We start from the raw sequence: 104,526 nt of genomic DNA, 5'->3' as shown, positions 1-104,526 counted from the left end.
GTTCAGAGACACAGATCTGCGTTTATTGAGGAAGTACAGCCGTATATAAAGGGGTAAGCAGCCAATGCAGCAGGGACACGCTTGCTATGTTATCCAATGGGCGTGAGGGTCGGGGCTAAGAGTAGGTGGCTCTTGGAGATTTGTCAGGCGGGCGTTGCCACTTCCTGGTGTGCCAAGGAAGCGTGTTTGCTGGAGTGTGCTCACAGCATTGCACCGGCCACAGCACTGAGAGAAATCTCTTGAGCTCTGCCCACATGATGTGAACTTTACAGATGGAGGAACAAACTTGAAGAAGTTAAACAACTTGCCAGAGGTCATTCAAGCCAAGGTCTGGAAACCAGGTACATCTGATCCTAGATTCCATGTTCTTGACCCTCATCCCTGAGCAATTGCCATGATCCACCATCTCCTGACTCCACCCATGGGGTCCCACACAGTGGTCTCAACCAGGGATGCAGATCTCAACCCGGGCACCTCCCACACCTGCCAGATGAGGAAATGAGCCCATTTCATCTGTGAACTCTACATCAGATCTGCTCAATTGGTTCTTGCTCCCCTAAACCATTAGAAGAGCCAAGAGCCTATGAACCAAGTGGTGATGGTTCAATTCCAGTCAAGGGCGCATGCCCAGGTTGCAGGCTCGATCCCCAGTGGGAGGCGTGCGGAGGCAGCCGATCATTGAATCTCTCTTATCGTTCATGTTTCTCTCTCTCTCTCTCTCTCTCTTCCCCCTCTCCCTTCCTCTCTGAAATCAATATAAATATTTTGAAGAAGAAGGAGGAAGAGGAGGAGGAGGAGAAACAGGTGGAGGAGGAGGAGGAGGAGGAGGAAGAAGAGGAGGAGCTCAGAAACAGACAGGAGGTTCTTTAGTCATCAAGTCTCCTTGGCATGTGCCCCATTGCTTCAGCATCCCTGGACCATGTGTTTACATTTGGTTTTGGACAACCCAGCATCACAGCCCCTCTGCATCCCCTCCAACACTGCCCAGCTATTGACTGTCTTCCCAAAAGACTTGCCAAAAGTACATATTGCAGGGTAAAGTAAAAGTTGCGTGTGCTTGTGCATGTGCAAATGCACACGCACACACGCCTATGTCAATGCACAGAAAACCTCTGGAAGGAATCACAGCAAACAGTTGGCTACCAGGCACTCTGCCTTCCGAGGGGCTACCATGCTGAGAAGACTGCCCTGCCCTCCGTAAGTCTGCAAAGTAACAGCTTCCGGAGGCACTTACTTTTATTTTTGGCTGTGGAAACAAGACATGTTTAAAATATTACCAATTCCAAACTCGAGTTGGAATGAATGAGATCCTAGAGTCCTTTCGTTATTTTAGTTTGTCCTCAGCGTGGTCTTAGGGGACCAGTGGAGTGGGCACTTCCTGTCCATAGAGGAGCGGAGGCGTGGGTGTGTGGTGGCTTGCAGGGCCAGTGTGCTGGTGGCCTTGCTGAGCTGAAGCCCTGCTCTCTGGGCTTGAGGTGTGGCCTTCACATCCTGCGTGGGAGTGGGGAAAGGAGCCCCCTCCCCCGAGAGGGACCGGGCAGGTTGCCTCCTCTGCCCTAAGCTTAGCCTGAAAAGAGGGGCTGGGAGCACTTCTCTCTTGGTTTCCGTTTCTCTTTGGTTACCAGTTCAGCCCTAACCCATCACATCGAAGCTCTCCTGACAGCGCAGGAGAAAGTGACCCAGAAAACCCCCCAAAGCCTGCCTACATGTTGACCTGTTACCGTGTTTAAAGTTGGGTTTTTATCTAAAGAAAATGCATGTTAAGTGGGGGGGGCGGTTACTCTATCTTGAGATGCCCATTACTTCATAAACTTTCAGGAAGGTAGTTTTATTTTGTTCCCAAAGGAACCCAAGCTGAGTCTTACAAGCTGGTGGCCCTCCCGCCTTCCATTTCCTGTAGCCGTGAGAGGGGCTGCATCGTGCTGGAGGGCCCACCCACTGTTGACCAGCTGTGCCAGGTGGAGCCAGTCACTTCACCTCTCCACACCTCAGCGACTCCAGCTGAGCGGACTTGGGGTTGCAGGGGCAGGAGTGGAAGTGGGGTGATCGTGGCAGGAGCCCCGTGAGAGGGGCAGTGGCCAGGACTGAGGTGAGGTGGTGGGATGTGGTCAGATTAAGGGCAGATGGCAGAGCTAATGGGCTGGCTGTGCAGGGGGAGGGAGAGCAAGGAATCCAGGGCAGCTCCCAGGTGCGGGCGGCCGAGGCTGAGGTGGGAAGGCTGGATGGTCTCACGGGGGTCTTCTGAAGACTGGGTCCCCTCCTGGGCCCAAGAGCAGTGCCTTTTCCAAAGGCATCTGAAGGGATGAGGAGAAAAGAGAAGTTAGAGTGTGTGTGCCACCCTTTACTCACCAACGGGATTTCACTTCTGCCTCTGTAACGCTGTGTCCACGGAGCCAGCAGAGACACTGTTTTAGAATAAAAATCAGATGCTTAAAACTCTCCAAGAGCTTCCCATGGCCCCGGCCTCGCCCTGGCCTGGCCCTCGGCCTGAGCCCCTCCTAGTCACTCCCTGCCGGGGGACTTCGCACTGCCGTTCCCTCTGCCCGGCCGGACTGTTTGCTGACTTCACAAGGCTGGCTCCTCCTCACTGGTCATCAGCCCCAATGTCAGCTCCGTGGTGAGGCCCTGGCCCACCAGCCCCGGCAGCGCCGGGTGCCTGTGATCGCAGTGCCTGGCTTTCCACGTTTGCATAGTCTTTCTCCCCAACAGAAGCGGACTTGCTCCCTGTGCACAGCCCCCCACCCCCCACCCCCAGACTGAGGCCTCCTTGAGAGTAAGAGCTTGACTCTGGTCTCTGCCTCATTCCCAGCACCGAGCACAGAGCCCCGCCCATAGAATGAGCTCAATGGATGGTGGGTGGGTGGATGGGTGGGTGTTTCATTAGTTCATTAATGAGAGCTTCCAAAGAAAGAGGGGCCTGCAGCTGGCTCTCTCCTCACAGCACTGGCAGTGCTTGACGCGCTCCAGCATCAGCCTGGGCCTTCGCCCCGAGCTTCCTGGAAATGAAGAATCCAGGCTCCATCCCAAACCTACGAATCGGGGTCAGCGCTCTACCAACCCCCCAGGTACCGGGCGTGCTCATTGCCTTTAAGGAGCGCTTCCGAGCACACTGATTCGCAGGCTTGCCGGCACATTGGCATCCCCTGGGGTGACACGAGCCTGATGCCTGGGCCCCAGTCCCAGGTGATTCTCTGTCCTGGCGTGGGCTGGCTGTGCCGCTGGTTATAATGTGCAGCCAAGGTGGAGAAATCGCTCCTGCCCGGTGTTCCTTCCTGTTGGGAAACAGAGAGCAAAACTCAAGGACAGACAGGATAAGGTGGAATCACAGGGGGGAGGAAGAGGGAAATGGGCGACTGCCTCCCTGCCGCCGGCTCAGCCTTCGGCCTATTGGTTATGTGTGCGCACCTTTCGCTTCGTTCCTAAGTTGCTCTGGGCTGGCTTTCCTCCTCTTCAAGGAGGTCTCTGAATGGAGGGCTGTGGCTCCTGGCATCACCCAGGAAGGGGGCTGAACCCCATCAGACAGGGACCTCGTGAAGGCTTCTCATTTTCTCCATCCTCTCCCCACCCCCAAACAAGCCAGTGCCCCAGAGTTCTCAGCACGGAGTCCTCTGATGGGTCAGGGACAGGGTGAGGCCCAGACCGAGTGTGAATACACGTGCACAGGTACGCTCACACACAGTGGGCACCCTGCCACTGTGGGAATCCAGACCTCTGCCCACAGGTCCTCCAGTCAAAAGTTTCAAGGAGGCTGGGTTTACAGAAAACCAGGAAAAGTCGGGAAGATCCAGCCAGCTGCTGTCATTTCAAGGAGAGTCGGTGCCCATGCCAGAACCTCCCGGAAAAAAGGCAGGGCTGTGCTTGGGTCTCAAAGAACAATTCCAATTCTCAGATGAAGAAAAGGGACTTGGGACTGAGGACAGGGCTCCTGCCCCTTCCCACCTCCCCCCCTACTCCCCCCACCCCTCACTCCCCAAGCCCACCTCACAGGCCCCACCCCAAGGTTGTCCTCCACCCTTACCTCAACCCAGCAAGCTATGATTCCAATCAAGATGCAGCCCTAGCCGGTTTGGCTCAGTGGATAGAGTGTCTGCCTGCAGACCAAAGGGTTCCGGTTTCGATTCCAGTCAAGGGCAAGTACCTTGGTTAAAGGCTCCTCTCAGGCCTGGGCCCTGGTCAGGGTGCGTGCAGGAGGCAACCAATCCATGTGTGTCTCTCACATAGATATTTTTCTCTGCCTTTCCCTCTCTCTTCCACTCTCTCTAAAAGTCAATGGAAAATTATCCTTGGGTGAGGATTAAAAAATAATAATAATAAAATTAAATAAAAAAGAAATGGTGTCAGAAAAAGAAAATCTGTCAAAAAAAAGATGAGAGTAAACTGTTTCCAACGGCTACACCTGGGTGTAAACAGAGTAGCCAGGTCCCTGGTAAGAGTGGTTTGCTGGGAGCGGCACAGGCAGGGGCCCTGGGGCCAGCGTGGAGAGGCCTGGGGGCCACACCACCCGGCTCAGTGTGGCCCTGGTGTTGTATCGTAAATCAGCGAGAGACACAAGATGCCTTAATGAGCCAATTAATTAGGAGCCGTTTATTGCGCGAGGCCCAGAGGGAGGTGTTTCTTCCAAATCTCTGAGCGAAGTCACACAGGGAGTTTTCCGTATTTATACCTTTTGAGCTTCTTTGTCTGCAGGTTTTACAAAGGGCTCTGTGTGAGTTATTGTTACAGACAGTTTGTAATCTTGGATACATAAAGAACAAACATTTGGCATAAGAATATGGGAATTATTATCAGTATTAGTCCATTACGTTAGATGGCTAGCTTGCCAGGTCAGACAGTTAAGTTTTAATCTTTTTCTATTATTCAAACTAAAACAGTTATTTTATAGAGTAAGAGACTGTCTAAAAATGACAGAGTTTACAGAACAAGGGACTCTCTAACAATAGCGGAGAATTTCAAACAGCAGTCTTTATACAAGACGGAGGTCACTGTGCTTCACTGGCCGACGCGGCCTGCAAGCTGCGGTGCTTCTCTCCCTCGCAGGCTCTGTCCTTCAAAGCGGCCTCTTAATGGTGGAGGAAATCATTAACTGACGGCTTTCTCTCTGGTTCACAAAGCCACTCCCTTTGCCCAGCTGCCTTACATCAATGCACCCAGCTCCGGTGACGCCTGGAGCCTGCCTGTGCTCTAAGCAGATCTCACAGTGCATTAATATTTTTAATTACCAACGGAATTAAAATAGACCGAGAGGAAACAGTGAGCAGAACTCAGCCCGGGGTCTCTCCTTTGCTGATTGCACAAAATTTCTCCAGCCACCAGCCCTGACCCCTCCCGCTCTAGCTGGGCCTCTTCCAGGAGAGAGGGGGGCAAGGGACTCCCTCACCAGAAAAATGCTCAGAGAATCTTAGATACATTTCAGGCCTCCTGGTTCCTGCCCACAATTGTGGAGCCTCCTGGTGCCCTGAATTTTATCCCAAGATCTGGAGAAGGTCCAAGAAACCCAAGTGAAAAATCACTGTATTGTTTTATATTTAAAAATATAAACTCACCAGCCTGCCGCGAGCCCTGTCTGACTCGGGTGTCAACACCCACTCCCTACGCCGTGGCTCTCACCAGGGGAGATTTTGCCCCCAGGGGACACTGGTACCGTCTGCAGATGCTGATGGTCACCATTTGGGGGAAGGGGCTGCTGGCATCTAGTGGAGAGAGGCCAGAGAGATTGCTGGACACCCGACAGTGCACGGGACAGCCCACAACAGAGAACGGCGTGGCCAAAGGCCAGTGCCGAGATGGAGAGGCCCTGGCGCCAGCGGCCCTGAATGAGCTCCTTGGGCGCAGGGCTATGTCCTGGGGAATGCCCAGCTCGCAGCGCCTGTGACACAGGGTCTGGCACACAGTAGGACCTCACTCGGGCCTGTTGATGAGGTGGGATGCCTAGGGGGTGGCCCTAAAGGGAAAGATCCCATCTCAGCCCAAATGGCACTCAGCTGAGTCCGAGGGCGGCCATGCCATTGGCTCTCCACACGGACAACTCAGCCACGCCGACAGCCATGAAGTGAGTTTGCTGAGAGGGGCTTCCTGAGCGTGGGGAGGGCGCACTGGGATTCTTTGTGCAGTTGGGCTCTTTAGGTTGCAGGCACAGAATACCCACAGGGCTGCTTGCGAGGGGAACATCCACTGTGAAGAGAGATGCAGATGGAAACCCAGGCCTTGGGGAAAGCTGAGTGGCTGTGGGACAGCTGGGCTGGGAGCCATCCCTCTGGCACCTTCCATTAAGAAGATGGAGATAAAGCTACATCTCTTCTCTGGGTGCCGCCCACCCCACCCCCAGCTCCATTAAGCGGTCCTGCTTACCCTTGACCTGGGCTCCTACCAGGGTCGACTTACCTGTTAGCCAAAGGCACTCAAAACTGTTTTAATCTAATTTCTTTTAAAATCAGAAGAACCGCCAAACCGGTTTGGCTCCGTGGATAGAGCGTCGGCCTGCGGACTGAAAGGTCCCAGGTTCGATTCCGGTCAAGGGCATGTACCTTGGTTGTGGGCACATCCCCAGCAGGAGGTGTGCAGGACGCAGCTGGTCGATGTTTCTCTCTCATTGATGTTTCTAACTCTCTATCCCTCTCCCTTCCTCTCTGTAAAAAATCAATAAAATACATTAAAAAAATAAAATAAAATAAAATCAGAAGAACAAGCCCGGGCAGGGTGGCTCAGTGGTTGAGCATTGACCTATGAACCAGGAGGTCATGGTTCAATCCCGGTCAGGGCACATACCCGGGTTGCAGGCTCAATCCCCAGTGTGGGGAGTGCAGGGAGCAGCCAATCAGTGATTCACAGACATCACTGATGTTTCTAGCTCTCTCTCTCCCTCTCCCTTCCTCTCTGAAATCAATAAAAATATACTTTTAAATAGAATAAAATCAGAAGAACAACATAATATAATAATAATGATAAATATAAAATAATAACTCTAGATTGTATTATGTTCATCTTTATACCAATGCAGTCACATTAGGTTTAATACTATATTTTTATAAAAAGAAGGGGCCACTCCCACAAGCACTGCCCATCTCCCCCTCCCTGCCCCTCTACATCTCGACCTCAGGTGCAATGCCCACCGCGACCACTACCCTTGGGTCTTAATGAAAATCCCACAGAGAATCCACTGGAGACATTTGAATACAAACATGCAACTAGGAAATTCGTTGACTTTGATGAATTTTCCTTGGGAAAAGGTTTTCCGGAATGGACTCCATTAAGTCAATTTAATCCCTTGATCAATTTTCTATAAAGCTCACTTAAGCTATTTCCAATTTTTTCGCTTTTTCATTTTGAGTTGACTGAAACTATTTTCATTGGGACCAAGTCTTTTTTTCACTTAAATTTTATATCAGAAATATGGTTCATAGCTCAAATTTTTGTCGATATCAGATTTCACTGATGATAGCTTCTGTCAGGGCAGCTTTTCTCTTGTAACCTTTACCGCTACCAAGTCCATTTTCTGGGGTCACATTTCATTCTAAATGCTGTCAAGAACATTTGATTCTTTCATGAATTCTAGTAGGTAGCCTAATTGAGCCATCTACTTTTTTTATGCATTGAATAAAAGACTTGAGAGTTTATAACTATTTCTTAGCCTTCACCACAAGAAAACTGGGACCACACTTACAAGATGGAGAGAACGGGTGATGCAAAGTAGAGAAGAGAGAAGTTCAGCAGCATTCCCCGGCGCTGAGGTCAGGATGTCCTGGGAAGGAGAGGGAATCGTGGGAGGATGAAAATGTTCTTCCTCGTTCCAGTTGATCTTTTTCTGCTTTTATCTTATGTCATATGTCACTTGACCCCCTTGGGACAACTGTGGGTTGGAGGAAGCATGTGGTATAAAATATGATGGCCCAGCCCTGGCCGGTGCGGCTCAGTTGGTTGGAGCTTTGTTCTATGCACCAAAAGGGTTTGATTCCCAGTCAGGGGCATATATCTGAGTTGTGGGTTTGATCCCCGGTTGTGCGTGTGTGAGAAGCAGCCAATAGGTGTTTCTCTCTCTCTATTTTTTAAAATATATTTTATTGATTTTTTACAGAGAGGAAGGGAGAGGGACAGAGAGTTAGAAACATCCATGAGAGAGAAACATCCATCAGTTGCCTCCTGCACACTCCCCACTGGGGATGTGCCTGCAACCAAGGTACATGCCCTTGACCGGAATCGAACCTGGGACCCTTCAGTCCACAGGCCGACACTCTAGCCACTGAGCCAGAGATGTTTCTCTCTCTCTCTTCCTCTCTCTAAAATCAATTTTTAAAAATACACACACACACAGAGACACACACAGACACACACAGACACACACACACACACACACAGACGATGGCCTAGACCTGCCACTGAGCTGACAGCTGGGGCAAGCCATTGTCCTTTGGAGGGAGGGAGGCGTGAAACCAGGGTCTTGGGCGATGGACAGGATAGTTTCCATCTGGACAGTTCTCTCTCCACGTCATGGAGCACTTCCACGCGTATTATTTCACATGATTTTTCAACAGCGCCCGAGGCAGGCAGTATCACCTTTGATTTATGCTTGATAAGGGAAATTAGGCAAGTAAGGTGGGTCCTCTTGTTTCCCACCCCGGATCCTCATCATGCCTCAGGCCTGTGAAAAGAGGGCGAGAGCGGCGTCCGCATCTCAGTCACAGGTGGCAGAGGCCGTGGGCCGGCTCCTCACACTCCGGGGGCCTGAACAGTACAAACGGACCCCTACCACGTGTCTCAACACTTCACGGTGATTGCTCAGGCTCACATGCCCTTACACGAAAATTCTTTCTCCTTTTACCTTGACAAATAATACCTTAATAATAGCAAAACTGAAAAATAGTGTTTTTCATATGACTGAAAACTGGTATTTATTTATTTAAAAATATTTTTATTGATTTCAGAGAGAAAGGAGAGGGAGAGATAGAAACATCAATGATGAGAGAGAATCATTGCTCAGCTGCCTCCTGCATGCCCCACACTGGGGATCGAGCCTGCAACCCGGGCATGTGCCCCTGACCAGAATCGAACCTGGGACCCTTTAGTCCACTGGCCAAAGCTCTATCCACTGAGCCAAACTGGCTAGGGCTGAAAACTGGTTTTTATATGGCCGAAAATTACTAAAACATCAAAGATGACAGCATTTGCCCAGCTGAGTGGCTGAGCATCGACCTATGAACCACGAGATCGAGGTTCGACTCCCGCCCAGGGCACATGCTGAGATTGCAGGCTCTATCCCCAGTAGGGGACATACAGGAGGCAGCCGATCAATTATTCTCTCTCATCATTGATGTTTCTTTCCCTCTCTCCCTCTCCCTTCTCTCTGAAAAGAACAGAAACAAATGACAGCATTTAATCATTACTGGGTATGCCCGAGTGTTCTGTTAATGAGCTAGCGATGTTTGAAAGAATAATAAAATAAAAATACATAAATTGTACACTATTTATTTCATAAAATTTGCCTTTCTCTATTTCAACAAAATTACGAATCATGTTGTTATAATAAGGATTTTTACAAAAATGTTGTTCTATTGGCAGAAATGCCAAATTAGACCTTTTATTTTGAGGGGGGGTTCTTAGACAGTTTTGCTTTAAATTCTATGCGGAGAAACTTCAGTTTTCTTAAACAATAGGAACTGGAATTATTTATATATTCCTTACAGCAGTACTCAGATTCTGAAGTGAACCATAAATTTTGCATATCATGTTCAAACCCTATAATGGGCTTTTATATGATAAATTATTATTACAGGAAACATTACATAATATTCTAATTTCCCCACACAAATTTCTATCACTTACAGATTTCAGCCTCTCTTGACGCAGTGTCTAGCTTGGAATGCCAGTCCATGGAACATTTGTTGCGGGTCTGTGATGAGATAGGAGGCTGTGAAAGAACGTGTCCCTGGGCACACCCTTCAATTCAGCTGGCTTTTTTCAAAACAAGACGTTCTTGATGAAGAAAACAGTATGTTGATTAGCATTCCTTAATCAGCATGAAGAATTCATGTGGCATTTCTTAACTTCTTCCCGATTTTTCAACACTGAGATATAATAAAGAAAACCAGAAGTACCAGTGCTCATTTGTGCAAATCTTTCTTCAATTGAGACTCTGCCTTCATCTACAATGGCCGGAAAATAGTCTCTATAATCTGGACTATTTGAATGTGAATCTTCTTTATAGTCATGAGAGCATTTTGGTTGTGTTTCCTAATTTCCTTATATTCTATCGGTATATCACTTTGATTGCATATTTCATATGAAGGTTTGTTCTATTTATCTAAAAATTTCTCTAAACGTGAAAATAATGTTTCAGTCCTTTAAAAAATAGCAGCTAATTTAGATCTGTTTTTTTAAATAATAATTTTTCTAATATTATTGACAAGCAACAGTTTATACCAAATAATTATGAGTAGCACACATTTTAAAAATAATTTCATTTTCAGCCAAGCACCATGACTTGCTCTTTGTGGATCTGCTGTTTCATTGAACTCTTCTAATCGTATTGTATCTTGTCCAAATTACTTCTGATTCCTTCTAAGAGCATTCGCTGGCCTTCCCATCAAGTGTCTCTGAGTGGTTGTAAGGTCAGATTTGATATGTGTTTCATCAAGATGTTCTATCTTGGGACAGATCCAGAACATATCATATATAATTGCTGAACTGTCCAAAGAATGCCATTGTAATGGTGCAGTTGAAGCCACACCTCCTAGTATGAATTGAAACCATGAGCTGTACACAGCACAGGGAATGCTTCTTCATTTTTTATTAAAATTCTGGCTCATACACTTTTTTTCTTCATGATCACATTAGTGGCATCATCAGAGGTTTATCCTTCACAATTTTGTAAAAGCATTGCCTATAATTGAAAGCTGTTATTCAATTTTTCACTTTGATCAAAACCTATCTATAATAATAAAAGTGTAATATGCTAATTAGACCAGACATCCTTCCAGACAAAGCCAGGCTGCAAGGGCTGAGCCCCCTGCATGAATTTTGTGCATTGGGCCTCTAGTTCTTTTCATAAAAAGTAGAAAACCAATGAAAATACTCCTTAATTTTGACTTTTTCTGTAGTTCAAAACTAATCCTATATAATAAAAGGCTAATATGAAAATTGTCTCCTCATCTGGGAGTTTGACCCAGAGTTCAACCAGGAGGTGGGGCCAGCTGGCCAACTGCCCACAGCCCCTCCCCCTGGCCAGCCTGGCTCGATGGGCCACTATCGGGGCGGGCCAGCTGGACCCCACCCATGCACAAATTCGTGCACCAGGCCTCTAGTACAATAATATTAGTCATTCAATGTAGCTTTTGTCTCTGATACAATCTAATTGATCAGAGTAATATTTGTTTTTTTATTCAATTTCTTCTCTCACTTTTTACCCTTCAAATTAATAATCTCATTTTGAATTCTACATCCTAGATAATTATTTGTTTCACTTTTTAAAATTCCAGTTACATGTTTGCCTATTTTAGCGTAAAATTTAAAGTCATTTCTACTAAACCTAAGCTTTATTATTTTGTTTCCTGTATATATAATGTCGTTAGTGCCTCTCCCAAATACAGCATTCTGTTTGGCTGGATACAGGGAATATCATTTTATCCTTTAAGAACATCCCATCAATGTTCCTTATTGGTGTTTGCTTATTTTTATTGAAAACTGTCCACAATTGGCTGTCTAATCAGCTCCTTTTCCCGTTTCTAGTAATTGCATGTTTTGGGGGGTACTGGTAAAATCTGCTCACTTGTTGGCAGTTTAAAAAATTTTAAGCATCGCCGAAACCGGTTTGGCTCAGTGGATGGAGCGTCGGCCTGTGGACTGAAAGGTCCCAGGTTCGATTCCGGTCAAGGGCATGTACCTGGGTTGCGGGCATATCCCCAGTAGGAGATGTGCAGGAGGCAGCTGATCTATGTTTCTCTCTCATCGATGTTTCTAACTCTCTATCTCTCTCCCTTCCTCTCTGTAAAAAATCAATAAAATATATAAAAAAAAAAAAAAAAAAAAAAATTTTAAGCAGGCTGTCACTTTCCAGATTTTCTATTTCTTTTCACCTCTGGTTTGAGCTCCACGTTTACAATTGCTCTTTCTATCATGATCTCTAGTTGCACTCATTCTCAATGATCCATGGGGTTAAAAATAAAACTAATTACATCAAGAGTATAAAATTTGAATATATTTTCATCATAGCAATGTAAATTAGATCAATTGTAAAAGATGAACTTTTAAAAAAGGTATGTGAAAATAATATTATTTTTCTAAAATATTAAAAAGTATCTATTAAATTTAAAAGGCCAAGTACAAGTTATGTTGTGAATATCAAAACTTAAAGTCAAAATTACTTAAACCTGAAATTTTCTATTTGATTTTTTAAAATTTTATCTTAACTAGTTTATAAAAGTAAAACCACTTGTGATTCTAGCATTCAATGTCCATCAGGCAATATAATCTTTCCTGACTCTGACACATCTTGTGTGCTGAGGAACAAGAATTGGTAGCATTTATTAAGTGCTAACATTTACTAAGTGTGTCCTGACAGCCTTACGAAGGAGGAAGGATTATTCACATTTTTAAGGTGGGAAAACAGAGCAGCTAAGGACTTGTCAGGTGTCCTCAGGCCGCATCAGTAGCCTACTCGCCACAGACCGAGTACCACCCTAGAAAGGCACACCGGGGGGGGGAAGGCAGCCCCCAAACCCAGGGTTTTCTCTGTCTTCACACTAATGCCACAGCAGCTACCTCTGGCCCCGTCAGGCCTGAGGCCTGGGTCCTGCAGCTCCTTTCTTGAGGCTTTATGTGGCCCAGGTTAGAGACCAGACATGTGGCCCCGGGTCCCAGCTGCTGCAGAGCAGGACCAAGTCTGCGCCGCCTCTTGAGCCGGCACGAGGGCGCCACCTGCAGGGCAGCAGGGGCCCTTCCCGAGCAAGCCCGCTCACATCAGAGCAAGAACCGGGAGCACGAGAGGCCTGGCTGGCTCCGGCCCACAGAGGACCTCGCGTGATGAAGGAAGTTCAGACAAGTGCAACCAGGAGACCCACGCTGCTCTCCCACCATTAGCTCACTTCTCCCTCTGGCAGAAGGAACGATCTCCCTGATGTCTCGCTTCAGTCCTCGGACTGCAGAAGGGAGCCCTTTCACTACAAAGAAACAGAATAGGGCAAGACCACGCAGCCTTTAGCTGCTTCCCAGGGTTTCCAGAGATACAGCTCCGTGGGAATGCTGTCCAATTCAAGCCTAACCCGTCCCTCCACCTACAGCTCTCAGCAGGCCGATCTCCTTGCCCAGGACAGCTCCTCAGGCTGCAAATGTGTGTGTTTAGAATCCTCCAGAGCCCTCAGTCAACCCAGTGAGGTCAGGATTGCTGTTGTCCGTTTTCAGATGAGGAAACTGAGGACTGCGGAGACGGCATGACTTCTCCTAGAGAATCAGAGACAGGCCAGAAGCAAGGAGAGATCTGATCCCAAGCCTGGGCACTTCTCGCCAACTACTGTCTCCCCTCGTGAGAAAGGAGTGTGGTGTAAAGGTGAATTCCTCTGCCATTCTGTGTGTGAATGGGGATGTGATCACATGAGCATCCGGCCCCAGGGTGCACACACACGTGCTTTGCACAAGTGCATGAATACCTGGGACAACTGAACTTCTATTTGCAAGACAAAAAAAAAAAAAATCTCTCACCTACCCCACATCTTATACAAAAATTAACCCCAAAATAGATCATAGTCTTAAATGTAAAATATTTGTGACTTCGGGTTCAGCAAAGAGTTCTTAGATACCAAAAGCATAATCTGTAAAAGAAAAAATCGATAATAAATTGGACTTCACCAATATTCAGAATGTATAAAGGAGTCGGCGAGAAGAAGCGCCCGGGGGCGCGATGGCGAGGATCTGGGGCTGGGTGTCCTGCGCGGTGCTCCAGGCGGCCGAGCTCTCTTCCTCCGAACCGAGGGGTCAGACCTGCTCAAACCTCGGCTTTGCCCCAGGTTGGTGTGGAATGCAGCACAGTCACCTGTCCCCCGCCGCCGTGCCGGTTCGAAGGCTGGGTCTCTCCGCTGGCCTGTGAGAGCTGCCGGTGTTCTGCTCCTGCGCCCGCTTCCCGCTGCCTGCGGAATCCTTCCTCTAGGATGCACCGCTCCCGGACCGCAGCCCTCACTCGCCACAGTCACGGGCTGTGGACACGTTGTTACTGACGGTGTTCAAAAGGGTGCGTTGCAGAAAGCTGCCTATGCAGGCCTCTTGGCACTCTCCGCTTTCACCTTTGCTGGGCTTTGTTATTTCAACCATCTCGATGTGGGCATGTGCGAAGCTGCTGCCAGGCTGTGGAAGCTCTGACCTTTTTGACTTAATACCTTGAGAATTGGCTGCACAGCTCTTTGCCTCCACGCTGTCCTGCCATCCATCTCCCAATAAGGAGGAAATGACAGAGAAGCTCACTGGCGAGATAAACCTCTTCCTCTAATCACCTGGCTGGTTTCAGAGTTTACTCCGTGAGGAAAAGGCTTGAGAGGAATTGTACCCAAGAAACTGAGAGACAGAGATCCATGTTCTGGTGAGTGAATGAGGTGGTCTTCCAGCTTCTCACAGACCCACAGGTAACTGAACATGATACACGAGCTTTCGCAGTTGAATTTACCAAGCATCCAAGGGAATTCAGCTTTGTTATGATCAATACCTGATCAAACATCTATACTCGCTCTGGGAATGATGGGAAAAGGGAAAAACTATTAATTCATGAGTAAAGACTGCAGACACTTAGGCAGTACTTAATGGCTAACTGCCCCCTTGGTTCAGTTGGTACCAGTCCCTGGTGGTTATATGTCTTCGGGAGACTTTAAAGTTAGGAAATGCTGATATTTCACATTATTAATTGCTAAATCCTGGGAAAAGAGCCTGAAGAACTTCTGAACATAGAGGAGTTCCAATCAGGGGGATATTACACATTCTAAGTTGAGACACAATCCTCAAATGTGTTCATTTTACTTGTCCTGAAATAATGTCCACAGATAGAAAACTTTAAGTAATAAATTGTTATTTTCCCACTGCAAGAATCCCTAATGTGAAATGTATTCTGTGAAAATAAAGTTTTTTAAAAAATAATAAAAAAAGAAATAACCCCTTTTAAAATACACAAAAGATTTCAAACGGTATTTCACCAGGAAGAACTGAGGCTGGCACCTGAGAGATGCCGGACATGGTTCCTCTGAGAGGGATGTGAACTAACACCACACGGAGGAACCCAACTGCTCTGAGGCACAGCTTCCCCCTTGTGCGGGGCACACGTCCCAGGACCCCCGTGGATGCCTGAAACTTCAGATATGCTGGACCATATGCGTGCTGTATTGTTTTCTCCTATACATACATACCTATGATAAAGTTTAATTTATAAAGGAGGCAAAATAAGAGATTAACAGCAACAACTAATAATAAAGTAGCACAATTATAACAATATACTGTAATAAAAATTATGTGAGTGCACTCTCCCTTTCTCTCTCTCTCTCTCTCTCTCTCTCTCTCTCTCTCTCTCTCTCTTCCTATCTGTCTGTCTCTGTCTGATAACCGAGTTGGCTACTAAGTGGCTGATGGTGGGGAGCATATGCCTGTAGCAGGAAGGTGGGAGATTTCATCATGTTACTTTATTTTTTTATTTTATTAAATCTTTATTGTTCAGATTATTACATTTGTTCCTCTTTTTTCCCCCCATAGCTCCCCTCCACCCAGTTCCCACCCCACCCTCTGCCCTTACCCCCCCCCAATGTCCTCATCCATAGGTGCACGATTTTTGTCCAGTCTCTTCCCGCATCTCCCACATCCCTTTCCCCCCCAAGAATAGTCAGTCCATTCCCTTTCTATGCCCCTGATTCTATTATAATCAACAGTTCATTCTGTTCATCAGATTATTTATTCACTTGATTCTTAGATTCACTTGTTGATAGATGCATATTTGTTGTTCATAATTTGTATCTTTACCTTTTCATCTTCTTCCTCTTCTTAAAGGATACCTTTCAGCATTTCATATAATACTGGTTTGGTGGTGATGAACTCCTTTAGCTTTTCCTTATCTGTGAAGCTCTTTATCTGACCTTCAATTCTGAATGATAGCTTTGCTGGATAAAGTAATCTTGGTTGTAGGTTCTTGGCATTCATCACTTTGAATATTTCTTGCCACTCCCTTCTGGCCTGCAAAGTTTCTGTTGAGAAATCAGCTGACAGTCGTATGGGTACTCCCTTGTAGGTAACTGAGTTTCTTTCTCTTGCTGCTTTTAAGATTCTCTCTTTGTCTTTTGCTCTTGGCATTTTAATGATGATGTGTCTTGGTGTGGTCCTCTTTGGATTCCTTTTGTTTGGGGTTCTCTTTGCTTCCTGGACTTGTAAGTCTATTTCTTTCACCAGGTAGGGGAAGTTTTCTTCATTATTTCTTCAAATAGGTTTTCAATATCTTGGTCTCTCTCATCTTCTGGCACCCCAATAATTCTGATGTTGGTACGCTTGAAGCTGTCCCAGAGGCTCCTTACACTATCCTCGCATTTTTGGATTCTTTTTTCATTTTGCTTTTCCGGTTGGGTGTTTTTTGCTTCTTCACATTTCAAATCTTTGCCTTGATTCTTGCGCTCCTCTGGTCAGCTGTTGGGAGTCTGTATAGTATTCTTTATTTCAGTCCGTGTATGCTTAATTTCTAGTTGGCTCTTTATCACAACATCGAGGGTCTCATTAGATTTCTTGTAGATCTCAATAACTTTATCGGCGGCTTCTCGACAGTTCTTGAGAGACCTTAAAAGTGTGGTTCTGAACTCAATATCCTCCACTGACAATTTTGTCCTGTTTCTTTGTCTCCGCATTTTTTATGCTTTCTTGGTGCACCCCCTAGTGGTCTTTGTGCTCAGTCTTGTTGTAGTTAAGCCTTGATTGTTGTAGTTAATACTAGGGGGATTTGACCTCCAGGCCAACTGGCTGTGAGAATCAGCTGTGTCTGCAGTGGGAAAACTTCTGTCCTCTGGGGAGGTGCTAATCTAGCGTTTGCCTGAGGCTATCTGGCAAATGGCTCTGTGCAGGGTTTGGGCAGGGCGGATGGCACAGGATCAACAGGGTGGGTGGAGGGAGCAGTTATGGCTGCTCTCAGTCCCGTCCCCAGAGGCTCTGCCTCTCAGAGTCCCAGCAACCGCTGCAAACCTCAGAGAGAAAGCTGCCCTCGCGTTCCGACCGATGCCAGACAGTCCCGCTTCTCCCGTTTGAGTCTGGGTCCCTAGAGACTCACCCAGAACTGGAGCTCAGGGCCTGAGCCTCCCTCCTGATTGAAAACAACAACCGCGCCCTCAGCCACCAGCCCGCTCCGCACGCACCTCCGCACCTTTGTATTTTCCACACTGCGCCTCCTCTGAGTCTTGGTATGTTGTTCTCTTTCCTTCTAGTTGAAGAATTTCCCCTCAGCCAGCTTTCCTGTGGTTCTGGGCGATGTCCGTTCTGTCTTTTAGTTGTATTTTTGAAGTGATTGTTCGAGGCAGCAAACTCCAGTGTTTACCTATGCCGCCATCTTGGTTTCCCCTCTCATCATGTTACTTTAAATGGTGCGTAGGTTAAAACTTTTGAATTGTCCATTTCTGGAATTTTCCATTTAAGATTTTTTCAGACTGAGGTTGACTATGGGTAACCGAAACCATAGAAAATGAAGCTACGGATAAGGGAAGGCTGCTATAAGAGTATAGTTAAATTATGGTACATTTCTACAAAAGTATATTATCCACCTTTCAAAAATTATATTTTGTTCTTCAAAATAACATAAAAAACAATAATGGGACAAAATATTAAGTTAAAAAATTACGATATAAAGATATAAACAGTGTAACCCAGGGGTGGGCAAACTTTTTGACTCGAGGGCCACAATGGGTTCTTAAACTGGGCCGGAGGGCCGGAACAAAAGCATGGATGGAGTGTTTGTGTGAACTAATATAAATTCAAAGTAAACATCATTACATAAAAGGGTACGGTCTTTTATTTCAATAGTTTTATTCATTTCAAACGGGCTGGATCCGGCCCGCGGGCCGTAGTTGCCCACGGCTGGTGTAACCTCAACTTGAAGGAAAATTGTGTGTGTGTGTGTGTGTGTGTGTGTGTGTTAAATACTTTTATTAAATAAAGAATGAAGCACATAATAATATAAATAGGGCTCATTTCTGGGGGTGGTAGTTATATGAGATTTCAGTTTCCTTCCTTATACGTCTCAGAATTCTCCAAAATGTTTCCCAACATACGCATATGGCTCTTATAAATTGTCTAATTAAGTCAAGAGAGAAAAAAATGGATGTAAGTCTGAGCCCCTAAGCCAGTGGTTCTCAACCTTCTGGCCCTTTAAATACAGTTCCTCATGGTGTGACCCAACCATAAAATTATTTTCGTTGCTACTTCATAACTGTAATGTTGCTACTATTATGAATCGTCATGTAAATATCTGATATGCAGGATGGTCTTAGGCGACCCCTGTGAAAGGGTTGTTCAACCGCCAAAGGGGTCGCGACCCACAGGCTTAGGCTCGCTAACCCCTCCCTAAGTGTTCAGTTCTTTGCAGAGGAGACACCACCCAGCTCCTCCCTCAGCTCATCCAGAGGCCCCTTTTGGCTCTCTGCTCTCCAGCACCTGGCCTCCCTTCCTCCTCGCCACACCCCCTCCCCCAGCGTTGTCCTCACTCTCCCGTCTCCTCCAGCTGCTCCTTTCGTGTGGGTACTCCTGCTGACCCTCTCCATCCCCTTTTCCTTCCCGATCCTCATGGATCCCCATGGGTTTCACTCCCTCTGTGGCATCAGCAAGGTGCCCAGGACACCCACATCCCCATGTTCAGCTTCAAGGGTTCCTGCAGGCTCCAAGCCCTTGCGCACTCACCATTCATTCAGCTGGTGTCGCTACGAATGATTGCCAGGCACTGCTCTAGCAGCAAGCAGCGAAGGTGCTGCTTCCACAGCCCTGATGCTCTAGCAGAGGGCTCAGGCCGTGCACACGCAACAAATAAATGGAACCGGTGACTGCAGAACCTGCGTGTTAACGAGATCCCCAGGACATTGAATGTACATTAAAGCTGGAGAACCGCTGCTCTACCCCCGCGGTTCTCAAAGTGTGGTCAGCAACCAGAGGCCTCGGCATCTCCTGGGAGCTTGCTAGAATGCAAATTCTCAGCCCAGACCTACTGAACCCAAAAGTGTGTGTGGGAAGCCTGACCTCTGACCCGCCTGCCTTTCTCTTACAAGAACCCTTATGGCTGCAAAGGGCTCACTCTGATAATCCAGGATAGTGGTCCTATTTCAAGATCCTTAATTTACTCGCGTCTGCAAAATCCTGTTCGCTGTGCAAGGCAACATTTTCATGGGATCTGGGATCAGGACGGGACATTCTTGAATTTCCCACAGCATCGGTCACAGAGCCGGCTCTCAGTAAGGATCTCAAAAGAATGAATGAGTGAGCGGAGGAAGGAAGAAATCAGGGGCCCCATCAGCAGATGAGTGGATTAAAAAACTGGTGTATCTACACAATGGAATACTCCACCACTATAAAAAAGAAGGAACTTTTACCATTTGCAACAGCATGGATGGAACTGGAGAGCATTATGCTAAGCGAAATAAGCCAGTCGGAGAAAGATAAATATCGCATGATGTCACTCATATGTGGGATATAATGATCAATATAATTTGATGAACAAGAATAGATCCAGAGTTAAATGGCAGGGGAGGGGAGGGATTAGAGAGCAACCAAAGGACTTGTATGCATGCATATTAGCATAACCAGTGGACACAGACACTGGGGCGGTGGGGGTTTGCCTGGGGTGGGAATGGCTGGGTCAATTGGGGGAAAAGGAGACATATGTAAAACTTTAGATGATAATAATAATAGTAATAATAATAATAATTATTATTATTATTATTATGAAATCAGGGGCCCTATGAAGTTTGCCCTTCCCCATCCTGTGAGCCCAGGCCCACCTGTGAGCTTCTGACCTGGTCCTGAGGCAGTGAGACCCCGCAATGCTCCTTGGCACAGGGGTCCTTCAATTCAAGTGGCCACGTGCCATGTGCACTGGGAAGGTGAGGCCCCAAATGGAGCCCAGCAGGTGGCACTCCTCAAGCACAGGCCAGGCGGACTGATGATCTGAAGGTCGGCTGTGAGGGGAATACGGGGTGCCAGCTGGGCAAGCTTAGTGTCTGGGGTCACCCAGAGAACATGCACTTTGGGTTCAAGTCCTGACTCAGCCATTTGCCAAGGGCGTGGGCTTGAATTGGGCATTTAACCAGTCTGTGCCTCCTCCTCTTCAGTGACTTCATCTGCGAGGGGAGGTGGGGGTTAGATAACATCAGCCTCAGCAGGGAGTAGGGAGAACTGGAGAGCCGGAATGCTGTCTGGCCCTGGGGTGGTGCACGAGGGCAGGGATGCTACTGCTGGCGAAGAGGTGAAAGGGGGAGCTGGAGCCAGTGGGCGGGTGCTGACTGGCTCTGGGTAGCCTGGGATTAGCCGTGGCCACCCCCACACCCAGGCCTCTGGCCCCCAGCCCTGACAGTTCTGGGCATGAATGAGGCTTTAGGTCTTACATGGCCCTTTGTGTGATTTGCGGACTCCCTTTAGTCATTCATTACAGGGGAACTGAACCCTGACATGGGAAGAGTCATAGGGCCTGTGGTTCTAGGGGCCTCCCTGGGGACCCCAAGGTGGGGCAGGAAATGCTCAGAATCTGGGTGAAAATAACCTGGGCTCAGCATCTCCCTGCTTCCCTGACCCTTTAAGCTCCAGTTTCCTTCTCCGTAAGCAGGGACGGTGCACTCCACCCCGCCTCACCCTTGGCCCTTGGTGCTGAGACTGCGCCCGGGATGTGAAGGGCAACATGGGTGTGGGCTGGGAGGATGGAGGGAACAGAGCATTCAAGCAATAGAAAGGGGCTCTGTCTGAGGTCTTCTGACCGGGGTTCAATGGGAGCCAGAAAGGGGCTGTTTGTCCTTAGACTCGGGAATATTATGATAAAGATATCAATGTCTGCAAGGATACCAGCTTGGGGCTAAATGAAATATTTACACAGCCTTCAGCTACCTTCTCCCTCTCTTTAGCAACCCCCTGCCCATGCTGAAACCTTTAGCACAGACTTCAGAAGTACGAGTATTCTTAAACCCCGCTCTGGGTCAGAAGGGGACTAAATGGTGAGGAGGATTGTGACCACGGCTTTTAGCAGATTCCCAGCCTCTGGGGCTCTCACTGGAGGCCAGGGCAGCCCACTGGGCCCCCTCAGATCTATGTGCTGGAAGAAAGACATTGCACTTGGATCTTTGAAAGGCAAACAGAATAAACCGTGTAGGCTGATGGGACACAGACTGAACCCGAAGGATCCTGCTAGTAGACACTCGTCGGAAACCACCCTGAAAACAGTGACCCGAGAATGTTCGAGGAGGAAGAAACCCAGCAAGGCAGATGGCAATCTAATGCAATTCAGCCTCTGGTTTATGGAGCGACCTCAGACGAACTGTTTGCCCTCTTAGGGTCTTACTTTTCCTGGAATAGCTAATAGATCTCACCTTCCTGTATTCTAATGTCTGAAATTGACCATAAGTTCTCCACAAATCATCCCATAAATGGACGATTTCTCAAAGGCTTGCTCCTGTGAAAGCCTCAAGATTGGCTGGCTAATGTGAAAAGGCGTCATATTTTGAACATTAGCTATAGAATATATGTTGTGGTGAAGACATGTTCCAGGAAAAATTGTATATGTATTTAATTTTTGGACTTTGACATGTATCCTCTGATTACTAAGAAAGGCAGTACAGCAGCGATTGAGAGCACAGACTTTAGACCAGTCCTGAGCAACTGCGTGACCTTGTACAAGTCACTGCCTCGGCTTTCCAGTCTATGAAATGGGGCTAATGATAGGCATGGGGTGCAGTAAGCCTTGAGATACCGTGTCTGGCCTGTAGTAAGAGCCTGGTAAACACTGGTTATTCTCATCACCTTAAATCCTCTTGTCAAAATGAGGCTTCCTTCCTTCCGGGCTAGATGTTTGGTGCAGATTTGGACTTCCACGCCGTGAGCAGACTGGACCGGGCATGTTGTGAGTTGCGTGGGAGTCCGGAGCTGCCCTCCAGGCCAGGCCCGGAGAGCGGCAGGCAGCACTTCTGCCTCCCGCCTCGAACAGCTCCTGAGCTGGGTGTGGACAAAGAGCACAGCAAGGCTTCCTCTGGCCTTTCCTGAAAACACAACTTCAAAGGGGTCCACACCCAGACTTTAAGAAAGCCTGGGGCCCAGTGCCAGCCCCCTCTCCCTGGGGTCAGCCCTATTTCTAAACGTGTCCTTGGCCACCCAGGCCGCCTCTGCGGAGGCTCGGGGTCACCCCTCCACCTTGGGGTGGGGAGGGCGTGGGGGTGGGGAGCCCAAAGGCAGAGGGGAGAAGGCCCTTGCCCTTGGCTGAGCCCTCCTGGGCACTGCCTGTGCTAGCTGGGGGCCTTGGCACGTTCTTACCTAGTCAGAGTCCCCGTGTGACCCCGCAGATACTCTTATTAATGAATAGAGCAATGGGCAGGGCCCTCACGGCTCTCAGCAGCAAGCTCTCCCTCTGCTGCCCCCCCCCCTCCGCCCCACCTCCCGCCCCCGCAAGGTGGGCGCCCTGAGCTCAGCGGGCTGCTGGGTGGGAGCGTGGAGAAGACGGCTCGTCTCTAGGTGGGCACCTCGGGCCCTGCCTGCCTGTACAATGGCTCTGCCACCCTGGCCCGAATGCCAGTTTGTCTGAAACTTTAGCTTCTTTCAAATGCAAATCCTCCACCGAGGCAGCCCACAGGAGGCCTGTGCTCACTTACACCTGAGCTTGAATAGGCTATTCAAGAGCCTTCCCAGAATGCAAGGCTAATAACAATCACTATTATATACTCATACGATTATGTATTTATTGCATACTTATTCCCACAATACCAGAAACCAGGAAAAAAAAGAATCACTCACAATCCCAGACCTAGGAAATGGAATTTTGGTTTTCTCCCCAACCCCCTTGTACAGGCACATACACCGCTTTCTCTCAGCTGGACTCCCACCCACTGAATGTTGCACTCAGTACCACAGCATCATCCGCGTTTCCCCGTGCTGCAACCGTCTTCACAAGGAGCTTTTCAAATGGGTGGGCTGCTGCAGACCAGCTCTGGAGCTGGGCATGCCGGTTGCTCTGGTTAGGCAGAATGCTGGAACTCTGTTCAAAGAGCGTTTTCATTGTTTGGGGATTACTCCCTTAGGACGCATTCTTAGGTGTGGGATTGCTGGGTTAGAGGTGATGAATGTTTGTGTGGCTCTTGAAAGAGAGCGGAGTCCAGGTTTTGCCTCGAGCTTGCAGACAGCTGGTACCTGGGGGCTGGGAGAGCTGGGGGTCAAAGAGGGGGGAAGAGGGCCGTCTCTGGGTTCACTGGGCAGTCAAGACTTCGCAGAGGCGATCCTTAAAGGCTTGCCTGGAGGGAGGCAGAGCCCCGGGCTGAGAGCAGAAGCCAGAGGCTGCCCAGAGGAGCTCCCTCCTTCCCACTCCTCCAACGCGCACGACCGCAGTGGGGGTGAGGCGGCTGGGAGAGGAAGAAACCCAGGGAAGTGGTGAGCCGCGTGCACTGGATGGCCCGGGATTCAGGCAGGAAGTGCAGCTGCAGTGGCTGCTGGGGACATCCCCCACTGTCACTATGTGCCACGGTGGTCAAGGCAGGCGCCCCGTCTCCGCACACATTTCCCCCACACACAGCATCCTTGCTGTGAGCTGATTCCCACCCGGGCGCCCTGGGGGCAGGATGATGAGGACACAGGCGTGACCGAGGCTCTCTGGGCGCCCCGGACTCAGGCGGCTGAGGCAGTGGGACCACCTGGGGCCACCACGCTGGCTGCACAGCAGAATCAGCTGGGGAGCTTTCAAAAGACCTGGCCCCACCTCCAGGGATTAGGAGTGAATTGGGACCGAGACCACTGCAGCGGGCGTTATATTTTCCTGTTAGAGCATCTGTGGGTGCAGGGACAGCGACCCTCTGAGGCTAGTAGGGGAAAACAGAGGTTATTGTGGGATAGCGATGATGTTGGGGCGGAGGCGGGGGGGAGGGGGAGCGGGGGGGAGGGGGCAGGGGCGCTAAACCCCCTTCATAGTCTCTATGCAGGCCCTTTCCCCAGCCACCCAAATAAACCTTCCACCCCAATAAAACGACGCTTCTCTGCTAACGTAGCTTCAAACCAGTCCCCTAGCTCTCCCCTTGCAAGCAGGGGGCTGCCCCAGCCCTTGCACAGAGGGTTGTGGCCACCTCTCCCAGCGTCAGTTGGAGCAGTAAACCCGGATGGAGCCACCCCAGAGGAGACACGGGGGGAGGACTTATGTGTTAAGTCAGGTTGGGTGCTAGAGGGCCAAGTCCTGTATTGAGTGGGGATTTCGGTCCCTTTTGTATTGTCCCTGTTGTCGTGAGAGGCATTTTGAACAAAGAGGACAGGCGGGCCCTCCCAGGAGGAGCTGGCGAGCCCTTGAGGAGCGGGGGCTGGTTAGGACAGCACGTTCTGATACGGTGCCCCCGACCCCTTAGGGCCAGGAGGGCAGAGGCAGAGGTGGAGGTTCTGAGTCATATGGGTGGGACAGGACTACTCTCCCAAAGAGGGTAGCTGAGTTGCACTGTAAAGGTGTCCAAAGGAGATGTAAGCCGGGGCCGCGTGGCTCAGTGGCTGAGCATCAATCTATGAACCAGGAGATCGCAGTTCGGTTCCTGGTCAGGGCACATGCCTGGGTTGCAGGCTTGATTCCCAGTAGGGGGCGTGCAAGAGGCATCCAATCAATGATTCTCTTTCATCATTGAGGTTTCTCTCTCCCTCTCCCTTCCTCTCTCTGGAATCAATAAAAGATATTAAAAACAAAAACAAAGGAGGTGTGACATTTGTGACTGTCACTCTCCCCTCTTCCCGCCCTGACGGGTCCCTCTGACCATTTGCAGACCCCCCTTTCACGGTCCATGCACCCCCTGCCATGAAGAGACAAGCAGAGCCCAACCCAACGTGGTCAGTTCCACATATGTTTACTGAGGCCCTTAAAGGAAACAAAAGAACCCCAAATATTTCATCCGCTCAGCACTCAGCAAGCAGTTCACGGCGCACTTCCAACTGCATCCTGCGGTCCCGTGATAACCCTAAAAGAAAAGACGTTATGACCCCGACTCTATAGATAAAGAAACCGAGGGCCAGAGAAGAGAAACAACTGCTCACAGTGGTTTCAGTACAGGCTGCCCGACTCCTGGGGCTCTTTCCATGTCACCTCGCTGCCTTCCTGGCCTGGCGTCTGCTGCCTCACTGGGGAGTTTGGGGCCTGTACCTCTCGGGAACACCCCACGCCCGTCTCTCCACAACTGGTGTGGCCCCCAAAATCCCCAGGCTCCCTCCCTGCCCTTTCTCCTGCTCTGCCCTCCCTGAGTGTTTACCATCCACAACGGCCTCTCCTTGTTCCATGTATTTCTCCAAAGTGTTCCTGTTTAATCATTCGGCTAGATCTAATCTCCCTCCGAGTGCAGGGGGGTGTCTGTGGCACCTGCCAACCAGGTAGGTATTCAGCCAGGACATGCTGATAGGCTCACTGGCAATCCACTGACCACCTCCCTGTAGGCTGGGAGCCTCTTGATCTTCCCTCTTTCGTTTCCCAGGGTGCGCACAAAGGGTCTGCGGTGGGCTGGAGTCCGGCGAGGCGCTGTGCATCTGTGCACTTCGCTGGGGTGGGGGTGGGAGCGGGGTGGGGCACATGCCGCTGTGCATGCTGCTGCCGCCTCTGCAGGGTGGGGACGAGGCCAGCGCTAGGCTGTGAACATCTCAAGCCCTCTTCTCCCTCTGAAGTCCCTCACTGTCACAGGCATCCAAAGATGACACCAGGAAGCACACAACCTCTTGCCTTCCCCATTCAGAGAGTTCCATAGCCAATATCTCAGTGAGCCCCCAAATCCCTTGGGAAGGCAAAGGGAGGATTATTTACGAGGGGCTTGTCTGAGGCCACACTGAGTTCAGCATAAGCTGGGACCGAGAGCCACTCCCCGAAGGCCAGCCATTCTTGCCAAGCTCTGCTTTGCACTGGATGACTGCCTACCTGTTTGTATGTCCTCATACAAACTTATTAAGTCTGAGCCTTGGCCAGTGTGCTCAGTGGTTAGAGCGTCAGCCCGTTCAGTTCCTGGTCAAGGGCATGTACCTGGGTTGCAGGTTCGATCCCAAGGTGCATGTGGGAGGCAACCAATAGATGTGTCTCTCTCACATTGATGTTTCTCGCCCTATCTTCCACTCTCTCTAAAAATCAATGGACAAAAATATCTTCAGGTGAGGATTTTTAAAAAAATAAAAGAACTTATCAGGCTAATATAGACTGAGGGTCACACACACACCTTTACAAGATGTGCAGCCACAGAAAACCTTATAAAGCAAGATGCCCAATAACACAATTCAGGGACCATAGAAAGGGCCTTAGAGATAATCCACTGCAACCCACGCTTCAAATGCGGAAACTGAAGCCGGGAAAGGGACGAGACTTGCCCAAGGTCACAGCTCAATGGAGGCCTCCGGGCTCTAGGGATAGTGCTCCTTCCACTGGCTGTGCACTTAGCACACAAGGCAAAGCGGGGAGCAGAGGGGCTCTGAGAGCCTGAGGCAGCAAGGGGGTCTGGCCCCCCACTTCAGTCCGAGCCTGAGGCAGCAAGGGGGTCTGGCCCCCCACTTCAGTCCGAGCCTGAGGCAGCAAGGGGGTCTGACCCCCCCCACTTCAGTCCGAGCCTGAGGCAGCAAGGGGGTCTGACCCCCCCACTTCAGTCCGAGCCTGAGGCAGCAAGGGGGTCTGACCCCCCACTTCAGTCCGAGCCTGAGGCAGCAAGGGGGTCTGACCCCCCACTTCAGTCCGGGACTTTTGTCCAAGGGGTGGATGCTCCCCCTTGTCCGGGAGGGTGCAGGGTGGGGGCAGGAAGTGGCTGCAACCTGTTCCTTGTGCACCTGGGAGCAGCCACAAAGTCTGGGTCCCAGAGACCAAACGTTCTTTGTCCTTTGTGTCCTTTCAGCTCTTATCTCTGTGTCCACTGAGTGGCAGAGGCCCAGGTCCAGCACCTTCCAGACCTGGGAAATGGAAACCTGGGGGGAAAGGTGAGGGGTGGGTGCAAAGCAATACCTCCCTCAACACCGCCCCACCTCCAACCGGCTCCTTGGCCACTGGGGAGAGAGCCAGGTCTGGCTGCCAACAGGGCCCGCACAGCCAGGAGCCTTCCTCCCCCCTCCCACCCTCCTCCTCCCTGGCTCCAGAGGAGGGCGTGTGGGGTGTGGCTGCGGTACCCAGTTTGTTTGGTTTTTTCCTTCCCTGTACTCCACCCCATACATTCTTCTGAAGGGCATGCTCAGGGGCCTGGCCCTGGAGGAGGCCACAGGCTCCCCACCCTCGGCCCCTGGGAGTGGGGCGCAGAGGGGTGGGGGTGAGGGGGCCTATGCGCACCCCCTGGGCGCAGGGCTTTGGTCGCACCTCAGCCTGGCGAGTGATGGGAGGTCACCCAGCCGGTGGCTGGCAGGTGGTGAAATGCCAGCCCCGCGCGGGGAGGGTGCCCCTGGCCCGCGGCTCCTCCCTCCGCCTCCCCGCCCCGCGCCCCGCCCCGCCCCGCGCGGCAGGGGATCGCGGGCGGGACCGGCGGGGTAGGCGCGCCGACCGGCCGGGCCAGGTGCAGCGCCCGCGTGTCTGGGGGCCGCTGCGCCAAGAGGAGCGCCGGCTGCCCGCGCCCCCCCAGCCGGACGCCCGTGACCCTCGGAGCCCAGGTAACCGCGGGTGGGACGCCTCGCCTTGGCCGCCGCGGGCCCCGCGCACGCGCCCTCCCGGCTCCACGCGCACCAGCTCCGCGGCCGCCGCGTGCGCCCCGGGCCGAGCCGCAGCTCCGAGGGCGGGTCTGGGACAGTTCGCTCCGGACGGCTGTGCGCGGGGCGGCAGGGAAATGCAGCCGGTTCCCCGGCGCCCTCCGCCCGCCTCCGCCTCCCGCGGCGGGGAGCCCGGGGCCACGGCGGCGGCCGCCGGGGCGCACTGGTCTCCGCGGAAATCCGCTGAGTTTTGCCCTCTCACTTTTCCCATCTCAGTCTTCCGAGCCCGCGATCCTCCCCGCGCCACCCGCCCCTGGAAAAGATCTTTGGATGGGACTGCAGAGCTGGCGGTGGCTTGCAGCGGTTCTCAACCTGTGGGTCGCGACCGCTTTGGCAGTGGAACGACCCTTTCACAGGGGTCGCCTAAGACCATCCTGCACATCAGATATTTACATGACGATTCATAACAGTAGCAACATTACAGTTATGAAGTAGCAACGAAAATAATTTTATGGTTGGGTCACAACATGAGGAACTGTATTTAAAGGGCCAGAAGGTTGAGACCCGCTGGAACTTAAGGGATGTTTACATTTGTGCTTCCCGCCTCCTCGGGCCAGATACACGCTAGGACAGCGGGCTGCAGCCGGGGTGGGGGTGAGGGTGAGGCGGCGCCCTCGGCTACAGGGGCCCTCTGGGCGCTGTTGGAGGAGTGGGTGCCCAGGCAAGGGGAGCCTGGCCTCTGTGCTGTCTGTGGCTGGGCATCCTTGGCTCCCCCAGTACTTTCCAAGCCCCAGGAGACGAGCCCAGAAAGGGTGGCCTGCGGCACTGCAGGGGCATAGACCTAGGGCGCAGTGGCCCCTGCTGATTTGAGCAGAATGGGCTTTCTCCAGCCGGGACTGTGAGGAGGGCTCAGCTCAGGGTAAGGATGGGGCTGAAAGGTGCTCCTTCCCATGCAGAGCCAGAGAGAACAGGCTGGGGGAGCTCAGTGGGTCAGAGAGGAGCTAACACGGACACATCTCTGACGTCATTTCACCCCCCAACACCAGGGCCCTAAGGCCTTGTTCCACTGGCAGAGGAGGAAAAGGCCCCAGGAAGTTAAGCAGCGTGCTCCTGAGCAGCGGTGGGCCTGGACCTCACACCAGCCTTCTAGAGCCAGGTGGTTGCCCCTCAACATGGTTGCGGGGCCCCTGGCTCTGCAGGGGTTTGTTTCTTCTCCCTACCCCCGAGGTCCCTCCCCTGGAAGGGGTCGGCCAGGAAAGGGCACCTCCAAGAAGAAATAAAAAATGGTCACGAAGCTCCTCCAAGAGAGAGTCAGCTCCTCACTGGGCGGAGAGCGGGAGCAGGGTACCCGGAGCAAAGGTGCTCAATGAGCACTGAATGAACCTGAAGCAGCAGGGACTCTCTCCCAGCTGACGGCTCTCTGCCCTTGGCCAGCAGAGGAAAGGGCACCTGAGAAGTTGGACCAGAAAGGGGCCCACCACCACCATCACCAAAGGCCTTTGGCATCCTTGCCCACTTGAGGCACTTGGGCATTTTTTAAACCAGGGAGCACATCCGCAACCCCATGTACTTTTCCAGACAGACAGGCTTTCGCTTCGCCCTCGGTCCGCTTCGTGTCAGGCCAGGGAGAAGCAGAGGGAGGCGGTTCCATGTCCAGCTCGGCCTGCCCTGGGTTGGAGGCGGGGGACCCCTGTCCTACCCCTGTCTAATCCATCCCTCCAGAACAGTGGTTCTCAACCTTCCTAATGCCGTGACCCTTTAATACAGTTCCTCATGTTGTGGTGACCCCCAATGTCATTGTTACAAATTGAACATAATTAAAGCATAGTGATTAATCACAAAACAATATGTAATTATATATGTGTTTTCTGATGGTCTTAGGCGACCCCTGCGAAAGGGTCGTTCGACCCCCCAAAGGGGTCGCGACCCACAGGTTGAGAACCGCTGCTCCAGAAGTCTTATTTGGAAATGTTAATCTCCATCGCCTCCTCTCTCTCCTTAGCACTCCCTGGGGCAACCGTGGATAGAGGGCCGAGAACTTGCTTTTGTGGGCCTTCATTTGTGGGCCTATAAAATGATGGCAACACAGTCTGCATGGTTTTACGGGAGAGAAAGTAGTCCAAAGGGCTCTGTAAGCTTCAGAGCAAACCAGAGTGTCAGCCTGCCCTGCCCACCTGGGCTGTAAATTCCTCTGGGAAGCCACCATGCATCTTGGAATCCATGAGGCTGACCTCATCCTGAGCACACAGTAGGTTTACAGGAAGTATTTACAGTCTCGATAGGGAGAGAAATTGCTGAAATTGGTAGGAAAAGGGGAGAGTTTTTAATCCTTTTCCCCCTCCCCAAGTAAAGATAGGAGGCAGGCTACTGTATAAGAAGGTCCAGGAGGAGGGACAGGAGTGGTGTGAGAGCCCCTGGAAGTGGAAAAGGTCATTGTCTTGTTTATGCAAGGCCAGGCAGGGTCAAGTGGGGTGTTGATGGAGGACCCTAGAAGATTTTCCATGGCAGTGCCCTGGACACTGAGGCTAGGAACCCATAACCCCAATGTCTGCTTTGGCCTAAGGACAGATAAGGACACCCAAAGTTGGTCAGTTTGTTCCCTAGAGGAGGCCACTGAGAACATAGCTGGGATTTAAGCTCCTGAACCAACTCCCCCCCCCCCCCCCCCGCCCCCCATCCCAAACTCACCCCACTCCCTGCTGTCCCTTCCCGGCTTCCTACTGCTGGTTCCTGGGTCTTAACAAGAGCTCTAGACCCACAACTTCTCAGCTGGAATCAGCCTTAGAGACTCTATCCCTACCCGCCTTCCCTGCTATATTTTCCATAGTACTTGTCACCATCTAACAACCTCTTATCTTGTTTATTGTCTGTCATCACTGTTAGAATATCAGCCCTGTGAGGGCAGGGCTTTCTGTCTGTGTTATCACTGCTCTATCCCCAAGGATCAGAGCAGTGCCTGGTGTGTAGTGAGTGCTCGGTTAATGCATGTTGAATAAACGTACCTGCAGCCTGCCCTTCCTCCTGGTACAGATGGGAGATTGAGGCCCAGAGATGAGGAGTGGCCTGTTGGAGGCAGCGCTGGAGCTTTTCCTGATTGGGCGGCAACTAATTCAAAGCTGGGTCTCTGTCCCCTGCACCAGGTTGCCGGGGGTGTTTCATGCCAGCTGCCTTCAGTCACCCAAGGGGCAGCTCCCGTGCTGAACAGACAGCCACCCCCACAGGCTGGTTTGAGAGCCACGGAGGAGTGCTCCGGGCCAGACCCCATCTGAAAAGAAACCTAATGCTGCTCGGAAGGTGGCCATTCCTCTGTCAGTGGTGAAAATTGCGCCCTCTCCAGGCCGCCTGCGAAAGTTCCCCAGGGCGGGGGAGAATCCAGGAGGACCAAAGCCAAGTCCCCGCAGCTCTGGGGAGGAGGGCGGAGCTTCAGATCACCGGGCCAGGGATGGCAAACCTGTCTGAGATGGTGCAACCAGATGTGGGCCAGGAAGAGGGAGGACATTATTCTGCCCAAGGCCCTGGGAAGGCTCCGGGCGCTGAGGCCCCACTTAGGAATCTGATTAGGGTGGTTCCCTGGGGGGCCCAGGAGCTTGAATTTTGGAGACACTGTGTAGAGACAAGCAGGATGGAGAAGCTCCAGTGGGGTGTGGAGGTGAAAATCCAAGAGCTATGGTTGGATAGAAGCTGGAACTTTCTATGGGATAGAGAATATGGGGAGGGGGGAAAGGAGAGGGAGGGATATATCTGTAATACTATCAACAATAAAAAATATATTTAAAAAAGAAAAAAAAAGGAAAGAAAATATGAGAGACACATCTACACACACCAAGCAACTTCATTCTCCCTCCCCCGCCCCCCATCCTTCCAGCTGCCATTGTTTCAGCAAAGGAATATGATCTGTTCTGAGTGAAAGCCCTGAGCCGGCGTAGAACTGATCGGAGGGGAAGTCACTGGGGGCAAGGAGGCTGCCCGAGGGCCCTATTGCAGGAGCACAGGTGGGAGATGCGGTCCCTGGAGGTACCTCTCCTCCTCCACTCCCGGGAAGTACTACTGCCTTTTCAGTAACAGTAATAAACAATCAATAACTGTTAGCTTTGTGGCAGGCCCTGTTCTAAGCACTTTACATGCATTAGTTAATCCTTGCAGTTACCACCAGGTTGAAAATCTGAAACATTTAACAGATGGGGAACCTGAGCCTCAGAAAGGTGACCTAACTTTGCCCAAGATGACACTTGGGCAGGGACAGGGGGTGCCAGAACGAGCCCGGACAGTCTGGCTCCAGACCCTGCAGCCTTAGCCTCCGCGCCATGCTGCCTCAATCAACCAGCCTGGCCACACGGCTGGAACGGAGAGCCTGGAGGCCAGGGTAGTCGGCACACCCCTCGCCGCGGAAGCAGCGCCTGTGCAAGCCCACACGTTAGGTCCACGGGGGCGTTGGCTTTCCCCAAGTCCTGCTGTCCCCCAAATCCTCTCCCATTGGTATGTGGTTTGCCAAATTCAGAGTTGGAATGCACCTGAGACTTTATGTTAGGGAAGAGATTCCAGAAGTTGGGCCTTGAGGATTCATAAGAGTTTACCTGCTTGTTGGAAAAATTGGAGAGGAAGGGGCCTGGGCAGGTGGAGAGAGCAATAAGCATTCTTAGTCTGAAGGAATGAATTCGTAGTGCATCTGAAGCCCCTGTAGGGACCCCCACCCAACCCTCGTTGTCCCCCACCCCCCAACCACTCTCTGTGGGCTCCCTGGCCCTGAAGAGGGTGAGGCCTTGACCTGAGACATAGCTCATGCATTTCTGTCCCCTGACCTCTTTATCACCGCCATCGCTGCAAGTCTGGTGGCTTTTAGCAATAGTGGATGGAAAAGTACTCCTGCTGGGATATGATGTGAGTCAGTCCTTCACAAATGATGGGGTTGCACCATCAGTTCTGCTGCCTGGACCTAGTGTCTGGCCCATGGTTGGAGACATGGTGTTGGCTCCTGGGGGGAGAACAAGGGTGACTCGAGATGTTATTTTGAAATTACACAGATGGCAGTGAGGAGCCGACAGGTATGAGAGATGCAGTCATTTTTGGCATCTGGGGGAAAAGACAGTGTCCCCCAAAGCAGTAATCTAAGGTGTAACTCCCACCCATGCCCTGTTCTCTGAGTCAGGGTTTACCCTATAGAGTCGTGCTTTCTTCTGGCCTTGACGCCAAGCTGGGATCACCCCCAGCGTGTTCTTTCGGGACTTGGGTGGCAAATTTCACCTAAGCCTCAAACAGGCATTTTGCCTGGATACACCATAGACCCTTAAGACATTCTTTCTCTCTGGTTTTTGGGAGCCCATGGCCAGGCTGACCCTGGCGGGGTCCGTGTGGAGCCTGCCAGAGGCACAGAGCCTGGCCACCATGGGCTCCTAGACTTCATGCTCCCAAAGTCAGCCGCTCCGCCAGCTTGCCACCTGCCGCTGAGTTGGTCACTGCACCCTTGGGAGCTGAAGGCTGGTGTGGCCGGTGTGACTGGTGGGGAGTCCTGGATTCTATTCTGACACTAACTCACAGTTGACTTTGGCTTTGTCCCTTCTTGGGCCTCTGTTTTCTCGTTTGTGAAAGAGACAGCGTGGCTTAGATCGGGGACTATTGACGTGGTAGCCTGGATACTTCTTTGCTGTGGGGCTGTCCTGAGCAGCATCCCTGCCTCTACCCACCAGATGTCAGTAGCACCACCTCTCGCTTCCTTCATTACAACCAAACATGTCTCCGGACAATGCCAGTCACCCTCTGGGGCGAAATGGTCTCTGGTTGAGACCCACTGGGCTAGATGCCCTCTGAGTACCCTCCCTCCCAAGGATCGCTCTCAGGACCCAGATGCAGTTTCCTCTTCCAGCTCCGATTGTCGATGTGGGCCGGGTGGGAATCTGTGGGTGGGGGCTCCAAGGGCTGGCAGGGCAGGATGTGAGAAAGGGGAAGGCTCTGGGCCTGCTGAGCCTCTTGCTGAGAGCCACGGCCAAGTTCTCTTTGCTTTCCAGACCTTGGGTTACATAAGAAAGTGGGGGCAGGGGCAGCAGGCCTGTGGTCGGCCCCCACGCTAAGGTCAGCAGCCTTCTAGGCAGTGACTAATCATCTCTCCGGGCTCAACGGACTGGGCTTCTCCATGGTCCCCTCTTGGGGACACAGGAAGTGAATCAGCCCGTCACCTGCGCAGAGAGGGAGCGGCCAGAGCATGGTGATGTGAGACACGTGGCCAAGCACGCCTGCCCGGCCCAGCCCTGGCTTTATTTTGTTTGTTCCTCCCGAGTTGGCTGTTCATTATCTTTCTCCATGGAAGCCCCTTCTGACCAAGTTGCTTAATGGAAGAGGGGAGGTTTATCTTCTCCAGGAGAGGGAGGGGCTTGTTGATGAATCTTGGAAGTAAATCACTGTTCTAGGGACAACAGGCTGTGAGATTTGGGGTAGTGTTAATCCAAATGGATTGATTTGGGTTACAGTCCTCATTGGAGGACTGTAGGCTGCTCTAGACTGTGGCCTAGATGCTGGGGCAGGAGCAGTGAGGCAGACCTAGTCCCTGCCTGCAGAAACCTTCAGTCTGGGCGGACAGGCTGTCAGTCCGTAATTGCCATGTGCTAAGGATGTGTGCTAAGGATGTGCGCGAGCCTACGCAGAGGAGGGCCCGGTCAGCCCCACCCAGCGGGTGTTGTAGGGAATTAGGAATTGGCGGACGGGTATAGAGGTACTCAACACAAATAAGTGGGTTTGGGTTTTGTTTTTGCCTTTTTTTATTGTGGTAAAATGTACATATGACATAACATTTACTATTTTTATCATTTTAAAGTACACACTTCAGTGTCTTTAAGTACATTCACATCATTGTACAACCATCACCACCACCCAACTGTGGAACTCTTTTCACTTCCTAAAACTCTAACACTAACTCCCCATCCCCTCCTCCCCCAGCCCCTGGCAACCATCATTCTTCTTTCTGTCTCCATGGATTTGACTATTCTTGGTAGCACATGTAAGTAGAATCATACAACATGTGACCTTTTGTGTCTGGCTTCTTTCGCTGACCATCATGTTTTAAGGTTCACCTGTGCTGTAGCATGCCTCAGAATGCCCTTCCTTTTTGAGGCTGGATAATATTCCATCATATGGTTAGACACGTTTTGTTTATTCATTCATCTGTGATGGACACTCGGGCTGCTTCCACCTTCCGGCTGTTGTGAGTAGTGCTGCTGTGAACATTGGTGTGCAACTCTCTATTTTGAGTTCCTGCTTTCAGTTCTTTGAGGCATATACCCAGACGTAGAAACACTAGATCCTATGGCAATTTATGTTTTATTTTTTGAGGAACTGCCATACGGTTGAGGAAGAAGTGTTTGGACTAGATTTTAAGAATGAACATGAGATCTCCAGTTATCTAAACAGAGGAAGGGGAAGGTAAGAGAAAGGAGAAAGGAGTTAAGAGGAGGGGAAGGAAGGGGAGAGGGGAAGGGAGGGCATGAAGCTAGTGGCACAGTGGATTTTGTGCTTGGGACTGAACAGGGGTGTGACTGGTGACAAGGCCATGGCAGGGTAGAGTATGACGGGTCTTGGACCAGGTTAGGGAGCTTGGCCTCCACACTGTAGGCAGTGAGAAGCATTGGAGGGTTTTGTTTTGTTTTTATCAGGAAGTGATACATGCCGTTTGTCACCTTAGAAGGACATAGGTGGGCATGATGTCCCAGGTAGACTGGGAAGGAAAGAGACTTAAAGCAAGAACAACCAAGTGGGAGAAAACTGGGTAACACTGAAGCTATATCGTTGGGTGGGGGGAGGGAGCAGGTCTGAAGGATGGATATGCCACACAAGGGTGCGCAGGTTTCTGGTTTGAAGGCTGGGTGTATGGTGGGTAAGCTAACAGGAAGAGCGGCCAGTTTGACAAGATGACGAGGCAATAGCTTGGGCCCTGTTGGTTTGGGGGGGGCCCTGGAGCCACCTGGGTGGAGATGAGGGTTTGAGGGGTGTCCAGAGCTGTGCAGAGCTAGGAGCTGCAGTGTAGGGAGAGCAGCTGGTCAAGGGCAAGGGACAGGACTGCTGTTGGACGGCATAGAGGACCCAGGGGAGTTGGAGGGTAGGACCCGGGGTGGCGTCTGCGCAGGACAGATCAGTCCCTGCCGTGAGCATCTCATGTACCTTTTCACTGCCAAGTTCAAGGTTCTGTGCTTGAGGGTGGTCATTGGGGGTGGAGATAGGTAAACATGAGCCAGTGACTTTAATTCACTTATTCACCCCATAAAGCTTAGCAAATGGAAGTTGGCCAGCGCCTTTGCACAGTTAAATATTTAATCACGATTGTGATAGGTGACATGCAAGAGAAGTAGAGCGTGTTGTGAAAGTGTGTCATGGGGACGTGATTTAGTCTGGGCAGGGCTTCTCACTCTGCACTGTGGACATGTTGGGCCAGGTACTCCTTTGTGTGGGGCTGCTCTGTGCATTGTAGGATGCTTAGCAGCATCCCTGGCTTCTACCCAGGTGCTTGTAGCCATGCACACCCCCACCCCAGCTATGCAACAAAAAATGTCTCCAGACGTTGTCAAATGTCCCCGGGGAGGGGGGAGGGGGGATAAAGTCAACCTTAATTGAGATTTATGGTCTAAAAGGTCAGGAAAGGTTTCTTGAGGAAATGATGTTAATCTGAGTTTTAGAAGACAGATAAGCATTAAGATAAAGCAGGTATGACCCTGGCTGGTGTGGCTCAGTTGGTTGGACATCATCTTGTGCACTGGAAGGTTGCCACATGGCCAGGTTTCAGGCTCAATTCCCGGTGGGGGGCATGCAGGAGGCAGCCAGTTGATGTTCTCTCTCTCTCTCTCTCTCTCTCTCTCTCCCTCTCCCTCCCTCCCCCCTCCTTTTTCTCTGAAAACCAATACAAATAATTTTTTTTTAAAGATAAAGCAGGTATGGAGAGTGGAGGAGAGGGTTCATATGTGTGCAAAGTCCCTGAGTTAGGAAAAAGCCTGAGGAAGACCAGTGAGGAGGGTGGTGGCGCCAATGAAGAGACACCCAGTAGGTGAGCAGTGGTGGAAGGGGAAGAGTGGATGAACTAGCGACACTCACCACGGATCACAGGCAGGGAGGCCTCCCGGGGGTGGAGGATGAAACGGGCTGGAAGCTGGCGAGTTACATTTCGATTATGGTGGGTTGGAGGTCCCTGGGAGACACTCAGGCGGAGCCCTGAGGTGAGAAGCGAGGTCTGGCTGGAGATGTGGATTTGGGAGTTACGTGCACGTGGAAGGTGAGTGAAGCCCGGGAGGGGAGGAGCCAGGGAGTGTGTGAGGACCATGAAGAGCAGAGCGAGAGGAGGCCTAGGCGTGAGTTCCAGGAGGGTCCGCACTGAGAGAGTGAGGAGGAGCCTGCAGAGGCTGGAAAAGCTCCCAGAGGAGGAGCAGAGGAACTCAGGTGTGTGGTGCCCTGAAAGCGTGTCCAAGGAGCAGGGCCTGGGCCTGTGACGTCTCTGGAGCCACAGCAAGTAAGATAGGACTGGAAGCAGCCACTGGACTTAGAGACCAGTAAACGCCGTGGGAGAAGTCAGACGGAGGTAGCTGAGGAATGGGGCAGGAGGGAAGCTGGATGCCATAAAGGGAAGTGGGTTAGGGAAGGTTTTGTTTTGCTTTTTTAATCTTGCATGTTCTACACACACACACACACACACACACACACACACACACACCTCTTTTTTTTCCCTTAGAAAATAAATGTACAAGGTTCAGAATTCAAAAAATGAGATTTCAGTGTGAAAAGTATTCACCCCCATTTCCTTTGACCTCCCAATCCCTTCTCCCCACCGTTGAGGCAACTTCACCAGTTTCTTCCAGATTCTTCCAGAGATACTTCATGCATGAACCAGTAAACACATATGTGGAATCTTTCCCCGCTATTGGTGGCACACTGCATGCATCTTCTGCCCTTGATTCATTCTTTTCCCAGTTGTTTCTAGAGCAGTACATACTGTCTTATTCTTGCTTATAGCTACCTAATACCCTACCACTACCTGATGTCATATACGTTAACCCCTCTCCTGGTTTGGGGCACCACGGACAACGCCCCGCAGAACTGCCTGCGCTTTGGTTATTTTGCAGTGTAGGCAGGTGCGTGTGGCATAAGGTCCCTGGAGTGGAATTGATGGGTCAGAACTATGTGAGTGTGTATTTCAAAAGCTATTAGCAATTAGCTCCCCACAGAATTGCTAAGAACGCGCACCGCCTACCAGCCATGTGTGAGGATGCTAATTTTTCCACACCCTCCGAGGTACAGGGTTACCAAACTTACTGATATTCGCCAATCTGGAAGGCAAAAATAACTTCTCAATATAGCTTAACCTTGCATTTTCCCTGCTACGAATCGGGCTGAAAATGCTTTCATAGACATAAGAGCAATTTCTATGTCCTTTTCTATGAACTATCTATGTGTATGTTTTGTCCATTTTCTACTAGGTTGTTGGTCTGTTTTCATTGACTGGAAAAAGGTCTTTATGTATTTGGGAAACTAGTCTTTTGTTTAGCATATAAATTATAAGTTTGTATTATATCATAAGTGGCCCCTCTCCCCAATTATAAGTTTATCAAGGAGTTTTTTGCTGTTGCTACTATTTTTTCCTTTTAAGAATTATGAATGCTGCCTTGGCTGGGTGGCTCAGTTGATTGGAGTGTTATCCTGTACACCGAAAGGTTGTGGGTTCGATCCCCAGTCAGGGCATGTACAGGAGGCAACTGATTGATGTTTCTCTCTCACATCGATGTTTCTTTCTCCATTCCTCTCTCTCTAAAAGCCAATAAAATATATATCCTCAGGTGAGGATTAAAAATAAACAAGTATGCCTGGCCAGTGTTGCTCAGTGGTTGAATGTCAACCCATGAACCAGGAGGTCACGGTTGGATTCCCGTTCAGTGCACATGCCCGGGGTTCGGACTCAATCCCCAGTAGGGGGTGTGCAGGAGGCAGCCAATCAATGATTATCTCTTATCATTAATGTTTCTATTCCTCTCTCCCTCTCCCATTCTCTCTCTGAAATAAATAAAAACATTTAAAAAAATAAAATACAGAATTACGAATGCTAATGGGAGAGGTTCACTAGAGAGGGTGGCACTGGCACAAAGATCCCAAGGAAGCACTGGGCTGCATTCCAGACTGGGAAGGCCGAGGACACCTCCGCTGTTTAACAGCCAGAAGCAAGGGAGAGGTGCTGGTGCTAGAGGGTTGGTGGCCACAAGTTGGGGGAGTGAAGGCTGATAGTTAAGTTTGTCCAGGGATGGGGTTGCATTGAGGAGGTATCAGAGCAGGAGAATTACTGTATTAGCAAGAGAGTGATTAGATTAATGACCCCTCGAAGCTGAGCTAGTTGAGGGGCAGTGAGTGGATGGGTGCTCTATGCTTGCTTCGAGTCTGTCGGTCTGTTTGGCACCCATTAACCACGGGGCCAAACTAACGGCCAAAATGATTTGCACCTCGCCTGCGACCCAGCGTCCATGCTCGAACCACCTCCTTATCTCAGTCTCATACACCAAGCCAATATCTCCCCCTGCCCTAAACCATTCCAGGGCAGGTACCAGACAAGCAGGGACAGCTCCTATGCCCCAAACCCACTGGAATTATTCAAATGAGCTAGTCCTAAGCTTTTCAACCTGCCTGCCTTGCCTTTCCCATGGAAACCCAATAAAGGCTCTAGCCTAGGCCTTCCCCTCACTCCTGTTCTGACTCTTAACCAAAACCTAGTGCCCCCCTTGTGGTCCCGTATGTGTGATGTATCCCCTTCACTTGGGAAATATAAGTAATAAGTTATCTTTCAATGGCATTAGCCTCCCCGGTGCAGTCCGTCAACTCCATGAATTAAAATCCTGTGGGTACAATTGAGACTTCAGGAACCCTTGGACAGGCAGAGAGTATGAGGCTCAGGGAACCTCAGGTCCCAGCAAGGCTCCAGAACTATCCCAGCGTAGGTGGTTGAATCAGCGAGCTCTCAGAGAGGAGATGGGCTGGAGATGAGGCGAGGCCTTATGGTGGGAATACAGGACCACAGACTGGAAAGCACAAGGGAGTAGAGTGTGTGTAAGCGGGCAGTGGGGGTGGGGGTGTTGGGGGGCAATGATCAGAACAGAATCTTTTTTTCAGGAAAATGCGGGAGAGAATCTGCCAATTTTAATAACCTTGGCCTACATTCCAGTCCTATGTGCTATAAGTCAATAAATCCACCAGAAGCTCCCATCGCATGTACACAATTGGTGATGACTCATGCTACCTTGTGACTTCTCTTTTATTGTTGCCTAGAGAATTATTTACCTTCTTGAGAGTGGAATTTGGGGGAAATAATCTCACCTTCAGCAAGTGCTTACCTACTTCTTATGAACTCTGACCTGGGCCCGGTGCTGTGGGTCTCACAGGTTTGTGGCAGAAAGGACACCATGTAACAATCCTCCAATACAGCCGCGGGTGCCAGTGCAGAGGAGCAAGGCAGCCGCTGGGCATGGCTGGCAGAGAAGACTTCTTGAAAGAGGAAGAGCTGGAGCGGACAGTGGATCTGGAAAAAGTGGCGAAGGGGAAGGGAGGGGAAATGAGGTCTGGTGAGAAGGCCTCTCGCTCTGGCCAGGTATCTGGGAGAGACTGAGCATCCAGGTGACAGGAGGAGGAGGAGAAGGATGGTCACCTGGTGCAACATGAGCCTCTAGATCAGCGTTCTCAACCTGTGGGTCGCGACCCCTTTGGCGGTCGAAGGACCCTTTCACAGGGGTCGCCTAAGACCATCCTGCATATCAGATATTTACATGACGATTCATAACAGTAGCAACATTACAGTTATGAAGTAGCAACGAAAATAATTTTATGGTTGGGTCACACCATGAGGAACTGTATTGAAAGGGCCAGAAGGTTGAGAACCACTGCTCTAGATGGAAAGGAAGAGGAGGTGGTGGAGTCCTAGTGGGCTCTGTCATATGGGGGGCCTTGGCTAATAGGGGAGCCCCAGCGGGTGGTGGAGCCTCGAACTAGACAGAGAGGTCGGACTCAGTGATCTTGCATTTCTCTGAGGGCCAGCAAGGCTTTGAAAACTTCCAGTGGGGCCCTAGCTGGGTTGGCTCAGTGGATAGAGCGTCAGCCTGCGGACTGAGGGGGTCCCAGGTTCGATTCTGATCAAGGGCACATGCCCGGGTTGCTGGCTCGAGCCCCAGTAAGGGGCGTACCGGAGGCAGCCAATCAATGATTCTCTCTCTCATCATTGATGTTTCTCTCTCTCTCCCTTCCTCTCTGAAATCAATACAAAAATATATTTAAAAAAAGAAAACTCCCAGTGGGGGCTGTTGCCTCCTGAAGGACCCCTCTGTTGCCCCCAGGACTGGAAACCAGAGTTTCCCCAGATCAGGCCTCAGTATTGCTTCTCCCAGGGAGCCCTGCCTGTGACAGGGAGGGGGCAGCAGCAGTGTGAGAAGGGCGCTAAGACACGAGGGCGTTTATTTCTGAAAAATGGGACCTCAATCCTTTATTTCTTGAATGTTTTTGGAACACATCCTCTCTAGAACCTGACCGGTGGTTTTAAAAAATGTAAGTGATAAAAAACGGAAATTGTGAGAAGGAGGATGAAACCTTTGGTTTAATCATGAGGCTGAGGAAGGAGGCGGGAGGAAGGGAAAGTGGCTGACGCCACTGCCTGCTCCCTCCTCCCGGTCCCCCCTCTCTCTTCCCTCTTCCCTCCTTCCTAGTCTGGGTTTGGCTTAACCTTCACCATCCTCTTAGGAACCGTTCCTCCAAGTCCCACCGATGCCCAGCTCTTGGAATGCTGCTTCTCAAGATGGGAGGCTTCAGGACTTACCCTGGGCCCAGCCTGCTGTGTGACCCTGAGCCAGCCACCCAGCGTCTCTGGCCTGGGTGTCACACCTGGCTTCTCTCCTGAAAGCATCAGTTTTGTCTTTTAGGCGCCTCTTAGGCTCCTCCTAACAATCAAACCTTTGCTCGTCATCCTTGAGATTTCCTTAAGGGCCTGCAAAGAGCAGCAGAGGAGTTTGAGGAGGTGAGTTCCCTGGGTTCGGCTCCCGCAGGCCTGGGCGGGGAAGGGGTACAGACTCTGGCCACCGCCCACTGGTCTGGGTGTGCCGTGAACACCCCTCATTGTCTGAAAGCCTCAGATTTGACTTTCAAAGGGAAGCGCCGCTCCTGAAAAAGTGGGTCTTGTTCCCTTAAAGACAGCTTTGTTTGGGCTCCCAGTTTTAGTTCCAGCGTCCTGCTGGTGTGAGGAGGTCTCTGGGGCGTTAAGTGATTCCTCCCCCGGGTGCCCAGCCAGCCTCCGGCATTGCTTACTGGGAGCCTATGGGTGCTGGCAAGGTTGGCCATCTCCATTGTCTCGTACTAATGTAGGGAAACTGAGGCCCGGGAAGGCCAGCGGATGCACTGGCGCGGACTGCTCCGTCAGACTTGAACCAGGTCTTCGGGCTCCTGCCCAGTGTTCTCCTCCCACAAACGGCTATGGTGTGGCTAACAAAGCTGGGCTCCCGCCCCTCCGCTCCTTCCCGCCCCTCCGCCCCCGCCTCCTACTCTGATCTACCTCCCGACAGACAGACTGCCAACTGCCACCGATTATTGTGGAAATGAATTCACTTGCTCAGGTAGGAAGATCTGGGCCTCTGTGTGAAAAATGAGAGAGAGAAATTTCCTCCAATTCCAGCGAATCACCATGGCACCCGCCTTCTCCCCAAAGTACCAGTGTGCTCCTAAGGCCCTTCTTTAAGGCCCAAAGAAGTGAATGGGTAATGGTGACATTTCCAGCCTCGCGATGTGGGAGGGGCCCTTGATTCATACCCGTGCTGCTGAGGTGACCACTTTTCCGCCTCCTTCTACAGAAGCCAAGCCCAGTATGACATTCCTGGGCCAAGCAATACAGAGACCCACCCAGCCGGTGTGGTTCAGTGGGTTGAACGTCACCCTATGCACCAAGAGGTCACTGGTTCGATTCTGGTCAGGGCACATGCCCTAGTTGCGGGCTGGATCCCCGTAGAGGGTGTGCAGGAGGCAGCCGATCTATGTTTCTCTCTCATCGATGTTTCTAGCTCGCTCTCTCTCCCTTCCTCTCTCTCAAGTCAGTAAAGACATTAAAAAAAAAAGAAAGAGAGAAATACAGAGATCCATCTTCCAGCGTGCTTCCTACTTCACGGCGCTGTGGTACACTGCAGGGACATGTGTTCGGGGGAGGCGTTTTAAGCATGAAAGTGAATTTTTCTTTCATTCTCACTTTTCATAGGGACCTGGCTTTCCCTCCCTGGGCAAAGTGAGTTATTTTCCACAATAACCAGTGGCTGTTGGAGCTTTGGGGGCCACAAAGGGATGACCAGGACAGCTTCGGCCAGAATCCCCACCCCACCCAAGCTGCTGCCTCCGGGGCCAGCCCTCCTGGGGCCGGGGTGAGCTCAGGGCAGGGGCGCAAGGCCGGCCTGGAGCCTGAGGGGCGGGCGGTCTGGGCACATGGGAGGCAGGCAGGGGTTACCGGGCCCCCTTCCCGAGTGCTGGCTGCATGTTCTTGGAGGCTGATTCCGAAGGAACCATGATTCCATTCTCCATGGTTTTTGAATAATGCATTTGCCTCAGCCCTTTTAAAAAGCCTGTGCTTAATAATGCTAGAATAATGACCTTGTGTCACATTGCAGCCACTGGGGCTCTTAATCCACCGCTGCATTCAAATGTGAAATGTGTTTCCTGTGCCATTAGGTGAGCAGGAAAAATACCAACCCAGCGAGGAGGAAGGAGAACCACCATGTAGCCTGTGGCAGGTTTGAGGGGGGTCCTCGCCTTAACAACATCGTAAGGGCGGGGGCCCTTTTAAACACCTACCGTGCCCCCAGCCCTCACACCTGGGCTCTTGTTAATGCCAGAAACAGACCCAAGAGGTCGTCACTCTGGGGATTATAAACATGCTCACCCGGAGGTGTGTTGTGAAAGCCCAGTGGGGTATAAAATGCCCGTACAGGGCTTGGCACAGACAGGAGATTTCAAGTCAACACCATCAGCCCCATGTTACAGCGGAAGAAAGCGGGGCCTGGAGAGACCTCAGGACTCAAACCCGGGTCGTCCTGACTCCAGGGCCCAGACCCACGCCTCACCCACGGGAAGCATTGTCTGGGAGCGAGGCTCCGCCTATCTGAGCTCCGTATTGGCTGTGGGTTCATTTTCCACTCACACCTGTTCCCACTTGGGCCCTGTGTCCTTCTCTGACCCCCACTGTCCTCTAATCTAAAGGTTTAAAAAATAAATAAATAAATAAAGGTTTGGGCACATGCGGGTCCCCTGCCTGGTCCACGTGACCTATTTCCTCTGCTAGTTTGAATCACCCTGGATGCCCTGACCGTTTCCCCCTTACCTGCGGAGTGTGTTTTTGGGTAATAATTGTGTGAAATGGTTCACTCAACAGTTTGATCAGTTAACAACACACACACACACACACACACACACACACACACACACTCCCCTGCCCTGCTGTTCTGGTCCTGCCCGTGAAGCTCAGGGTTAATGATTGCCAAGGAGAGCTGGCCGGGAGGAGGGAGGTTGCTCTGAGCACCCTGGCCTGGGGGAGAGACGCACCAGGGGCGCCGTGTCCTGGCCGGCTCCCTGGGCCCCTCCCCTGCTGGCCTCCCATCTCTTGTCCCTGAGTTCTGCACCAGTAGGCCTCCCTCTCACCCTCTGTTAGCTGCTTCCCTTCTCTGGGCCTTTGCTCTAAAATTCCTCTCCCTTGGGGCACCGATCCCTCTCCTCTGCCAAAGCAAGCCCTCCCCGCCTTTTGGGATCCACCCCGAGCGCTGCCTCCTCCAGAAGCCTTCCCTGACTGCCCCAACATCCTTGCTCTTCGTCCCTTCTCTGAACGCCCCCACACCATTGGGCAAAGTTTTGAGCACTCCCCAGCATGTCATGTCGGGCGCTGTGCTTGGCCCCTGGGCCCGCCCTGAGCAGGGTGCCAGCCTGGAGCCCAGGAGGGACAGTCGTGCTCCAGGGCACCTGTGCAGCCTGAGGTGTGGCAGGGGTGCGGAGGAGTTCCCAGTGGCCTGGGGGCTGAGGGGAGTGAGGCAAACTGGAGTCTGACGCGGGGCCTTGGGTGAGTGGGATTTCCAGGCAGACAAGGAATGAGGGTCCGGGCATCTCGAAGCGGAGGGAGCAGCGTGTGCCAGGGCAGGATTCCAGGTCACATAGGGGTCCAGCCGTGGTGTGTGGGTTTGAGGCGGCTGTGAAACACCCAAGTGTGGCTGCCCCGAAGGCAGGCGGCCTCTCCGAGAACCTGTCTCCTTCCTTTGCGCTGGTCGCTCGCCGTTTTATGACTGTGTCTGTCTCCTCAGAGGAAGGCATTCTCAGGAGGGCAGCCATGGTTTCTTACACGCTCACCAGGGACCTGAGCATGGAGCCTAGGAGAGGTGGGACTGAATCTAAAACTCTCCTCCTTCAGGGCCCCTCGCTCCACTCCCTCCTGCCCCACCCTGCACCTGCTCCCACCGCCCTGCTGGCCCAGGTCCCCAGCTCCCGAACTTCTGTGACTTTGGGCCCTGAGTGCCCCCTCCTGAGTGAATTCTAGGCCACAGGAGGGTGCACAGTCACAGGTGCTCAGGGCAGCCGTTCCCATGGGCCGTGCATGGGAATCGCCATTAGAGCTCGCTAACCAGGCTGCCCGCTGGGGATTCTGACTCAGAAAGCTGGAGATGGGTGCACTTGGTGAGCTCTGTGTTTGCGCTGTTCGGTTTGGGACTTACTGCTAGAGAGCTTTTCCAGGCCCCTGTCCCTCCCCGTAACTTCATCCCCCTCCCAGGGGTCAGCACCCAGACTCCACTGGGCATTTTCTGGGCGTGGAACTCAGTGCCCACGGAGCGGCCCTTCCTCATGGGGAGACAGGGCCTCTGTGGCTTGAGCTGAAGCCTACCTCCCCAAAGCTGCCATCTGGGGGTCCTGGTTCTGCCCTCAGAGACTGCCTGGCCTCCTCCGGGTTTCCACACCTGCTTCCCCAGGATGTGGGAAGCTGTCTGCTGCCCCCTCTTTACTGGGTCTCCCTCTTTTTCCTCCTCCTGTGGTCTGACAGCCTTATCTCAGACGTTAAGTCTTGATCAGATTAGAAGCTTGGGAGGGGGTGGAGATAAGATCGTGCCTACCCTCAGCAGCCTGTCCCCGTTGGGGGAGGGGAACCCCAACACTCAGGGCCTGCATTCACCTTCCATGAACCTGGCAGGGCTTCACCCTGTTCCAGCCTGAGGGGAGGGACCTGCTTACTGTACCCACCCTGGAGGCCCACAGGCCATAGCATAGGCTCCCCGGTCCTCATTGTGTGGCTCAGTGGCCGACTTGCCCTGGGTAGGTCTGCTCTCACCATGGCCTAGACTCCCAGTAGTCTCAACACTGGCTGTGACCTTGGGAAAACGTGACTCACCTGGGCTGTGGTGGGCCTGGGGGAACAGCATGTTTTAAAGTTCCAGGTGGTTCTGAGGCACGTCAGAGTTCAGGACGCTAGGCTACATGCCCAGCACCCTCCTGTCCGGCTCTGGCAACGGGTAGAAATAGCTACACTGGAGTAAAATAACCTTGGCTGTCTTACTCTGCATACCACACAGCACGAGACTAAATCCTGGTAATTTACAGGAAGGTGTTTAATGAAGCATTTGAGTTAGTAAAACCAAATATTTCATTATTTTTAAATACAAAAGTGTGTAACAGTTTAGAATATCAAGTAAATGTGAATTTATAAAAATAGACATTATAATTCTGGTCTATATTAGCAGGTAAACAAAAAGGAAGTATTCAAGACATTAAACGTGGGGATACGGACACATATGTAATAACTTCATCAATAAAAATATTTAAAAAAACTAAAAAGAATAAAAGGACAAGACATTAAAATCTACATACTTCAGAAACACAAATTTTTTTTTAATATATTTTATTGATTTTTTACAGAGAGGAAGGGAGAGAGATAGAGAGTTAGAAACATCGATGAGAGAGAAACATCGATCAGCTGCCTCCTGCACATCTCCTACTGGGGATATGCCCGCAACCCAGGTACATGCCCTTGACCGGAATCGAACCTGGGACCTTTCAGTCCGCAGGCCGACGCTCTATCCACTGAGCCAAACCGGTTTCGGCCAGAAACACAAATTTAGTCATGAAAAATTGAAGGTGAAATATTATTTGATCCTTTTTAAAGCAGAATCTTAAATTCAGAGGACATTGGCAGTATCATATGTCACAAATATGTTTTCTCCTATAAGTTTCCTAGAAATTTTCCTGACTCGACCCTAGCTGGGGAATGGCGAGAAGATATATTTGTCAGATATCTTTGAATATTTTCTGCTGACAAGGCCTTTCGGCTTTTTTTTTTTTTTCCGGGTACTGCTGTCTTTTATCAGGAGCCATAATTTTTGTTTCTAAAGCATTTCCCATTTGTCCTTAAGTTCCTTAGTTTTATCTTGTTCAGATGGTGGTTCTTATGTCAGTTTCAAAACTGTCATGTTGATATTTCATATGTTAGGAAAGTGGGAATACAGTGATAATTATTCCTACAACATACTTTTACTTTATCTTCTGCCATGCAGTGTCTGAAAAGAAGGCAAGACATAGTTCACATTCCAGGGGTATTTTTTGACACGGTGGTTATCTCCTTTTAACAACATATAAAAAAAATTGAGAGATTGGTGTAATGAACTTCCATGCCTGGCCGCCACAGTCATCAGCTCATGGCCAGGCTTCCTCACATCCACCCTTACCCACCCCTGTTCCCAAGTAGATTCTGTGGAAGCAAGTGCAAGACCTCATATCATTTCATTTGTAACTGCTTCAGTACACATCTCTCAATGAAAGGGCCCTTTAAAAACATAACCGTATTACTATTATTGCACTTTAAGAACTGATTATTCCTCATGATTATAAAATATCCAATGGTCAGGTTTCCCTAATTGTTTCTATTGATTTCAGAAAGAGGGAGAGAGAGAGAGAGAGAGAAAAACATCAGTGTGAGAGAGAAACATCAATCGGTTGCCTCCCATATTCACCCCCACCAGGGATCAAACCCACAATCCAGGCATATGCCCTGACCAGGAATTGAACCAGCACTCTATTAGTGCACGGGACGACTCTCAACCAACTGAGCCACACCAGCCAGGGCTCTCATACATTTTTTTATAGTTGGTTTGAGATTTCAGATCTTTCAAATTCTGAAATAAAATTTTGAACCAAGCAAACTCCATTTGGGCACTGAAGTGCAGGATTCATGAATAAAGCATGCCAACCACTGGGTAGAAGGTTCTAGAGAAATTGCCAGACCTTGCCACTAGGGTTCAGATTGTGGTAGGCGGCAGAAGTACCGCTGTTCACACAGCAGGGAACCAGACAGACTCGGCCAGTCTTGACCTGCGGGAGCCAGGGCACTGGTATGTCACCGTGAAGTTTGCAGATGGGATGATGTAGACCCTTTCAAGTGATACGGGAATTTAGACTTGAATGGGTAGAATTTTATCAGGAAGAGAAAGTGGAGGAAGAGGGGTCTCACCTGGGTAAACAGCAAGTACAAAAAGCATGGAGGTGTGAAAGCCATCGTGTTAAAGGGCAGAGACCAGCGATGGTGTGTGCGGCACATGGCAAGGCTGGTGGGAGGCGGGGCTGGGGCTGGGTGGGCTGTGGAAAGCTTGAGGATATGCTAAGGAGCCGGGTCTTCAGGGGCCTTCTGGAGGGGACCCAAGGATTTTGTTGTAGGAGCATAAAGGGTGGGCCATGAGTCAGGAGAGCAGGGCCTTGCAGGAACTCGGAGGGGTTCCGATTTCCAAGCCCTTCCTGGAGCCCCATAGCTATGATGCCAGGAGTCCCGTGGGAGCAGGCCTCTATCCGCCCCCATTTCCCTGTATCTCAAGGCTGGCATGGTGCCTGGCATACAGAAAGTGCTCAATGTGTGACTGCTGACTGATGAACTAGTGCTCCCAGTGCAGGGCACTCCTGCCCACCTCTGCCTTCACCATGGTGTTGACAGAGGAGTCCCCTGAGGCCTTTGACTTGGGAAAGGTGATTGTTTTTCCAAAATGCATGAGCTGTTGGCTTTAGGACCTGGGTCCCAGTCACCCTGATGGAGGATGGCCAGGCTGTTGTTGCCCCTGGCAGGGCCCAGGCAGACAGGCTTCTCAGGTAGGTGTGTGAAGACATGCCATTGTTCGCAGTGGATTTGCAAATATTTGCAGTACAAACTTGCCATGATTTGGCTCACATAGCTAATTTCTTTAAGACCGGCCAAGGGTTAGAGGACTCATTCATTTATTTCCTTTTAGTGGTATTGTTGCTTTGCTAGTCCTCCTATATAATAAAAGTGTAGTATGCAAATTGTTCCCTCAACCGGGCGTTGTCTGGGAGCTTGACCAAGGGGTGGGGCCGGCCGGAGAAGCGAGGGAGTACCCAACCGGCAGCCGCTAGGGGACCCTACTAGTGCAAGAATTTCATGATCTGGGCCTCTCTCTATATAAAAGCCTAATATGCAAAGTGTCCCATTGGGAGTTCGACTGACCAGGAGTTCGATCGCTCACTATGACGTGAGCTGACCACCAGGGGGTGGTGTGGAGCGAAGGAAGGCCCTGGCCGGCAGCCGGCAGCCAGCAGCTGCTAGGGACCCTACTTGTGCATGAATTTCATGCACTGGGCAATAATAGCACACGTGCTCCTTTAGGCAAACTGTGTTCTAAAAAAGTGTAAAGAATAAAGTAAAGCAAATCCCCAGAGCTGACCTCTACCACATAGAGAGAACCACTGCACACACTTTGGGGAACATCCTTCCATACACTTTTCTGTCCATGAATACAAGCTGTTAAATGTAACACAATTTTATAGATAGGTGGTGGTACAAGATTTATGTTGTTCCATAACCTGCTGGTTTCATTTAACAACAAGTGGTGACACTGTTTCCTGTCAGTAACCACAGATCGGTAACATTTTTAATAGCCGCACAGCACAATTTTGCATGGGTGTACCATAACTTAACCAGCCAGCTCTCTCTTGCCAGAAGTTTGGATTGTTTCCAGTGTTTCTCTACAATGTGCTAAAGAATATCCTGCAGGCTTTTTCAAATGTGCACAGGTCGCCTAGTGGTAAATAGCTAGAATAGCTGGGATAGCTGGAACAAAGAAAAGGTTCAGGTCACTCACGGAGTCCAAAAGCCAAGCTGGAAGGTCGCCATGGCAACCCCTTCTCGCAGCACATGGAGCGCCCATTAGTCACAGCTTCAGCCTGGGAGGTGGGTCAGAGCCAGAGGGAAGCAGTCTGTTTTCACGTAGAATTACAAACCAAGGGCAGAGGGAGCATGAGGGAGCATTAATGCAGAATTCAGATGGTTTGGGGTACAACGGTGATGATAGCCACCATTTATGGAGTGCTGGTTTTCTGATAGATCCCATGGTCTTTCATCCTCACAGGAGCCATTGATACTTTCATTATCCTCTTTTAAGTGATAAGAATATTCAAGTTGAAGAGATTAGGTCATCTGCCAGAGGTGTGCAGTAAATGACGGAGCCAGGATTTGAAATGGATATTCCAAATATTTGAAATATCCACTCCTCAGAATTCTCCTTATCTGACCTAGGGTCACCATCCTCTCTCCCATCACCATCCCTGAGACACCCCCCCGCCCCGAATCCTAACTCACCAGCCCCCTAAGGCACTCATTCCTACGACATTCAGATGGGGTGCACTCGTCTTCATCTGGGTCTTCTCCAGGACCACCCTGGTGCCTGTGACTCCATGCCCTCCACCACCCTGGAGGAACTGCGGACAGCTCCCAGAATTGTGCACTCTTTCGACCTCCTTCCCTTGGCTCCTACTGCACCCTCAGCCTAGAACGCCCTCTCTCCTCTGCGGCTGCTGTGCTCCTGTTTATTTTCAAGACTCAGCTCAAGTTCCATTTCTTCAAGAAGTCTCTCCTGACTCCCTAGTGTGATGTCCCTCCTCTGTGTTTCCCCAGAAGCATCTGGTTCTAACAGCTCATCAGACGTGCTCTGTGTCAATTATTAGTGTCAATCTTCTACCCTGGCAGGTGAGCTCTTAAGGGATAGAACTGTCTTATCTGTTTCTCCATCCCCGTATCCTGCCATAGCCTTGGACACATAGCAGATATTCAGGGTGTGTGCTGTGAATGAGTCAGTGATAGAGTGTATTTGCGTCCACTCTCCATTTCTGCTCCCAGGGCCAGCGGAGAGCACAGGGACTGCTCTATCCTAGGCAGATGGCAGGCATCTGCTGGCTGCCCTGCCTCTCACCTGGCTGGCTCCCCAACGTTGCCCCACAACACCTGCCCCAACCTCATCCTCCTTAAGCCCGGCTCACCCCTTTCTCTCACAGTCCCTATTCTTTCCCTTCCAGGGAAACCGAGGTCCTGGTGAATCCTCTTTATCACCCCTCTGTCCTGCCCCACCTTTATTAGTGTTGCCTCCAACCCCCATGTCCCAGACTTTTTCTTATCTCTTGGGTCCTCTGTGCTCCTTTCCCTTGGGGGACCTCAGTGCTTTGAAACTCATGTCTCTCTGCCTCCTAAATTGATCTGTAGCCTCCACTTCACCTCCAAGACGTGCTCATATATCTTCAATCTGCAAATCTGTGCCAATCAAATTCACCTTGTCTGAAAACTGCCCTCACCTTCCTCCCTTTCTTCATGGGTGTCACCATTTCCCCACCCCTGGGAGATGGTGCTCCAAGACCCCAGCTCTCTCCCTGTGATTGGGCACCTGACCCTGTCCCCCAGGGCCCCACCTGCAGAGCTCCCAGCGGAGTCTGGCAGGAGTGTGGGGCTGCCCACACTGAACTGAGAGCAAGCAGCAAGCGCTTGGCCAGGGAAGGAGCAGCCACTTGTCATCATGTGTGAACTCGGTCCAGCGCTGTAGGTCTTCAGATTTGTCGGGCTTTTATGTGAGGGCCCTTGATTTTTTTAATGTTTACCTAGATTTTTTTTCTTAATAGATTTTGTTTTTTAGAGCAGTTTTCTGTTTAGAGAAAAATTGTGCAAAAGGTATAGAGAGCTCCCATATGCCCCTTCTTGCCCTCCCCCAAGTCTGTATTATTAAGATCTTGCATTAGTGAGATACATTTGTTACAACTGATGAACCAACCTATATATATAAAAGCCTAAGCAACCGTTTGGACCTTACGACCAGAAGACTGGATGACTGGCTGGTAGCTATGATGTGCACTGACCACCAGGAACAGATGCTCAACACAGGAGCTGCCCCCTGGTGGTCAGTGCGCTCCCACAGCCAACCTCCTGTGGCCGGCCCAATCGGCCCCAATTGCCAGCCAGGCCAAGGGACCCCACTTGTGCACGAATTTGTGCACCAGGCCTCTAGTATTAACTCCATTGTTCACACCAGGGTTCACTCTCTATAGTACATTGAATGGGCTTTGACCAATGATAATGTCATGTATCCTCCACGACAGTGTAATCCTGTTATTTTATTTTATTTTATTTTTGTAACCCTGTTATTTTTAAAGCACATCAGAAGCCCAAAGTCTGCTTTCTACACTTTCCTCCCACTCCATCCTCCTTTTCCTTGTCTCTACCACACTCTGTGTTCAGCTCTTCTCACCTCTCTGTGCTCCTTGGAGTTTCCCATCCCCGCACCCAGACAGTTTCTGGTCCGTCTCATCTCTCTACCCGACATGAGCTCCTGCAGGCGCTCAGAGAGACCTAAGAAGTCTGGAAGTCTGCATGTCCTCGGTGCCTGGGACAGGGCTGGAGTGCTTTGGGGAGTCACTGTGCGCAGAGTAAATGCCTGCACGGCTGCTGGGCACAGTCGACAACAGGGAGAGAGTCTGTGGCAAGAGACAGAAACCTGTGACAGAGACCTGCCGGGAGGAGTGAGCGGGTGCCCCAGCAAGTACAGTTTAGGGAGGGGAGAGTGGAGGGCAAACACAGCTTTGGGTGGCAGGTGCTGGAATCCTCAGCAGGAGCCAGCAGGCTTCTCCAGGGCAGTGAGAAGGAGTCGCCCCAGGGAATGCCCCCCCCCCTTACCAGCTTTCCCTCCCTCCTGCCCACACGTCAGCCTCCTGCCAGAACGTGGGTGAGCAGGCAAGCATGGGGAAACATTTGAGAACAAAAATGTTCCCCCCAAAAGAGATAAAAACCATCTCCTTGGTGGGGCTGCCCCCGCCTCGTGGTAACCCTGGGCTCCCTCCTGGCACCTCCTACACACACACGTACACGCACACGCACACGCGCGCGCACACACGCACACACTCACTCCCCAACTTTGCCCCCAATTAGCCAGAAGAAGACACATACCTCCCACTCGGCTAAAGCAGCTCAAAGGGTGACTGTCTGTCCTAGAACATAGCTGTGAGCCTTGTGCACGCTGTTCCTTCTGCCAGCTGTGCCCTCTGCAAACGGACAGATTTTTCTGATCTCTGCGCTCACAACAAATGTCACCTTCTCTGTAAAGCTGTAGCCCTCCCCTGCTTCTTCCCCCCAAATCTGACCCTGTCCCCACCACATGCTTCCACAGAATTTTGTTTTCATCACCCTCTGGCATCTGACCTGCCCAGGCACTGGTCTGCGTGGCTCTCTTCTTCTGCAGGGACCCCCCAAGGCTCGGCTGTGGTCGCACCACTGCGTCCCCCGCTCTCGGGGCAGTGCCTGGCACGTAGACTCACTATGTGATGGATGGAGGAAGGAATGGACAAATAAACCAATGGGCTGCCTTTGAGTAAAACAGTCAGTTAAGTTTTTATTGTCTCTCCTTTTATATAAAAGCAGATCTAGCCCCATCTTTAAGAAATCTAAATTGTAGGCACCGAAACAACCACACCTGAAAGAATCCGAGGCTGTGTAACGAAGGCCGTAACTGCCGTTTGCTGCGGGGCTGCAGGCCGCGCACTGTGCCGAGAGCCTCCTGTGCATCATTGCACTCACTTCCCAGCTCACGCGTTAGGGAGGAGACCCGGCCGAGGAGGCTCACAGTGCGCGCCAGGGCTGTCCGTGTGCGTAGAGGAGCCTGGGCTGGAACCCGGATCCGCCTGACCAGCGTCTGATTGCCACCCTCTCACGTGTCAGGTGCTCAGGGGAAGATGAGAGCAGTGAAGGCTCCCGGGAGGCCTGGGCCTGGAAGGCAGGCAGAGAGTGGTCAGGGAGAAGGTGTGCACAGCTGAGGGTAGGCTGAAGCCTGGCGGGAGTGGGAGATTCCCAGGAGTTTCAGGGAGGGGCTGGGAGCGGTTCCCCCACCTGGCTCACCCTGGTGGCCCGCAGTGGTAATGGTGCCCGCAGTGCCCAGCTCAGTAGCGGGCAGGCACTGTCAGTGCCTGCTGGGTCCCCCTGGCCCGCTTTCCCAGCCCTGCCCGCCCCACCCCGGGGAGAGCAGGGTCTGCAGTGAGAACCACTCCCATGGCCCGTGGGTGGGGCCAGGCTGGTGGCCTGGGTGTGGGCCAGCGCAGCCAGCAGATGAGATTCTCTGGAGTTCACCTGCTGCGGGCATGCCTTCCAGACCGCGGGCCGGGGTCTGGGCACAGGAGCAGGTTTCTGCAAAGGAACACTCTTCTCCTTCACTGACGGGTGGACACGACTCAGAGAGTCCACCCGTTTCCCACGGTCAGAGCCGGCCCGGTGACTCCTGGCCTGGGAAGGGGCCACGGGTCCTGAACCTTTCCAGCTCACCGCGACAACACTGAAAGCCATGGCCTGTCCCCCGTGACACAAACATACATGTTTATGTACTCACATGTGCCCACACATGCAGACACAGGCCCACACACGATTTTACCTATAATTTTATTAACCTCGGGTTACAGACCCCCACCCCAGGACTTGTTGCAGCGGATGGGCCCCTCTCCTGAGTGTGTAGTGATTTATAGCAATAGTAGCGGCATTACCGCTAGGGGAAGTAACACTACTGGTATTTACTTGGAATTTGTAGTAATAACTTTATATCCATTATTTCACTCTAACTCCCCACAGCTCTGACTGGGTAGATGTCAATATGCTTATTTCACCGATGACAACGATGAGTCGGGGAGAGTCACTCAGCCCAGCCGAGGTCGAATCTAGGAGACGGCACAGGGGAGACCGGGCCTTGGCTTCCCTGGTCCCCAGCCCCATGCGCCTCCCTCCTGTCGCACCTCCTCAGAAGGCTTCTTGAACATTCTCCAAGCTCAGGGGGCCAGGGTGCTCGCTACAACATACCACGGACTGTCAGGAGGGGCTTCCTGCCCAGCCCTTTTGTCTAGATATCCGGAAGCATTGGTCCCCCAAGCCCCACAGACACATCATGGGTGTGTGACTCTACATGACATTTTTAAAAGCCATAGCTCCTCGCAATCAGTACACGTGTCCGGTGGCATTTGCACGTTTTCTCTAACTTTTTTTGAGTGTGACCTTCCGTAAGAAATACCTTTTTTCCTAACCCAGCACACAAATATTGGCAAGAACAGCATAACAGACGTGTATAGCTTAACATGCATAACCAACAGGAATATCACAGAGCAATACTTACCTTGACTCTAGGCAGCACACTGATACTTTGTTCTATTATTTTTCATACTATTCTGTGTTTAAGTGCTCGTCATGACCCACTAAGTCGATTTTATGATCTACTGACAGGTTGTGACCTGCAGCGTGGAGAACACTGCGTTACCGGACGCGATGATCGCGGTTTTAATGAACAGTCAGCTGTTTGAAAGTTGTCTGTAATTTTGCCGAGGGGGGCATGTGACCCTGGCTGCAGCCAGGCTGGAGTTCAGATGCAAGTCATGTGTCATCTAGGGCAAGCCCCCTAGCTTTTTGATACCTGAGTTTTCCTGCCTGTAAAATATACAATTAATTTTCTCTGTGAAAATTAGTGATAGCAGCAAGGATTGGCTGGAACCTTACTTTATAGCAGGCCCTTTACATGGCTTCTCTCTCTTTGACCATAACAACAACGCTGCGAAGAAAGTACTACTGTTGTGTGCATTTTACAGACGAGGACACTGAGGCACGTGGAGTTAGGTCCCTTGCCCAGGATCGCAAAGGAAATGGCAAACCGGGCTTTGAACCCGTGTGGCTTGAATCTAGTCCCGGGTCCTCACCTGCTCTGCCAGCTTCCTGAGATGGCGTGGTGAGGGTGAACGAGATAGAGCAGGCAGCAGGGTGACCTCACGGGCTGGGTGCAGAGTGGGTGAGGGTCTCCCCTATTCTCAGGGTGACTTGTGCTAGTGGGTTGGTGCATATCTGTCTCATCTCTTTCTTTATACATTTCTTGGGAACAGGGACAGCCTTATCCATCTTTTTTCCTATGTAACAAAAAATAGAATGGCACAGAGGATACCCACTTTCCTGTATTCTGTGTGTCACAAACCTCTACCATGTTTATGTCCGTTAAATTCTCACCTTTTCCTTCAAGCTGGAGCAGCCCACCGAGAGTCATCAGCTGCACCTCAGCCCTCCCCCGTCCTCATCACATGATAAAAATGCAGTGAACAGTGGCTGGATGAAGCCGTGGGTGAATCATGTACCACTTGCCTTACCTCTCACTTTTTTATTATTTTACTTTATTTTTTCAGTTACAGTTGACATTCAGCCCGTTAGTTACCGGAGTTCTGTTCGGCTGGTCTTCAGACGGTTCTCCGGGGTGACCGTGCTATAATGTTGATGTGGTGACGGGAGGAGGCGAGCACAGCATGTGCCTGCTCTGCCATCTAACCAGGGGCCCTGTTACCCCTCACTTTTGAGGTTTCGTGTGGTCATCCTCCCTGGATAGTGTGTGCTGTGAGAGCAGGGACCATCTCTTTTCTTCTTCCTGCCCATGACATTGGGGGGACCCCGGGGAGGACCAAGGGGGCAGGTCTATGAAGACGCAGCCGGGAGCTGGGTTTTGCTGGTGCCCCTGAGATGCCCCAGCACCGGGCCTCCATCTCAGGTGCTGCCACTGGTGGATCCGTGGTGCTGCCGGCTTGGCGACTGAGACCTGGAAAGCCAAGCGAACCAAGGTGCGCGGAGTCCCACTCACATCAGCGCTGTTTGTTTGCAAAGCATTAACTTTCGTTGTTTTAACCTGGGTAAAGTGTACATGTGCTTTAAAAAAGTATTCTCTTAATTATTCTGTAATTTGGAAATATTACATAACTTTTTTAATGTAAAATATGTGCAACATAACGTTTACCCTTTCAACCATTTTACGTGTACAATTCAGTGAATATTCACATGGTTGCTGTACAACCATCACTACTACCCATTTCCAGAACTTTCCATCATCCCCAACAGAAACTCTATGCCCATTACAAAACTTCCCGGTCTCCCCTCCACCCAACCCCTATTCTACTTTTTGTCTCTGTGAGTTTGCCTGCTCTCGGTACCTCACTAAGTGGAACCATACACTTGGCCTTTGGTGACTAGCTTCTCTCACTTCACATAATGTGTTCAAGCTCCACCCATGTTGTAGCATGCGTCAGAACTTCTTTTTTCTTGAAAAAGGAATAACATTCCATTGTATGGCCACACCTTGTTTACTTGTTCTTTTGTTCATCCTTCTGCGGATGGACCTGTGTGTTGTTTCCACCTTTTGACTATTGTGAGTAATACATCAGTGTTGTTAAGATGGCACATTTATGACAATGAAACAAATACAACCGATTTTGCTACATAATGCCAGAGCATAAAGAACTATAAGAAGTAAAAGCGTAAACAAACCACACAGACACAAAACCCACACCTTACGTTCAGAGGAGGAACAGCATTGCTTAAATTAACAGAATTAAATACATGTTTTATGAAGGCCCAGGATGAGCCAGGCACCACCTGAGTTTCCAAGCATCCGGAGTGTCTTCTCCGACATCAGGGAACCAGGCCCAGGCAGGTGGCTTTTCCTGCAGGAGGATGTGGCTCAGGCCACGGCAGAGGCACAGGCAGGGCCTGAGGGCTTCAGCGACAGGGACCCAACCCTCAGGGGGCTCTAAGAGGTGGCAGATTTGGGCCCAATGCTAATGGGGCAGAGGAAGCGTGGACTGTGGTACATTCCGAGCTCTGCTCTTCCTTTGCTAACCCAGCTTGTGTTTTTCTGTTTCTTGGGCCTGTCCCGGGGACTTGAGTTTCTCTAGTTCACATTAGTCACAGCTGTTAAGCAGTCTTACTCCTACATGTAAGCAACCTTGTTAGTCCGAGGTGCTCTGTCTCCATCAATGCGATGGGTTTTCCTGGTCTGGTTCTTTCGTGTTGGGGCAGACACGCTCTGGTTTGCCTTCCGGAAGGGCTGCTTCTCCTTGGGTGGTTGGGAGCATGGCTCTCGGTCCTCTTCTGCCCACTGGGTGGACGCAGATGTGGGGCCCCACCGTCTGTCCAGGGGCAGCACGCGGTGCAGCGGGAAGTGAGCAGTCCTGGCCCTCCCCTAGCTGTGCAACCTGGGGAAGTTACCCACCCCTCTGACCCACGTGTGCAGTGTGAGGGGCTGGGGTGCCCTCTGCGGCCCGTTCCAGCCCTACAGTTTAGTGATCGCCCATGTTCCGATGTCATACCTTCCCTCCAGTGCTCTGGAGTGCCTCCACGGTCGGATAGTTTGCCTGTTGGTTTTAGGAATGCCTGGTTATTTTGCCACGTAAGCAAGGTCTGATCCATTCACACCTGACAGCCTTGATCCAGCTGGAGTTGGGCCGACACAGACCGGGTTTCTTTACGCTCCTCTTTCAGGGAAGCAGCCGGGCACCCGCTGGCCAGAGGCTCCCCGGCCATGTGAGCCCTTCGAGTGAGGCCCGGTGACGGAGAGCAGCGACCACCCACTGGCCTTCCCCGCCCGGCCTCAGGATGCTGAGCCTCAAACTGCCCAGGCTGTTCAGCATAGACCAGATGCCCCAGGTAGGTGCCCTCCCTCGCGTGGCTGAGTTCCAGGTGGTGGCGAGGATGTGGCCTCTGCAGCCGGGGATGGCTCTGTCCTCAGGCAGCTCTGTGCAGGCCCGCTCTCTTCAAAGCCTTCCTCCCAGACTCCTCGCGGGGGAGAGCTTCCTGTTCCTTCACTTACACCCAGCCTGGAAATGGAAGTGCTCCCGAAACTGTTTATGGCATAACCCAGTGGTTCTCAACCTTCTGGCCCTTTAGATACAGTTCCTCATGTTGTGCCCCAACCATAAAATTATTTTCGTTGCTACTTCATAACTGTCATGTTGCTACTGTTACGAATCATCATATAAATATCTGATATGCAGGATGGTCTTAGGCGACCCCTGTGAAAGGGTCCTTCGACCGCCAAAGGGGTCGCGACCCACAGGTTGAGAACCACTGGCATAACCCTTCCCTGTGACATCTGTATTTTATCCTGAAGTGACGTCGCTGAGACTACAGGCTTAAGCGGAGGAGGTGAAGCCACCATCATCTTGCTGGGCAGAGGGTTTTTTTAGATCCTCCCTTGGGTGCTTGGACTCGGGCCCGAGGTGAAGACAGGAGGCCGGGCCGGGCAGGGGTCAAGGTGGTGAGAAGGGTGTTGGTAGGCCTTCGCCCGCCCTGGTCTCCTGAGCCTGGGAACTCAGGGGCAGTCGTCCCAGAACACCGGGGCTCCTGGCAGCCTGCACGTGAAGCACGCCTTCGGGGAGGCCGGCCTTCTGGTGAGCTGCGCTCTGGCCAGCTGGGGCCAGCCCTCCTTCCCTTGCACGGAAAACACCGCTTCGCGATGCCCTCGTTTCCGTGTCCAATTTCCTTGCTCTTTGGCTGGAGAAGCGTTAGCCCAGGGCCGGCCTTCTCACCTGGAGGGGGTCCCGGAGGGAGGGCGCGCTCCTTGGCACGTGGTCGACCCCCAGGCGCGGACGGCGCTCCACAGCAGCGTGAATGGAAGGTTAGCAGGAGATGCACCGCCAGGCGCTCTCCCTGACAGCAGGTGAAGCTGGGTGATGCCGGCAAGATGACACTGAGGGGAAACCGAAGACGACGACGCGGGGCTGTTGGTGGGAAGACGTGAGGAGTGCAGCAGGTAACAGACACATCAGAATGAAGCGGGGTTGCCTGGCTGTTGAGCAGAGCGCCTGCCTCGGGTCCCACAGGGCCATCCACTTGCCTTCCTGGTGCGAGGGTTTAGGTGGCTGATCTACCCTCAGAGAGAGCACTGGTGGCTGTGATTGGTGGGATCGCAAGGTGACTCTTTGGCCCATGCACTCGTTACGTTTTTACTGACTGCCTGCTCTGTACAAGGCATGACTCTGTACAAGGCATGACTCTGTGGAATAATCACACACAAATCCTGCCCTTGCACGAGCACCTCTGTTGCAAAGTGGGTGAGGGTGTGTCCCAAAAGAGGGACAAATAGGGTTAGAGGAGGGATTGGGCACTGACCGCAGGTTAGGGGAAGCGGGGAGGGACGGCCCAGTGAAGGGCCGCCTTTCAGATGTGTTGTGCGGGTTGCAGGAAGAGCATTCCAGGTGGGAGGAATAGTGTGAGCAAAGACCTGGAAATGGGAGATCTCAGGGCAGGGGTGGGACTCAGGATGGCGATCATCGGACATCTCCCTGGGTGTTCCGGTCAAGGTCGGGTTCAGAGCATGTGCAGGAAAGAAGTGTAGGGTGGTCTCAATGGGAGCTTTAGGTAACCTGCTGGAACTCCAAAGACGAGGACCAGGAGACTTCAGGACGCTAAAAAGATGATCATGTCTTCTCTGTCCAGTTTCTGTAAATGAGGGAGATGGAAGTACCCTTTTTAGTAAAATGGCACTAACCAGAGGTGGAGAACCAACATCAAAACCCTCCTTGGGCTCCCACACCCACTACTGGGCTTCCCGGCATCATGCCCACGGTTCCTGCCCCAGATGAGAAAACAGAGTGGCTCCACCCACCTGGAAGGTAGTGTTACAGGAGGATTTGGTGAGAGAAGGGAAAGGCAATTTTTGGTATTAAAACAGGTGCAAGTATATGAAAGAGAAAAATGCATAACTTGCATAAAAAAATAAAATAGGAGACTTCATATAAATGTTAAGCTTACTTTTGGTGGATTCTGTGGGTCCCAAGACAGTCTGCAGAGTGACCTTGGGCAAGATACTTAATCTGTCTACCTCAATTTCCCCATCTGTAACATGGGGGGATACTAGTATCTGCTTCCTAGGAGTATGCTGAGGGTTAAGTGAGATAACTCGTGTGAAGTGCCTGGCCTATGGTGAACTAATATTGGCTCCCATCATTACTGTTGACTTTCCTAAGTCCTCCAGCTGACTTGGATCAGTAGAGCATGTGGGCAGACTTTGAGCAGCCCCTCACACAGACTCGAACCCAGGCTTCCTAGCCTGGTATTAGGCAGGCCTGGCTCCTACCCACCTCCTGCTCGGTTTCCCGTTCTGCACCCTCTTCTCTAGCCACGCCAGTGGTCTCTTTAGTCTCCCCACCAGCGTGGACATTCTCTTGACCCCTGTTTGAAGAAGGCTTTCTTACCCCCTACACCAGTGATGGAACCTTTTGAGCTCGGCGTGTCAGCATTTTGTAAAAACCTAACTTAACTCTGGTGCCGTGTCACATAGAGAAATTTTTTGATCTTTGCAACCATAGTAAAACAAAGATTTATATTTTTGATATTTATTTTATATATTTAAATGCCATTTAACAAAGAAAAATCAACCAAAAAAATGAGTTCACGTGTCACCTCTGACACACGTGTCATAGGTTCGCCATCACTGCCCTACGCTCTGTTCCCCTTTCTGGCTTCCTCCTTCAACCAGCTGCAGATGTCCCCTCCCTTCCCCGAGGCCCTCCAGCTGTTGGTTAGGACCTCTGCCCTGTGTATTAACCAGCTGTGTGGCCTGAGGCACTTCCCCACCCTCTCTGAGCCTCACCCATGGGGCCCGGGAGAGCAGGACACCCACCACCTCTCGGCATTGTCCGAATTATAATTCTGGCACATTCCTGGCTGAGAGATTCCTCACAGGAAAGGGCAGTTTCTCCCTTTCCTTACAAGGTGGGACTTGGGTATATGCCTCCTAATTTCTAGTCTCCCTTGTAGCTAAAAACAGGCCTGGGTATGTTCGCCAGTTATTAAAGATTTGAACAAATAGCTAAGGGATAGAAGAAATATCTAGGGGCTGATTCCTACACAGACCCAATTTAGAGACAATAGTGATGTCCAGATAGCAGTTCACATGGATATAGCATGACACGTTGACACGAAACAAGGGCATTTTGTGTCAAATTGAGAAATCTTTTATTAACTACAGCCTTGGCCTGCAGGTTACAGGTGAGCACATGGCCGGCCCAGATGCCTTAGTCCAGGGCACAAGGCAGGGGATTTTCTGAGGTGCTTAGCAAAGAGAATCTCCCAGCCTCGCACGGCAGCTCTGCCACTTCCTGTGGGAATTCCGACAAGACTGGAGACCCTCTAAGCCTCAGTTTCCGCATCTGTAAAAAGGAGGTAGTATCTGGCGGGCCAGTCTCACAGGGCTATTGTGAAGATCCAAGAAAAATTAAACAGAACAGCCTGGCCGGTGTGGCTCACTGGTTTGGCTGAGCATTGCAGCGGACACCAGGAGGTTGCTGGTTTGAGTCCCCTTAGGGCACATTCTCTCATTGATGTTTCTATGTCTCCCTCTCCCTTCCTCTCTCTCTAAAATTATATATATATTTAAATTAAATAAAACAGTGGGATTATTATGAAAGAAAGGAAGCATAGGCCAGCAAATGGCTGGGAGTGGTGTTGGGTAGGTGGGTGGACTTGGGCGCCCAGGAGCAAGGAGCCATCTCAACAGGGAAATGGTTCCTCTAGCCCAGGATTTCTCAGTGGATCCTTGGATCACCAGCATCAGAATTACCTGGGAGCTTATTAAGATGCAATAGCAGTCTTGATTGCAGTCATCTTGGTTTCCTCTTTATTGTAATCAAAAGAAATGCTTTCAACATTTCATCATTTAATAGAATGTTTGGGTGTGTGTGTGTGTGTGTGTGTGTAAATAATCTTTATCAGGTTAAGAATAATCTTCTTTATCCCTAGTTTCCTAGGAATTTTTTTCACTAATTAGGAATGAATTTTACAGGACCTTTCCCCCCCTCTGTATCTATATCTTTTGAGGTGGTCGTATAGGACTCATTTAAACTGTTAATGTGGTGAGTTACATTGATTGATTACTAATGTTAAACTAACCTTGCATTTAAATACAACTTGGTCATGGTGTAATATTCTATTAATCTATTGCTGGAATCCATAAACTAATATTTTGTTTAGGATCCTTAAATCTATTTAATGAGCTGGCCTATAATTTTTCCTTCTTATACTACCCTTTGCCTGGATTTGGAATTAAGATTATGCCAACCACAAACAAGTTGGAGAATGTTGCTTATTTATTGTATGGAAAAATTTATACTATTAGAATTACACGTTTCTGAGTGTTTGGTAGGATTTATTGTAAAATGTCTGAGCAGGGCCACCATTTAGCCTACTCCAAGGGAGCACCATTCACCTTTTTGTCTACATTAATGGCAACCTGTAAAATTGTTCAGGGAACAACTTAATTCTATAGCTGAATTTTATTTGTGGAAAATTGTTTTATGTAACAGCTTTGTTGAAACATGTCACATACCATAAAATTCACCCTTTAAAATTATACAGTTCAGTGGTATTTAGTATGTTTACATACACAAAGCATGTTGCAGAAAACCATCACCACAATCAATTTTAGAACATTTTCATCACATTAGAAAGAAACTACCAGTTAGCAGACATCTCCCCTCCACCCCTGCTCCCAGGCCTATGGCAACCATTAATTTACTTCCTCTCTCTATGGATTTGCCTGTTTGGGATATTTCATATGAATGGGCTCATACCGTAGGTGGCCTTTGGCAAATGCCTTCTTGCACTTAGCAAAATGGTTTCAAGGTTCAACGGTGCAGTAGCACGTGTTAATACTGCATTTACTTGTTATGGCTGGATAATATTCCAGTATGTAGATACACCATAGTTCTTTATTCATTCATCAGTTGATGGACACATGAGTTAATTCAATTTTTTGGCTATTGTGAGTAATGTTGCTGTGAACATTTGTGTACTAGTTTTTCTGTAGACATATTTTCAGTTCTGTTAGGTACGCACCTACAAGCGGAATTATTGGGTCATGTGGAACTCTGTGCTGAAGTTTTTTATTGTAAAATATACTTAGCATCAAAGTTACCATCTTAACATTTTTAAGTGCACAGTTCAGTGGTATTAAATAGATTCACATGTTGTGCAACTGCCCCCACCATTCATCTCCATAATTCTTTTTATCTTATAAAACTGAAACTCGACATCCATTAAACAATAACTCCCATTTCCCCTCCCCCCAGCCTCAGACAACTACCATTATACTTTCTGTCTTTATGAATTTGACTACTCTAGTTCTTCATATAAGTGAAATCAGACAATATTTGTCCTTTCATAACTGGCTTATTCATTTCACTTAACATAATGTCCTCAAGGTTCATTCATGTTGTAACATATGCCAGAATTTACTTCCTTTTTAGGGCTGAATAATATTCCATTGTTCGTATATACCACATTTTGTTTATCCCTTCCTCTCTCCATGAACACTGGCTTGAACCTATGTTTTAGCTGTTGTGAATACTTTGACTCTCCTTTCAATTATTCTGGGTATATACCCAGAAGTGGAATTGCTGGGTCATTTGGTAATTGTTAAGTTTTTGAGGAACCACCGTTCTGTTTTCCACAGTGGCTGTGCCATTTTACATTCCTATCGACAAGCACAAGGGTTCCAATTTGTCCACATCCTCACCAACACTGTTGTTTGAGTTTTGTTTTGTTTTTAATACATAGTAGCCATCCTAAGGAGTATGAGGTGGTATCTCGTAGTTTTTTTAATATATATATTTTTTTATTGATATGTATATTTTTATATATTTTTATTGATTTCAGAGAGGAAGGGAGAGGGAGAGATAGAAACATCCATGATGAGAGAGAATCATGATCGGCTGCCTCCTGCATGCTCCACACTGGGAGGGAGCCTACAATCCAGGCGTGTACACTGAGCAGGAATTGAACCATTACCTGGTTTATAGGTGGAAGCTCAACCACTGAGCCACATTGTCCAGGCTCTCATTGTAGTTTTGATTTGCTTTTCCCTAATGATTAGTGATGTTGAACATCTTTTCATGTGTTTATTGGCTATTTGTATATCTTTGGAGAAATGTCTACTCAAGTCACTTGCCCATTTTTAAATTGGGCCAATTTGTGTTTTTACTGTTGAGTTGTAAAAGTTATTTATATTTTCTGGATACAAGTCCTTTATCAGCTTATGATTTGCAAGCATTTTATCCCATTCTATGTGTTAATTTTTTTCACTTTATTTGTGGTATCCTTAGAAGCACAAAAGTTTTAAATTTTGATATTATCTATTTTAGTGTTGTTCTTTGTGCTTTTGGTGTCATATCTAAGAAACCTTTGGCTAATCTAAGGTCACGAAGATTTTTGTTTGTTTGTTTTTAATTGTTTGAAGTATTACATATGTTTCCTTTTTCCCTCATTGACCTCCCCCCAGCCATAACCCTCCTCCCACCCCGGCACATGCCCTCACCCACCTAGTGTCTGGGTCCATTGCTTGTATCAGTGATGGCGAACCTTTTGAGCTTGGCATGTCAGCATTTTGAAAAACCCTAACTTAACTCTGGTGCCGTGTCACATATAGAAATTTTTTGATATTTGCAACCATAGTAAAACGAAGACTTATATTTTTGATATCTATTTTATATATTTAAATGCCATTTAACAAAGAAAAATCAACCAAAATAATGAGTTTGCGTGTCAACTCTGACACACGTGTTATAGGTTTGCCATCACTGGCTTATATGCATGTATACAAGTTCTTTGATTGATCTCTAACCCCCCCCACCTTGCCTTCCCACTGAAGTTTGACAGTCTGTTCAATGCTTCTCTGTCTCTATCTATTTTTGTGCATCAGTTTATGTTGTTCATTATATTCCATAAATGAGTGAGATCATGTGGAATCATATTTATCTTTCTCTGACTGGCTTATTTTGCTTCGCATAATGCTCTCCAGGTCCATCCATGCTGTTGCGAATGGTAAGAGTTCCTTCTTTTTTACAGCAACATAGTGTTCCATTGTGTAGATGTACCACAGCTTTTTAATTCACTCATCATCTGATGGGCGCTTAGGTAGTTTCCAAATCTTAGCTATGGTAAATTGTGCTGCAATGAACATAGGGGTGCATATATCCTTTCTGATTGGTGTTTCTGGTTTCTTGGGATATATTCCTAGAAGTGGGATCACTGGGTCAAATGGGAGTTCCATTTTTAATTTTTTGAGGAAACTCCATACTATTTTCCACAGTGGCTGCACCAGTCTCCATTCCTACCAGCAGTGCACAAGGGTTCCTTTTTCTCCACATCCTCGCCAGCACTTGTCGTTTGTTGATGATAACAAGGTCATGAGGTTTTACTCATATTTTCTTCTAAGAGTTTTATCTCTTTTGTGATCCATTTATTACATGTGGCGTGAGAAAAGATTCCAACTTTAGTCTTTTCTTTTATGTATGAGTATCAAGTAGTTCCAGGACCATATGTTAGAAGGACTATTCTTCATTAAATTGCCTTGGCACCTTTATTAAAAATCAATTTACTATAAATACAAGGGCTCTTTCTGTACTGTAAGTTCTATTCCATTGATCTATTTGTCTATTCTTATGCCAGTACCACATTGTCTTGATTATGTGGCTTTGTAATAAGTTTTGGGAAATGTGAGACTTTCAACTTTGTTGTTCTTCTTCAAGATTGTTTTGGCTGTTCAGGATTCCTTGCATTTCCATATGAATTTAAGGATCAGCTTGTTAGTTTCTACACATACACACACACATACACACACACACACAGAATTTTGATAGGGATTACATTGAATTTGTTGATCAATTTGGGGAGCATTATCATTCTAATAATATTAACTCTTTTAATCCATGAACATGGGTTGTCCTTGCATTTATTTAGGTCTTCTTTAATTTCTTTCAATGATGTTTTGTAGTTCTAAGTGTACAGGTCTTATACCATTAAAATAATCTGTTAAATTTATTTCTAAATATGTTATTGTTTTTGATGCTGTTATAAATGAAATTGTTCCCTTAAGTTGATTTTCAGACTGTTCACTGCTTGTATATAGAAATGAAACTGAATTTGGTATATTGATCTGATATACTGCAACCTTGCTGAACTCATTTATTAGGTCAGTCGTTTTTTAGTGAATCCTTTAAGATTTCCTATATGTAAGATCATGTCATCTACAAATACTTTTGCTTCTTCCTTCCCAGTTTAGATGCTTTTTATTTCTTTCCTTGTCAGGTTGACCTAGCTAGACCCTCCTCTATGACACTGAATAGAAATAGTGAGAGCAGGCATCCTTGTCTTGTTCCTAATCTTAAGGAGAAAGCTTTCCATTTTCTGTCAGTAAGTGTGCATGTTAGTGGGTGGTTGGGGGGCTGGGTGAAAAGGTGAAGGGGGTTAAGTGGAAAAAACCCTTCAGAGACACACACACAAAGAAGTACATTACCTGTGGGTTCTTCATAGATGGGCTTTATTGGGTTGAACAAGTTCTGTTTCTATTTTTTGAGTGCTTTCTTATTATGAAAGGGTATTGGATCTCATTAAATGCTTTTTCTGCATCTACTGGCATAATCATGTGATTTTTGTTTTTCTCTCTTCTGAATTAATCTTGCCAATTTGTATTTTTTAATATTTGAAAAGAGGCAAATTTGGACTCAGTGGAGCTTCTATTATGTATTTTATATCTCCAATTCCATTGTTTTTTTGTTTTGTTTATTTTTGTTTTGTTTGGGTTAATCCTCACCCGAGGATATTTTTTCCATTGATTTTTAGAAAAAGTGGAAGGGAGGGTGAGAGACAGAGAGAGAGAGAGAAACATTGATGTGAGAGAAATTGATTGGTTGCCTCCCACATGCACCCTGACTAGGGCCTGGGACCAATCCTGCAACTGAAGTACATGCCCTTGACTGGAATCGAACTCGGGACCCTTCAGTCCGTGGGCTGATGCTCCAACCACTGAGCCAAACTGGCTAGGGTTCCTTTATTATGGTTAATCTTTTCTACTTTGGGTTTATTTTATTTTCTGTTCCTCCTCTGACTTCTTAAGTTAATCGCTGCCTTATATCTGATTCCGTTTTGCTTTAACTTCAGCCTATATGTGTTATTCTAATTAATTTCTAATGTCCATTTTGATTTTTTATGACTTATGATTGCTTAGACATGTTTATTTTTTTAATTCCCAAGTGTAAAATGGAGTTTTAATGTTATCGATTTAACTTAATTGATTGTTGTCTGAGAATGCCCTCTGTGTTATTCCAGGCCTTGAAATTTGTTCAGACTAGCTGTATGATCTAACACATGATCAATTTTCATAAGTCTTCTAAGTGTACCTGAAAATATTTATAGTCTCCAATAGCTGGGGGCAGCATTCCATGTATGTCCCACAAGGTCAAAGAATTTTATATTATTACTAATTTTGTTCAGCTTCATCTACCATAATTGAGATGTATTAAAATATTCCACTATGATAGCAGATTTGTGAATTATTCCTTGTAGATAAGTAAATTTTTACTTTATATATTTTGAGCCTGTGTTTTTTAGGTATATCCAAGTTTATAATTGTTATATCTTCCTGGGGAAGTAAATTTCTTATTATTTCATAGGGATTCTCTTTGTGTCTAGTAATGCTTTTTGTCTTGAATCTGACCGTCGTGCAGACACTCCAGCTTTGTGGTGTTGTATTTATCTGGTTTCTTTCTTTCCTTCCTTCGACTTTCAATCCCTCCCTGTCCTTATATTGTAACTGTGTCTCATGTAAATTACACATAGTTGGATTTTATCTAGTTTGACAGTATTTGTTGTTAACTGGACAGTTTAGTCTGATTATATCTATAACAAGTATTGACATATTTGCATTTGTTTCGATCATCTTAAGTGCTTTCCATTTGTCCTGTTTTCTCTGTTTAGTTATCCTTTGCTTTTTTGCTTTCTTTGGATTGAGTTTCATATTCTTGCTATTTTCCTTTTAACATTCTATTTTCCCCTTCACTTCTTTTATAACTCTATTTAGAAATATGCTCTATATTTATTGGTTTTGTGGCTACTCCAGCTATTTTAATAGGAATAACTGTACTAGGCAGAAAGGGTAAACTATGCTGACTTTCAGAATTTCTCCCGATAAATTAATAAGTGGCCAATGGACAAATAGACACTTCTCCAAAGAGGACATACAGTTGACCAAGAGATATATGGGGAAAAAAACACCTCAATGTCACTAGTCATCAGAGAGATGTAAATTCAAACTACAGTGAGGTATCACCTCACACCTACCAGAACGGCTACAATTAACAAATCAACAAACAACAGTTCTGGTAAGAATGTGGAGAAAAAGGAACCCTCGTGTACTGCTGGTGGGAACGCAGACTGGTGCAGCCACTGTGGAAGACAGTATGGAGTTTCCTCAAAAAATTAAAAATGGAACTTTCGTTTGACCCAGCGATCCCCCTTCTGGGAATATAGCCTAAGAATCCCAAACACCCATCAGAAATAATATATGTACCCCAATGTTCATAGCAGCACTATTTACAATCTGTCCAAGCGCCCACAGTAGATGCGTGGATAAAAAGTTGTACATTTGCACAATGGAATACCATGCGGCTGTAAAAAAGAAGGATCTCTTACATTTTGTGACAGCCTGGATGGGCCTGGAGAGTATTATACTAAGTGAAATAAGCCAGGCAGAGAAAGACAAATATCAGATGACCACACTTATATGTGTTATCTAGTGAACAAAATAATCTGATGAACAAAATAGGTCCAGAGACAGGGACGCATGGAACAGACTGACAGATTTCAGTGTGGTGAAGACCTGGGGTGTAGTGGGGGCTGGATGGAGGGGGAAAAAGAGGAGAGAGTTGGGGGACTGTGATAATAAAAAATAAATTTTAAAAATTCCTCCAGATAGCTCAATGACTTAACATGGCAATGCTTTATCTCACATTCACTTCACATAACTAAGTGCTCAGTGGGGAAGTGGGAGATGGGAGATCTACCGTCTTGTAGTTGCACAGTCTGGAGCATGTGGCCTCTGGTTTGCCACAGAAGGGGAAGAAAGGGCGATGTTTAAGTTGGGCTCCCCAGAAACAAAGATCTGTGTGCAGGAAGTTTATCAGGGTGCGTTCTCAGGAACAACACCTGGAGGAACTGAGGGAAGCAGGACTGGGTAGAACAGTGGTTCTCAACCTTCCTAATGCCGCAGACCTTTAATACAGTTCCTCATGTTGTGGTGACCCCCAACCATAAAATTATTTTCGTTGCTACTTCATAACTGTGATTTTGCTACTGTTACGAATCGTAATGGAAATATCTGATATGCAGGATATATTTTCATTGTTACAAATTGAACATAATTAAAGCATAGTGATTAATCACAAAAACAATATGTAATTATATATGTGTTTTCTGATGGTCTTAGGCGACCCCTGTGAAAGGGTCGTTCGACCCCGAAAGGGGTCACAACCCACAGGTTGAGAACCACTGACCTAGGGCTTCTGGCCTCTAGAACATGAGAAAATAAACTTCTGTTGTTTCAGCCGGCCAGTCTGTGCACTTTGTTATACTGTGCCATGGCAGTCCGAGTGGACTGGTACACAGGTGGTAAGGTTGGGTGGTCAAGTCCCTAAGCCAATGCCTCTCACACTTTCTCTGCAGGTGCCTGCAGGTCACCTGGGGGTCTTATTGTAATTGTGTGGGGGTTAGGATAAGAGTCCAAAGTTCTTTTTTTTCTTTTTTTACATTTTAAAATTTATTTGAGGGGGGGGAGGTTGGGAGAGAAAGAAAGATGGGGGTTGAGAGAGAGAGAAAGAGAGAGAGAGAGAGAGAGAGAGAGAGAGAGATTTGTTGTTCCACTTATTTATGCATTCATTGGTTGCTTCTTGTACAGGGCCCTTGAACCTGAAATCTTGGCAGATCAGGATGATGCTCTAACAAATGGAGCTACCTGGCCAGGGCGAAGAGTGCATTTCTGACCAGCTCCCTGGGCATGCTGATGCTGCAGCTGCCCCTGGCTTCCTAACCCAGGCTCCTGCCTCAGCATCCTGCTGCCACCTCCCTGCCTAGAATCAGTTCATCACAGAAGGGGAAGTTCCCTAAAAGGGACAAAATGAACCCAAAAACATGGGCATGAAAAGCCAGGGCAGGGGATAGAGACCACTGAGAAGCCTAGTGAAGTGTTTGGGCAGAAGGCCTGGAGAGAGCGGGGAGGGAAGAAGGCAGGGCGAGAACGGCTGCATCAACTTTAACCTGTCACTGAGTGAGTGCCTGCCGCGTGCCTGGCCCTGGGTTGGACACTAAGCACTGTCTCCTGCAGGACCCTGCTTAGGTCCCCAATTAAACATCACTTGCCACAACCCATACGCAATTACTTGAACTCTAACAGACAACTGTTGTTGTTATCAAGCAATTACAGGTAAGTGCTAATTTAGAACACTGGTGTGATATTCTCTAAAACATAACTGCCCAACATCCAATAAGGATTCATGCTGTACATGCAGCACAGTATTTATAAAAGATAGTGTGGTACATGTCTGCTGGCCAAACATATGAGAAGGATAAAGAGCAATGAGACAAATTATTACTATCTAGGATGGAGGCTCTAAAGGAGATTCGTAATTTAATGAACAATAAAGTGAAAAAAAGAAGACATAAAATGCCTTTAAAAAGTAACTCTGGCCCTAACCGGTTTGGCTCAGTGGATAGAGCGTCGGCCTGCGGACTGAAGGATCCCAGGTTCGATTCCAGTCAAGGGCATGTACCTTGGTTGCGGGCACATCCCCAGTGGGGAGTGTGCGGGAGGCAGCTGATCGATGTTTCTCTCATCGATGTTTCTAACTCTCTATCCCTCTCCCTTCCTCTCTGTAAAAAAAATCAATAAAATATATTAAAAAAAAAAAAAAAGTAACTCTGACTCCGTTCAGGTAGGGGGCACCTGGGCCAAGTCCTGTTGAATGGCTGGCACCATCCCGGGCGCCGACACACAGAAGATGAGCGTGAGGAAGCTGAAACAAGGGAGTGTCCCTTTAGGTTCACATTTGTTATAAAAGGCAGTCTTTGATTTAAGGACTAGGAAAACGGTTTTTAGTTATAGGCATTGATTGAAAAATCTGCCGTGGGCAAGCCTCCGGTAACGATATAACATGATTAGAAAGTCTGGGGTAGGCAGAAAAATGGCCCCCAAAGATGTCCGAGTCCTAATCTCCAGAACCTGTGACTGTATCAGGTTACACAGCACAGGGGAATTGGGGTCTCAGGTGGAATTCAAGGTGCTCATCAGATAACATTACAATAGGAATCCCATCTGGGCTTTTCAGGTGGGCCCAGCTCATCACAAGGGTCCTTACACGTGGAAGAGGAAGGCAGAAGAGAGGCAGGGGAACTGTGACTGTGGAAGGATAGTCGAGAGACCCAACATTGCTGGCTTTGCAGATGGAGGAAGGGGCCGGGAGCCAAGGAATGCTACCAGTGGTCTGGGAGCTGGAAAAGGCAAGGAAGCAGATTGCCCCCCCCCCCCCCGAGCCTCTATCACCTTGATTTTAGCCCGAGACCCACGCCAGACTTTGATCCTACAGAACTGTAAGATAATAAACTTATTTTCTTTTTTAAGCCACCAAGTTTGTGGTAATTTCTTACGGCAACAATAGAAAACAAATACAAGGTCAGAATGGGACCAAAAATCCTGAAAAGCAATCTTCGAGCCAGAAATGGCAGCACATGGTTGCAATTTCTTACTAGGAGAATCGATGGCTTCCTTTGGAACAATTCAAAGATCATGTAGGACATTCTCTGAATCCTCTCCACGATGGGATGGATATCTTGTTGAAATGCATAACAAATCTGACCATAAACTATTCTTAGTCACGCAATGGGAATGCCAAATAAATGCCATTAAGAGAGAGTAGAAACAGCAATATAAAACCTGGTGATCCATATTAAATTAAAATATTTAATTTCTTCTAAATTATAATTATGCAACTTCATTACAATGTTTAAACTTAATATGTAAAATTTATAGTTCATTTCTGATTCTAAACATGGCTTTAAGAATATGTAACAGAACTGAGCAGAAACTTGGCAGAAATTTCTTCCAAATGAAATTAATTAAAAAAACAAACTAAGACTCAATGACTAAGAATAGTGTTGTAAATTGGCATCACTGCTAATAGAATACAAATTTTGTGATAATGTTCATTACAACAATATAACTCATAATTCTGCTGAAATGAAAGCAAGAAAAAGAAACTATGGAATAAACATGTAGTAATTCACAAATTATGTATGTTTTTATTTTATTACTCTTCCAAACATCACTAATCCATTATTATAACATCCAGATGTGCAATAATAACTGAGTTTAGTTGTCTTTGACATTTAGCTGACTTCAGCTATATAAAAATCAGAGTTTTACATATTGTTTTTGTCATGAAGGGATATTGTCAAGGTAGAAATAGAACCATTTTCTATTTATTTATTTATTTATTTATTTATTTATTTATTTATTATTTATTATTTAAGTCTTTATTATTGAAAGTTTTACATGTGTCTCCTTTTTTCTTTTATTGACCCCCTAGAACAGCGGTTCTCAACCTGTGGGTCGCTACCCCTTTGGCAGTCGAACAACCCTTTCACGGGGGTCGCCTAAGACCATCGGAAAACACATATATAATTACATATTGTTTTTGTGATTAATCACAAATTATGTTCAATTTGTAACAATGAAAATACATCCTGCATATCAGATATTTACATTACGATTCATAACAGTAGCAAAATGACAGTTATGAAGTAGCAACGAAAATAACTTTATGGTTGGGGGTCACCATAACATGAGGAACTCGCGGCATTAGGAAGGTTGAGAGCCACTACCCTAGGTCAAGGTGCCAACTCGGTTGGTTCTTCTAAAGCCACCCCCTTGGTTTGCAGATGGACCCCTTCTTACTGCTTCTTCCTGTGGTCACCCCTCTGTGCACACACACCCGTGTCACCCCGTGTGGCCAAATTCCCTCTTCCTACAGGGACACTGGTTAGATTGGATTGGGACCCACCTTAGTGGCCTCAATTTAACGTAATCACCACTTTTAAGACCCTATATTCCAAAAAATGGTTACATTCTGAAGTGCTGGGGATTAGGGCTTCAATATATGAATTTTGTGGGGGACAAAATTCAGCCTGTAATGCAATTTTAAAGAAGACGAGACAGAGGCTGAGAGAAGTAGGTGACAGTCCAAAATCACCCTGTGGGCCAGGAGATGAGCGCTTGTCTCCAACAGCCCCTCTGAGTGGCAGCGATGACAGTGTAAGAGGCTGGGGGTGGAGTCTCATGTTTGCATTTAAGTGTTAGCTTTGCACCTGGCTGGCGTGGCTCAGTGTTTGAGCATCAACCTGTGAACCAGAAGGTCGCCGTTCAATTCCGGGTCTGGACACGTGCCCGGATTGTGGGCTTGATCCCCAGTGGGGGTGTGCAGGAGGCAGCCGATCAATGATTCTCTCTCATCATTGATGTTTCTCTCTCTCTCTCTCCCTTCCTCTCTGAAATCAATAAAAATATTTTTTAAAAGTTTCAGCCTTGCTCCCACTATTTCTGGGATCTCGGTGTATGCCTTCCCCTCCTCAGGCCGTAGTTCCCTTTTCTGTGAAATGGGAACCATAGCAGGCCCTCCCTCACTGGGCCGTGAGGATGCCATGAGATCTGGACAGGAAATGCAGACTTCCTCACTGATGGTGCCTGCAGACTCTGCCTCGCCCCTTCGCCTGCTAACAAAATCCACTTCTTCACCACCAGCCAGAATTCCCGATCACTTTCCGCAGGTGATTTGCAGTTTAATCGCTAGAAAAACCAAGGGTTTAAAAAGGCCGCGGTGGAATGCCAGGCCGCCGCTGGCAGCGGCGCAGGGTCTTTGTGGGAGCCACTCCCGGGCCAGGCACCTAAGGGAAAACCTGTTGGCGTGCCCTCCCACCCCGGTGCCCGGGGGTTCTCACGTCTAAATAATAGGCTGTGCACGATTTTATTTTATTTCATTTCGCTCTAAATGGCCCAGCGGTGCAAGGCAGGGTCCTACGAATCAATTCCGCTGCGCAAAGGAGCCGGCGCCCCTCACCTGGGGGTGCTCAGAAGTGAGGCCCAGCCACAGAGCGTAGGGCAGTGGTTGCCATTTGCCTTTTGGGGTCAGACTAGGTGTGAGTACAAAATTGCTTTCAAATGTTTCGTTTGTTTGGGTTTATGTAGCCTGCACTCTGTGAAGATCTCCTCCCTGCACAGCACTTCGCCAAGGCTAGAGCGGGAAGGTGGGGAGAACCAGTGCCCTGCCCGGGCTCAGGGGGCTCAGCACTCACAAACCATGGTTCAGGATGGGAGGGCAGGGAAGGGGCGGGTCAGACATCGCTGTTCGGGGACAGAGGGACTCCGTCTCTCATCTTTTATCCATCGAATCTTTGAGGAGGGAGGGCTCCTTTAAATCCCGCCTCTATGGCGTGTTACATGTGGGGTTCCCACCCACGTCCGGGGTCAGGACAGCGGCTCGGGAAAGCAGGTTCTGTCGATCTGAGCGCAGCCTGGCTTTGTAGTGAGGTGTCCTCCGCAGGTCTGGGCAGATTCTTCAGTGTGGTCAGGTGCAGTGTGTGTGTTTCCAGCCGCTCTGTTCTCCTCTGGCTTTTGACTGTGTCAGCATCCTCTCTTGCCTCCCCAAAAATTCGGGGTCCAAAGAGAGGAGGACAGTAGTCACACCGGAACCACCCTGGGCAGAATGTAGGGGGTCTCCCTCTCTGGCTCATGTCCCCCCCCCCCCCCACGCCCTGCTGTCCTGCAGCCCCACCCCGCCTCCTCCCTCAGTCCCACCCCAGCACGCCGGCACCCTGCAGGACCCTCGTCACAAGATCTCCTGCTGCACAGGATCTGCTGACCTCGTTCATGGCAAGGAGTGACTCGTAACAGTTCCTCCTTTCCAGAGTCTTTGCATTTTAATTTAAACAAATGCTTTCATTTAAACAAAAAAATAATTTTAAAGGAAAGAGAAAACCTAAGAGAGAGAATGAATGACCCATAGCTTCTACAAGAGGGCCTTCTTAATTTTTTTTTTTTAATCCTCACTGGAGGATATTTTTCCATTGATTTTTAGAGAGAGTGGAAGAGAGAGGAAAAGACAGAGAGACATAGCGAGGTGAGAGAAACACATCGATTGGTTGTCTCCTGCATGCACCCAGACCAGGGCCTGGGCTGGGGAGGAGCCTGCAACTGAGGTAGATACCCTTAACTGGAATCGAACTGGGACGCTGGTCCACAGTCCAATGCTCTATCCACTGAGCCAAACCAGCTAGGGCTACAAGAGGGCCTTCTGAGTGTGTGCCAAGCCCACACCATCCTCCTCACGTGGATCAAAGGCCGAAGGCTGTCCCATTTGCCTCCTTGCCCGCAGCCCTGGGGAGGGGAGGGAGGGGGGACAGCTGTAAGCCAAGATCCCTGCTGCCCATTAGAGAGGCCTCTCCACTGCAAACCAGGATGTCAGCAGAACTGAACGGCGAATCTATAACTGGAACAAATCGCTTTAATTAGCTAAGACCCAAATCTAATTCAAATAGTATTTCTTCACTGAACCATGAGCCAACATCTCTATCCTCCTCCCCCAGTTGACCAGTTTAACTCAGAATGGAACTAAGAAAGGAACATACTGACCATCCAGCTAGCTAACACCTCCCATTTCACAGGTGAGAACACTGAGGCCCAGAGAGGGATGACCCAGCTCAAGGTCACGTGGCACCTCAGTGGTCCACATTTGACTCTTTAATAAAACCCCTGACTTGCTCCACTACTTAAAGTGACCTCTTGACTCAGAACCCCAAGAGATAGTATAAGTTATGTTCCATATTGTGTATCTTTGAATCGGGACCCTCTCTTACACTAAGAAGATGGTAACTCCAATGAGAGATGGGTGTCTCGGCTGGAATTCTCCCAGCCTTCCCTTCCTCCCACAGCCCTAGAAAATCAAAGGGAAAGATTTAAAATTTATTGTGACCTGAATTGTGTTATGATTACTGATATTATCATTATTATTTGCCTCGATTATATACTCATGTTAAATTTACCTCCTAACGGTTATAACACCATTCACGTAAGTCAGTGGTTCTTAACTGGGGGAGATTTTACCCCCAAGGGATGTTGGCAATTTCTGGAGACATTTTTGGTTGTCACAACGTGATAGGGGACACAGCGGGTGCTGCTCGCATCTTTTCGGGAGAGACATGGACACTGCTAAACCATGCCTAGGACAGCCTCCACGACAAGGGCTATCAAGTCCAAAATGTCAATCATGTCGAGATTGGGAAACTCTGATCTAAATCCACACAAAGGGGAAAGAGTGTCCCACAAACCCTGCTACTTCAGCAAATGAAACTCCACTTTCCTGTCCCCTCCCAGCCTCTGCCCCACCACGTGTGCTGAAATGCCTGTAGGTCTTCTCATCGTGGCTGGAATACAACTTACAGTCTTCTTTTTTCCACTTAACTTTGCAGCCTGAGCTTTGTCCCTCTTGCCTCCTCGTCTTCCCCATGACCATTTTTAATGGTGTGATGTCGTCCTCAGGCGGGTTGACAGCCCGTGTTTTACCCGACCGGTCCAGGTATCTCATGGGCACTTGGTTCCTGAGAGGCTTGCCAAGTGGGCTGCGTGGGGTGGGGATGGCCTGTGTGGGCCAGCCTTGTCCTCCACCTCAGCTGATGCCATCATAGTTTTCATCATCAAAAGGCCTTTATGAAGTGCCTTGGTGAATATATGCAAGAGGGATCTTGGGAAGAGAGCTTCCTGCCAGCCCCTGACATCTGGGGCATGTCGGCTCCGACAGACAGCACACATGTCAGCCAGCCACCGAGGCATCTGAGGACCAGGCCATAGGTCCCTGGCAGTGGCTGCCAGGGAGAGGGTGCCAAACCAGATTCCTAAACAATGTTCATGACAAGAGTAAGTGTGTCTGAGAATGGAAGACAGGCTGGATTCCTGAAGGGGCCAGGGCCCTGAATTCTCTCCTCCAGCTGGCTGTGGGCTTCTTGGAGGACATGGGATTTTAGAAGCCGGGGAGGGCGGGGGGAGCACTTCGACAGGTGTTCAAGCGCACAGCCTGGGAGAAAACCAGATGCCGCCAGAGATGTTCCTCCTCGGACCTGCCTGCCACCCTCTCGTCTCACCTCGGTGCCCCTCCTCTCCCCCACAGGTGTTCCATGAACAGGGCATCCTCTTTGGCTACCGACACCCACAGAGCTCTGCCACCGCCTGCATCCTCAGCCTTTTCCAAATGACCAATGAGACCCTCAACATCTGGACTCACTTGCTGCCTTTCTGGTACCGTCCAGCCCCTTGGCCAGCATCTCATTCGGGAATCCTGGGAGCCAGGGCTGCTTTAAACACAGCTGGGGTGGGGAGGGCTGAGATGCTGTGCTGGGGTACTGGGGACTCCGCCTGGTGTGTGGGTGTGGAGCTGAGATGAGCTTCAGATCATGGATGGTGGTGGGATTCGTGGGGCTCCTGGCTCTGGAGTCTTCCCTGCTCCCTGCCCCCGGGCCTGATTTGATCTGATCCCCTTCAGGCTCAGAGGCTCTCGGGGTCTCCCAGAAGCCCTAGTTAAAACGTCAGGAGCTTGAGCAAGTCCTTTATTCCCCGGGAGCTCTGAGCACAGCCCCTCAGGCTTTGGAACACCTGCCTGGTGTCTGTTTTATGGATGAACCACAGGTGATTTAGGCTGTTTTGAAGTTTGTGCCGCTACGAAGAGTGCTGGCCTGACCACCTGGCTTGTGGGGCCTGAGCCCTGGGTGCAGATCCAGCTGAGCCCCGGTGGCTGACGCGCCCCGCCGCGTGCGCACCCCTGCACTGCCAGGCCCAGCTGAGCAGTACGGAGTGGCAGGAGGCCCTGGGAGAGCCGGGAGTAAGATGCCCTAAGAAAGGGGGACTAGGGAATAATCTCAAGATGATCAAAGGATATGTTGTGAGAAACAGCAAATAGCTTAAGCTTTATTTCTGCTGGGACAGGAGGGGAAAGTTCCCACACACAGCCAGAGGACTTAGCGATGCTCCGTGGGTCCCTGCGTGAGGAGCTTATATCTCCGTCCCTGGGAGGGTGCGAGGGGAGGGCGCCGCGATTAGCAGTATGTGGAAGTGAGCAGCTCTGGGGGCAGGACCCCCCCACATGGGTTATAGGTCAGACAGATCTGACACAGCATGGACCTCGGCCACGCAGGAAAGTGATTGCAATGTTAGTGGAGGAATCGTGCGGAAGAGAAGGGAGAAAGTGTCCTGTTGTCTCTAGACCAGGGGTCCTCAAACTTTTTAAACAGGGGGCCAGTTCACTGTCCCTCAGACCGTTGGAGGGCCGGACTATAGTTTAAAAAAAAAAAACTATGAATAAATTCCTATGCACACTGCACAGATCTTATTTTGAAGTGAAAAAACAAAACGGGAACAAATACAATATTTGTATTTGCATGTGGCCCGCGGGCCGTAGTGTGAGGACCCCTGGGCTAGACTTTCAGGGCCCCCCTGGGGGGCTGCCTGTGACTGAGCAGCCTTCCCGTAAGGGGGATGGAGACGAGCTACAGGGATGGTGCCCAGGTCAAATGTGGATCCTATGAGAGATGGTTGAATGCACCGGGGTATTTAGGATGAAGTTAAAAGAGGTGGGGAGGGTTATGCCTTAAGATATTTGATGGGCCTGTTCTCGATGATCCATTGGGGAGCACTCAGGCCGATCGAATGGTGATAGATTCCAAAGAGACAGATGGCAGCTCAGTGAAGAACTTTCCAACTCTCGGAGCTGCCTTGGTAGGTGGTGAGCTCCCTGTCCCTGGAAGCATGCAAGTTGAGGCTGGAGAATCACATGGGCAAGATGCTGAGAGAGAGATCTGTTCCCACCAACAGGGAGAGGGGACTGGACTAGATAAAGGCTCTCTTCTTGCCTCTCCTGCTTATTTCCAACCAAAGAAGGATCCCACTCACCGCCCCTTGCTCATGGCATTTCACCAAAGTGAAAACGGGTAGGGATTGGCCATCCCAGGGGAACAGGAGGAAGAGGAGCCTCCAGCCACAGGGATGGAGTGGGCCGTGCTGTGTTGCAGGTTCTTCGTGTGGAGGTTTGTGACGGCACTGTATGTGATAGATGTCCAGAATGACAGCTACTCCTGGCCCCTGCTTGTGTACATGAGCACCAGCTGCGTGTACCCCTTTGCCTCCAGCTGTGCACACACCTTCAGCTCCATGTCCAAGAAGGCCCGGCACATCTGCTTCTTCCTGGACTACGGCGCTGTCAACCTTTTCAGCCTGGGTAGGTGAGGCCCTGCTCTCGACTTCCCTCGGCTGGGACTGAGCGACCTGCCCCTTCCCCTGGGAGCTGGGGTCACAAGGCTTTGGCGGGCTTGCAGACGAGTTGTGGGAATGCAGTGCCCCTCCCAGGTTCCCGACAAGTGTTTTAGAAGCAACTTATCCACAGGTGGGCTGGCAATACTTAACAACTACTTCTCTGGGGAGAAAGGCCCTGGCCTGCGGTGTCTGCTGATCTGTGGTATAAATATTCCCACATGTCAGACTTCAAGCCATGACAGCGCTGAACACGGCGGGGAGAGATACTCAGTAGCTCACCATTACCTAGTCATTCCTCTCTACTAACACAGTAGATGGGTTAATTGAATAGTGATTACTTTTGTTACTGATTCGTTTCATTGTAACTTTATGATATGTAATTTCTAATACTGGCTGTGTCTAACAACTGGCTCACAAGTTCTCTGAAACGAACATCTGCTCTCACAGGCCAGGATGAGCCAACCACACATCGGTGCTGGTCTCTGTCGTGCCTGGCAGGGAAGTGGGTGGTCACAAGCCTCATTCGTCCAGGGGCTTAGAGGAGTTAGCGATCTTCTCAACCTTCTTGTGTTTTCCTTTAACTATGATGTCCCCTCTTGTTGACTCCTCTCCTCTCCCCCATCATAGGCTCCATCTGTCCCCTCACATCCCGGTTCTAGCCTCTTCTCCCTCCCGATCCTGCTCTAGGTCTTCCCTTGCCCAAGGAGCCCACCTCTATCCCACTTCCTCTTTCTCTTTCTTCACAAGCTATACATACACATGTCCACATGTATAGACACACACATAATACACACAGTTACACACATAATACACTATAATACACACATATACATATGCACATCGAATATGCACACACGTAGAATACACATGCACACATATAGAAGGATCAGGCCAGCAGGGGAGAGCAGTTAGGGGGATCAGGCTGGCAGGGGTCCCAGATTGGAGAGGGTGCAGGCTGGGCGGAGGAACCCCCTGCCCTGCTGTGCACAAATTTCGTGCACCGGGCCTCTAAAATAAATATATATATATTGAACTCCTAGTCAGATGAACTCCTGAGGGGACACTTTGCATCATATATATATATATATGATGCAAAGTGTCCCCTCAGGAGTTCATCTGACTAGGAGTTCAATCGCTCGCTATGATGTGTGCTGACCACCAGGGGATGGCGTGTAATGAAGAAAGGCCCCGGCCAGCAGCCTGTAGCGGGGAAAGGGAGGCCCTGGCTGGCAGCTGGCACCTGCTAGGGTTTCATGCAGCTCTGTGGGCTGTCCCTCCAGCCTTTGATGCGGGGCCCCCTGTGCTCCTCAGACCCCCTCTCTTTCTCTGGCCCCTGGTGCATCACTCCCTCCTCTTCCTCCTCCTTTGCTGGCTGTCTTCCTCTGCTCTCCCTATAGGTGGGGGAGCTCAGCACCGGTCCCTGGGCTTCTGCTCTGACACAGCCCAGCTCCCTGGGTGCTCTCCTCTGTGCCCACACCATCCCCTGACACCTCTGGGAGGTGCTCCCAACCCCCGTCTCTAGTTTAAACTGCTCACCTGAGGTCCCCCCACACCCAGCCTTGTGGCCTGGACTGTCCTCATTCTCCCCGCCCCGGCTCCAAGTCAGAAGCCTCAGCTCCCCTCCCTCTCGCTCTGGCCCATCCCACTTCCTCCATCCTCGCTAATCAGCACATTCAGTTGAGTCTCCTCCACATTTTCCAGATTGGCTCCTTCCCCCCGGCTTGGCTCAGACCCTCGTGCCTCTCCCCTGCACTGTGTGAGCAGACTCCTCTCTGCCCCTCCACACCCCATTTCCTCCCAGTTGTCCGGGTGGTTTCTACACCTTCTGAACCTGGCACCCCTCCCACTTCGAACCTTTCAGGGTGCCCAGATTCCTGGGATGAAGTCCAAACTCCTTAGCCGGGAGCTTCCACGGCCCTTGATCGCCTGCCCAGACTCACTGTGACAAGAACGAGCATATTGGAGTGGTCGCTGCCAGGCAGACCCGCGCGGAGCACCTGGCACACAGCACCAGGGGCGGTGTAACGCGCTGCTCGGGGCCCGGCTGCCACCCTGCTCTTGGGCAAGGTTCTTAACCTCTTCAACCTCCATCTCTCATCCACAAAATTGGCACGGCTTCCTCCTAGGAGTGTTGTGAAGATTAAATGCGTTTGGAAGGGAAGCACTTAGTAAGCACGGGAGGGTAGCCACTCCCACGATGACCTGGTTACCCTGACAGCAGTGACCCGAGGTCGGCCCGTCATTATACCCACGCTCTCTCACTCTCTCGGGGGAGAATAACGAGGCACAGTGAAGGTCAGTGACCCAGGTCACACCGCAGAGCCGGGGCCCCTGCCTGTGGCTTCCTCCAAGCCCCCAGGCCTGGGTCCCCAGCCTGTGAGTGGTCCCTCTATCTCTGCCCCCCACTGGGAACACCTCCCTGAGGACAGACGTATACCTTTCACATTTCACTTTCCAGCCATAGCCCAGGGCCTGACGTGGGGTGTTCAGTGAGCAGGGAAGGAGGTTCTAGCAGTTGTGAGAGCCTGTGGATTCCACCAGACACCCCGCTCCATGTCTGCAGCCACTGCCCCCCTCACCTGCGGAAACGCTCAACCCTGATTTCCAGCCCTCCTCCCTCTAGGCTGTCCTGTGCACTTTCACTAGATGCTGGTCACCTTAATCCCCCACTCAGAAACCTTCCAGTTACTCCTGACACGAGTACAAAATAATATTGAACGTAAACTATAATTTTAGAAAAACTTTTTTAAAAGAAAGACACCTCCCGATTGCCTGAAGGACAAGGTTCGCTTTCCTTAGGCATCCGAGGCAGCTCCTCCCTGCCCCCTTAAAGCCCTGCCTGCCCTCCTTCCTGTCGGACTCCCCCCCCCCCTAAGGAGGCTTCCCAGATCAGCCGCTGTGCTGGACGCCCGCCCACCCTAACACCCGCCTCAGACTGCAACGCGCCCGAAGGCTCTGATCAATCTTGCTTCCCCTGCAGTCTCTGGCAGGGCAGGAGGCTCCTCGCTCTGTGCCACCCACGGCGTTTGGCACCTGGGCCCCAGACAACATGCACAGAGCGATGCATCCCGGCCCACGTGGGAACCTCCCCGTGGTATCAGCTGGGAGAGCAGGTTGTCCCCCGGGAGCCTGTGCCTGGCTGAAACCTCACAGCTGGCCTGCTGGGGTGGGGAGCGTCATTCCAGGAGGTGGCGACTCTAGGCCCCTTCTGCCTGTGTGACCTGGGAGCAGCACTTGGCCTCAGCAGACTCCACCTGAGAAATGGGATCAGAGCAGAGGTTGTGTCGCCCGAGCCCTGTTTCCGCCTTGAGCTAGAATTCCAAACTCACTGTTTTGGGAGTAACAGGTGACCTTGGCCTCACCCCTCAGGCCCTGGGCTGACCGGCCTGTGGCTGCCTCTCCCAGCAGGTGAGGGTGCCGGGAGAGGCCACCTGGCCTAGGTCCCAGACGGTGATCTCCCCTGTTCTTAGCTGCAGCAGACAGGTCTCATGAAGTCTCTTAGTTAAGCCTTCTCTGCAAACTCCAAAACCTAAAACAAGACACAATTCTAAGGCCAGCCTCTTACCCAGCCTCCCAGCTGGCCAGTCCTGCGGCCCCCTGATGTGACTCTCCTCACCTCCGAGAGGGTCCTCTCTCCCTGCACCTCGATCTTTCTGCAAGGAGCACCTGGAAGGTCATCGTGGGCCGTAGCATGGAGTTAAAAGCAGGGACTGTCGCTGAACTGCCTGCGCTTGAGGCTTAGCTTTGCTGCTTTCTAGCTGTGTGCCCCTGGGTGGGTTACTAAACCACTCTGTGCCTCGGTTTTGCCATCTATAAAATGAGGATAAGTGCAGGATGGTGGTTGCAACGATTATGTGAGTTAATATATGTAAAAGCCCACGGACCAATGTAAAGTCTCAGGGTAGGGTCTGGGTAGGCAGAGGAGGGGGGCATTCGGGACGGCACAGGTGGGCGTGCAGCAGCAGGACTGTTCCTGGTCGGTGGGGATGATGAGGGTGGATCTTCCCGAGTGCAGACAGTGCCAAGTAGTGGCTCCTTACCGGCTGCTTTTCCTTCCCCAGGCTCGGCCATCGCCTACTGTGCCTATTCCTTCCCGGACACCCTGGTGTGCACCACCTTCCGGGACTACTACATGACCCTGGCTGTGCTGAACACCATCATCAGCACCGGCCTCTCCTGCTACTCCAGGTACCCGGCCGCTCCCCCTCAGATGGGACGGGGAAGGAGCCTCGTGGGCATCTCCATGGACTGCGGGGAGGGGGCAGCGCGAGAGGCATTTGGGAGCCTGGGACTCGAGCAAGACCAGCTTCGCGGGCACACAGCCTGTGCAGCCGCTCAGGGCCCCAGGATCAAGAGAGCCCCGAACATGGTTCAATGCTCTGCTATTGTTGTCCTGAAATTCTTAATGACTTTTGAACAAGGAGATCCTACACTTGCACTTTGCACTGAGCCCTGCAAATGATGGAGCTGGTCTTGTTGCTGGGCAATCACTTATCTTCCTTGACCCTCAGTTTGCTCATCTGTAGAATGGGGCCAACATTCACCTGGTGAGGTGCAGGTAAGGATTACAGGGAACGTACATATGTAGCCAGAACACCTAGTACAAGTCTGGCCCAGGGGAGCGCCCCATCAGCGGGCAGGCTGCCACTCGGGACTAAGTGGCCTCTAGATACGTGTGCCGCGTGACAGATGGTATTCAGAGGTCGGAGGACACATCCAGGGGAAGCCCCCGGCCATGAGTCACACCCAGCTCGCTCACTCTAATTTCCTCGACTTTTTTCCCTTTTCGCTCACAGAGGCTTAGTGGAATGAGAGCCAGAGGCATTGTTTTGAGGATAACTACTCTCATTTATTTAGCTCTTTGCCCCAAAGCTCCAGTTCCCTAAATTACATAGGAAACCTCTCAAATGGCAGTGTCGGGGCTACAGCCCTTCTAGATGGTGTTGGGGTGCTGGGTGCTTCCTGGGCCGGTGCCTTCACAGGTGCCAATGTTGGCTGATAGGTCACACCTACCGTTAGTCCCCTCGATGGCAGTTCCAGGGAGCAGGTGAGTCCCCCTATGAGACTGCAGGCCTCAGAGTTACTGGTACCTGCGGCCGTGTACTCCCCTGCCCGGGAGAAAACGGGGACGGAAGGCATGCTTCTGAGGGTCACTTTGGCTCCAGCTTTCTTTGGGTGACACTTAGGCTTTCTGGGACCCAGAGGTAGGCAAGTTGCACAAACTTGACAAACTGGTTTAAGAATGGCAAGATAGGCTCTTAAACAGCATCCAAATACCTGCCCCAACTTGCCCTCCACGGACCTGTCCTCGGACAGGTGGGAGCGTGCGGGGCCTCCCGTGGGCATGAGTCTCAGTTCTAGGCACAGTCTCAACACTGGGTTTTGCGATACTTTGTCCCGTGGAAAGGTCAGGGCGTAGGAGTGGGAGTAAACTCTCTTCTGAAAATCACAGAGCTCCCCCAGTGCTGTGAGGAGACATGGTCTCCTCCAGGGTAAGAAATGGAATCAGAGGCCAGGGGTGATTATTTCCCTCCTCCTCCCCCCATTCCTCAAGGACACGGGGATTAAGAGCTTTTACTGGAGTGCAGCCCTAGTGCCCAGCCAGAGCTGGGGGGCTGCAGAGATGGTGGAGAGGGGAGGAGGCTGGGCCCTACCTTGTGTGAGACCAGGAGTAACAGGCATAGAAAGTAACAAGGATGCTAGAAACCGTTCAAGAGAGGTGAAGCATGCCCGCGAGGCAGTGCGCGTGGATGCGAGGGTTCACGGACAGCCTGGCCCAGGGACCCGCACACCCGGATCTGGTCCTTGGACCAGTCCCTGTCCTGTCTGGTTGGGTCCTGCAGGGCCAGGCAGCTCTGGTGTTTGAAACTAGGGTCAGAGGGCAGCAAGCACTGTGGGCTGAGGGGTGGGAAGGCTTGTGGGTGTGGGAGTAACAGTCCAGAGTCCATGAGCCAGGACTGCCTTCCCGTGAACTCCCAATGCAAATTCTTAGAACATTGCTGCTTTTTTTTAAATTACCAGGGTAGACTGTTTCCTTCTAGCCAGGAGTCTCCCCTGATTGTTCAGATACAATGAATGGGTCTTATGCATGTGGCAAGCCTGGTACCTTTGGACCAACTTGTTTGGCAGGGCAGGTCAGCCAGGAATATCTTGAATGCCCATGTAAGGGGGCTTTTCCCTTATCAGTGAAATGGATTACTTCTATTTATTTATGGGGCACACCTGAGGCTATTCCATCCATCCATCTATCCAACCATCCACCCATCCACCCACCTACCCACCCATCTGTCCATCCATCCATCCATCCACCCACCCACCTACCCACCTATCTGTCCATCCATCCATCCATCCATCTATCCAACCATCCATTCATGTATCCAACCATCCACCCATCCACCCACCTACCCACCCATCCGTCCATCCATCCATCCATCCACCCACCCACCCACCTACCCACCCATCTGTCCATCCATCCATCCACCCATCCATCCATCCATCCACCCATCCACTCACCTACCCACCCATCTGTCCATCCATCCATCCACCCATCCATCCAACCAACCAACCAACCAACCAACCAACCAACCAACCTCTCAACATGCCCTAAATGCCTGCCCTGCTCTAGGCATCATGTTAAGATCTGGGAACACCAGGAGGAGTGAGGCGCAGTCCTTGCCCTCAGAACGCCCAGTGCCTCAGGAGAGGCAAACTGTAGCCCCACAAAAGTCCAGGGGGCATGGCCGTTAGAGTGAAGTGGGACAGAATGTAACATAAACAAATAATGACAATACAAAATGACAGCTGCGTGGATGGATCCCCAGGGTTCTGCGGAGTGGCGATAGGACTGAGGACTGCGGGAGGTTAAACACTTTAGCTGGAGAGGAGAGAAGGACGTTTGGACAGAGCAGACAGCCTGGACAAGGCTGGGGGCCGGAGAGGATGGGGCTGCATTGGAGGCAGCAGGGTGGGTCACCACGCCCATGTGGCTGGAAGGAAGAGAGCGGCTAGAGAGGGGCCCAAAGGCGGCTGGGGATTTGAGGTGCCTCGTGTGCCCGACTGGGGACTGGCCCTGTGCTCGGTCACATTCCTAGGGAGACAGGTCCCTGGGCTTAGCTTCCAGGCCCCGAGGGGCTTCCAGGTGTGTTAACAACCACGGGGCGAGGGGGCTGTGCCGGAACAGAAGAGGAGAAAGGGCAAACGCCACCCTCTCAGAGCCAGAGGTACAGTGGGTGTCCCAGGTGAGGGCCCTTCCTTTTCCTCCTCACCTTGTCCTCCTTCCTTTCCACGTTGGTGGCTTCTCTGATCTTACAAGGCCTCCCCTCTTTGTTTTCATTCTCTGTCTTCCTGGTTGTCAGTGTCTGAGGAGTGAGAAAGGTGATGTGGGCAGGGACTCCGGCTGATTAACTGTAGGAGGAGCCGGAGGAGAGGAGAGCAGGGCCGCCTCCGGATCTCAGAGACTCGTTGCGTGGCCCTCTCTGCCCCTCGGGGCTTCAGTGTCCACACGGTAACCAAGGGCCTCTGGCCGATGCCCCGGGCTTGCCGGTCTGGGCATTCCTCACTGCCACTTCCTTTCCCGAGGTTTTCTCCTGCCTCTCCCTCCCGGCCCCTCAGCCCATGGAATGGCCAGGAGCATGAGCGCCCACCTTCTCCCCCCCGAGCACAGCAGGAGGCCATGAACCTCAGTAGCAGCTTTTCACTTACGCACGTGCTTCCCAGAACATCATGGTCCCCGTGGCATTCCTTCCATTCCAGTGCCCGTCTGAAGCCCGCACACAGGGCCCTGGGCCCCCCTGGCTGGTGATTCGGTCCTTATTACCATGGAATTTAGTCCAGATGAGCATGTTCCAGAAAACTGCCTTTTTGTTCTGTAGCATTGGAGAGGGGACAAGAGCGACTGCGTGGCCTCTGTGGTTCCGGAGCCGGGTCGGGTGACGGAGACCTTGCTCATGCCCGCCGGCCACCCAAAGCCCAGAGGGCTCCACTCCCCTAGGAGCGTGCGTTACACAGTGTTTGCTGTGCTTCACAGGTCACTGTAGGGCCTTTTTTGTTTCTCCATCCCAAGCCACCAACCCTTGCGTTTTTTTGGCAAATACTCGCTTAAGTGAAATGCTTTGTGGTCAATGCTGTAGGGATGGAAAGGGGTTGTCACCCCTGGTGGAAAGTGAGCTGTGGCAGGTCAGCAGTGTGGACGCCTGGAAGCGGGTTTGGAGGTCAGAGGGCTTGGCCAGATGACAAAGTGCTGCTACGGTGCAGCCAGCACGCAGAAATGTGCACATCCCAGCAATGTCACCCAGGCAACAACAAAACAGCCATAACCACACACACACACACACACACACACACACACACACAGACACCGCTACACACACACACACACACACACACACACACACACACACCGCTCGGCATTAGAATGAAGTCTCCAAAGGCCTGCTAATTCAGGAATTCGCTGGCAAATCCTTCCAGCTTTGTAGCAGAAAGATTGATCGGGCTTCGTATCGACCCTCCCTTGATGGAGGCTTCTCCTGAAATCTGGTGTTTCCTGTCGACATAGTTCTAGGCAGAGGAGGCCTGACTCCTTGTAAATGGGCCCTTCAACCCTGGGGTGCAGGGACTGCTCTGCCAGGGTGGGTTTTGAGGCGTGGGGTGCTTCACAGGATCCCGTGGCGCCAACCCTTCCCTCTCAAAACCTCTGGCTGTGGCGACACCCTGTGGCCTGGCCTGGAATTGCACCTTGGGAGTGGGGAGGCCCCTCCCTGTCGCTGCTGGCCTTTCTGCCTTTTATTCTCCCTTGCTGTCTCTCTTCTGTTCTGCTTTTTCTCCCTTTTCCCCCTATAGACTCAGCTTTGCTGTCGGAGAGGCTGATTCGATTGCCCTTGGGAAAGCACTCTATCGGGCTGGGCGAAATGTTGGCTCAAGTTGCAGGAAATCCATGCTTTGGGGGATGGCCTCGCCAGCCAGCCAGAGCCAGCTTTCTTCCTGTGTAAGTGGCCACAGAAAGAGTGAGCTTTCGCAGGGAGCCTCCCTGAGCCCAGAAGTGACAGGTGGTGGCAGTGCGTGCGGGAGGAGGGAGCAGGCTTGCTGGGGTCGACTGGCTGTGCCCGGCAGGGCCGCGGCGATTGAGACCAGCCCCGGTTCCTGGGGCATCGGTTTGCCCCCTGGAGCCCAGGGGGACAAACAGAGGCTGGCTGGCGGTCTGAGGCCTTCTCAGCCTGCTGGAGGGTGGGAGTGTGGAATGGAAGCCAGACAGCCGTAGGTTTAAATCCCAGTTTTGCCTCTGATTAGTCACCTGACCTTAGACCCATCACCCAGCACCTGTCGGTTCCCTCCGGCTCCTAGTTCCTGGGGCAACGGTGGCTACACGATGGGGAGAGGGAGAGAATGGGTCCCATCACACATCTTGTTGTAAAGCTACCATTTAGTGAGTGTTACTCTGTATCATTTCATCCAATGTTTGCAGCAAGCCTGTGAGGGGGTACGGTTGTTGTCTCCGTGTTAACATGAGGATTCTGAGGTGCGCAGAGTTTACGTGACCTGCAGGCTCGCACAGTCATGAGGGGCAGAGGCAGGATGTGAGCCAGGCTGTCCCGGTCAGACACTGCCTGCGAGATCATGGCACTGCGCTGCCTCGCCTGTCCCGGAGGGCGGGGGGTGCCAAGGCTGGGGCCCTTGTTTTGGAGGTCCCCTATTTCCCTCCTCTTTCTCCTTGAGCTTCTGTTTCTTCTCTGCCCCAGGCCTGCCAGGTGCGTCTCTGACTTGTGGGCAGGGTCAGAAAAGGAGAGACGTGCTGGTGGACTTGAGTGGGTTTGGAGCTTGTCTCTGGAGGCTGCGGGGCTTCTCAGGGGCCATAGGGCTGCCTCGTACCCCAGCACAGGGATCCCCAGGCTTGGCCCTGAGGGCTGTATGTTCTGCCCAGGACCTCAGACGTGCTTCTGAGCTGGGTGTGGGGGACCCAGACCTGAGCAGCCCCAGCTCCAGTCCTTGGGAAGGTTGCCCACCACCCAGGAGGCAGGGGGGGGGTCTCTGCCGTGTCCCCACCCAAGGATATGGGCAGCAGTGGGGTTTCCAGACAGGTGCCTGCACCGGCTCATAGGGGACATGACCAGGGAAAATGGGCCTGGGCTGGGGGAGCAGCAGACCGAGTTTGGGGGAGAAGTTGCAGGCTTGTGGGCTGGGATAAGGGGTCTGGGGAGCAGAGGTGAGGCGTGGTGGTGGGACACAGACCCCATACCCTCAGGAGAGCATGGTGAGGGGCAGAACCATGGGGAAGACTGAGAGGGCCCGAGTGTCTCCACTGTCCTTCAGAGCAGCCACCCCATGAGTCTCGGCGTGCTAGCTCTGCACCACCTGTGCAGCCCTGTGGGCACCAAGGGGGGGGACCCAGCCCCCCACAACACTCTGCGGGATTGGAACAGGTGCCTGTCCCAGGCGCGTGAGCATTCCTCTACCTGAGCCCCAGTTCAGGGCTGCAGATTAGTGTGAACATTCTCCCTGCCCTCCCATGTCCTCTGCCACCTGTACTGTCCCTGCCCCACCGGCCAGCTGAGGTCCTGTCACTTCCATCTCGGAGGACCTGCCTGTGGTGACCGTTAGCACCACTCGGGTTCATGTTGATTTCCCTTGTCCTTGGATTGGACGCGGGTGGGGGTGGGGAGGAGAGCAGGAAAGGCCGCATGCAGTTTCCGTGTGCCAGGAGTATCCGTGCGTGGTAGTGCATGCTCCAGAAGTCCCTCAGAGCAATTACACACCTACTTGAGCCGAGGCTTCTGCTCGGTAATCACCAGGGTGGCTCTGACCAGTGAGGCAGCTCGGCCTCCGCAGATGTGCTCCCCCTGGGCCTGGGCCCCGCAGCTGCCCCTGCCCACCCGTCTCCCTCCTGGCCGGCACTGCTCTTCCAAAAGGCTCTCTGGTAGTTAGATAACTTGGAGCTTGCAGGGCTTCTGCGAGCAGGCCCCCTGGCTCCATCCATATACCATTGCTTCTCAGATGCCAAGAGATGGATTCCCCTGAGGTCTCCTCACATCTGAGGTCAAGCCATTGGGGGTGGCAGGGGGCGGGGGGGGGGGTGGCGGGCGGGGAAGCTGGTGGAGAAGCTGCTGGAGGAAGTTGTGCAAAGTGCTTGTCCCCGCTGATGGCTTGCCCGTGGGTATTTTGAATGCGCACGTGTGTGTAATTTATTGACACCCCTTTCGTTCCCTTTCTTCCCTGATCTAGGTTTCTGGAGCTCCACAAGCCCAGGCTCTGTAAGATGCTCCGTGTCCTCGCATTTGCTTATCCCTACACCTGGGACTCTCTCCCCATCTTGTACCGGGTAAGGGCCCTGCCGTCTCCTCTGCCTGTTGGGCACCACTAGGAAGTCAGCTGTTCCCTGAGCTGCTGGGGGTCAGAGCACCACGCCGGGCAGCACAGGACCCAGGAGTGGGGACCCGGGTGCTTCCTTACTGGCGCTCATAACGTAGAGTCAGGAGCAGCATGACACAGCGGCCTCGGGGACCACAGGAGATGTGCCCGCTGGGGCTCAGCAGCAGTCCCAGAGGGCTGGGCAGGGGAAGCAGCCTGGGGTTTAGTGGAGTGACCAGGAGAGCAGGCCCTCAAGGCAGATCTCTAATATTTACTCACTGTGAGCCTATGGACAAGCTGTCTATCATCTCTGTGCCTTCATTTCTCATCTGTAAAATGGGCATGGTAATAACACCTCCTTTCATCGGGCTATGGGAGGATTACATGAAATGGTGGCAAGAGTCCAAAAAAAGCATTATTACCATGTATGTTATCATCAGTTACTGTGTTATCAGTAGTTATGGAGAAAGTATGGATGCAGGTCTGAGAGATAGGAATTAGATGGAGAACAAGAAATAAGAGGGTGAAAGAGGAAAGACAGGAAGGAAGGAAGTCCATGCACTCTCAAAACAGATGGGCCTGAGTTCAAGTCCCAGTACCACTGCTCACTGGCTGTGTGACCTTAGACAGTCAGTACACAGTACCTCTCTGAGCTTCAGTTTCTTCCTCTGTAACAGGGACTAGCACCCCCTCCTTCACAGGGGGGTAGAGGGCATTAATCAAAACAACAGACCTGCTGGGCTCAGTGATGCCTGGCACATGGTCAGCGCCCAGTGAGTGGCATGCCCCTCCCAGAGGCAGCTGGGGTCTGATCCTGCCACCGAGGTGGCAGGGCCCAGAAGTGAAGGGGAGGGGCCGAGCTGGCTCCCCCAGCTGGAGCACTGACCACGTGCTCTGGGCTTGGCCTTTGTGGGCCTGCAGGAGACCTAGAATTGGGGGTGCAGCCCATTCCCCCACCCCTTCCTTGGGGACACAGACCACGCACACGAAATTAGAGCAGAGGGACCAAGCCAGTTCCACATGCCACCAAACCACACCCAGCACAGGATCTGTGGGCGCCTGGCACACAGCTGCAGTGGGCAGTGCGATGGGAGGCCTAACCCTGAATGGTGAAGTTGACGAGTGCACGGATTCTGGACTCAGCCTGCCTGGATCCAGACCAGATCCAGACTTCACTTCTAATTAGGGTTTGCAAGTCACCCTCCAGCCCAGCTCCCTCATCTGCAAAATGGGGAAATAGAGTCTGCCTATGGCGATTGTTGAGGTGCCCATGAAATGATGCCTGGCCTCATGCCCTCCGAAGGTGGGGGCTGCTGTCTTTATTTATAACAATAACAGAAACTGTACTTAACTCTGAAACAGTCTCATGGCCGCAATTAATACTTTTTGATGACTCAGAAGGCCTTCGAGGGATTACTAAGCCTTAAAGTCTTAATAAGGAGCATCAGTTCAGAGGACATGCTGGTTAGAAATGAGTTCCAGTGTGAAATGATCATTTTTACTATACTTACACATTACCTCTGTCCAGAAAAAAGAGCAGAAATGTATCTAATAGGGTTTTTCCTTTCCTTCCTTCTTTTTTCTTTTTCTTTTTTTTAGTTAAATAACCCAAATGGCTCTCATAAACATTTGGGGGATTAACCTTGGGTCTTAATTGGTCCCTCTCAGAACAGGAATTCTGCTCACACAGCCCTGAGAGTTCCCTTTCCAAGCGCAGCCCCGAGGAGGTGGGGCCCTGGCCCAAGTCCCCACGTGTGCGCCAAGATGTCGGCAGGTGATGACGGGGACAAGGGCCTCCTCTCAAGACCTGATGTTGCTTTTAAATACCTGCAGGTATTCCTGTTCCCAGGGGAGAGTCCGCAGAACGAAGTCACCTTGTACCACCAGAAGCACGTGGTCATGACCCTCCTGGCCTCTTTCTTCTACTCCGCGCACCTGCCGGAGCGCCTGGCCCCTGGATTCTTTGACTACGTTGGTGAGTGTGTGGTGGCTCTGCTGCCTCTGCCTCCAGCCGGGGAGGGCTCCATCCCTTGATGCAGCTGCAGAGGGGAGGCCAGGGCAAGGAGAGAAGCAGCTCTTCAGGAAGTTCTCCAGGTGCTGGCCAAGGTGAGTGAAACGGTGAGTTAATAGGGGCCAGGATATACGCAGCCAGTGAATGGCCAGGGAGGATGGGAGAGCAGGTAGGTCTAAGATTCTAACGCATTCCTATGGGGTATGGGGCCAGGGTACGCCTAGTATTACCTAGAACATGAAATCCCACTATTAAATGACCACTGAGGGCATCCTTGGAGAGGACGAAGACAGACAGGGTGCACATGGCTCCGAGGTGCCAGATGCTGTGCAGGGCTGTGCCCAGGAGGGGACCGTGTCTGCCTTTGTCTTGTTCAGCTGGGTGCGATGGGACCAGGAGTCAGGGTAGAGAGGTGGCTCTCAGGTGTGGTGCCCAGACCAGCCGTCTCAGCATCACCCGGGAACATGCAGATTCTCGGGCCCTGCACCAGAAACGTGGGGGTTGGGGCCCAGCACGCCCTCAGAGGCTGTGTGATTCTCTAGGTGAGCCTGAGCTCACTAAAGTCGGAGAAGTGATGTGGCCAGGAGGTGTCAGTGCCACGGGTGTACACCTGCTGGTAGAGTTCCTTCCCTCTCTACCTGGGGAAGTGGGCAGGCACTGCGGAAGGCGACCCCCACCCTGGCTCTGAGACTGGCTGGAGGCCCCTGATCACTTCCGGCAAGGCTGATGTGTGCTGGGAGGAGAGCTCCTCAGATAAGCTATTATGGGGACCAAGGGGGTATCCTTGTCTCCCTGTGGTGAGCAGGAACCTGCTTGCTGCCAAGCCCATTTTGTCTATAACTTTCCATCTCTTACCACCTAGGTCACGTGGCCAGCTTTACTTTGTTCGTTCTCATTAGGGTTTCGTCTCCTTTACTTATTCTGTCCTGCTGGAGGAATTTCAAGCAAAATGCTTAGAGGGCAGATTTCAAAAAAGGAGGGAGACCCAAGGGCCAGGGGGTACCTGCCTACGGGCACCCACCGACCACATTCACTTCCCAGCACCAGCTGGATGAAGTAGAGGGGATTGTGCATGAAGTCTGGGGGCTGCAGGAAAAACAGCCCTGGCCCTTATTTTGTCAACTCCCTGGCTTCTTAATAACATTTAATTTTTTCATCTCTATCCTGTTCAAAGCAGAAAGACACCGCTATGGGGAGAAATTTGCCCGACAAGAGTTAATGACAGATCATTAAATCTCTGCTGGGTATGGGACGCCCTCTGCACCAGCCCGAGTGGGAAGGGCTGGGCCGGCTTGGTTAGCGTCTGCCCACAGGAAGCTCCTCCCTGTTCCTGTCCGGTGGGATTGCTGAAACCACTCTTCCTGCTGCAGCCACATTTCACATATGTCCAGGGCTCTTGCGTCTTTTTATGTCTTTCCTAATGGAGACAGGGTTCCTCCGTTGTTGAGCACATCACTCACAGAGTTTGGGAATCGTACGCAGCCCATTAGTATAACGTGAGTGAGGCAGGGGTGGTACCTTGAAACACACCATCTTCCTAGGGGCTGCCATCTTCCCAGCTCTTGTCATGTGGTCTTCCCTCTGTGGATGTGCATGTCCACAGCCTATTCTCCTCTTCTCATATAAGGACACCAGTTATACTGGGCCCCACCCTAGTGACTTCATCTTAACTTCATTGTCTCTAAAAGACCCCGTCTCCAAATATGATCCCATTCTGAGGTACTGGGATTAAGAATTCAACATATGAATTTGGAAGAGGACACAGATCAGCCCACAACACATGTGGTCTTCTCATCTTGCTTTTGGTTTCTGAAAGTTGTCCCCCAAAGCAGGACCCAGCCCTGGGCAATGGACTCCTTTTCTCACCAGCCAACAAAGGTGCATGTCCCTGCCCACTCCTAGCACACTCTACTGAGCCCCCCGCCCTGCTCCCCACATGTGGGTGCATTCTGGTGAGCTGGGGTTCAGCAGGTCATGGGGAGAAAGAGCTCCTGGTCACATCTGGGATTGACCGGCAAGAGGAAGTGGACCCCCTCGTAAGTGGCCAATAGAGACTTTGGCTGGCTTCTCCTCTGGCACTGAAGTTGGAATCTGAGCTCATTAGCACTGGCTTTTAAGAGATTACCTTGGGCCCGGCCGGTGTGGCTCAGTGGTTGAGCATCAGCCTATGAACCAGGAAGTCACGGTTCAATTCCCAGTCAGGGCACATGCTGGGGTTGTAGGCTTGATCCCCAGTAGGAGGGACGCAGGAGGCAACCGATCAATGATTCTCTCTCATCATTGATGTTCCTTTCTCTCTCTCTCTCTCTCTCTCTCTCTCTCTCTCTCTCTCTCTCTCTCTCTCTCTCTCTCCCCGCCCCCCCTTCTTCTCTGAAATCAATAAGAATATTTTTTAAAAAGAGAAAGAGAGATGACCTCTGGCAGAACATGATGCCTTTTTCATGTGGAAAGCTGGATTGGTGAATTTGGTTTACTCCCATGGCCTTTTTCTTTTTCTCACATTACATTTTAAAGATAAATTTATTGAAGCATATTTTGCATATCACATAATTCCCTAATTTCAAGTATACAATTTAATGCTACTTTTAGTAAATTTACCACGTTGTACAACCATCACTATAAATGAGGTTTAAGACATTTTTATCATCCCAGAAAGATCCCTCATGCCCACATACTGTTCACCCCCACTCCCACCCCCTGCCCAGGGCAACCACTAATCTACAGTTTGTTTCTATAGATTTGCCTTTTCTGGACAAGTGATATGAATGCAATCATACAATATGTGTCCCTTGTGTCTGGCTTCTTTCACTCAGCATGTCATTCCTTTTTTATTGCTGATCTTGGTGGCCTTTTGTATACTTGCTGTAGGTCACAGTCACCAGCTGTTCCACGTGTGTGTGATCCTGGCTACGCACATGCAGATGGAAGCCATACTTCTGGACAAGACTCTGAGGAGGGAATGGCTCATGGCCAACGCCAGGGCCCTGTCTTTCCCTCAGATAGCAGGAGCCATACTTCTGTGCCTCATCTTCAGCCTCGTCAACATAATTTATTTCTCAGCTGCTCTGTATCGGATGCCTGAGCCAGAATTACATAAAAAGGAAACATGAATCAGACCCTAAGCTTTTTGTGCCAGATGTCAACATTAAGCTACAACATCCTAACCACCATAAGCCAGTGGCATGGTACTGGTTTACAGTGGTTAAGATATTCATAATGATTGGTGTCTTGGCATTTTTGAATGGGTTCATATCAATAAGGTATTTAACTGAGGAAATTTCTCTAGCTATGCACTGATTCTGTATGTGTGGTTTTAAAAGGGGAACGTGGGTTCAAGCAAGTCCTCATTCAGGCAAATTATTAATATTTAATTAAGTTAAATTTATTTAAAATGAGTTTTGCAATTCTATTTAAACAGTATTTACTCTTTAAAAATGGATGTTGATGAGTTTCATGTAGCAAATGCCTCTCCAGTCCCCAAGAGCTCCCACACTGGGAGGAAAATAAGCCAGAAAGGTCAGGGGGACCTTAGAAAGAGGAACTCGGGTCTATGGGAGTCCTGGGGACTGGTTTCGGGGGGTGGGGGGACTCTTCTTTCTTTTCCCACCTAGTGAAGGGAGTGAAAAGAAAGAGAGCCCTGTTTTTTCCTCAAGTCCATTCTGCTTCAAAGTGCAAATTCCATGTCAATGGATTTGGATTTGGGACTGTGGATTTGGATTTCCTTAAGAGTCCACAGCCTATGTCTGGGTGTCGTATGTCCTGTTTTGCTCTGTTTTCTTGTTGCCAGTTTGATTCTGCAAAGTATTATGCAGCACAGGTAAAACATGGCACTCCGTGGGAGTTGGCCAGGTTAATCCCTGTCGGTCGTGTTCATTTGTCACATTTTAAATCAGTGACAGCACTGTATTTAGGGGTGTCATGCATTTGCTGTGGCTTCAGCATTTCAAATACGCTGCAAATTATAGTGCTTATGTGCAGAAATGCTTAAAGACCTTACCAAAGGGTTGGGCGGATGCGATTTTTCAGGCTTTCCTGAGAACCTAAAACATATGGTGAGCTTGTGGCCAATGCAGATTCCCAGGGAGACCAGAGATTCTGCTTTACCCGTGTAAAATGCAGGTTTCTGAGAGGGGATCTGCGCTGGAGCAAGTCCCACGTGGTTCTAATGCAGAGGGGCCACGGGCCAAACTTGAAGAAATGCTGGTGTCAGGAATTCCAAAAGGCTTATCGGCTTTGTTTTCATTGATGTAATTTTCAGCAACTCACCACGGAAGGATGTGTTCCCAGCTTTCTACTCCGCACAGTCCTAAAACACGGAGCATTTTCTCATCTGTTGCATTACTAATTAAAGTTCAGTATCTCGTGGTATTTTTGGACATACGGAAATGCTGACACAAAGCAATTGCTAACACAGGCCTATCAACCCCTGGTCTGCACTTGCTAATGACTTAAGGGGCTGTCTACAATGCAGAATTCTCTTTGCTAACTCAGGAACACCCCCTATCTTAGAATACTGCCTTTGTGGTTTACTGGCCCAGGTTGAATGGCCTGGTAAATAGCTCATCGTCCAATCCTCTGAGGACAAGTAACAATTTATATTGGGTGAGAGTGGTCAAGAAATATGATTTCATTAGTTTTATTATCTGTTTACTTCCTCTGGAGAAGTAGACTGATGAAATTATATGGGCTGGTAAATTTTTGGTACATTAATTACAAAATACATGACAAAATTTGTTGTTTTTTAGCAACAATCTGAAATCATTAGAGACATTTTATTCTAGCAGGGCAAGTGGGCTTCCATTTCATCTTACTGTAACTTCAATCTTATAGTGGAAAAAGGGTGCAACATTTAAATACCCTATTTTAGTAATGCCAAAGACATGAAGGCTTTCTAACTCTGTTTTAACAATAAAATCATGCTCTATAGCTTAGAAATAGTTGGAAAATATTGGATGATTAATTTGAAGGGCTTTTAGATGATTTAATCTTTCGTTATGTTACTTTTGTCATGCTTAATGGTGAAAATGAAATGTTAAATCAACAAAATAAGATCAAATGTTTCATAGTGGTTTTATAACTTTGGTAAATTTAGTCCCATTGTATGTTTTTGGACAGTATTACAAATTAAAATTTTATACCAATTTGCAGTACACTGACTTGGAAGCTTCTAATGTGTAGTGAAAATGAATTCAAATATGTGAATTATCAGTAAGTATTGAGTCTGATAGTTTTGCCTAAGTCATTCCAGAAAGTTAGAAAGGTTGGCAGTGGGTCAGTTGAAGACCTCACTGGGAAGATGCTTTTTAATGTAGTTCTCAAAAATTTTTTAATGTCTCAATACACTGTAGAGATGTGCCAGACTCCCATGAGTGCCAACTGTTCACCTTGACCCTGTCTCAAAGGGATTATGTAGGGGTGGGTACACTCCCAATGGGATGTCCCTCTTTCCCCTCCCCCTGCTTGAGAATGATAACTCTAAAACTTATCAGACATTATAGTTGTGATAAAACTTCAATGTGTTTGAACGAGGCCATTTAGTCAAATGTATCTCCCCTTTACTTATTGTAGAGTTTCATTTTCCACTGCTCAATTTTTAGAGAGTTATGATCCATCTTCTTTGTTCAAGAAATGAGTTTGCCGTTGTTAATTAGAATTAGAAGTGGGAAGTTTAGAAACTGTTGAGTACAGTGATTTAACTACTTGGTCTCCTGTAATCTTTTTCAAAGTGCTTTCTGTGGAACCCTGCTCATATAAGAGGTTCTGAGGAAGGCAGTGGAGTAGAATGGTATTGTCAGGTACGTTGGAAAAGCACTTCAGTTGGATCCCAAATTTGTTTTAGCCATGATACCCTTTATACATGAAACACCTATCAACACTGTAAAACATGTTATGACGTATCTGTTGAACGCTAGCCTGATTTTCTAATCAACGATCCATATGAATGAAAAGACAAAGACCCATTTCCAAACTCAGAGATATTCTTCCAATGTATGGTTTTCTTAAATTGTGTGGAATAAAGAAATAAAGTTTATTTATTATAATACAGTTGTCCTGTTTCCCACTTGGTTTGGTTATATTTCATCCACCACTCTACAAACATGTTCATTTTTCATGAGAAATAGATTCCTGTACATGAGTGCATTGCTAAATCATGTGATGAATATTTTAGTGCCTGGTATATATAGAACAAACATTGACCTAGGAACTGGGGACACAGAAGTGAACAAAACCCACACTGTCCCTCCTTCATGGATCTGATGTTCTGATCAGTCAGTCAGACAAGATAAATTCGGGTAATGGTAAGTGCAATAAAGAAAATAAGCCTAGCCCTAGCTGGTTTGGCTCAGTGGATAGAGCATCAGCCTGCGGACTGAAGGGTCCCAGGTTTGATTCCGGTCAAGGGCACATGCCCGGGTTGTGGGCTCAATCCCCAGTAGGGGGTGTGCAGTAGGCAACCGATTAATGATTCTCTCTCATCATTGATGTTTCTATCTCTCTCTCCCTTCCGCTCTGAAATCAATAAAAATGATTTTTTAAAAAAAGAAAAGAAGCCTAGTGAAGGAATAGGTGAGAGTGGATGACCACTCTGGTAAGCTTATATTTGAGAAGAGACTTGGTTGATGGGCAGAAAGGTGCCAGCTGTGCCAGCGTGGGGGGAGGTGTATCTGGCCAAGGTAGCAGGAATTGCAAAGGCCAGTAGGCACTTGTCCTATTGGATGGATGGAAATCTGGCCACTGATGCCTGATATATATAACATCCAGAAGATGTCTGAATGACTTGATTTTTTTTTTTTAAGAACTCTGCAAATTTCTCCTGTTCTTCCTGGGAGATTGCGAATGGGGCTTTCCTATGCCCCATGGGTACTTGTATGAATGCGTCAAGTCTGTAATAAATGTACTTCAGACAAAGAGAGTTGTCACACATATTCTCTTCATCTCAGCAACAGATTTCTAAAGCTGGCTTATATTTTGCATCCTCCAAGGCTCATTGGTTGAGCATCAACCTATGAACCAGGAGGTTACACTTCGATTTCCAGTCAGGGAACATGCCCGGGTTGCAGGCTCAATCCCCAGTGCGGGGGCATGCAGGAGGCCGCCATTCAATGATCCTCATCATTGATGTTTCTATCTCTCTCTCCCTCTCCCTTCCTCTCTGAAATCAATTTTTTAAAAAATTTCTTTTTAAAAGAAATGCCGGGGCTGACCGGCAGCCCCTGAGCGATGGATGGACAGATTGCTCTGACACACGTTTCTGTGAAAGAGAGGGCTAAGGCACTACTTGGCTATCGCCCCCAAGTAGCCCTGTTCGCCTGCCTCCTTTGGCTTTTATTCAAACAACAGCTTGAACTCAAATTAATCTCTAGATACAATCAGCAGGGTAAGTATCCTTGAGAAAGTACAGTATATGCTTCTACAAGGTCGGGTCTTTAAAGCTAAACATAGAGATTCTAGCAAAACATCCCGGGGGACCGGACTTGTTTGGAAAAGTCAAGGTAGGGGGTGCCACCTTCGGCAAGCTCCCTCCAGAGGCCCCCGACCTTTCAAAGAATCCTCCTTATAGACATTCCAACCAAGTCCTGTGCGTCCCCACAAAGAAGCATTATGCTGAGTTAAAGAAGAAACGTTCTGGAAAAGACAAAACTCAAGAAGTTTGGAAAGTGATTGCCAAGGGCTTGAGGGTAGGGGACAGTGACTGACTACAAGGGAATTTTCTGTTTGATGGGACTCCATAATAATAAAAGCACAATATGCTAATTAGACCAGATGTCCTCCTGGACATCCTTCCTTCCTGAAAAAGCCAGGCAGGGGCGGAGCCCCTTGCAGGAATTTCGTGCATCAGGCCTCTAGTTTTATATATTTAATTGTGGCAGTGGTTACAGGATGGTATATGTTTGACAAATATGTAGACAGTTCTAAGAAGGTTGAATTTTACTGTGTGTAAATTATACCTTAATAAATCTGACTTAAGAAAACAAACACTCAGCATCCCAATTCTACTCTGGCTTACCCTCCCTCACCTCTGGTCTGGATCTCTAATTCTAGGGGGAAATGCAGCTCTTTTACTGGTTATGGGAGCCCTCTGGGGGAAAAGATTAGGTTGTGTTAGGTGTGAGGTTACCTGTGGGACACCCTGAGAAATGATATAATGAATTGGCATTTTAAAGAAAACTAATAAGCCAGAGAGCTTAATATAGATAGAAGTGAGGGAGGAAGAAAAAACTGGCCAGAAAAAAACCTGGGGGTGGTGCAATTTAACTAGGTCCTTGACTGGGGTTTTCTTTAAAAGGGTGGATTCACTCATTCTCTCTCAACATTTATGGAGTGGCTCAATTGTTGGACACCAGGGTGCAACAGTGCCATCTAGTGATAAAATGTAGGGATAAGATGGAGAAGAGACAGTAATAAATAATGATTGTAAATTGGGAAGTGAGTGCCAAAGCAAATCAGCAGGTGCGGTGACTGGGAAGTACAGGGGACCAGCATCCAGAGCAGCGTAGATGGCAAGAGACCTGCTGAGAACTTCGGATAAGGAGACATTGTCAGAGGAAGGGAAGAAGGAGAGCTTGACAGCAAAGGTCAGCATGGCTGGAGGTAGTGGTGCAGGGGTTAATGATAGGTGATGAGCTTGAAGAGGCAGAGCCTTGGGGCTCCATTGGGGCTCTGCAGCCATGGGGAGCTACTATAGTTTTACAAGCACAGGAGTGGCATGATCAGATCTGTGATTTATAGGGGAGCTGGCTGCAAAATGGATCCTGGATGGGAAGGTAGTAGCCAGGAGGCCTATTAAGGTAATGGTGAGATCATGCGGGTGACCGATGGTAGTGGCCAAGGGAAGGAAGAGAAGTGGAGAGGTTTGAAGGCTATAGGTAGAACTGTCAAGATTCAGTAATTGAATATTGGAATAGAGCGGGGAGGCAAAAGTCAAAGACGGTACCTTGGACTCTGGTTTGGGTGGGTGGGTAGATGGTGATGTCATCCACTGAGGGGGAGCAGGTTCAGGGGAAGAGGTTAGGATGTGTTAGGTGTGAGGTGCCTGTGAGACACACAAGTGGAGAATTCATAAGGCAGTTGGATACATGAGTCTGGAGCTCAGAAGAGCAAATGTGAATGGAAGGTGAAGCCCTGGGCATGGTTGGGAGTGCCTGAGGAGAGGGACCAGCTAGTAAACCAGGTAAAAAACCCTAAGTCACAACATTTAAGGGAGAAAAATATAACTCAAAAATGAGGCTAAGAAAAATGGGCTAGAGAGCTAGGGAAAAAAAAACAAAGGCATAGGAAGAAATGAATGAGAAATATTTTTTAGTGCTATTAAAAGGTCAAGTAAGATAAGGGTGGGGAAGGGTCAATTAGATTTAGCATCAGGGAGGTGGTAATCTTGGTGAGAAGAGTTCCAATGGAGAAATTGAAGCCAAAACCAGACTGCAGAGTAACTACAAGGTAAGCCAACAGTTCAGCCCAATTCCTAAATAATACAGATTCCAACCTCTCATTTGATTACAAAAAAAAAAAAAAAAATTCTAATGGTCCAAAGACTTAAACATAAAAAACAAAGTAATAAAAGCACTAGAGCACTGACTGGTTTGGCTCAGTGGATAGAGTGTCGGCCTGTGGACTGAAGGGTCCCAGGTTCGATTCCGGTCAAGGGCATGTACCTTGGTTGCGGGCACATCCCCAGTAGGAGGTGTGCAGGAGTCAGCTGATCGATGTTTCTCTCTCATCAATGTTTCTAACTCTCTATCCCTCTCCCTTCCTCTCTGTAAAAAAAATAAAATAAAATAAAAGCACTAGAGCCAAGCAGGTATGGCTCAGTGGTTGAGCATCAACCTATGAAACAGGAAATCATGGCTCGATTCCTGTTCAGGGTATATGCCCAGATTGTACGCTTGATTCCCAGTGGGGGGCGTGCAGAAGGCAGCTGATCAATGATTCTCTCTCATCATTGATATTTCTATCTCTCCCTCTCCCTTCCTCTCTGAAATCAATAAAAATATATTTTAAAAAAACACTAGAAAATATGATATTTAAAAAAATTATCTTAGTTGGAGAAGACTTCCTAGTATGACACAAAACACAAGACAGTAGAGAAAAGTCTGATAAATTTGACTCTCTTAAATATTTTTCTAAGCTGTCACAAAACAACATAAATGAAATAAAACCAAATTATAAACTATTAAACTTTTTGAACTCATATTTTGGAAGAGGACCAATTTCTTTAATATATTTACAATTCAATAAGGAAAACGAACAACTCAGTAGAACAAGGAGGCAAAGGAGATGAACACTGTTCATAGAGAAGAAAACACAAATGGCTCTTGAACATAAAAACAGACACCCAACCACATTCAACATAAGGGGGGAAATTTAAACCACATCGTGATTTTTTTTTTCACCTATTAGATCAGCTTCGTTGTCTGATAATTGTGAGAAACAGGCACTGTCATACACACCTGATGGGATTGTACATTTGGACAACCTTTATGGAGGACAATTTGGCAATACTGCCCAACATTACCCATGCGTATACTCTGACACAGCAATTATGCTTCTAGAAATTTACCCTCCAGATTTACTTGCATTGTGTAAAATGATGAATTCACTGTAACTATGTAATGGCAAAGATTAGAATCATTTTTGTATAGAAAAACATGGGCTAAGGATATTACATTGTGTCTATCCTTACCGGTGTCTGATCCTGTAGGAAGTTGAGGCAATGGGACTAGAGTTCTATGAGAGCACAGATATAAATGTATCTTTGATAGTCATCCGTTAGGGGCAGAGATCAGAATGAGAAAGGATCAGTTCATCATAGAAAAGAGTGGTCTGGACGTTCTTTGAGGGCCAAAATTTATTCATTTCTGTATGCCCAGGATCAAACATTGGTGTATAAATGAAAGAGCTGGAGAGCCCAGGAAAGGTGAAGAAAAGAGAGAAAGGAAGCCGAAATGGTGTGGTGATACGAAAACCAAAGAGGGAGTCGGAGACTGCGCTGGGCAGAACAGAACCCTCCTGGGCCGGAGCGACAGTGCAGACTTCTGAATCAGACCT

At 49.8% G+C, this 104,526-nt stretch overlaps 1 protein-coding gene and 1 pseudogene across 1 annotated transcript; both read left to right on the top strand.

The window, feature by feature from the left end:
• The first annotated feature begins 13,885 nt into the window (after positions 1 to 13,885).
• LOC132217934 (succinate dehydrogenase [ubiquinone] cytochrome b small subunit, mitochondrial-like) lies at positions 13,886 to 14,340 on the top strand (annotated as a pseudogene).
• Positions 14,341 to 27,621: 13,281 nt separating this feature from the next.
• PAQR5 (progestin and adipoQ receptor family member 5) lies at positions 27,622 to 99,525 on the top strand. Its single transcript, XM_059697006.1, has 8 exons — positions 27,622 to 27,777; positions 58,436 to 58,600; positions 77,995 to 78,122; positions 79,889 to 80,094; positions 84,191 to 84,317; positions 91,344 to 91,440; positions 93,303 to 93,444; positions 96,349 to 99,525. The coding sequence occupies exons 2-8, from the start codon at positions 58,550 to 58,552 to the stop codon at positions 96,588 to 96,590; spliced, it is 993 nt and encodes a 330-aa protein (XP_059552989.1). The 5' UTR covers positions 27,622 to 27,777; positions 58,436 to 58,549; the 3' UTR covers positions 96,591 to 99,525.
• The last annotated feature ends 5,001 nt before the right edge of the window (positions 99,526 to 104,526 follow it).

Source organism: Myotis daubentonii, chromosome 1, assembly GCF_963259705.1.
Source record: "Myotis daubentonii chromosome 1, mMyoDau2.1, whole genome shotgun sequence".
Taxonomy (NCBI): domain Eukaryota; kingdom Metazoa; phylum Chordata; class Mammalia; order Chiroptera; family Vespertilionidae; genus Myotis; species Myotis daubentonii.
The sequence above is the reverse complement of the archived record's forward strand: the minus strand, read 5'-3'. Positions and strand labels throughout refer to the sequence as shown.

Excerpts from the sequence above, each read along its gene's own strand:
- PAQR5 (XM_059697006.1), top strand. The coding sequence starts at position 58,550 with ATGCTGAGCCTCAAACTGCCCAGGCTGTTCAGCATAGACCAGATGCCC. Across the intron at positions 84,318-91,343 it reads GGCCTCTCCTGCTACTCCAG|GTTTCTGGAGCTCCACAAGC; the intron begins GTACCCGGCCGC and ends TCCCTGATCTAG. Across the intron at positions 93,445-96,348 it reads TGGATTCTTTGACTACGTTG|GTCACAGTCACCAGCTGTTC; the intron begins GTGAGTGTGTGG and ends TACTTGCTGTAG.